Raw genomic sequence first — 133603 nt, forward strand, 5'->3', positions numbered from 1 at the left:
GACATACAAAATATAACAAACGCAACTTAAATATTCATTTAAAACTGCTTAAACTATTTTGCATATTACTTTTATTTTGGTCTATAACACTCAGCAAGATGAAATAAATGTCTCACTTTCCCAAAAATTGAAATGCCAACATTGGTGCAAAACATGATTGAGGTTTTAAAGAGCTAAACAAATGATGTAAATCACAAAAAAGTTAGTATAATTCTCCTGTCAGTGCATGATTGTGTGCTTCCGTGGATGTTACACCGTGTCTCAGGAACCGCCGGCTGTATGGCCTAAATTTTTGTGTCAATGATTCAGAAGGTACAAGTCTCTGCAGCGTCAGAAACTGAAGCGCGTCCATGATAACGGCTAAAAAGAAAATACATCACCTAATCACAGCACAGTATCCACTGAGGTCAGAGGACCACATTTTGTTTGATTCACTGGATATTCCTGTTTTGACCTTTAACTCCTGCGCTCGCTGTATTTCAGTAAGGGGTCAGCCCTTAAATATCTATTTTCACACGTATCAGAGACAGTCACAGCTGAATCAGGTTCATGATGTTCAGGTTCTAGCTGTCCTTGGAATTTTGTGGACATTTGCAAAACTATACTTTTTTTTTTTTTTTTTTTTTTTTTTTTTTTTTTAGGAAAGTGCACACAACAGCCAATCAGACAAGAGTCATCAGGAGATGATGCGTCCCCCCAATCCTCAGAACACACGTTAAATATGAATGACGTTGGTCAAGTGGTTCTGGTGATAACGCACCAACAAGGGCACCAATGCCAATATCTTGAATATCTCACTGTGACCTTGAAATTTACCCCAAGGTCACCGTAAATGTCTTGTGTCGGGATGAACCAAATACACTCTTAAGCTAAATATGAATGAAAGTGGTCAACTGGTTCTTGGGATGTCACGCTAACAATCAAAATAGACAGACATCGTTTTATCCCCTATAAAAATTAATGTATATACATTTTCCAAGAAGACACCATGGTGATCAAAAAATGCAACCTAAAATTGAATTTTTTTCCCTAATATCTCAGCTTCTAGATAACATCGTCGCTTGATTCCAGAGTCTAAATACACACACGAATGATACTGATGTGATTAAAGTTCACAGAGACATTGAACCGCTGAGTGTCTCTGCTGATATTTATCCAACTACAATGAACGAACACACACACACACACACACACACAGCATCCAGAAAGTATTCACAGTGCTTTGCTTTTTCCACATTTGTGCTATGTTACAGTATTACAAAATGGATGAAATACATTTTTTCCTCAAAATTCTACACACAATACCCCATAATGACAATGTGAAAAAGGTTGCAATGTCGAGGTTGTATCTGATGAGTTCTATAGCAACCAGAACCATTCTCCTCTGGGGTCTGTCTGCACTGTCTCTGTCTAGGAGTGTGCATATGTTCCATACACCAAGGGTGAGAAGAACAATTCTCATGTTCTTCTTGATGTTTCAACCACTTCTGTACAGATCATCCAGAAAATATTCACAGAGCTGCACTTTTCCCACATTTTTTTATGTTACAGCCTTATTCCAAAATGGATGAAATACTTTTTTTTTTTTTTCTTCAAAATTCCACACACAATACCCCAAAATGACAATGTGAAAAAAGGTGTGGGTTTTTTTTGTTTTTTTGAGATTTTTGCAAATTTATTAAAAGTAGAAAACTAAGAACTCACGTGTACATAAGTATTCACAGTCTTAGCCATGAAGCTCAAAATTGATCTCAGGTGCCTCCTGTTTCCACTGATCATCTTTGAGCTGTTTCTGCAACTTAATTGGAGTCCACCTGGGGTAAATCCAGTGACTGGACATAATTTGGAAAGACACACACCTGTCAACATATAAGGTCCCACAGTTGACAGTCAGAGCACAAACCAAGCATGAAGTCAAAGAAACTGTCTGTAGACCTCAGAGACAGGACTGTCTGGAGGCACAAATCTTGGGAAGGGTACAGAAACATTTCTGCTGCTTTGAATGTTCCAATGAGCACAGTGGCCTCCATCAACTGTAAATGGAAGAAGTTTAGATCCACCAGGACTCTTCCTAGAGCTGGCCGCCCATCTAAACTGAGCGATCGGGAGAGAACAGCCTTAGTCAGGAAGGTGCCCAAGAACCCGATGGTCAGTCTGTCAGAGCTCCAGCATTCCTCTGTGGAGAGAGGAGAACCTTCCAGAAGGACAACCATCTCGGCAGCAATCCACCAATCAGGCCTGTATGGTAGAGTGGCCAGACGGAAGCCACTCCTTAGTAAAAGGCACATGACAGCCCACCTGGAGTTTGACAAAAGGCACCTGAAGGACTCTCAGACGAGAAACAAAATTCTCTGGTCTGATGAGACAAAGATTTAACACTTTGGTGTCATATTTGGAGGAAACCAGGCACCATCCCTACAGTGAAGCATGGTGGTGGCAGCATCATGCTGTGGGGATGTTTTTCAGCAGCAGGAACTGTGAGACTAGTCAGGATTGAGGGAAAGATGAATGCAGCAATGTACAGAGACATCCTGGATGAAAACCTGCTCCAGAGCGCTCTTGACCTCAGACTAGGGCGATGGTTCATCTTTCAGCAGGACAATGACCCCAAGCACACGGCCAAGATATCAAAGGAGTGGCTTCAAGACAACTCTGTGAATGTCCTTGAGTGGCCCAGCCAGAGCCCAGACCTGAATCTGACTGAACATATCTGGAGAGATCTGAAAATATCTGTGCACCGATGCTCCACATCCAACCTGATGGAGCTTGAGAGGTGCTGCAAAGAGGAATGGACCAAACTGCACAAAGATAGGTACACCAAGCTGGTGGCATCATATTCAAGAAGACTTGAGGCTGTAATTGCTGCCTAAGGTGCATCAATAAAGTATTGAGCAAAGGGTGTGAATACTTATGTACCTGTGATTTCTTTTCTTTTTTTTTTTTTTAAATAAATTTGCACAAATTTAAAAAGTAAAACCCCGCTCTATCATGTTGTCATTATGGGGTGTTGTGAGTCGAATTTTGAGGGAAAAAAATGAACTTGCTTCATTTTGGAATAAGGCTGTAACAAATTGGAAAAAATGAAGTGCTGTGAATACTGCCTGGATGTACTGTGTGTGTGTGTGTGTGTGTGTGTATATATATATATATAGGCTCACTTGTATCATGACGTGTGTGTATATATATATATATATATATATATATATATACACCTGTGCCATGAAAGTACGGCCCGCAGCGCCGTTTTGTCCAAGTCCTGCACTTTGTCTGAGTGCCGCATCCAAACATGATTCCATGTGAAAGCGTAACGTACAAGAGGGACCTCAAAGCAGAAGGAGCGCATCTCACAACAGCACAGAGAACAAAAGATTATCTTCAAAGTCAGAGCATCATCAGCGTTCTGTCTGAAGCTGTTTGAGCATAATTAAGACAGTTTGTGTAAGTTAAGAAGAGAAGAAAGAGTTTGAGTCCTGGGTCTGGAGGTCCCAGGTCCAGTCTGGAGGTCTGGAGGTCCCGGGCCCGGTCTGGCGGCCCGTCAGACCAGATTAAACCCTTGATTGTGCTGGATAGCCTGCAGAAGCTTGTGGTGGAGTGTGTCTGCGCTCGTGTACTTGGGCAGGTCCAGCAGGTTAAAGCAGGTGTGGGCGACGGGCAGGTAGTCCTCCCCCCCGCCGGTCGGCTGGATCACCAGCTTCAGGCTTTTCATGCCCAGGATGGGAATGCGGTCACTTCCTGTGAGGAACACTGAAGCCAACAGACAAGGTTTCAGTTTGGTATTTAAGAAATAAAGAAAATCATCATTTCGACTTGCAGAAACAGTGAAAAGCTGAAGTGACGCAACTCACAGAGAAACTGTTTCTTCTTCTCCAAAGGGAGACTATGGAAAACTTCCCAAAAGCACTTAATGGTGGGATGATCAGCCCAGTACTCTCCTTTATATTCTGTACTCTTAAAAAAAAAAAAAAAAGTATGCAACATCAAAGAGTAGCAGCGCTCACGTAAAGAAACATTAAACAGCAAAAGGTCACAAGATGAATCTATGAAGATATCCGTTATATACAAATAAGCTGATTTGTCGTGACCGAAGAATGAGCAAAAGCTGAAGACGTGCAACGACACCCGACAGACTTTCACCGGACACCAAACTCAAGAGTCTGCTGACGTCTGTTAAATCAAATCAATTTTATTTATATAGCGCCAAATCACAACAAACAGTTTCCCCAAGGTGCTTTATATTGTAAGGCAAAAGCCATACAATAATTACAGAAAAACCCCAACGGTCAAAACAACCCCCTGTGAGCAAGCACTTGGCGACAGTGGGAAGGAAAACTCCTTTTTAACAGGAAGAAACCTCCAGCAGAACCAGGCTCAGGAAGGGGCAGTCTTCTGCTGGGACTGGTTGGGGCTGAGGGGAGAGAATCAGGAAAAAGACATGCTGTGGAAGAGAGCAGAGATCAATCACTAATGATTAAAAGCAGAGTGGTGCATACAGAGCAAAAAGAGAAAGAAACAGTCAGTGCATCATGGGAACCCCCCAGCAGTCTAAGTCTATAGCAGCATAACTAAGGGATGGTTCAGGGTCACCTGATCCAGCCCTAACTATAAGCTTTTTCAAAAAGGAAAGTTTTAAGCCTAATCTTAAAAGTAGAGAGGGTGTCTGTCTCCCTGATCTGAATTGGGAGCTGGTTCCACAGGAGAGGAGCCTGAAAGCTGAAGGCTCTGCCTCCCATTCTACTCTTACAAACCCTAGGAACTACAAGTAAGCCTGCAGTCTGAGAGCGAAGCGCTCTATTGGGGTGATATGGTACTATGAGGTCCCTAAGATAAGATGGGACCTGATTATTCAAAACCTTATAAGTAAGAAGAAGAATTTTAATTAACTTTTAGGACAACCTGATAATGAATTACAATAGTCCAGCCTAGAGGAATAAATAAATAAATGCATGAATTAGCTTTTCAGCATCACTCTGAGACAAGACCTTTCTAATTTTAGAGATATTGCGCAAATGCAAAAAAGCAGTCCTACATATTTGCTTAATATGCGCATTGAAGGACATATCCTGATCAAAAATGACTCCAAGATTTCTCACAGTATTACTGGAGGTCAGGGTAATGCCATCCAGAGTAAGGATCTGGTTAGACACCATGTTTCTAAGATTTGTGGGGCCAAGTACAATAACTTCAGTTTTATCTGAGTTTAAATGCAGGAAATAAGAGGTCATCCATGTCTTTATGTCTATAAAACATTCCTGCAGTTTAACTAATTGGTGTGTGTCCTCTGGCTTCATGGATAGATAAAGCTGGGTATCATCTGCGTAACAATGAAAATTTAAGCAATGCCGTCTAATAATACTGCCTAAGGGAAGCATGTATAAAGTGAATAAAATCGGTCCTAGCACAGAACCTTGTGGAACTCCATAATTAACCTTAGTCCGTGAAGAAGACTCCCCATTTACATGAACAAATTGTAATCTATTAGATAAATATGATTCAAACCACTGCAGCGTAGTGCCTTTAATACACCTATGGCATGCTCTAATCTCTGTAATAAAATTTTATGGTCAACAGTACCAAAAGCTGCACTGAGATCTAACAGGACGAGCACAGAGATGAGTCCACTGTCTGAGGCCATAAGAAGATCATTTGTAACCTTCACTAATGCTGTTTCTGTACTATGATGAATTCTAAAACCTGACTGAAACTCTTCAAATAGACCATTCCTCTGCAGATGATCAGTTAGCTGTTTTACAACTACGCTTTCAAGAATTTCTGAGAGAAAAGGAAGGTTGGAGATTGGCCTATAATTAGCTAAGATAGCTGGGTCAAGTGATGGCTTTTTAAGTAATGGTTTAATTACTGCCACCTTAAAAGCCTGTGGTACATAGCCAACTAATAAAGATAGATTGATCATATTTAAGATCGAAGCATTAATTAACGGTAGGGCTTCCTTGAGCAGCCTGGTAGGAATGGGGTCTAATAGACATGTTGATGGTTTGGAGGAAGTAACTAATGAAAGTAACTCAGACAGAACAATCAGAGAGAAAGAGTCTAACCACATACCAGCATTACTGAAAGCAGTCGAACATAAAGATATGTCTTTGGGATGGTTATGAATAATTTTTTTCTCTAATAGTTAAAATTTTATTTGCAAAGAAAGTCATGAAGTCATTACTAGTTAAAGTTAAAGGAATAGTCGGCTCAATAGAGCTCTGACTCTTTGTCAGCCTGGCTACAGTGCTGAAAAGAAACCTGGGGTTGTTCTTATTTTCTTCAATTAGTGATGAATAGTAAGATGTCCTAGCTTTACGGAGGGCCTTTTTATAGAGCACCAGACTCTTTTTTCCAGGCTAAATGAAGATCTTCTAAATTAGTGAGACGCCATTTCCTCTCCAGCTTATGGGTTATCTGCTTTAAGCTGTGAGTTTGTGGGTTATACCACGGAGTCAGGCACTTCTGATTTAAGGCTCTCTTTTTCAGAGGAGCTACAGCATCCAAAGTTGTGCTCAATGAGGACGTAAAGCTATTGACGAGATAATCTATCTCACTCACAGAGTTTAGGTAGCTAATATGCACTGTGTTGGTATATGGCATTGAAGAACATAAAGAAGGAATCATATCCTTAAACCTAGTTACAGCGCTTTCAGAAAGACTTCTACTGTAATGAAACTTATTCCCCACTGCTGGGTAGTCCATTAAAGTAAATGTAAATGTTATTAAGAAATGATCAGACAAAAATGGGTTTTCAGGGAATACTGTTAAGTCTTCAATTTCTATGCCATATGTCAGAACAAGATCTAAAGTGTGGCTAAGGGGGTGGGTGGGCTCATTTACATTTTGAGCGAAGCCAAGTGAGTCTAATAATAGATTAAATGCAGTGTTGAGGCTGTCATTCTCAACATCTATGTGGATGTTAAAATCACCCACTATAATTATCTTATCTGAGCTAAGCACTAAGTCAGACAAAAGGTCAGAAAAATCACAAAGAAACGCACAGTAACGACCAGGTGGACGATAGATAATAACAAATAAAACTGGTTTTTGAGACTTCCAATTTGGATGGACAAGACTAAGAGTCAAGCTTTCAAATGAATTAAAGCTCTGTCTGGGTCTTTGATTAATTAATAAGCTGGAATGGAAGATTGCTGCTAATCCTTCTCAGTCAACCTGCACTTGGTGTTTGATAGAACTGCACATTTCAGAGTGGCCTTTTATTGTGGCCAGCCTAAGGCACACCTGTGCAATAATCATGCTGTCTAATCAGCATCTTGACATGTCACACCTGTGATCTGGGATGAATTATCTCGGCAAAGGAGAAGTGCTCACTAACAGATTTAGACAGATTTGTCAACAATATTTGAGAGAAATAAGTCTTTTGTGTACAGTAGTGGTCAGAATAATAGTAGTGCTATGTGACTAAAAAGATTAATACAGGTTTTGAGTATATTTCTTCTTGTTACATGGGAAACAAGGTATCAGTAGATTCAGTAGATTCTCACAAATCCAACAAGACCAAGCATTCATGATATGCACACTCTTGAGGCGATGAAATTGGGCTATTAGTAAAAAAAAAAGTAGAAAGGGGGTGTTCACAATAATAGTTGCATCTGCTGTTGACGCTACAAACTCAAAACTATTATGTTCAAACTGCTTTTTTTAGCAATCTTGTGAATCACTAAACTAGTATTTAGTTCTATAACCACAGTTTTTCATGATTTCTTCACATCTGCGAGGCATTAATTTTGTTGGTTTGGAACCAAGATTTTGCTGGTTTACTAGCTTGGGGTTGCTTGGTGCTCTTGGGGGTGCTTGGTGCTCTTAAGGCTATGAAATTGGGCTATTAGTAAAAACAAAAAAAAAAAAAATAGAAAAGGTTCACAATAATAGTAGTGTGGCATTCAGTCAGTGACTTTGTCAGTTTTGTGGAACAAACAGGTGTGAATCAGGTGTCCCCTATTTAAGGATGAAGCCAGCACCTGTTGAACATGCTTTTCTCTTTGAAAGCCTGAGGAAAATGGGACGTTCAAGAGATTGAACAGCGTAGTTTGATTAAAAAGTTGATTGGAGAGGGGAAAACTTATACACAGGAGAACACACAAGATTTTGTGAACAAGATCAAGGACCTGCAGCTGGAGGCAGATGAAACCATGGTGTCATTTGATGTGACATCGTTGTTCACCTGCATCCCCACCGCTGAGGCCATCTCAGCTGTGAGGCAGAGACTGCTGGAGGATGTGTCTCTACTTGAAAGGACCAAACTCACACCAGACCACATCTGCCAACTCTTGGAGATCTGTCTTAACACCACGTATTTCCTATTTAGGGGGAATTACTACAGGCAGATCCATGGTTATGCGATGGGGTCTCTGGTATCCCCCATTGTGGCCAGTCTGTACATGGAGCGAGTGGAGAAGACATTCTTGAAGTCTTGCACGGGCATCCTTCCCAGTCACTGGTTCAGATATGTTGATGACACATGGGTTAAAATCAAGCAACAGGAGGTTGAGGACTTTACAGAACACATCAAATCGGTGGACTCCAATATCAAGTTCACACGTGAGGATGCCAGAAACAACCATTTACCCTTCTTGGACTGTGATGTTACGATTGGAGAAAACAGGCAGCTCCAGACAGGGGTTTACAGAAAACCCACTCACACTGACCAATATCTGCTCTTTGGCTCAAACCACCCCCTTGAACACAAGCTCGGGGTGATCAGGACTCTTCAACACAGAGCCCTACAGGTGCCCACAACTACAGAGGGAACAGCTAAAGAACAACAACTTGTCCGGAAAGCCCTCACAGTATGTGGGTACCCATGATGGTCCCTGGACAAAGTGCAGAAGTCCCAGAGAACAAAGAGACCAGACAGACAGGAGAGGGAGACAAGAAGAAGAGTGTTTCTCCCTTATTTAGCAAGAGTAGGGGAAAAACTACAGAGGATCTTCAGACAGCACAAAATCCCAGTTTACTTTAAACTGGTTAACACCTTGAGACAGAAATTAGCTCACCCTAAGGACAGGATCCCTAGTTACAAACAGAGCAATATAGTGTATTCTATCAGATGTCAGGAAAACTGTAACGAACACTACATAGGTGAGACTAAGCAACCTTTACACAAAAGGCTATACCAGCACCGCAGAGAGGGTGCCAGTGGACCTCAGTCTGCAGTTCATCTCCACCTTAAAGACACTAACCACACGTTTGAGGACAAGGAAGTTAAAATCTTAGCCAGAGAGAAGAAATGGTTTGAGAGAGGGGTCAAGGAGGCATTCTATGTGAAACAGTTGAAACTCAGCCTTAATCGGGGAGGAGGTCTGAGACACGCTTTGTCCCCTGTTTACAATGGGGTACTCAGGTCAAAGCAGTTTCAGTCTTTTGTTCATGGTAATGAGTCATTCACGTCATCAGGAGAGTCGTCTGTCCCATCATTAGGAGGGACAGCTGCCCTGTCATTAGGAGGGTGCTAACCAGAGCACAATAGGTGCTAATTAGAGCTATTGTTTAGTCACTAGTCTATAGCAGTCTGCCTCTCGGTAGGAGGGGTCTGGTTAGGTTTAGAACTCCAGCTTTTGTGGCTTCTGTTTATTCTTCTCTACAAGAGTCGAGACAGAAGTCAAACTACCAGGGCAAGAATTTTAGCTGAGGAAGCTTCTGTGATTTGAAGCGAAACGTCCTCACTTCAAGCAACCCAGTTCAGTCGAAGATTCAAGCTTCTCTACTATGGAAACCACCTGGACAACTGACAGCCTACGCAGAAACTTATACAAAAGGGGGGAAAAAATTATAGGCTGTTCATCTACAATGATCTCCAATGCTTTAAAATGGACAAAAAAAAAAAAAAGAGACGTGTGGAAGAAAATGGAAAACAACCATCAAAATGGATAGAAGAATAACCAGAATGGCAAAGGCTCACCCATTGATCAGCTCCAGGATGATCAAAGACAGTCTGGAGTTACCTGTAAGTGCTGTGACAGTTAGAAGACGCCTGTGTGAAGCTAATTTATTTGCAAGAATCCCCCGCAAAGTCCCTCTGTTAAATAAAAGACATGTGCAGAAGAGGTTACAATTTGCCAAAGAACACATCAACTGGCCTAAAGAGAAATGGAGGAATATTTTGCGGACTGATGAGAGTAAAATTGTTCTTTTGGGGTCCAAGGATCACAGACAGTTTCTGAGACGACCCCCAAACTCTGAATTCAAGCCACAGTTCACAGTGAAGACAGTGAAGCATGGTGGTGCAAGCATCATGATATGGGCATGTTTCTCCTACTATGGTGTTGGGCCTATATATCGCATACCAGGTATCATGGATCAGTTTGGATATGTCAAAATACTTGAAGAGGTCATGTTGCCTTATGCTGAAGAGGACATGCCCTTGAAATGGGTGTTTCAACAAGACAGTGACCCCAAGCACACTAGTAAACCAGCAAAATCTTGGTTCGAAACCAACAAAATTAATGCCTCGCAGATGTGAAGAAATCATGAAAAACTGTGGTTATACAACTAAATACTAGTTTAGTGATTCACAGGATTGCTAAAAAAGCAGTCTGAACATAATAGTTTTGAGTTTGTAGCGTCAACAGCAGATGCTACTATTATTGTGAACACCCCCTTTTCTATTTTTTTTTACTAATAGCCCAATTTCATAGCCTTAAGAGTGTGCATATCATGAATGCTTGGTCTTGTTGGATTTGTGAGAATCTACTGATACCTTGTTTCCTATGTAACAAGAAGAAATATATTCAAAACCTGGATTAATCTTTTAATGTCACATAGCACTACTATTATTCTGAACACTACTGTATATAGAAAATGTATTAGATCTTTGAGTTCAGCTTATGAAAAATGGGAGCAAAAACAAACATGATGTGTTTATATTTTTGTTCAGTGTGTAAAAGAATCACTGCAAATTATTATTATGTTAAAAGACACCAACATGACCCAAAACAGGAGGTTCACTGGAACCTTTTCAGAATACAAATTTTCATTTCTGCCAGCATGCACAGCAACACTCACCTGAAACAAAAAGCAGACATTCTGACGATTATCCAATATGCTTGTTAAATTATTTCCATTTACCTTCTCCAGCTCTGTCCAGTCATAGTTGGTGTTGCCGATGACCATGGCTTGCAGTTCGTTGGGCTGAAACAGCTCCAGGACCTTTCCACCACACACTTTGTGGAAGCCCGCATAGAAACACTCAAACAGCGGCGCCACTGATGTGTTGAAAACATAGTCGACATATGCGCTGACAAAGTCGTGCCTCGGGGGGGGGGGGGGGGGGGGAGGAAATGATTTGACAAAATATTATTTTTGTTTAAACAAAAAGATAAATTAACTGCGACTGCAAAACATTAAGTGTAGAGTTTGAACACTTAAAGCTGTACGGCCTCAGGGATTTTAAAGATTTTTCTGAAAAGGTGCTTCAGTGATATCACAGTGCTTTTCTGAAAAGTTCAGGGACTTTCAACTGAAAAGCACTGAGAGACACCACAAAACCATAAAATACCATAAATGGTATATAATGCAGCCTTGAGCATTTTCAAGTAAAAATACCAAAATGTAACTTCCAGAGTGAACTGTCACAATAAAACATGTTCAAGCCATTTGACTTGATTGTTCAAAGATGCTGGTGTCAGGATTTGACATTTTGACATCAATGACCCTTTCATTGAAATAAATACTTGCTTTTGAAGAATGAACTACTCATTTTGAGCAAGTGACTTGCTTTTGAGGGATGGACAACCTTTTCTGATCAAGTGACTCACTTCTGCAGGTTATTTACTATGTTTTGCAGCTTGCACTAACTGATTTGAGAAACACCTTAGCAGTGGTGCAAATGTAAATTGTGTGGTGAGAAATGCACCAAAGCGACTGAGAAAAACTGTAAACAGCAAACTGGAAGTGGACCCACTCCAACGCCAAAACACATGTTCGGTCATTGTTGAGATGTGGTTCAAAGCACAAATGACAGAAACGTTTTTTTGCAATTAAAATTTTGATTTTTGACACATTCCAGCCTTAAACCGTCCAGCCAACCATGTTATTTGATTTTTAGAGGTATCTCAACGTAACTCAGCGAGTGCTGAACAAATAATCAGGAACAGGTACCTGTTTGATTTATTAACAGAGATTTTTTCACCATTAGGAACAAGTTCGAAGACCTCTCTGGCACCATAGTTTTCCTCCACAACCTGAAGAGGGGAAAAAAGAAAACATTGATAAAGCTGTTTTTGAGTACCCAGAAAACATAGTCATATTCTGTTTGATTTTTATCCTACTGTGAAATTCAAGCAAAAGGTCTCCTCCAGGTCATCTTCTGTGTAGTCCAGTAACTGCTGCAGACTTCTGGTTTTAGAGCAGACAGATATTACATATGAAAAACAAACAAACTTTGGACCCTTTTATAAACTTATGAAATCTGTTACTGTAATTAAGAAACTACAGCAAAAGCACAATGTATCTTGAGCCCCAACTGAGAGTACAGCAAGACAATAGAACAACTTCTGTTCAAATGAGAAAAAAAATGACAGATTTTACAGCCTTCAATTTTCAATTTCAATTTATTTTCATTTATATAGTGCCAAATCACAACAGAGTTGCCTCAAGGCGTTTCACACAAGTAAGGTCTAACCTTGCATGGCTGACGTCATACTTGACCAGTCGTTCTCACTGTGTTTTGTACATTAACACTACCTCTAACCTTAGTGACATGAAATTTGGGGTTCCACAGGGGTCTGTCTTAGGCCCCCTGCTTTTCTGCCTTTATATAGCACCCCTTGGGCACATATTGCGGTGTTTTGGGTTACCTTTCACTGCTATGCAGTTATACATGCCGATAACTGATGGCAATCTCATTCACATAAAATCCTTAGAAGACTGCCTTGCATCAGTGAGAAGTTGGATGTCTAGAAACTTTCTACTTTTAAACTCTGATAAGATTGAAATGATGGTTCTTGGTCCAGTGAGACATCGGCATCAATTTGACCAGCTAACACTTGTGTGTCATACATCACACTGACAAAGTGAGGAACCTTGGGGTAATTTTTGATCCTACATTGTCCTTTGACCTCCACATTAGAAATATTATAGCAGCAGCAGTAAGGAGAAACTGCCTCTGAGGAAGAAACCACAAGCAGACGAGACTCAAAGGGGTGACCCTCTGCTTAGGCCATGCTACAGACAAACTACAGAACAATTCACTCAACGAATATACAGGAAATACTGTTGGTGCACTTCCTCAGACACATGAACCTAGGTTGAGCATTAACTGGTCAAATTGATGCAGATGTCTCACTGGACCAAGAATCATCATTTCAGTCTTATCAGAGTTTAAAAGTAGGAAGTTTCTAGACATCCAACTTCTCACTCATGCAAGGCAATCTTCTAAGGATTTTATATGAACGAGATTACCAGCAGTTATCGGCATGTATAACTGAGTATCATCAGTGAAAGGTAATCCCAAAACAGTGATGCCGGTAACGCGTTACTTAGTAACGCATTACTCTAATCTGACCACTTTTTTTTAGTAAAGAGTAATCTAACACGTTAATCTTTCCAAATCAGTAATCAGATTAAAGTTACTTCTCCAAGTCACTGTGCGTTACTATTATTTTTGCACTGTGGGTCGACAGCAGCATTAAACTTGGTCCGTGGGCAGGAGGTCGGGGTTCGACTGAACTTCCCACTTTAAACGAGCTGTGAGCTTTTCATCCACGGTTTTCTACAGCAGCTACAACTCGTCCTCACCTCTTAAAGCGCAGTGATAACAGCACACCTGCACTGAGATTTACAAAGACATTTTTATGCTTTTTTTTCTCCTTTATTTAGAATTCTGAGCTGAGCCGCTCCGTATCTGCTGCTAAAAACAGCTGATCCTCCGCGACACGTCAACAACTAACACTATTTTCCACTCAAATGCACCTAAACTCTCTTTCTGAGGACCACATGATGTGAAAACGCAATAAAACTTTCTTACCTGTAAATCTGGTCATGTTTTCTGCATAAATAAATGTTATCCATTCTTTGTGCTCAAACACCAAAGCAGGGGCGAATCCAGATTGAATGGGGGCGTGGGGCAAGGATGTGCCCCCCCCCCCCCCCCCCCACAACACCCCTAGATTAAAGGTCCAGTTTTGAAGCCTTTTTTGTTTACTACAACTACTAATACTACTTATAATAATAATTTGGACAAGTAAAATGTTTAGAGAGAATTTAAATGTTAGAAAAATGTTAGAAAGAATTCAATAGTTACATTTATAAACAATGTAGGTTAGAAATGGCAAGTTTTACTGTTACAGTGCTGTCAACAGTTAAATATGAGGTCAAGAAAGACGTCTTTATTTTACTTTTTATAAAACAAGTGTTTATTTTCATTGAAGTCAAGAAAGGGTGACTATAAAGTGAGTTTTGGCAAAACAGGTATCATTGTCATGTTGAGGTGGCAAAGGGTTGTTGTCGGCAGCTGGGAAAAGTAACTAAAAAAGTAACTAGTAATCTAACTTAGTTACTTTTCCAACTGAGTAATCAGTAAAGTAACTAAGTTACTTTTTCAAGGAGTAATCAGTAATTGGATTACTTTTTTAAAGTAACTGTGGCAACACTGTCCCAAAATGCCGCAATACGTACCGTATTTTCCGCACCATAAGGCGCACCTAAAAGCCTTAAATTTTCACAAAAATCGGCCGTGCGCCGTATAATCTGGTGCGCCTTATGTGCGCACTTAATTCCAAAATCTGTAAAAACGACCGACGTTGTCTTTGACCGTCGGAATATCGGACCATTTCCCGCTGACACAAGGACGTAATACGTAAAGTGCTTACGCTAGCAGCGTAGAGTACGTACCCTGGCAGCGATAAACCAATCGGAGAACATTACGTAATACGCAAAGTACATACGCTGGTAGCGTAGAGTATGTACGCTGCCAGCGATAAACCAATCAGAGAAGAGTCTGTGAGTCCGTGGTACGTACACTTACCTCCGCCACTCCTCCGGTAGTTACCGTATACTACAGGTATCTTGCAAAACAACATTTGTTTGTCTAAGGACCCCCGAAAATGGCGCCAGCGAAGAGACATGCTTACGAGGCAGAATTCAAACTGCAAGCTATCAGTTACGCGGGTGTTCATGGGAATAGAGCAGCTGCGAGAGGAAACAAGAAAATGAACTGCGCCAAGTTAAAAAGACCAAACGGAGTTTCTGCAGAAACAAAGCGAGGTGGCCACAGGTAGAAGACCAGCTGTTCAATTCAGACACAGAAGATGAAGACTTCGATGGGTTTGTGACAGAACCATAATAAAAAATAATGTGAGTACCATATTGTTAAATACCGGTAGTTCAAAGTTGTTAAAAAGTTCAAATAAACTCACCGTTTTGCTTCCGTGACCCTTTTTTTTTTGTAGACTATATGTTTTAGCATGCGCCTTTTGTAAGGGTTAAGTACCCGCTAACTGAGGGCGCGCCTTATGGTACAGAAAATACGGTACTCAAGGGGTGCTATATAAAATGGAGAAAAGCAGGGGGCCTAAGACGGACCCCTATGGAACCCCAAATTTCATGTCATTAAGGTTAGAGGTAGTGTTACTGTACAAAACACAGTGAGAACGACTGGTCAAGTATGACGTCAGCCATGCAAGGGCAATCCCAGTAATCCCAAAATGATTCTCCAGCCTATTAAGTAGAATATGATGATCCACAGTATCAAATGCAGCACTGAGATCTAACAGCAACAGAACCGTAGTGGTGTCTGAATCCATTGCAAGCAGAAGATCATTCACCACTTTAGTGAGAGCCGTCTCTGTGGAATGATGTTTTCTAAAAGCAGACTGCAGTGGCTCAAAGGGATTATTCTCAGTAAGATAGTCCACAAGCTGCCATGAAACCACTTTTTCCAAAATTTTAGAGAAAAATGATAGATTTGATATCGACCGATAGTTTTTCAATACACTAGGGTCAAGATTAGGTTTCTTAAGTAATCGTTTAATCACTGCAGATTTGAAACATTTAGGAACAGATCCAGAGGTTCATGAGAGATTAATAATTTCCACCACAGTCGGCCCAAGAGTGGACCACAGGTCCTTAAACAGTTTTGTTCATATAGGATCAAATAAACATGTTGTGCTTTTTGTTGATGTTACGAGATTTGTCAGCATGCCTAGTGAGATACTCTCAAATTCTGTAAATCTAGGTAATACCTCAGTCGTGGTGCCCACCTCAATAGCAGGGTGTAGCGGCTGGGTTAAGGCATGCTGGGATATGTTTAACCTAATGTCTTTATTTTCTTCTTGAAGTAATCCAAGAAATCTTGTGCTGTAAAAGGAGAGTGAACTACAGGTGGATGTCCATGAATAAGTGTTGCCACCGTGTCGAACAAGAACTTTGAGTTATGGTTGTTTTTGTTAATCAAATCAGAGTAGTAGGTCCGCTTTGTAGCCAGTAATGCATGCTTATAGTCTACCATAGCATCATGCCATGCAAGGTGGAATACCTCTGGCCTTAAGTCACACAGGTAATCATTGAACCAAGGCAGTGATGCCGGTAACGCGTTACTTACTAACGCGTTACTCTAATCTGACCACTTTTTTTAGTAACGAGTAATCTAACGCGTTAATCTTTCCAAATCAGTAATCAGATTAAAGTTACTTCTCCATGTCACTGTGCGTTACTATTATTTTTCATTGTGGGTCGACAGCAGCATTAAACTTGGTCTGTGGGCAGGAGGTCGGGGTTCGACTGAACTGCACACTTTCAGTGAGCTGTGAGCTTTTCATCCACGGTTTTTTGCAGCTGCTCGACTCGTCCTCACCTCTTAAAGCACGGTGATCAGCACACCTGCACTGAGCTTTACAAAGACATTTTTATACTTTTTCCCCTCCTTTATTTAGAATTCTGAGCTGAGCCGCTCCGTATCGTCTCGTTAAAAACAGCTGATACTCCGCGACGCGTCAACAACTAACACTATTTTCCACTCAAATGCACCTAAACTCTCTTTCTGAGGACCACATGATGTGAAAACGCAATAAAACTTTCTTACCTGTAAATCTGGTCCTGTTTTCTGCATAAATAAATGTTATCCATTCTTTGTGCTCAAACGCCAAAGCAGGGGTGAATCCAGATGGAATGGGGGCGTGGGGCAGGGATGTGGCCCCCTCCCCCACAACACCCCTAGATTAAAGGTCCAGTTTTGAAGCCATTTTTTACTACAACTACTAATATTGCTTAAAATAATAATAATTTCGACAAGTAAAATGTTTAGGGAGTTAGAATTTAATAGTTACATTTCTAAACAATGTAGGTTTGAAATTGCAAGTGTTACTGTTACAGTGCTGTCAACAGTTAAATATGAGGTCAAGAAAGAGGTCTTTATTTTACTTTTTATAAAACAAGTATTTATTTTCATTGAAGTCAAGAAAGGGTGACTATAAAGTGAGTTGTTGTCGGCAGCTGGGGAAAGTAACTAAAAAAGTAACTAGTAATCTAACTTAGTTACTTTTACAATTGAGTAATCAGTAAAGTAACTAAGTTACTTTTTCAAGGAGTAATCAGTAATCAGTAATTGGATTACTTTTTCAAAGTAACTGTGGCAACACTGAACCAAGGTGACTGTGATTTGGGGGAGCACGGTTTTAATACGGGTGGCGCAATCATGTCGAGTGTAGTTTTGCGCACTGAGTTTAAACTATCCACAAGTCTGTCTACTGATTGGGCATTTGCCAAATGTGAAGCTAAGATATCAGGCAGTCTAGCTTCGAGTTCAGTCTTAGTTGAGGAGTTGATGCATCGCTGTAGTGATAAATAAGGTTGTTGTTCCACTAAACACGGCAGCAAAACTGTAAACTTAATAAGTGAGTGATCAGAGACCACTGACGTAAGAGGCATGATGTCAATATTTGTGACAGCAATACCAGGTGCGAGAACCAAATCAAGGATATTTCCACTAATGTGTGTCGAGTACTGAATGCATTGCTGAAATCCTAATGCATCCACAATTTCCATAAATGATTTCCAGAGGGGATCAGAAGGCTTATTTATATGGACGTTAAACTCACCAATAATCAGAATGTTATTTGCAACAGTTGACAAGTTAGAGATGAACGCACCAAATTCATCTAAGAATTCAGAATATGGGCCAGGAGGCCTATATACAGTGACAAAGTAATACGGCTGATTTTTGTTCTTCTGACTTTGGCAATGTGTAATATCCTGAGCAGAGCAGAGCAGAGAATCAGATGCTCAAATGAGTTATATTTGTGATCCCCAACAGCTAATAAGCTAAACCTAGATTTATAAATAAGAGCAACACCCCTGCCTTGCTTCGCATCACGAAGGACGTAACTAAATGTATATGCTGGTGGGCAGGCCTCATTTAAGGGGAGGACAGCTGTAGGTTTAAGACAGGTTTCACATAACCCAATCATATCTAAGTGATGATCAATAATTAGATCATTAATCAACAATGATTTTGAGGACAGTGATCTTATGTTAATGAGACCCAGACTAAGGATGTCAGTGGGGTTGACAGTTGAACTGTTTGGGTTTAGGGGTGGTTCCAGAGTAGCATATATAAGATGCCTAGAAGTAGGTTTAGGTTTAAGACATTCCACGCGCGCTGTAGCTAGCAGACACCACAATGTCCAGCCTTTTATGTTGTTTCTCATTAAACAAAACTTTACACCATTTTACTATTTACCATTTGGTATTTTTAAATGTTCACACAAGAACTGGTTTGATTTCCACAAAAAAAAAAAAAAAAAAAAATTCTATGATGTTGCTATGACGACTGACTGTGTAACAGATATGTGCACACATGTAAGTAAAAACATCATCATCTTCTGAATTGTTTCCACCATAATATTGGGCACAGAGCAGCAACTTAACACGGCCGACTTCATGGTTTTCTCACTAATGTCATTCCACTGAGGAATCAAACAACATTTTGATTTGGCCAGAAGACTTCAGAGGTCTTCAGTTGGCATAAACACATCAAAGACTACCAAAGTGGATTTTTTCTGAAAAAATATGATTAGTAGTCGGGTTGCTTGTGCAGATCTAATCATTGCCCATCCAAGAAAGCATGGCTTTACAGATGACATTAAAACACACACACACACACAGAGAGAGATTTAGAAGTGGATGCAGCAAAACACAACTAACGACAAACAAAATGAACATTCACAAACATTTCACGGAAACCTCAGATGATTGTTTGTTGGTCTGACCTTCCCACATCTGGCATTAGTTCTTTTAGGTCTTCTAGCGTCACCTTCCTTTTCAAAAGCTTCGTGTAAAGGGCCAGTGGGAAGTTGAGTTCTACAATGGTGAAGTTATAGATGGCCAGACCGCAGATGACCCCAATGAGGCTGAACAAGTCAAAGTCTTCAAAGGTCTGGAGGAGATATTTGATGACAGTCACTGAAGACAGACTGGAAGATCTGAACTGACTTTTATGAATAAACAAAAAGCATAAGTGGACGCTGGCTTTGGAATGAGACTTTACCTTGTTGGAAAACCAGATGAGCCTGGACTCTTCATAGTAACGGAACATCCCGTATTTGGGATCCAGCAGCTCCTTCATGATCAGGAGGAAGAACTCCTTTCTGACACCACCAGCATCAACTGCATCTTCTCCAACAAAGATCACCTGGAACAAGGTTTTACACAAACATTAAATAATAACATGCCTTTTTTAGCCACATGATCACTTTGGAAACATAATGGTTTCTGTAAGAAAAACAAGTGAAAATGGAAGATATCTGTCATTCAACTTTTCTAAGTCACATTAAAATTACATAACTTCCTTTATTGGGGGGGCATTTCCAAGACTTCAAGATTGCACCAAGTTCTTGGAACAGTTTGAAAGTAGGTGGGACTTAATAAGCCGCGGGGGGGGTTTGCAGGAACTGAAGCTGCTCCAACTGACGAGGTAATGGATAACCACGCTTGACTAAAGGACTAATTAATGCCTGTGGTGACAATATTAAAAACGTTACATCATTTCCCTGAAACGAAAACGTCTCTGTTTCTAAACCAAAGAGGTGCACCTGAGCCTACTGTGCGCTCCACATGCACAGCTGTAGGGCGGCTTCTCGATGCAGATTTTTGATAACCGAATTTCAACGATTTCACAAAATCTTGTATAAAAGTAGGTGAAAGTGGACCACTGGACGCAGAATGCAGTGAGTGGACCTACTGTTCTCTGAGCAGTAACCTCCATCTGATCCTCCTCAGCAACATGAAACCCATGAAAACCACATCACGCTCTTAAACAGAAGATACTGTTCTGATGTTGACAGACAGCTGGATGTTTTTGGAAAAGCGCGTGTGTGTGTGTGTGTGTGTGTGTGTGTGTGTGTGTGTGTGTGTGTGTGGTGGTGGTGGGGGGTGGGTGTAGAAGTAGCATATAATGGGACTCATATGTAATCAGGTGGCAATAACTGCTCACAATAGGATAGAACCAGATGTCATATAATAGTAGGCAACAATAAGAACTGAGATCACACAGAAGGAGGGGAGATGATGGTCTAGTGGTTAAGACGTTGGGCTTGAGACCAGAAGATCCTCAGTTCAAGACCCAGCCTGACTGGAAATTCACTAAGGGCCCTTGGGCAAGGTCTTTAATCCCCTAGTTGCTCCCGGTGTGTAGTGAGCGTCTTGTATGGCAGCAGTCTGACATCGGGGTGAATGTGAAGCATTGATGTGTAAAGCGCTTCAAGTGTCTGATGCAGATGGAAAAGCGCTTTATAAATGCAGTCCATTTACAGATTTTGGCTATGCTTTAAAAAAAAAAAAATCTGTACTGAATTCCAGTATTTTGACATTGGGATGAAATCTAAGCCAAAAATCAGCAATGGGAGGCCGCGCGTAATAAGCAGGTTGCTTCAAAGTCTTTGGGAAAATGGCAGCGATATACGACTGTGTTTTGTTTTTATAAATGTCGTGCTGACTCGCCCAGTCTGAGCTGCTGTCACGCTGTGACTCGGAAAAAAGCCATCAAGAGAATCCAGGAGGACAGGAGGAGACTGAAGCAGCAGCAAAACAGCCGATAATGTGCGTGTGAAGCAGATGGTGTGTGCACACGCACACACTCACACGCATCATCAACTCACGGTGGAGATGACTACTGAGAAACAGACCATCAACAAGGACACCGCTTGGAGCAGCATCACCAGAAATCTTGAAATCATGGGTGCTGGTGAGAAAAATTTTTTGACTAAACATTTTTTGGCTGTGGACGGTTTGTGCGGCGAAGCCACACAATACGAGTACCGCAGACGCGAAGTGTACTGGGGGAGTCCGAGGGCATGCCCCCCCAGAAATTTTTTAAAAAATGGTGTATTTTGGTGCATTCTGGGGAATTCTGGACACAATTCTTAATTAGAAAAATCACTTTTTCACAGTGATTTTTCTAAATAAAAAAGTGTATCTCTGACTGCAAAAAAAGTAGTACACTGTGATACTTACCAATTTTTCCACTGGCACTATAACCCAATATATAATACCAAAATAAGACATCCAAATAAATCTGCTTAGAAAATTTTATATGTAATAATAAAACCTCAGATCAACCATCATTCTCATCAAAATATGAGATCAAGGAAAAGTTAACTACATGTACATATTTTCCTTTTTCTGCCAATGATGCATTCTTGGAATACCAGTAACTTCTGTTAGAATGGTTCCAGATGATTCAGTTTCTTGGGATTTTTAATATCTAATGAATTTAAATTAAAATAAATTTGCAACATGAATACTACAGGATTAAACTGACAGTCATTAAAACTTATGATCATCTGACTTCAGTTCTCTTTGATATCATATTCAATGTTTATTCACAGTTTTCAGAGTTTTTCATTTATCTGAGCCTTCAAACCACTTGTGAAGTGTTTGATTTGATGGGGAAGGGGCTGCAAATTTTGTCTGTTGGATTACCAGCAGAACATAAAAGAATCTTCTTCAAAAACAAAGAAGACTAAATCCTTGTCTGTTCCTCTCTACTATGAAGCTTGGAAATGTAATGCAACAAACAAACCTCGCCCTGTGCAGTACAAATCTTAAAAATTGAATGTGGTTAAGCCCGATGTCTTTTATCATAACAAAATTAAGTGCGCAATAACTGTTGTCCATGCTTTAGACAACTTAATTTGTTGTGCTCTTAATGATTTTAAGAAATCTCACCTCAAATCGATGTACGTATACTGTCAAATGCTGTAAGGGTTTATTGACCATTATCTTTATGTTTTATGTTTCCTGATGGCACAGTTCACTTTTCACGTTTCTTTTATCTTTTAGGTGTGTTGATTGTGGATTCTTGTCCTTATCAGACTTTTTCAAACTGTCTTTCTCACCATCTTCCCTCTCTCTGACGTCGCTCCGTGACACAGACATGCTGCACAATTCTTCTTTTAAAAACCTGAGAGCTCTAAAAGTTTGCGATGTCCACATGCTACATTTAGCTTTAGCGTCTTGCAGGAGCCACACAGCGTTGCCGCAGCAACCAACTAGTCTCGCTTTACGACAACTGTCACAACAACCAGGCTTAGAGAGGAATTTTTCTCCTCGAAACTCTGTGGATCCCAGGACACTGATTTGTATCTGTAACACACAGATCAGTGTCCGCGGACTGCCACGGACTGATAAAACTTGCACGATGTTGTTAAAAAGAACACTCTGCGATAGACATTTTAAAAACTCAGTGACGATCACGATTACAGAATAAAACACTAACACCCCCACCCCCCATCCCGCTCACAGACGCAGTTCAACAGCCGCACTGTCTGCTCTCGCTTTAAGTGTCAATTTTCATTTTTAAAGAACGTTTCTATCAAAGAGAAACATGGTGATTCGTCCGAACAGAACCCAGCAGCATCCTGAGCCTCGCAGTAGCCTCAGTCGGACTCCGCACTAACTGAAGCCACAGCTGCTGAAACCAGCCAGCGCCAGACACGGAACGCCCCCCTCGCGCGCAGCTGCACGGGTATCATATCTGGTGGCACCACAACTGATGTCGATGTCATCAAAATGTCTGTGATGACAGGTGTGACGTTAAAAGGGAGACTATTTTGTCGGGGACAAGCTGATTACAATAGAACACTACTGTGAGTCAAACCTTTCATTTTAGATGCAGCTTCTATACCAATAAACAAGACACATCTCTAACATGGAGGTAGGATAAGAAACGGAGATTTCGATTTTTCATTTCACTGTGAATTTAATAGTTACAATCAGGACTTTCATTCTCGTTTATCAAACAGCTGAAAAACTAACCTTGAGTGGTTTCTTGTAGTCAACATTCTTGGACTTCCTCAGGACTTCCATGGTGTCTCCAACAATGTTTTCCCTCCGGACAATGAGGATGAGGCAGGGGTTCACAGATTCTACCGCTGGCATGAATAAAGAGTTGATGTTTTGCGCATGTGCTTGGTCCACTGCCATCTGTCAACATGAAAAAAAGAAATTTGATGCGCATATTTCAACCACACAAGCTCCAAATCCTTTGCGAGGCAGCTGAAAAGACCAGTTGTGTGTCATTGTGTGGTTCCATGTCAGTCGGTGAAGCAGAGCATGGTACTGTGCAGAGCATAGATTGAGCTCAATCATCTTACCGTGAGCTGCCCATCGTCTCCATCAGCACACAATTCACAGAGTAACAAAACTTAACTGTTTCTTATTTATTCTTCGCTTTGGAATGAAACCTGAAAAAAAAACAGGCTTAAGCCACTTCTTATGGTCCCTATGCATTCGTTCATTCACTCATTTAACAGGCAGTTGATGCCAACAAAAGCAGCGGTGGTGCACAGCTAACCAAAAAGTTAGCTTCAATAACAGTTAATCCGCTAACTGAAAAGTTATCTTTTATAAAGTTAAACCGATAAACCCATAAAAAAAATAAAATAAAATAAAATAAAAAAAAATTGCGGAAGTTACAGATAAAAGCTAAACCGATAACTTACAGTATTGATTTCAGTACACTAGGAGCTACTGACACAACAACGAGCCAGGGCTTCTGTGTCAGATTATCTTTCTCTCAGCAAAAGAGACCTAACGGTCTGGATGGATTTTCTTTCACCAAAACATCAAATCTAGGCTTGCATCTCAGATGTACCTTCTGGCAAATTGTAGCTGAAGTTTCAGGTCTTCTTTTTAAGAAAATCCTCCTCTGTACCACTTCAACATGAAGCTGTATAACTGGGGATACAAAATGCAAAACTTGCACTGTGCACAATTTCTCCAATCACAGCCACAGAAGCCTGTAACTTTTTCTGGGTTGTCTGGGTGTCTTGATGGCTTTCCTCACTCTTCTTCTTGCACAGTCACTCAGTTTTTGAGAACTGTCTACTCCACACAGATTTACCATAGAGTGCCATACTGTTTGTATTTCTTCATAACTGATGTAAATAAAGTTCAAGACATATTCAATGACATGGAAATGTTCATGTATCAATCCCCTGACTTGTCTGAAGAAAACTGGCAATTAAACTGATTATTTACAGGTATTATACCAAAGGGGCTGATTACTTATGCAACTCATCATCTTGGATTTTATATTTTTAATTAATTTATATCAAGTTGTAGAGATTTACTTTCAGTTTGAGTCTAAGGAAGATAATTTTAGAAATGTTTATATTGAGAGGCCTGAGTTACTTTTTGTATTTGAAATGCCATAAACAAATGAAAATGCGTGAAATACCAAGGGGCTGAATACTTTTGCAAACCACTGTAGTTTTATGTGTGTTTTGAATAAATGTGTGTGAAAATTATTTCTGCTTTATTTTTTTCTTTCTTATTTCTGATTGTAAACCTTTATTACACTTATAAAACACCACTATAGTATATATATTCTGAAAGTACAGGTTGTCCTGAAAAAAAGAGATATACTACTTGATTATATAATAATAACTGTATAATAATATAATAATAATAATTGTATAATAAAACATTTATGACAGGCGAGCGAAATGTCCAAAAAATGCCCTCGAACCCCAGAGGGTTGCATACAAAGGGATTTAGTCATAGATCATTAAAAACAAAAACATGAATTGCGTGGCAAATGGCCCATTAAAAGTGCAAAAGGCCCGAGAGTTCCGAGGTAGTGTAGGAGAGAGCTCCTGAATGTCGGTTTGGATAAACACCAAGTATTTTAAATAGTGAGAAAGTCAGATTAATTGAGGTATGAAAGGAGGGAAACACAAAAGAACAATAAGGCTGTCAAAAAAATGCAGGATCCGTAAGGAATCGAAGATGCACTCGACACTAACACTGCCGTGGATGAAGAAAATGGTGAAGACGAGGAAACACCAAGAGAGGCTAACGCACTGTTAGAGGGGCTTGTGTTGCTCTTGAAAGAACTTCAATCTTTCAAACAAGACATGAGACAGGATCTGGGCTATCTTAAAAACGACGTCAAGGAAAGTATGAAGCAAGACCTGTGTGAGTTTAAGAACAATGTTTTGAAAGAGCTGCATAAACAAAATGCTAGCATCGCAAAAGCACAATCACATATAGCTGACCTAGAAACAGCATGTCTCAAACTGAAAGGCACGCTGCTCACCGTGACAAAGCAGAACTCTGTCATGCAAGATAAACTGCTGGATTTGGAGAGCTGCTCCAGGCGGAATAATCTCCGTATCTACGGGATACCCGAAGGTAAAGAAGGAAACTCAGTCACTGAGTTTGTCAATGCTTTTTCAAAAGTCAGCTCTCATTACCAGATACCATAGATCTCCAGATTCAGCGGGTGCACAGATCGCTGTCGCAAAAACCACCTGCTGCCTCACCTCCAAGGTCGATCATAGTGAATCTGCTGCAGTTTCATGTGAAGGAATTGATCCTCAGGAAGCCATGGCAGAAGAAGATTGAATTAGATGGCAAATGGATCCATCTTACACACCTCACTGCAGCTTCTCTCCCCTGCCATACTCCATCCCCGTAGAGACGGTGCCTGCTCCCAGACCACCAATAACCAGTAAAAATCTATTTAAGCATAAAAATTCAAAAAGAAAAAATAATATAGCACCTTCAACTGCACCACAGACTAAAACAGTTAAATGTGGTCTATTAAACATTAGGTCTCTCTCTTCTAAGTCCCTGTTAGTAAATGATATAATAATTGATCAACATATTGATTTATTCTGCCTTACAGAAACCTGGTTACAGCAGGATGATTATGTTAGTTTAAATGAGTCAACACCCCCGAGTCACACTAACTGCCAGAATGCTCGTAGCATGGGTCGAGGGGGAGGATTAGCAGCAATCTTCCACTCCAGCTTATTAATTAATCAAAAACCCAGACAGAGCTTTAATTCATTTGAAAGTTTGACTCTTAGTCTTGTCCATCCAAATTGGAAGTCGCAAAAAACAGTTTTATTTGTTGTTATCTATCGTCCACCTGGTCGTTACTGTGAGTTTCTCTGTGAATTTTCAGACCTTTTGTCTGACTTAGTGCTTAGCTCTGATAAGATAATTATAGTGGGTGATTTTAACATCCACACACGAGGTCTGTTAGAAACGTATCCGACCTTTTTATTTTTTTCAAAAACCATATGGATTTGAATCACGTGTGATTGCATCAGCCAAGCTTGAACCTTCGTGCGCATGCGTGAGTTTTTTTCACGCCTGTCTGTTGCGTCATTCGCCTGTGAGCAGGCTTTGTGTGAGCAGTGGTCCACTCCTCTCCTCAGATCTTTATTACGAATAAATGTCTGAACGATTTGGAGCTTTGCTGCATCAATTTTTTTCCAGAAACTGTGAGAGACCTCCAGGTGGACACTGTTCGGAAAATTAATATGGCTTTCAGGGACGATTTTATGGGGATTACACAGATTAAGGAGTGATCCAGACGGTTTAAAGACCGCCCACAACTGCTGAGAGCGCGTCGCGCTCCGAGCACCGATCGACAGGCTCAAACCCCGCTGAAACAACCAGATCATTTCCAACGTATAGGCTTTGTTGATCTGGGACGTCGTCTGACTTTCACAAAAAGGCAGAAGGCGTGGACATCAGCACTTTTTCGGCACATTCCACTGTTACAGGAGTTTTTTTCATGGAAAGAAAAACGGAGGGACGCACCACGGAACCATTCATTATGTGGCACAAAACCACCTCCGTGTTGGTCTCACAGGACGGCTTTCAGGTGGATTTCAGATGGCTGTCGGTTGCTTTTCAGTCGTGTGATTATCCGAGAAATTGAGCATGAGCTGGACATGCCCCAACATGTCCTGTGAGGCTTCATCACGGCGTTGCTTTGTGCCATGCGGCTCTACTGCGACGCGCAGAATTCCGCTCCTCTTTCAATGACAAAAACTCCTGTAACAGTGGAATGTGCCGTTCATTTCTAAACTGGACGCTGTCTTGATCCGGTATGTCGTCTGACTAGTACAGGAATTGTGAAAAGACGTGGACATCAGCACTTTTTCAGCACATTGAGACGTGTGGAGGAGTTCCGCGCATCGCGGTGGAGCTGCATGGCGCAAAGCAACGCCGTGATGAACCCTCACAGGACATGTTGAGGCATGTCCAGCTCATGCTCAATTTCTCGGATAATCACACGACTGAAAAGCAACCGACAGCCATCTGAAATCCACCTGAAAGCCGTCCTGTGAGACCAACAGGGAGGTGGTTTTGTGCCGCGTAATGAACAGCTCCGTGGCGCGTCCCTCCGCTTTTCTTTCCATGAAAAAAACTCCTGTAACAGTGAATGTGCCGAAAAAGTGCTGATATCCACGCCTTCTTCCTTTTGTGAAAGTCAGACGACGTCCCGGATCAACAAAGCCTTCACAATGGAAATGATCTGGTTGTTTCAGCGGGGTTTGAGCCTGTCAATTGGCGCTCGGAGCGCGGTGCGCTCTCAGCAGTTGTGGGCGGTCTTTAAACCGTCTGGATCACTCCTTAATCTGTGTAATCCCCATAAATATTAATTTTCCGAACATGTCCACCTGGAGGTCTCCCACAGTTTCTGGAAAAAAATTGATGCAGCAAAGCTCCAAATCGTTCAGACATTTATTCGCAATAAAAAAAAACAACAAGAGGAGTGGACCAGTGCTCACACAAAGCCTGCTCACAGGCGAATGATGCAACCGACAGGCGTGAAAAACTCATGCATGCGCACAAAGGTTCAAGCTTGGCTGATGCAATCACACGTGATTCAAATCCATATGGTTTTTGAAAAAAATAAAAAGGTCGGATACTTTTCTAACAGACCTCGTAGATGCTGAGAATGACAGCCTCAACACTGCATTTAATCTATTATTAGATTCAGTTGGCTTCGCTCAAAATGTAAATGAGCCCACCCACCATTTTAACCGCACTTTAGATCTTGTTCTGACATATGGCATAGAAACTGAAGACTTAACAGTATTCCCTGAAGACCCCTGTTGTCTGATCATTTCTTAATAACATTTACATTTACTTTAATGGACTACCCAGCAGTGGGGAATAAGTTTCATTACAGTAGAAGTCTTTCTGAAAGCGCTGTAGCTAGGTTTAAGGATATGATTTCTTCTTTGTTATGTTCTTCAATGCCATATACCAACACAGTGCAGAGTAGCTACCTAAACTCTGTGAGTGAGATAGATTATCTCGTCAATAGCTTTACATCCTCATTGAGCACAACTTTGGATGCTGTAGCTCCTCTGAAAAAGAGAGCCTTAAATCAGAAATGCTTGACTCCGTGGTATAATTTCGCATCTTAAAGCAGATAACCCGTAAGCTGGAGAGGAAATGGCATCTCACTAATTTAGAAGATCTTCATTTAGCCTGGAAAAAGAGTCTGTTGCTCTATAAAATAGCCCTCCATAAAGCTAGGACATCTTACTATTCATCACCAATTGAAGAAAATAAGAACAACCCTAGGTTTCTTTTCAGCACTGTAGCCAGGCTGACAAAGAGTCAGAGCTCTATTGAGCCGAGTATTCCTTTAACTAGTAATGACTTCATGACTTTCTTTGCAAATAAAATTTTAACTATTAGAGAAAAAATTATTCATAACCATCCCAAAGAAACATGGTGTCTAACCAGATCCTTACTCTGGATGGCATTACCCTGACCTCTAGTAATACTGTGAGAAATCTTGGCGTCATTTTTGATCAGGATATGTTCTTCAATGCGCATATTAAGCAAATATGTAGGACTGCTTTTTTGCATTTGCGCAATATCTCTAAAATTAGAAAGGTCTTGTCTCAGAGTGATGCTGAAAAGCTAATTCATGCATTTATTTCTTCTAGGCTGGAGTACTGTAATTCATTATTATCAGGTTGTCCTAAAAGTTCCCTGAAAAGCCTTCAGTTAATTCAAAATGCTGCAGCTAGAGTGCTGACAGGGACTAGAAGGAGAGAGCATATCTCACCCATATTGGCCTCTCTTCATTGGCTCCCTGTTAATTCTAGAATAGAATTTAAAATTCTTCTTCTTACTTATAAGTTTATGAATAATCAGGTTCCATCTTATCTTAGGGACCTCTTAGTACCATATCACCCCAATAGAGCGCTTCGCTCTCAGACTGCAGGCTTACTTGTAGTTCCTAGGGTTTGTAACAGTAGAATGGGAGGCAGAGCCTTCAGCTTTCAGGCTCCTCTCCTGTGGAACCAGCTCCCAATTCGGATCAGGGAGACAGACACCCTCTCTACTTTTAAGATTAGGCTTAAAACTTTCCTTTTTGAAAAAGCTTATAGTTAGGGCTGGATCAGGTGACCCTGAACCATCCCTTAGTTATGCTGCTATAGACTTAGACTGCTGGGGGGTTTCCCATGATGCACCCAGTGTTTCTTTTTATTCACCTCTTTTTGCTCTGTATGCACCACTCTACATTTAATCATTAGTGATTGAGCTCTGCTCTCTTCCACAGCATGTCTTTTTCCTGATTCTCTCCCCTCAGCCCCAACCAGTCCCAGCAGAAGACTGCCCCTCCCTGAGCCTGGTTCTGCTGGAGGTTTCTTCCTGTTAAAAGGGAGTTTTCCTTCCCACTGTCACCAAGTGCTTGCTCATAGGGGGTCGTTTTGACCATTGGGGTTTTTCTGTAATTACTGTATGGCTTTTGCCTTACAATATAAAGTGCCTTGGGGCAACTGTTTGTTGTGATTTGGCGTACAGACCGATTAAAGCAGTGCTGAAGGGGAAAGGGATCCGATTCCAGACACCCTACAAGATGAGGGTGTACTGGGACTCGGGTCCGAAGATCTATGAGCGTGCGGACGAGGTGGCCCGGGACATGATGAAACGAGGGATCAAGGTGACAGTAACAATGAGGAAGAGCGCTGCATCAATTGCAGAGAAGCGGTTGACTGAACTCCTACCATGGAAACGTGCAGCCGTGATGGACAAAGTCGCCCGGAGTGTGAAGCAGAGGCTTGCGGAGTTTAGAAGACTGCCACAACACTGAACTCAGCAAGGCTAAATAACACATACTTTGGACAGTATGGGAACATATCCCCCCCGACTAGATCTGACAGATAAACCAGAGAATTATTATCCCCCAAGTTGTTCTCTTTCGTAACTATAATGCTCAGAGATTCTATTCGATAGCCTTACGATAAATATATGGAAATTTTTGTTACCGACAGGAGTGTCAAGTATGTGCTGAATGTTGGACAGTTATAGTGAAAGTAGGATACCAGTTAACGGGTATCCTCGTAACACTATGGAGGGCCCTTACAGCGACGAGGATCCACACCCTCCCCCCACCAACAGGGAATATGAAGGATGGAGAAACACATCCTTCAACTTTGAAGTCACAGTGTTTTTTGTTGTATTGTTTGTTAGTGGTTTTGTTGTGTTCGTCACAGTGCATAGGTTTATGTTGCTAACACAAATGGAACAGAGAGATACGGGGTACAGTAAGTTCGGGGTAGGATCTTGGAATGTGAATGGTCTCAACAACCCAGTAAAGAGGCGCAAAGTTATGACAAAAATGAGAGAGGAACATAATCAGATCATATTCCTGCAGGAAACTCATTTGTCTCATGTTGAACATGAGAAACGTAAAAACTTTGGATACAAAAACATTTTTTTCAGTACTTTTAAGGGAGGACACAAAAGGGGAGTCTCTATATTAATACACAGCTCAGTGAATTTTGAGTTAATTAGAGAGTTTAAGGACTCAGATGGCAGATTTATCTTGGTGCAGGGGAAATTAGAAAACATTTTGACCACCCGTCTCTGTGTTTATTTACCTCCATACAGTACTCAGGATATTACGAAAAAGATTCTCGAACTGATTACGTCTGAAACACAAGGCATTTTAATCTGTGCAGGAGATTTTAACGCAGTATTAAATTGTAAATTGGACACTACTAACAATAGAAGAAATACATCTCACAGGAATAGGGTATTGGGGAGGGGTCTGAATGAGTTTGGACTGATGGATGTTTGCAGAGAATTACATCCGTCGGCTAAATGTTACACATACTACTCCACTCCTCATGCCACATACTCAAGAATAGCTTTTTTCTTCATGTTTCAAAATGATGACAGAATTCAGAGATGCGAAATTAGAAGCAGAGATATTTCAGACCACTCTCCAATATACTTAGTATTACATTTAGAAACTACATTCAAGAAAACTATTTAGAGGCTCAACACCAGCTTACTTAATAACAAAACAGTTGTACAGCAGATAAAATCTGATATTCAGACTTTCCTTGATATAAATGATAATGGAGAAGTTAATCCAGAGATATTATGGGATGCCCTAAAGACAGTTGTTAGAGGCAAGTTAATAACAGTTAGTGCAGGAATTAAGAAAGCAAAGGAAAGCCAATTTAAACAACTTAAAAAGAGCTTAATAGAATTGGAAAGAGAGCATAGCAAGAATCAAAGACCTCAATTGCTGGTTGACATAAATGACATTAGAAACCAAATATCAGATATGTACAACAAGGAATTAGAGAAGAAATATAAATTTTTGAAACAATCCTATTATGAGACAGCCCCTAAAGCCACAAAATTACTAGCAAGGAAATTACGGAAAAAACAAATTTTGCAGTCTATTTATAAAACTGAAGACTCTCAAACAAAACAAGTATGTAACAACCTGGATGAAATAGATGAAGCCTTTCAAATATACCATAGAATCCTGTGTTCCCAGGCACAGTTAGAAAAGAAGAACATAAAAGACTCTCTAGATTTGCTTTCAATTGGAGCACATCAAAATAAATGTATAAATTCATCAATTACAAAAGAGGAATTGGAGAACACGCTACAAAAATTGAAAAATAATAAGACACCTGAAAGTGACGGTCTACCTGCTGAGTGGTACAAAGTCTTCAGAGAAGACTTAATTCCTGTACTTTTAAGAACTTTTAATTGGTCTCTCAAAAAGATGTCCACTCCACCATCATGGAAAGAAGCCATCATTACAGTTATACCTAAAGAAGGCAAAAACAAAATGCTATGCAGCTCATATAGACCAATTTCAATTTTAAATCAAGACAATACATTGTATGCGTCTGTCATGTCCAAAAGATTAGACTCTTTTGTTCCAGATCTAACTGAATGCGATCAGACTGGTTTCATTTGGGGTCGTCAAACACACGACAACACAAGGCGCTCTCTCCATATAATTCAGCATATCAAGAAGACTAACACAAAGGTGGTCCTAGTCAGTCTAGATGCTGAAAAAGCATTTGACTGTGTTAATTGGGAATATTTGTTTTGGACGTTTTGGAACAATTTGGCTTCGATGAAAATTAAATTAACTGTATTAAAACGTCCTCAGCTCCTACAGCAAGAATTAAGATAAATGGTTGTTTATCAGACCGTTTTAATTTGGAAAGATCCACTCATCAAGGATGCCCTCTTTTGCAAACCCTTTTTGCACTTTACATAGAACCCTTAGACCAAGCAGTAACAGAAAACAACCATATACAGGGGATCTCACTCCAGGACCATGAACATAAAATTGCTTTACATGCTGATGATGTTCTTTTGTATATCCAGGACCCAGATGCCTGTCTCCCTGTCCTTTTTGACCTTCTTGATGAATTCGGCTCTTATTCCGGTTACAAACTATAAAAAACACAAATACTGAGATTTTTTTTCTCCCCTGTCTGCATATATAGTAACGGTTAAGTGCCACACTGGCAGAACCATTTATGAACATTAATACGCATATATGCAATTTATTCATGCAAGACAGAAGGTATGTAGTGCATGAGTGAATGTGGTGTGTGTGACCCCCATCCGCCCTTCCCGATCAGCCTACAACATCCTACTCAAAACCAACAGACAGGTTCTATCAGGAAGGGCCAACCACCAAAACAACACAAAGACAGACAAGAACGAGAGACAAGTGGTGAAGACAATAACTGACGTGAGACACCGAGGAGAAGGGGCCCCAACCATACGACATACCATGACAAACAACCACACATCAATCAATCAATCAATCCATCCATTTTTTTTTATATAGCGCCAAATCACAACAAACAGCTGCCCCAAGGCGCTCCATATTGCAAGGCAAGGCCATACAACAATTATGTAAAACCCCAACGGTCAAAACGACCCCCTGTGAGCAAGCACTTGGCTACAGTGGGAAGGAAAAACTCCCTTTTAACAGGAAGAAACCTCCAGCAGAACCAGGCTCAGGGAGGGGCAGTCTTCTGCTGGGACTGGTTGGGGCTGAGGGAGAGAACCAGGAAAAAGACATGCTGTGGAGGGGAGCAGAGATCGATCACTAATGATTAAATGCAGAGTGGTGCATACAGAGCAAAAAGAGAAAGAAACAGTGCATCATAGGAACCCCCCAGCAGTCTAAGTCTATAGCAGCATAACTAAGGGATGGTTTAGGGTCACCTGATCCAGCCCTAACTATAAGCTTTAGCAAAAAGGAAAGTTTTAAGCCTAATCTTAAAAGTAGAGAGGGTGTCTGTCTCCCTGATCTGAATTGGGAGCTGGTTCCACAGGAGAGGAGCCTGAAAGCTGAAGGCTCTGCCTCCCATTCTACTCTTACAAACCCTAGGAACTACAAGTAAGCCTGCAGTCTGAGAGCGAAGCGCTCTATTGGGGTGATATGGTACTACGAGGTCCCTAAGATAAGATGGGACCTGATTATTCAAAACCTTATAAGTAAGAAGAAGAATTTTAAATTCTATTCTAGAATTAACAGAAAGCCAATGAAGAGAGGCCAATATGGGTGAGATATGCTCTCTCCTTCTAGTCCCCATCAGTACTCTAGCTGCAGCATTTTGAATTAACTGAAGGCTTTTTAGGGAACTTTTAGGACAACCTGATAATAATGAATTACAATAGTCCAGCCTAGAGGAAATAAATGCATGAATTAGTTTTTCAGCATCACTCTGAGACAAGACCTTTCTGATTTTAGAGATATTGCGTAAATGCAAAAAAGCAGTCCTACATATTTGTTTAATATGCGCTTTGAATGACATATGAACAAACAGTGACAGCAACAGTCTGTTGTCTAATTAGTGAGCATCCATACCCTAATCCAGAACATCGTAGTGATAATCCTCTTAAGAGCACCCAAAAACCAAATTGGGGTGACGGCCACAAACACGTGACCATCCACACACAGAGACGCAGATCACAGCTAAATATCCGATCACTACTGTGGCTGGTGTGTTGGGCCAAGACAAGAGTACAGAACCTTACCATATGACATGGACCACTCTGGCACATCAGAAGCCATGCGGCCGGCCGCGAGCTATGACGTAAGTGGGTCCAGGACGCAGGGTCCCGGGGGAGCCAGGAGAAAAGGGGCAGAGGAAGGGCACGGGGGCCAGGAAAGGCAGCCCCTGTAGCCACCGGACAGCACAGTAAACCAACAGGGGAGCGGCCTGACGGTGCCGGACCCCCCCCCACAGGGTCACAGGGAGCCGCCCCAAACCGAGGGAAGCACACAGGGCGCCAGCATGGGCCCATCAATAGGGGGAGCCCCAGAACCACGCCACGCAGGCCACAGCCCCCGAGGGGGGGAGCAAGCGGCAGCAAGAACGGGGGGCAAAGGAGACACCGCAACTGAATCCAAAGCACAAGGTAGGGACCACCGAGCCACACAAGGGCAGGGCCCAGCTCCCAGACAAGAGGCGAGGCCCGACCCCAGGGCCAGGAAGAGCACAAGGCCCCCGCGACAGCCAGACCCCCCAGCGCAGCCAGAAATGCCCCCCAAGCCAGGGGACCACAGCAGAACCGGCGAGGCAGACCCCCCACTCCAGAGCCCCAGACATCCAGTCACCCGGGGCCAACCCCACGTGCCACATTCACCCTACCTACCAACGCCACCACAGCTGTTACAATTAATCTCCCTTGCTGTGTACGACCCCCTAAGTGTGCAAAGATAAAGTGTTGCATTAAAAGCAGGGCAAGAGATGGCAGGTGGCAGACTGCCGTGGGTGGCCACGGCACACCGCTGTGCCACAGCCAGCCCTGCAAACCCACCACCGCCTGTGACCCCGACTCCAAATTGGTGAAGGTGTTTACTAAACGTGTAGAAGTAAGGTGTGTGCATTAAAACTGCAAGGCAGGGGTGGCGGCTGGAGATCGCAGTGGAAGGCTGCAGTGGAAGGCTACAGCGCACAGCTGCGCCACAGACTACCCTGCAAGCCCATCCCCAACACCCTACCGCAAATCATGTGAACCCTACAATGTGCTATTTACAACCCAATATGATGTGCGTGCAGGTGCTAACCTGGTGAAGTGCATTAAAAGGGTGTGACACGTGAGGCCCAACCCCAAGCAGCAGGTGGAGGGAGAGGCGCAGCAAGGGGAGGAGGCCACCCACACTGGCCCCACCGGGCCCCCAGCCCAATCCCAGATCCAGCAGAGGTGCCAGGGAAACCATGGGACAGGGGGAGGCGGGCAGCCCCGGAGGAGCACCGGAGGCCAGGGAGGAGCAAACCAACAGGTGGACAGGGGGCCAGGGAGCCGCAGATGGACGGGCCGCCCCACCTTGAGGTCCCCGAACCAGGGAAGGTGAAGGATGAGACCCCGGAGCGGCAGGGGCAGCCGAGGAGCAAAGGAGAAACAGGCGGGCCCCACAAACCCGGACGGGCCACGCACACCCGAGCCCCGGGAAGAGGCACCACCCCCCACCCAGGCACCGGACCCAAACCCACCAACGGTAGAGCAGACAGACCCAAATGAAAAGGAACAATGCCTGCCAAACTCTCTCGCCCCCGCTACCGCCACCCCCACCTACAATAGGACCAGAAGCCCCGCGGTGCGGCCCCCGGGCCCCCACTGGTGTGCCGGCCAGCACCCCCCAGGCACAAAGGCGCACCCACTACCCACAAGGAAGGAGCCGAAGGCAGCGGGCCAGCACCCGACCCAACCCCCCCGTCAGCCCGCAGTGCCAACTGGCAGCAACGGGAGGCAAACCCCCTCAGAACCCCCAAGCCCCACCCCCAACCCCAAATCCCCCAGCAAGTCCAGGACCCAACACCCGGACACCAAACCATCCACACACAGCCAGGCCGCACAGCCCCGCCGCACCCGAGGGGGCCAGCCACTATAAAAGACAAAATCTCTCTCCTCCACCAACTCAATCATATTCAAGAAAAGAAGAGGAAACAAAAAAAAGAAAAAGAAAACAAAACCACACAGTATCAGTCTCTGACAACAAGAGTCCCCCAAAGAACTGCAACCTGGATCAGCGGCACAAGAGAGAGAAAAGTCAGTAGGTCAATAATAATAGGAACAAATCATAATCTAATATTAATACAGTACAGTTGCAAAAGTGGCATTCCCTAACAGGCAAAAAGAAAATAATTTTATTTTATTTCATTTATTTATTTATTTTTATTAGCCCTCCAAATTCAGATTTAATGAGTTGATAAACAAGGACCATGTTTCATTAAATTTTGGTACTTGGTTTTTTGATGAAGCGGCTATTTTTTTCCATCGATATATATTCGATAAGGAGGTTTGACCAGTGGTTAATATTGATTGATTGTTTATTTTTCCAATTCAGCAAAATAGTTTTTTTGGCAATAGTCAGTGCTACAAGTATAGTTTTAGATTGTTTAGTTGGCAGTTCAATAATTGTCATGTCTCCAAGTAAACATAAATTAGGAGATAAGGGAATTCTATATCCCAAGATAGAGGACAATTTTTCATTGACTTTTGACCAAAAACGCTGGACAGGTGAGCAGAGCCAAAGAGCATGAAAAATGGGTATCAGTGGTGTTTAGTTCACACTGTGAACAAACAGCAGAGTCTGAGAAGCCCATTTTATACATCTTATATTGTGTAATGTGTGTTCTATGAAGAACTTTGTATTGGATGAGTTGTAAGTTGGTGTTTTTTGTCATTGAAAATGTGTTTTTACAGATCTGTGTCCAGTGGTCAGGTGAGGAGGAAGTCCACCCCCCATTTTAAACTGGGTAAATGTAAGACAGTGTTTACGCCTGATATTAACTTATATACCTTAGACAAGGTTTTCTTTATTGGGAGGAGGTTCTTGATGTCTGTCACTAATGCGGGTAGTTCTGGTGGGCACTGATGTGTCTGAATTTTTGACATCACAGCATACTTTACTTGATGGTAATGAATAAAATTTCCTCCTATAATTCCAAACCTCTGCATCAACTTATTAAATGATATAAACCTTTTATTTTGAAAGACATGATGCAGGTGTGTGATTCCTTTCTGTTCTCATGTGCTGACATGAAGAGTTGCTTTATTGATCTTAAAGTCTGGGTTGTGCCAAATAGGAGCATCTGTACAGATTTCCATTGGTGAGTTTGTAATTTCTAAGGTTTTCCACCAGGCAGTCAAAGTGGAAGAAATCAATGGATTTTTAAAGCATTTATGGCATTTAATGGAAGCAGTAATAAAGGGTAAATCTGAGAGTTGGATGTTGTTACATTCTAACTGTTCTAATTCAATCTAGGAACTGTGGACTGGATCGAGATGAATCCATTTAATCAAGTATTGTATCTGGTTAGCCAGATAATAATGGAGTAAATGGAGTAAATTTGGTGCTTCCAGACCTCCTTGAGATTTATTTTTCTGAAGAGTAGCGAGACTAATTTGAGCTTTTTTATTTTTCCAGTAAAACTTTGAGATGGCCAAATCTAAAGTCTGAAACCATTTGATTGTGGTCTTGAATGGAATCATTGAAAAAAGGTAGTTAATTTGTGGTAATACTTTCATTTTGATAGTTGCTATCTGTCATAATAAGGAGATGGGGAGGTTGTTCGATCATTCAAATCATTACAGATTTTGTCAGTGAGTGGGGCTAAGTTCAAATGGGTCAGCTCTCCTAATTTAGAAGAGATGTTTATGCCTAGGTACTTAATATTGCCAGTGGGAAAGGTATAGTGTGGGTCTTGAGGTGAAGGGCTCCATGAATCCTCGGTTAAAGGAAGTATCATCGATTCTGACCAGTTAATAGAGTAATATGATAGTTGTGAGAAAGTAGTGATCAGTTTACATACTTCTTGTAGTGATTTGGAGGGTTCTTGTATGATATCATCAGCATATAAATTGATTTTGTGGTCTGACACTGAAGACTTGATACCCTTAATGTTGACGTTCTGACGTATTGCAGCCACAAGTGGTTCTATAAATATTGCAAATAATAACGGTAAGAGTGGGCAGCCCTGTATAGTCCCTCTTTGCATGTGAAACTTTGAGAGGTAATCTCATTAGTTGTGACTGTGGCCTTTGGTGAGTTATATAGAGTTGTGATCCAATGAATAAAGGATTCTCCAAAGCCAAATTTATGAAGTACTCTAATAAGGATACTCCAACTGACTATCAAAGGCTTTTTCTGCATCCAATGACACCATTATTGCCTTTGTATTGCTACGCTGTGATTTGTCAATGAGACTGAGAAGTCTTCTGACATTGTTGGTATAGAATGTCGACCCTTAATAAACCCAGTTTGGTCCTTATGTATTATCGATGGCAATATTTTTTCTAAGCGAGATGCCAATGCCTTAGCAATAATTTTTACATTGGTATTTATTAATGATAGTGGATGGTAATTAGAGGTCAGAGTAGGGTCTTTTTCTGGTTTCAATATAAGTTTTATTGCTGCAGTATTCATATGAGTGGGAATTTGACCTTTAATCCAAATTTCTAAAACAGTCCTAAAGAATAGTGGAGCCATTATCTCCCAAAAATGTTTTAGGAATTCGGGAGGAAAGCCATATGGACCCGGAGCCCTGCCATTAGGCATTTTATTCAAAGCTGCATGTAGTTCTATGATAGTTACAGGAGTGTCTAATGATTCAGTGTGCTCTTTAGAAAGTTGAGGCAAGTTTAGATTATCAAGGAATGACTGGATATCTACTGGATTAGGTGCATTCTCTGATGAATACAGATTACTATAATAGTTCTTAAATATCTGATTAATTTCCTGTGGTGACTGTGTGTAGTTTACAGCTTGATCCTGGATAGATGTTATCCTTGATTTTTCCTTATTGCGTTGTAGTTAATTTGCCAGAAATTTACCTGATTTATTATTATGTTCGAAATTATTATATCTAAGTCGCTGGATGAGGAACTCTTTTTTTTATATAATATTGTCGAGTTGGAACTTTGCCTTATTTAATTCAGACAGAGTTTGATCACTTGTTATAGAATTACTGGTTAGGAACAAATCAATTCTAGAATGAGATTGGTGTACAGGAGAGAAAAATGTGTATTCCTTTGTCAATGTATTTTTGATCCTCCAACTATCCACCAAACCAAAGTCATCCATATACTCCTTTATAGTTTTGGCAGACTGAGAAAGCCTTACAGATGTTGGAGAACTGGAATGATCTAAAGCCGGGTTTAAAGCAACATTAAAGTCTCCTCCAATGATGACTGCCGAATTGGCCATTAAATTAGAAATCTGTGAAAACGGTGTATGAAAAAAGCTTGAGTCATCATTGTTGGGAGCATATAAATTAACAATTGTAAATATTTTACTAGAAATAGTTGCCTGGGTTATTATATACCGACCTTCAGGATCTGTCACAGAGTTATTAAGAATGAATGGGACTCTTCTATGAACTAATACTGAGATTTAATTATAGCCCAGCTTCCAAACTGAAAAAGGATCTTCCTATTGACTGGTCTCAGAAAGCAATTAAATATATGGGAGTTTGGCTGATGCACAATCTCGATAATTTATACAAGCACAAGGGTGGACACCATTAAAATGTGCATCTTACCTAAACTGCTATACTTACTTTTAGCCCTGCCAATTAGAGTTCCAAGCAGTCAATTTCAGGAATGGGACAAACAAATCTCAAGATTTGTATGGAGAGGAAGAAAACGAAGAGTTAAATATAGTACAATGACTATTAGTAAGGAGGAAGGCGGTATGGCATTCCTAACATTAACGATTATTTTTACTCTGCCCAAATTAGAACAGTCGTTAATTGGTGTGACAGTAATTGTGAAGCAAAATGGAAAGAAACAGAACGAGAATCCAATGGAATCTCAATACAAGCAATGATAGGAGATTATAAATTAACAATTGCGGGAGAGCAGTTGAGCTCCATAGTCTTCTTTACATTACACACTTGGTTTGACGTTATTAGAAAATTTGATTTATGGTCTCAACTGAAGATACTACGATGGGTGACACATGATACTGACTTCAAACCTAACGTGATGGATTCTAGATTTAAGTACTGGGTAAAAAAATGGAATCACTGCTTACTGTCTTACTTTAGAGAAACAAATGTTGGAAAGCTTTCAAACACAAACAAAAATATAATTTGGGAAAACAGGATCAGTTCTGATACTTTCAAGTACGAGATTATTATTTAAGGGAAATTAAGAGGAAGAAGGCAAATACAGAACTTAACAAAATTATACAATTACCGGTACAAGCATACTCTAGGGTTTCCAAATCAGTAGTTTCAAAACTTTACAAAGGAATTGCAAAGACTAGGGGGTATACTACTAACTATATTAAGGAGCGATGGGAAAAAGAGCTGGGTGAGACAATAACCATCCAGCAATGGAAGAACATGTGTGAAACCGTGTTTATCACTTCATGCTCTATGTACTGGCGTGAATATTCTTGGAAGAACCTGGTCTGTTTTTTATTACTCCCAAGATGAAAGTGTATTTCTCATTATCATACCAAAAGTGTTGGTGTAACTGTGGGGATGATGAGGCAAATCATCACCATATTTTTTGGGACTGCCCTCTGATAAAACCATTTTGGGGAAATGTTTGGACAACATTACAACATATCCTGAGATGCCAGATCCCACCAACGTGTGTATCATTCTATTTGGGAAACATACCAGAGGAATTGTCAGGGAATGACAAATACCTGTTGAAAATTATGACTTTAGCAGCAAAGAAGGCAATCACCAGGAATTGGTTTAAACCTAATCCGCCTACAGCAGACAATTGGTTCAATATTATTAAGGAAATCCATGAGATGGAAAGACTTACTTTCCTTCTTAGACTTGAAAAGGACCTTTATATGGTAAGGTGGAGGAAATGGATTGTATTTCTTCAGGAAAAGAGGGATCGACATGGCGGCTTTTTCCCCATCTTAATTGAACGGGGGGTCCCCCTCCCCTGCTCCTCGGCTTTTCCATTGTATTCTCTATACTGTATGTATGTTAGCTGAGACAGAGGTGCACAAGCTGTGTTGTCATCATTTACATCCCCCTCCTATAATCTGTAATTTATGTTCTTTTTTGTAGTGAAGTCTTTTGTGAACAGTTATGGATTTGGTACCTATGTTCATGCACTGTGCTGATGATTGCTATTGTTGTTCTAAAATAATAAAAAGTATTAAAAAAAAAAAGAAAGTGCAAAAGGCCCACTGTGCTCAGCACCAAGGGGCCAATGACCCATTCACATTTTTTACCCTCTGAATCACTGAGTTAAGACAGTTTACTGACTGTTTTTATGTTATTTATACTGTTATTATATGTTATTTTGCATTTAATAGATCACAACTGACTTCATCAAGTACAGTCAATCTTAAATCAATTTCATAACATGTTGAATAGGTCATAGGAGCTGTGTGGTCTGAAATATCTCTCACTTCTTAAAGCACAGCAATGTGAACAACTGAAAAAAGAAGGGACTTTATATAATATTGTGGCATTTATCAGAAAACTGGAGTAATGTATTTTGTTCATGCTGAAATAGTCCATGGGCTGTAGTTCTGTGGATAATGAAGCTAGACTTACAAACTACCACTCACAATGTGGCTGTGGTTGTGTGCTACACAGTGGTATGATTTATGCAAATGAGTGAGTTTAATTATTTTTCTCTTCATACTCTTTGCATGTCGTTCATTATTAAATTAAAAACTATTCACAGCATTGTATGTGGAGATTCTGAGTTATCCACATCATGGTATTGAAGTAGGTTGAGTCAGGTCAACTGGACTTACTTAGTTCCTCGAAAATGTTTTGCCCTTCATCCAGAAATCTTCATTATTTCTAAGTTACAGTAGTGAGAGCCTCAAATATTTGGGTCGCTGATGTCACAGTGATGCAGAGAAAGGCATAAATGGGTCACTAGAGGTCATTTGAGTTCAGGGGTGAGCTGCCACTATTGTCGGCATCACTAGAGGAGAGGTGAGAACCATCTCTGTGTCTCTGTGGTATAAATGAAGGGACAGAATGACTGGTGTTTTAGAGTTGGTATCTCAGCTTCCCAACCTTGTTTAAAGAAGATTTCATCACTTTGACAAATTCAAAATTCTAATTTATTAATTTATATAGCGCCAATTCACGATGAGATCGTCTCAAGGCGCTTCACACAACATAATAAAAACAGAAAAAACTGAATAAAAAATTTAAAAACACAATAAAAAGACAAAACCATAAAAGAATACAAGATGACACCTCCTTTAAACCAACCATCTTCCCTGTATAAAACAATGACATTGTTATCAGGGGTGTGTCCTTTTTTTCCCCTTTAAGGGTTTTTTTGTTGTTGTTGATGCTCTGCTTGTTGTTAACTTGAGCCAGTACAGTGGTGAGCATGTTCACCACACACACACACACACACACACACACACACACACACACACACACACACACACACACACACACACACACACACACACACACACACACACGGTGCTCAGTTCCATGTAGAGAATGTTTGATGTACATTTAATGTACAATGACATCAAAGGCTCTTCTCTCTTAATGGGTGGAACTTAAGAACGGAGTAGTTTCTTTAATTAGTATTATTTTTTTAATCTCCTGCAAATGTTGTAGGAAGTGCAATCTTTGTACATTTGAGCTTTTCTATCGACCCACAGATTCTCACTGTGACCGTTTATTTTAAGCGTGGACATACTGTAGGTGTAATACTGTCCACACCACTCCCACTGTAAACTGTCAGGATTTGAGTTTGGTTTGCTTTTATTTCTTTTGTTTGTTCTATTGCTGGGGTTTCCATTTGGGTCTGTCTGTCCCTTTCTCTCTTGTCTGTCTCTGCTGGCTCTTGGTGGTGGGCGGTTCCCTCTCTCTCTGGTCATACCCTTTTTCTGGTGTGTTCCACGCACACCTGTTCCCAATCAGCACCTCATCACCTGGGTGTATTTAAGCTCCTCATTTTTCCTTGTTCCTTTGCCAGACTGATGCACCTAGTGCCTTCTCTCCAGCTCTGTTTTGTGTTCTCGACCTGCTTGCCTCTCCTGTGTTCCAATTACCTGCCTGTATCCTCGACCACGCCTTTGCCTGATGTTTACGGTATTGTTACTCTTGTTGGACTGCCTCACTGTGTACCGGACCCCATTTATTGCTACAGTAAATTGCTTTTACCTACAGAGCTTGTTGTCAGAGTCCTGTATTTGCGTCCAGCCTAACCAGTCACCCAGACCTGATATAAACCAGGGTCGCCTGCCTCACAGCCTACACCTATCAACAGGAACACCACAGATAAGAAATTAAAGAAGTCCTTTATTTTGTTACCTGCATTTGTATGACAGCATCCGTTTGAAGCAACGTTGTCTTGGCTTGGGCATCAAATACAAAAGGATACCTGCATAGTGTCACGACACCATCATGGCCCTGAGGACAGAGAGGCAAGAATAAACCGTTCACAATGAGACAAGAATAAACCGTTCACAATGAGGCAAGAGTAAGATAAGATAAGAAGGCCTTTATTCATCCTTCAATGGGGAAATTTCAGTGTCACATCGCAGCATAGAACAGTAGTAGTAGTCAGAAGGGCATGCAATAAAACAAACAAGCATCTCTTAAAAACAAGAACTAAAAAAGCACTGAGTGCCGGGTAAAGCTAAGGCTACCATTGTTCAGTTCAATGCTGCACTGCCGGGATGATATACACTGTCAGGATGTGAGAGTGATCAGATAAAATGGCTTCGCGTTACTCTGATATTTACAATATGGACAGGTTAAAATATAAGTAATATATATGTAATATGTAATGTAATATATGTAAAGTGACTTGAGTGCACCATAAGTTAAATAAAATAATAATATATATAATATATATATTATATACATATAATATATATATAATAATAATAATAATAAATAATAAACCGTTCACAATGACGCCTAAAGAAAAAAAAAAATTAAAAAATGCAATGAAGTGAATCATGGAACTGATATTGGATTCAGATCTTATATTGGACTCACCATAGTATGCATCTGCCTCTGAAACCATGTGACGTAATCATTTCTGATGTTTATAAGATCATCCAACTCATGAATATAGAATTTATCATATTGTATGATGTGTCCAGCTCGATCATTCACCTAAGGACAACAGTAAAATGTTAGAAAGGTGTTGGGTTTTATAGTCTGCTCATGTCATTAATTCATTTATTTATTTTGTTGCTACTTACCATATGCAGGATCTCCAAGAGTCTGAGGCATGTGTCCAGAAAAGTCATGAAAATTCTCTGCTCTATCTGAGGAATGCCCATCTTGTGCATCTGGAGCAAGTACACTACTGCATCCTTGTACAGCTCTACCAACCGCTGGAAAATTGGAGGCTCAAATGTCGACCACCAGTTTCCTGAAACACCATCAAGACCAAACAAATTTTGTTGAAGAGTACTTGGTGTCAGAGGAATAAACATGTGCAGCTCTAAATTCAAGAATGTTACTCTGCATCCTACCTAGCACCTTCAGCGGCAGCTCTTTCAGGCTGATGACTGATTTCGCAAAAGGAATAGCGATTGTCAAATAACTACTTCTTTCACTGAGGAGAGGGCATTCTGGGAGAGTGAGGTAGAGTCTCAAGGCTTCGATATCTGGAGGAGAATGACTGAGTTTGGGAATCAGGTTCTTCTCCAAACTGGCAGCAATCTGAGGAGGAGAGGACATAATATTTACTGTTACTACCATATGAGCATGCAGTGGCTCAAAAGGAGAGTCTGTTAATATGAACTACTAACAGCAGACTGACTGTCAGTAAACTGGATCAAAGTTGGCAGAAGCGGTGTTTTGGTAGCATTGCTTTCTCCACATTTTCACAGTAAAGTCTGCCCAGCTGCCTCCAAAGTTAAAATGTTATTACAGTCACGTGACACAGTGCCCACTATTCATTTTGCACACCGGGGTGTTCATTTTATTTCATTCGGAACATCAAGTGGTTTCTCTTCCAATTAGTGCACAGTGTTTTCCTGGGTTCAGTCACTGGTTTCTCCTTATGCTTCTCCCTTTGTGCCTTTGATTTCTTACTAGGTTGTTTTTTTTTTTTAAACTCACTCTGCTGGTCTTTAGTTAGTGCGATGCTGTTATTTTAGAAGGCAATGGATTTTGTTACATCCACCAAGGACGCAATAAAATCATCGCCGCTTATTTGTCAGTCTGTCTGTTAGCAGGATTACATCAAAACTACAGTACAGATTTTGACAAAATTTTCACCACAGATAGATATCAGGTCATGGAAGACTACATTGAATTTTGGAGGTGATCCGGATTCTGGTTCAAGATTACACTTTATATAGGCTTTGAAGGATTACATCAAAACTACTTCACGGATTCTCATTAAATTTGCACCACAGATAGATATTAGGCCATGGAAGACTCCACTGAATTTTGGAGGTGATCTGGATCCGGATTCTGGCTCAGGATTCACTTTATAGGCTTTGAAGGATAATGTCAAAACTACTGCATGGATTTAGCCAAAATTGTCACCACAGATAGATATTATGGAAGACTTCATTAAATTTTGTAGTGGATTGGGATAAAGATCCTGATTCTGGATCATTTCTTAGACTGTCACCTTTTTGAAGATCATCTCAAATCTGCTTGATGGATCTTGACAAAATTTAAATAACATATGGCTGTTGTACAAAGGAGGACCCTGTTAGTGTTGGCTGTTGGGAGTGATCCAGATCAATATGGAGGTCCTGGAGCAGAAAGATACAACATCACGATGTAAAAACAAGATCAGGAAGACACTATTTTACTTCAGCTTGTGAATTAAATATCAGAATGCAACATCTTGATCAGTCAGTCCGTTGTGGATCAGTATGCAGTTATTGCATTGTGTTGTGGAATCTGGATCCCGTAAAGTCCATGTCAGGATGTGAATCATATATCTTTTATTTTGAGTCCTTGTCAACCCTTGACGTATGTCAAAAATCTCTGACTGCTCTTGTTTAGCCTGTGTGTTTTCTGTTCTCACAGCTTTGTGCCTTCATCTCATGTCTGTAATTAGCTGCACCCGTGCACTCTCACTCCCCACACCTGTTCCTCGTCACTCACTCACTATTTCAGTTCTCCTCTCCTGCACCAGGTGCTAAGCTTCCCTTCCTTCTCAGCCCTTTCTTCCAAATCTTTGAGTGGTTTTCCTGTGTGATTTCTGTATATTTGACCATTGCTGTGTTTTTGCCTACAGTTTTTGGATTATCGACCTCAAGTTAACCGTCTACTGAACCTTGGACTGTTGTACTTTGAGCTGCCTAGCAAACTGTGTCTGATGCCGGTTTTTGAATCAGGAATTTTGCACGTAAAACAACAACATCCACTGGCAGTGTTGTTTCCTCCCGCAAGAGTTCTTCTTCTGGTCCTCTGTCAGTTATTATAATACATATTCAGAAAATGTAACTCAACACAACTCACATCATCAGAATAGCAGAGAGGAGCAGCTAACAAACACCAGAAAAACTGGAAATCAAGTAAGTGGTTAACATGTTCTGCTGTGTGATCACTTCCAGCAGGCTGATACCAGATGCAAAGAAGAACATTAGTATGGTGGCTGATACAGGCGAGTATGTTGTCTTGCTTCTTCGAAAGGATGATCATTTTATGCTGCTATCTAGGGAGGTTCAGGATTGAAGTGGTAGCACTCCTGTATTGACAAAGATTCTCAGAGTCCTCTCAGAGAGCTCCCAACTTAGCCTGATACAGTCCTCTAAGAGCTGTGATTGGTTGACCAAAACAACAAACGAAATGGATAAAAAAAAGAGCTAGAAAGCCCAAATGGACAGAAGAGCCATACCTGCTGTTGGCACAGGTCGTGGAGGTGAAAAAATAGTTTTAATAGGGAAACTGGGTCCCAGGATTACAGCACAGGGGAAAAGGCAGACTTGGGAGTGCACTGCCCAACAAATCAATGCATCGTTCACCGATACGTTGTGCAATCCAAAGCGAGAGCGGAGATTACAGCACACAAGCCAAGTTCTTCTCAAACAGGTGAGTGTTGTAGGCGACCATTTAGACTGTGGCTGCTGACATCGCTTACTTTGATATTAATAATTATATGAATGTTATAGAATTTACACTTTTTCGTGTAGCCAGGTATCACAATGTTGTATTGACCATCTCAGGCGTTATTACGTTACTACACTGGGTGGGAAAAGTCAGCTCATTCCTGATGGGGTCAACCACAAACATTATTCCTGCACCATCAAGCCAGCAGCGTGTTACGGAATCACTGCCATTCAACATATGGAGAATGTCTCATTTTCCTCTCTTTCTTGCCGCCATCTTGTCCGGGTAAGAAACTCTTAGGGTTCTTAAAAGTTCTCCTCCCACCTCTTAACAGTTTTGCACCTTAGGAGCTCTCTTAAGGCCTAAGACGCTTTGAGAATAACTTTTATCTTACCAAGGGAAAATTCTAAGAAAATTCTTAAAATTCCTCAAATTCTAAGAAATTTCACTTGGTAACATAATTCTGGACCTACAAGGATAAAGAATCTAATTTTCCTTTTTTTTTTTTTTTTTTTGGTGAGATGAAACAATTCCTTGGGGGGGTTGATAACATAGAAACCACACAAATAGGGAGATCAAGCAAACTACACCTACAAACCAAATGAGGATTGGTGGACTTGAACCCAGTACCTTCTTGGTATGAGTTAAGAGTGCTAACCACTGTGCCAACAGATAGTGTGCAGTTGATGCCACGGACACGGATCCCATGATGTGCGCTCATGCAGCCATACTGGACATCAACTTCTGCAATGCATGAACGGCAAATAAATTAACCTTATGTTTAGCAGATGTGCTCTTTCACTTTATTTACCTCTGTCTACACAAATTATACCAACAAGGTGTTCCGTAGCTGTGCATACGATTACATGAGCCATAAAAAAAAAAAAAAAAAGGTCTCACAGGTACATTTCTTTATTGTTTTCCAACAAAAAGGTCTCACAGGTACATTTCTTTATTGTTTTCCAACTGATCAATAATGTGTGAAAAGTGACAGTTTTAAAGTTCTCCGTTGCATCATTATGTAATTTTCTGGATTAATTTGTCCCTCTCGTGAACCTCCAAACCAAAGGTAAGGGGTACAATTTCCTTCATAAATTGCAGCTCATTTGAGCAACTTTGTAGTTTTTTGACTCCGTGTTGTAAAGTTGGTCATATTTGCGGAGTTTTCTGCCAAATGTATTTGATCCATGATCAAAATGTATTCAGTGGGCACACTGCACAAGCTTTTAAAATATGACAGGAGAGGAAAGAATGAAAACATATGTGGTGTCAGATTTAGCAGGTGCATGTAAGACTGGGGTCCTGTGCTTGAGCACGGTTTGAAAAACAAAAAATAAACACCCGGGCTGTTAATCACGGAAATACTGTGCCCACTTCCCTCAAATCAATGAGTGTCAGTGCTGAACTTTAATTTCATACCTCTGTTACTGTGCACATTCAGACATCTCTGTCCAGTACACGCAAGGGGTTTTTAATGGAAATGTATAGCATTCAGACAGGACGTTTTGCCAGATGTGAGCAAAACTGTCAGGATTTCCATGCCTGGACCTGTGTAATGACTTTTTCTCTCATTAGATGGTGGCCTTTGTTCTGTTCTGGTAATATATTCTGTTCCCCACTACATGGTGCCCTTAAATTGTACTGCACACAAGGTTCGGATTATGACTGCTTATTGAAAGACTATTTAAACCCAGACTTTCCATCCAGCCATCCATTTTCTTCCGCTTTATGCGGAGTCGGGTCGCGGGGACAGCAGCTCAAGCAAAGCCGCCCAGACCTCCCGATCCACACACACCTCCCCCAGCTCCTCCGGGGGAACCCCGAGGCGTTCCCAAGCCAACCGAGAGACGTAGTCCCTCCAGCATGTCCTGGGTCTTCCCCGGGGCCTCCTCCCGATGGGACGTGCCCGGAACACCTCTCCAGCGAGGCATCCAGAGGGCATCCGGAAAAGATGCCCGAGCCACCTCAGCTGGCTCCCTTTGACATGGAGGAGCAGCGGCTCGACTCCGAGCTTCTCACCCTATCTCTAAGGGAGCGCCCCGCCACCCTGCAGAGGAAACTCATCTTGGCCGATTGTACTTGCGTACAAGAAGCTCCCATGACCAGTACAAAAATCAAGGACCGAGACATTGCTCGGTATGGCAGAGCCGGGGCCTCACCCTGGAGCCAGGCTTGGGGTTGGGGCTCGTGCACGAGTGCCTGGTGGTCAGGCCTTAGCCCATGGGGCTCGGCCGGGCTCAGCCCGAAAGAGCGACATGGGCCTCCCTACTGTGGGTTCACCACCTGCAGAGGGGGCCATGGGGGTCAGGTGCAGAGAGCACTGGGTGGCAGTCGAGGGCGGGTGGCCCGGCAGTCCGGTCCGCGCTCAAAGCCCCTGGCTGTTGGGACATGGAATGTCACCTCACTGGGGGGAAAGGAGCCTGAGCTTGTGCGGGAGGTTGAGAGATACCGACGAGAGATAGTCAGGCTCACCTCCATGCACAGCTTTGGCTCTGGTACCCAATTCCTGGAGAGGGGCTGGACGCTCCACTTTTCTGGCATTGCCCACAGGGAGAGGCAGAGAGCTGGCGTAGCATTGCTTATTGCTCCCCAGCTCAGTCGCCATGTGTTGGAGTTCACTCTGGTGAACGAGAGGGTCGCGTCCCTACGCCTTCGGGTCGGGGACAGGTCTCTCACTGTTGTCTCAACCTACAGGCTGAGGGAAGTACCGACCTTCTTGGAGTCCCTGGGAGGGGTACTAGATAGTGCTCCGACTGGTGACTCCATTGTTCTCCTGGGGATTTCAAAGCCCACGTGGGCGGCGACAGTGAGAGGGACCTGGAGGGGGGTGATCGTGAAGCACGGCCTCCCCGACCTGAACCCAAGTGGTGTTCAGTTGTTGGCATAGAGCATAGTGTGGCCCAGCAGTGTGGTCAGCTATCCAAATCAAATCAATTTTATTTATATAGCGCCAAATCACAACAAACAGTCGCCCCAAGGCGCTTTATATTGTAAGGCAAAAGCCATACAATAATTACAGAAAAACCCCAACGGTCAAAACGACCCCCTATGAGCAAGCACTTGGCGACAGTGGAAAGGAAAACTCCCTTTTAACAGGAAGAAACCTCCAGCAGAACCAGGCTCAGGGAGGGGCAGTCTTCTGCTGGGACTGGTTGGGGCTGAGGGGAGAGAATCAGGAAAAAGACATGCTGTGGAAGACAGCAGAGATCAATCACTAATGATTAAATGCAGAGTGGTGCATACAGAGCAAAAAGAGAAAGAAACACTCAGTGCATCATGGGAACCCCCCAGCAGTCTAAGTCTATAGCAGCATAACTAAGGGATGGTTCAGGGTCACCTGATCCAGCCCTAACTATAAGCTTTAGCAAAAAGGAAAGTTTTAAGCCTAATCTTAAAAGTAGAGAGGGTGTCTGTCTCCCTGATCCGAATTGGGAGCTGGTTCCACAGGAGAGGAGCCTGAAAGCTGAAGACTCTGCCTCCCATTCTACTCTTAAAAACCCTGACAGCGAAGCACTCTATTGGGGTGATATGGTACTATGAGATCCCTAAGATAAGATGGGACCTGATTATTCAAAACCTTATAAGTAAGAAGAAGAATTTTAAATTCTATTCTGGAATTAACAGGGAGCCAATGAAGAGAAGCCAATATGGGTGAAATATGCTCTCTCTTTCTAGTCCCCGTCAATACTCTAGCTGCAGCATGTTGAGTTTGCAGCATTTTGAGCTGCACCAACTCTGAGTTTATGTCCAGTATAGGTGTCAATCTGTCATATCTCAGTGAGGATCAGTTTTGTGATATCTTGGCTCTGTTACAGTCCTACCCTTCTTTATTTGGTGACATTCCTTCTCGCACTACTGTACTAGAGCATGACATAGATGTTGGTTCCACTGCTCCTATCAAACAGCATGCATATCTTTGCGCTCTGATGAAACGTGAGGCCATAAAGAAGGAGGTCCAATATCTTTTGAACAATGGCCTTGCAAAGCCCAGTTGTAGCCCTTGGAGTTCCCCTTGCCTTCTTGCTCCAAAATCCAATGGGACTCCACACTTTTGTACGGATTTACGGAAAGTTAATGCAGTCACGGTACCAGATTCTTTTCCCCTGCCCCGTATGGAAGACTGTATAGACAGTATTGGTTCGGCAGTACACATCACGAAGTTAGATCTGTTAAAAGGCTACTGGCAATTTCCGCTCACAGCTAGAGCCTCGGAGATCTCTGCCTTTGTGACGCCTGATCATTTCTTGCAGTATACTGTAATGGCGTTTGGCATGAGAAATGCACCAGCTACTTTCCAGCGCCTTATGCACATAGTTTTAAGTGATGTAGCTCATTGTAACGTGTATTTGGACAATATTGTTGTCTATTCAGACACTTGGACCGAGCACATTTGTACACTATATGAGGTTTTTGAGCATTTGTCTTAAGCTAACTTGACGATAAACCTGGCCAAATGTGATTTTGGCTGGGCTACCGTGTCTTATCTTGGGAAAATAGTTGGTCATGGACAGGTACGGCCTGTAAATGAAAAAGTTGAGACTATACTTTTCCACACAACTCCTACTACTCGCCGAGAATTGCGCTGGTTTTTAGGCCTAGTCGGTTATTACCGGTGCTTTTGTAAACATTTTTTTCTGGGCTAGTTGCCCCTCTCACTGCTCTTTGTAGCCTGTCCGTACCATTCGTTTGGACAGCAGAATGTGAAAAGGTTTTTTTTTTTTACAGCTAAGTCACTCCTGTGTAGTGCCCCGGTTCTTTTAGCCCCAGACTGCTCTAAACCTTTTCGCTTGGAAGTTGGTGCAAGTACCAACTAGTGCCATTGGTGCTGGTGCCATGCTTTTAACAGGAGGATGAGGCTGGAGTCCCCTATCTAGCCTCATACTTTTCTACTAATAAGGGAGCACCAGCTCCCTTATTCAACAACTGAAAAGGAGACATTGGCTATGATCCTAGCCCTTCAACATTTTAACGTGTATGTTGGTTCTACTAATGTTCCGGTTTCTGTGTCAACAGACCACAACCCTCTTGTTTTTCTAGCATGTACAATCAGAAGCAACGGCTGATGCGGTGGGCCCTCCTGGCTCAGAACTAAAACCTGCGCATCGTTCACAAGAAGGGGAAGGGTAACATCATAGCTGATGCCCTATCGCGAGACTGAAGACCACCATCACCACTTTGTTGTGAGTGGTGGTGGGCATTTATATCCTTTTGACATGGCTGAGGCCTTAAGATAGGGTGTTATTGTAATTTTTATTTTGGAGAGAGTGTAGGCTCGGCTTTTATGGGGGGAGGTGTTACGCACGTTGATTTTGCCTTGCCTCCACTTCTCAGATCTGCCCAGCTGATCAGCGGCACCTGCCAGCTGTTGCCCAGCTGGGAGTATAAAAGTCCAGCATGCCACATGCTTGGGAGCGTCTGGGTTTCTTCTGCTGCAGCATGTTTTTCTTTCGTTAACCTTTTGTTGTATTTTTCTTTCTTTTTGTTGTTTGTTAATAATAAAGTGTTGTTATATTTTTCTGAGCACCTTCCACTCGCGCCGCCTTTTCTTTTTTGTATCTGTCCATTGCATTGCCAGTGCCCTAGACAGTGGCAAGTAACAGGGAGGAGTTTGGGGAGGCCATGAAGGAGGAAAATCGTCAGCCTCGAAGAAATTCTGGCAAACGGTCCGACGCCTCAGGAGGCGGAAGCAGCTCTCCACTGGCACTGTCTACGGTGCAGGTGGGGAGCTGTTGACCCTGACTGGGGATGTTGTCGGGCGGTGGAAGGAATACTTCAAGGATCTCCTCAATCCCATTGTCACGTATTCCGAAGAGGAAGCAGAGACTGGGGATTCAGTGGCGTACTCATCCATCACCCAGGCTGAAGTCACCGAGGTGGTCAGAAAGCTCCTTGGTGGCAAGGCTCCTGGGGTGGATGAAATCCATCCTGAGTACCTTAAGTCTCTGGATGTTGCGGGACTGTCTTGGTTGACATGCTTCTGCAATATTGTGGCGGTCAGGGACAGTGCCTCTGAACTGGCGCACCAGGGTGGTGGTCCTTCTGTTTAAGAAGGGGGCCGGAGGGTGTGTTCCAACTACAGAGGGATCACAATCCTCAGCCTCCCCGATAAGGTCTATTCCAGAGTACTGGAGAGGAGAATTCGACCGATAGTCGAACCTTGGATTCAAGAGGAGCAGTGTGGTTTTCGTCCTGGTTCACACAGGACCAGCTCTACACGCTCCATCGGGTGCTCGAGGGTTCATGGGAGTTCGCCCAACCAGTCCACATGTGCTTTGTGGATCTGGAGAAGGCGTTCGACCGTGTCCCTCGGGGCATCCTGTGGGGGGTGCTCTGGAGTACGTGGTCCTTTGCTGAGGGCTACCTGGTCCCTGTACGACCGCAGCAGGAGCTTGGTTCGCATTGCCGGTAGTAAGTCAAACCTGGTTCCAGTGCACGCTGGCCTCCGCCAGGGCTGCCCTTTGTCACCGGTTCTGTTCATTATCTTTATAGACAGAATTTCTAGGCACAGCCAGGGTGTAGAGGGGGTCTGGTTTGGGAACCACAGAATCTCATCTCTGCTGTTTGCGGACAATGTGGTTCTGTTGGCTTCGTCAAACCAGGACCTTCAGCGTGCACTGGGGCGGTTTGCAGCCGAGTGTGAAGCGTCTGGGATGAAAATCATCACCTCCAAATCCGAGGCTATGGTTCTCGACTGGAAAAAGGTGCCTTACCCTCTTCAGGTCGGTGGAGTGTCCTTGCATCAAGTGGAGGAGTTTAAGTATCTCGGGGTCTTGTTCAAGAGCAAGGGACGAATGGTGCGTGAGATCAACAGATGGATCGGTGCAGCATCTGCAGTGATGCAGTTGCTGTATTGGACCGTCGTGGTGAAGAGAGAGCTTAGTAGGAGAGCAAAGCTCTCGATTTACCTATCGAGCTACGTTCCGACCCTCACCTATGGTCATGAGATTTGGCTCATGACCAAAAGAACGAGATTGTGAGTACAAGCGATTGCGAGTACAAGCAACCCAGACTTTATGTTCTTTAACTGCCAGATACTATTGTAGACTTCCACGTCTGTTTTCTGTTGCCTTGCTTAACCGTTTGCCTCGCCAGCCTCCAAGCCTCGTCCAGGCTCCAGACGGAGATTAGAGGGTTTTACCTGACTGCTGCACTGTGACCTTGAATGCGTCTCCAGCTGTGCGCTCAGACGCCAAAGCACCCTGCAGCTTAAGCTGAGGTAACGCTGGCCTTGCCTCCTAATTCCCGCATTAGAATGAACGGTCGTGTTCCCGTGCAAACTTGGACCTTGGTACTGGCTACTTTCACCGCCTAAGTCACTTTGGGAACTTGTTGGCTCCTGGCGTGGAGTGCGCCTCGATAATACGCCAGTTAAGTTCTCCTTCTCTGTGAGATTCTGTTCTCACTAACCCCAGCTTGTGACTGTGCTTTGATAAAGAACTATTCAAGAACTCTGTTCATGAACTGTGAAACCAAACAACTGAGAACCCTACCCAGCTGTATCAAGTCCTGCTTGATTGGAGCTGGGCTTCAACCCGCAACACTTGACCTTTGACCTTGGAGCCCACTTTTGAACTATGAACAACTGCTGAACAGTGAAGAACATTATTTTTATGAACTCTGTGACATCCTGTGTTCAACCCTTTTATGAACAGAGACTGTTTGGGGATCAGTGTTACGAGTGCATTCCACTCAACCTGTGTGTCTTCTTCTATAGTTCCTGAGTGCTGAAGCAGAAGTCTCACCTGGCCCTGCTCACTGACTCCTGGCTCGGGAAACTGCAGCTCCCCAATTTCAATTGAAAATGTCTGGATATCACACGTCTGGCTTCCGCTCAAAATTGATAAAACAGGTGAACTTCGAAGGAAATATTGTCGGGATCCACGTTGATTCTCTGTATTTTCTCTAAATACCTCTTCTGATGTTCAGGACTGAGCGCTTTAGTTATATTGGATAAATTAGCTTGGCAGTACACCGACAATCCTGCACCAGCCATGCTGTGTGTACCCAGAGCTTACTATCCAATATGGGTGCAAACACAAAACCACGTGTCGCATGTGACATCAGTACACACTATCTATATTGGTTAAATTCCAAGATCAGGCTCTTTCAATGGAGTTTACAAATAAAATGGTTTACCGAAACAACAAAGAATCCTAATGCAATGTGGGAAGCCTCCCATGAAAAACAAACAAAAAGCTTTCAGGAAATGTAGTGGAATTGCCAGTCTTCCCACAAAGGGAATATTGCCAGTGTACCCAAAAGGGTAATATCCCCCAGGTAACCAACACAGCGATGCTTGGTGGCAATTTCAGGCTGTACTAAGAACAATAATGAGTTACATATGGGTCATTCCATATGAACTCAATTGAAGTCCAGAAATCGCCCACGCTCACCGACCCAGACTTGGCATAAAAAAAAAAACTGTGTTAGTGTCTCTACATATATAATGAACACGTGGAAAGTTTTTAGGTGGAAAATCTTAAGGGTTTCTAAACTATAGGCCTTAGGCCTTTAAGGTATAAAGCTGAGGCTTTCAGATTTTGTCATCAGAACAGGCCTAGCTCTTTTAGTTTCTGAGTTATTAGTCTCCAAAATGGTCATGTTTTATGCGCAAAAATTAAAAAATCTATTTTCAGGGGCCAGTGTCAGGCTATAATCACTTACAACAGGCTATTGATGCCGGATTGCTTCAATGTGAAGATAGGACTGTCTGCAGGAGGGAACCTGACTCTGGAAAGGTCTTAATTTACAACTTAAAAATGGTTCTGAGTAAAAAAAAAAAAAAAAAAAAAAAAAAATCCTCATAAAACACTTTGACTGGAAAATTTCACGATGTGGGCACCCATGGTCATGAATTTTTTCTACATAATTGTACACATCTGTTCATCTTGTTTGCTCACCTCTTTCAGACTGAATTCGTTTTTTAAAAAGTTGACCTTATAGGAACACATGCAATTTGTAAGTGTCAAAACAGACACAACAGTCCTTTTGTTAAAGGCCCATAAATCAGAAACCCTTAAGATTTTACACCTAAAATGTTGTACTTGTTCTTTATATATGTAAAGACGCCCAACACATTTTTTTTTTTTTGCCAAATCTGAGTCATCACCATGGGACCTCTGGTTGAGTTCATACGGAATGACCCATTCTTCACAAAATTTAATGTAGTTTTTACATTATAGCAGAGAACAAACAGTGAGTATTATAATTACTACATGGTTATGATCTAGCAGTATAATACACTCTTGTAAACACTGACCTGTTGAACAATCTCAGGGTGCTCTTGCTGAATCACTCTGTGAAACAGGAGTCGAGCCATGTTCATATCAACCCCTGGACACTTACCACTGGTACTGTAGTGATCTGGATGACTGTGCCAAAAACAAAGCTATTAGGCAAGCAAATCCCAAAAGTTATTAAGACAAACATACCATTTACATATACATGGATAACAAAGTACATACTATATGATTAATAGCCAAGTGACCTCTGTGTGTGTGTGTGTGTGTGCGCACGCATGTGTTTGGCTTCGATCACGGATAAACCGGAGAGAGCTGACATTTGCTGTTTGGTATGTTTATGTATTTTGGGCCAAGGATGAACGCTGTGAAAATGGAAAGTTGATAGGACTAATATTTTTGGAGAAATTAGTGATATTAGCAACAGTGAACCATGGACACTGTGCTGCAATGCACCATGGGAGTTTGGGATTTTAAACGTTATTGCGGTTCATATTAGTTGTTAGTGTTATTGATTTATTGTGTTTTTTAGTTCAATTGGTTTAGACAGTTTAGTTAAGTGTCATGTTGCTGTGTTTGATGTCTTCTGCCACTGCCTCTTTTGTGGGTGTGTAAAATTAAAAACACCTACTTGCGGCAGAATGCTTGAGACAAAAACTCTGTGTGTGTTGCGTGCATATAACTTTGATTACGGACAAACTGGGGAGAGCTGACATTTGCCATTTGGTAGACTTATGAATTTTGGGTCAAGGACGAACATGGCCAAAATGGAACGTTGATAGGACTAATGTTTTTGGAGAAACTACAGATATTATTTTACAACATTGAACAATAGACATTGCTAATTACATTCTGGACTCACATGCCATTCCAGCAGGGGGCAGTAAATCATCTTTATAGTAAAAGCTTGAGTGCGTGCGTGTGTGATTTTATTCAGTAAGTTCAATGCAAGTACATAATATAATTGTAAATGCGTTAAAAAGACATAGATAACAAGAAAGTGAAAACACTTTTTCCCCATTGTGGTCCATTTAAAAATCAAATGACAAAATAGAAGAAATAATAAAAATAGTGTGTATATAATAACAAGAACCTAAACAAACTAAACTAACATTAAAAAATTACATAATTAACGGACTTCCGCTTCCGGGCCAATGGAGTGAGCAGCAGGTTAGGGCAGCTCTATTGAATACATTGATTTAAAATGAACTAGACCAGAAAAACATAGACCAAACTGCGACATAATGGGCTAAAATAACCAATTGTCCGAAATGGCAGCAAAAAAAGATACTCGGAAATATACACAGAAAACCATCCAGGCGACTACGGTCCAGGCCAGCGCGGACGAGCTTGACATCATGGCGGAGACTGGCCATGGCCCTGGGGAAGAGTCCGCGATCTCCGTGAAAGAGCTGCAGAGCGAACTACAATCCCTCCGGAATGACCTGAAGTCATGCATTAAATCAAACGCTGACATGCTACACAAAGAATTACGTGAGGACATTTCTTCAATTCGGCAGGAGGCTAAAGCAGACATAAAGGCGCTCCGAGATGTACTCTCCCAAAAGATAGAGGCGCTATATAACACTCATAAGCAGACGGAAAGTACACAACGGGAGATGGAAAAATCCTTAAGTGACTTTTCTGACAGGGTGATTTCACTGGAGAAGTCACACGAATTGCTGACAAAAGAATGCAAGAGTCTACGGGAGAAATGCAGCGATCTGGAGAACAGGAGCCGCAGACAGAACCTGCGTATTGTGGGAGTCGCGGAGGACGCCGAGCGGGGGAATCCTAGCAGCTTTGTAGCCGAGCTCCTACTTCAGGTGCTGGGGCAAGACAAGTTTGACTCACCTATTATCATCGATCGAGCTCACAGGACCCCTGTCCCGAAACCGCGCCAAGGTGAACGCCTCGAGCCATAATTGTACGTCTGCATTATTACACCCAGAAGGAAAAAATATTGGAGTTATCCAGACAAAAGGGACAGCTGTCCTATAAAGGTGCGCCACTACACATATTCCCGGACCTGTCCCCAGAGGTCGGCCGGCTCCGGGCGTCATTTAACCAGGTGAAGAAGACGCTACATAATGCAGGGGTGCCGTACAGCCTGTACTTCCGGCAAAGTTGGTGATAACCATGAACGGATCCAAACACTCGTTCACTGACCCACGGGAAGCGGAGATGTTCGTGAAGGACAACATAACAAAGAGGGACACACTGGAGGAGACGTAATTCTCTTTTTTCCCCCTCGACGATTTTGAACTGATCAGCGCTATATTCCAAAGACACAAATTAAAAGTGGTATGAGATATCTGTTCTTATAATTCTACTGCGAGCTCACAGTATATATTTTATTATTACTTCTGTTATTAACACCTATGGTGCATAATATTTAGATAATGTTTCGTTTTCACTGTGTTTAACCCTGTTTAGGCCTTATTTAAAATTACTCTGGCCCTGTTGGCATAATAATCTGGTCTAGGTTTATAGGGTCATTTATCACTAGAGCTTAGTGTGAAGTCAAGAGTCCACACTCCTGTTATTTGAAGGACTTTTTTTTGTTTGTTTTATTTTTACTACATTGTATTGACGGTGCTTCAGTTCAGGAGAGCACCTCTTTTCTAATAGACAAAGTTTTACTGCAATGAAGTCAGCTGTGTTTTTTTTGTTTTTGTTTGTATGGGGAAAATCAGAGAGGGTATGGGGTTTGCTACTTTTTCTTTTCTCTTTCTCTTTTCTTGTGTTCTTAGAGGGTGGGGGCGGGGTCATATGTTAATTCACTCTGATCTAGAACCTGGATAAGAATTTAGTTAATATTGTTTCCTGGAACTGTAAGGGACTGAATGGTGTTGTGAAGCGGGGCAACATCCTGTCTCATTTGAAAAAACTTAATACAGATATTGGTCTCTTGCAGGAAACTCATCTGAAGGACAAAGATCATTGTAGATTGCGTAGAAACTGGATTGGCCAAATTTTTCATTCAAATTTTAATACTAAAAGTAGAGGTGCAGCAATAATAATTAGAAAATCAATCCCTTTTGTGGCAACCAAAGTAATCTCAGACAGTAGAGGTAGATATATTATTGTTTTGGGGAGGCTCTTTAATGAATTAGTTATTTTAGTTAGTGTTTACGCTCCAAATATCGATGATAAACAATTCATTATATCCTTTTTTTCTGCAATACCAAATCTGGATTCGCACAAGCTTATAGCTGGTGGAGACTTCAACCTGATATTAGATCCCCAATTAGATCGGTCCTCACAGAAAACAGTGGCTCTGTCTAAATCTGCACGAACTGTTTTGGATTTTATGGTGACATTTAAAATAGTAGATCCGTGGAGACTGTCATTTCCTTCGACACGTCAGTATTCATACTTTTCACCAGTCCACTGCTCTTATTCTCGGATAGATTTCTTTCTAATTGACTCTGGGCTGCTACCAATAGTTAATCAGTGTGAATATAAAACAATTGTCTTGTCAGATCATTGCCCAGTACTTTTACAATTAATTTTTGGGCTGAAATCCATTAAAAGATGGAGACTTAATAACAATTTATTGTCGGAGCAAAAACGGCAGGAAGAAATAAAGAAACACATTGATATATTTCTTGATAGCAATGACACACCCGATGTCACAAGATCCACAATTTGGGAGACGCAGAAAGCCTGTATACGAGGACACCTGATTTCGCAGAGTAGCTTCATTACTAAAAAAACGAAGAAAGGTGGGTAGGCTTCTCGCGTCCCAAGTTAAGGAACAAACAGCTTCAAGGGCAATTCCACAAATCAGAACTGAAACAGGACAAACAACAATGGACCCAATAGAGATCAATGAAATATTTAAGACATTTTATACAAATTTATACACTTCTGAATCTAAAATGATATAGCACTAATAGATAAGTTTTTTAAAGGCCTTCATATCCCAACAATTAGCACAGAACATAGGGACCTATTGGAGAAAGCAATTGAATTAGAGGAACTAAAATGTGCAATAGATAAAATGCAAAACTCAAACGCGCCAGGCCCAGATGGTTACACGGCTGAGTATTATAAGACTTTTAAGGAGCAGATTTCACCCTTATTTTTGCAAACATTGGAAGAAGCATTATCCAGGGGCTCTCTACCTCCATTTTATGAAGCTAGCATATCACTCATTCACAAGACGGGTAAAGACCCCTTGGAACATGGATCATATAGACTTATAAGCTTACTTAATGTAGATTATAAGATTTTTGCAAAAATTTTGGCGACACATCTAGAACATATACTTCCAACAATCATATCAAAGGATCAGACCGGTTTCATCAAAGATAGACACCTATTCTTTAATATAAGAAGATTACTGAATATTATTTATACAAAAAATGTGGAGAACCACGGAGCAGAATTGCTACTTTCTCTTGATGCAGAGAAGGCCTTTGACAGGCTCAAATGGGATTCTCTCTTCTCGGCCCTGTCAAAGTTTGGATTCGGCACCAAATTTATATCTCTAGTAAAACTGTTATATATTCAACCCCAGGCATCAGTGCAGATCAATAGCATAAGCTCAAACTTTTTTCCCCTAGGCCGCTCTACTAGACAAGGGTGCCCCCTACCTCCAATGTTGCTCGCGATAGTGATAGAGCCCCTGGCTATTGCTTTGAGAGCTGCTGACGGATACTCTGGAATTTTCAGAGGTAATATGGAACACAAGGTATCACTGTACGCTGACAACCTCTTATTATATATATCAAATGGGAAGGAATCTCTACTATCAATATTGCAAAAGTTTTGTATAATATCTGGCTATAAAATGCAGGGGTGGTGGCCAAGTGGTTAACGCACTTGGTTTCAGTGCAGAAGGTTCCGGGTTCAAATCCCACCCCTGCCACATTTCTCCATGTAATGTGGAGTTGAGTCAGGAAGGGCATCCGGCGTAAAACCTGTGCCAATTCAACATGCAGATCCACCTTGGATTTGCTGTGGCGACCCCGAGTGCAAACAAGGGAACAGCCGAAGGGACTTACTATCTAGCTATAAAATACATTTTTCTAAAAGTGTGTTATTCCCAATTAAGGGAATGGACCAGCAACATTCCAGCTTCATAAATTCATACCCATTCACAGTTTCTAACAAATTTAAGTATCTAGGAATCATTATCACACAAGATTTTTCTAATCTTTTTAAACATAATATATCAAGTTTGCTTGAGCGAATAAAATCAGATTTTGACAGATGGGTTAACCTTCCAGTTTCTTTAGCAGGACGAATAAATGTTGTGATGATGAGTGTTTTACCAAAAATTTCTATTTGTATTCCAATGTTTACCGATTTTCATTTCAAAAACATTCTTTAAAAAATTAGATGGCTCAATTCATTTGGAACAAGAAGACTCCTAGAATCAAGAAATCTTTTCTGCAGAGACCAAAAATACTCTGGGCATGGGGTTGCCTCGCTTTCAGTTATATTATTGGGCTTGTAATATTCGTTCTTCGTCTTTTTGGTGTGGTAGGCCGGGGGTCGACTGGGTTGAGATGGAAAATCATAGCTGTCACCCATCTTCACTGCGGGCACTGGTCTATTTTTCTGTTAAGACATCTATTCCAAAAGTGAAAAATGTAGTTGTTAATCATTCAGTAAAAATTTGGCTCCAGCTTAGGAGACACCTTGGTTGGAAGATGAGTTCAGTGCTCGCTCCAATAATGGGCAATCATGAGTTTGCTCCAGGGCTTATAGGTACATCTTTTAAGCAATGGGAAACTAAAGGGATACACTGTGTTCCTGACCTTTTTATACAAGGCACTTTTGCTAATTTTGATCAACTAAAAGAGAAGTATAACATTAACAGGGGAGATTTCTTTAAATTTTTACAAGTTCGCAGCTTTGTGAAGGAGATGTTTCCCTCTTTTCCCGGTCGACCCCCTGAATACGTGTTGAACTCAATTATTTTAAATGACCCACTGACAAAGGGCTCAATTTCTAAGGTCTATAATGATCTGTCAGATATGGAATATCTGCCCTCTCTAGGCCAGCTGAAGGAAGCTTGGCAAAAGGACCTTGGAGTAAACATATCGGACTCCCAATGGAACAAGGCTCAGGATAATGTCCACTCATCTTCAATCTGCGCTCGACACGGATTATTGCAATTTAAAGTTTTGCATAGACTTCATCTGTCCAAGCAACGTTTGACTAAAATGTTTCCTGGGACAGACCCATCATGTGACCGTTGTGGCCAGAGTCCGGCCTCATTCGCTCATACCTTTTGGAGCTGTCCAAACATCTACAATTACTGGACAATGGTATTTCAGATGCTCTCTGAGGTTTGCCATATACGTTTAGTCCCAGACCCGGTTCTTGCCTTATTTGGTGTTGCCCCAATTACAATTAACCTTTTAATTAAACAAAAAACTGTAATAAAATATGTGGTGCTTCTGGCTAAAAGATTAATACTGTTGAATTGGAAGCAAAAGAACCCACCCTCCTTTACTAATTTATTACTGGATATAATGAAACATGTACAATTGGAAAAAATTAAATTTGAGCTGAAAGGCAAGGTGGACACATTCTACGGGATATGGCAACCGTTCCTAGATTACTTTAACAGGTAAAGTGAATCATACTCGTGATAGGTGACCCGCCCCCACTCTCATTCTTTCTTTCTTTCCTTTTTGCTAAAGCTTATAGTTAGGGCTGGATCGGGTGACCCTGAACCATCCCTTAGTTATGCTGCTATAGACGTAGACTGCTGGGGGGTTCCCATGATGCAATGTTTCTTTCTCTTTTTGCTCTGTATGCACCACTCTGCATTTAATCATTAGTGATCGATCTCTGCTCCCCTCCACAGCATGTCTTTTTCCTGGTTCTCTCCCTCAGCCCCAACCAGTCCCAGCAGAAGACTGCCCCTCCCTGAGCCTGGTTCTGCTGGAGGTTTCTTCCTGTTAAAACAGAGTTTTTCCTTCCCACTGTAGCCAAGTGCTTGCTCACAGGGGGTCGTTTTGACCGTTGGGGTTTTACATAATTATTGTATGGCCTTGCCTTACAATATAAAGCGCCTTGGGGCAACTGTTTGTTGTGATTTGGCGCTATATAAAAAAAATTGATTGATTTCTCTTTTTCTTCTCTTCTCTTTTCTCAACTCTCTGTATTTTTTGTATTTGTTCCTAATTTTGTATGTGTCAAAAAAGAAAAAAACCTTAATAATTAAAAAAAAAAAAACCCCACATAATTAACAGGAAATAAAAGGGTTGAGTTCTTTTAAAAACTGTTGAGGTCTAAGGTTCTAAAAACATTCTGGATTCACACACCATTCCATCTCAATATAGAAACTTTCCATAATTTACCAACATCCTTTGAAAAATGTCAGCTACTTATTTTATAAACACGACCCAATCAAGAGCCCGTGGATCCGCATGGGCACTTGCTAGTTGTTATTTAAAAAAACTAATTCAGTACTACACCGTCAAAGTACAGCTGCAAAAATAATCATATATTTGAATCAAAAAGATTCACAAACAGAAGATTTACTGTGTCTGAAAGAATAGATTACTTTATGCTCATATAGATGTTACAGTAAAATGGTCACAGAGTTCAGATCAGGCTTTGAACAATTAATCTGGTAACAACTGCCTACCAATTGTTTGCAAGCTGTAAGTAATCAATCTTTGAAATGAAGATCAGTGACAACCGGTTGGGGGAAAAAAAAAAAAAAAAAAAAAAAAAAAAAAAAAATCAGCTGATGCACATCTCTGCCAACAACCAAAGTGATCAGGTCAGGTCAGCTGGGCTAGTGCTATGACATTTTAATGCTTAGTCAATGTGACAAAAAACATTGGGGTCTCAGGTGTTTCCTCTGTAGACAGATTGCTTTCTCTGTCTCAAGCAACGCTGGTTGGTCGTCCAGTGCTTCGTTGATGGGCACTTGGACAAAAATCAATGACTTCATTACAATGATAGTGGAAGAGCGGTTCAGGACGCTGTCGAAGGTCTCAGCTCATTACACAAGAATCTTCTTGTTAGTGATCAATATGTTCCCATCTACACTTGGGGTGGGGGGGAAGGGGGGTGATCCTGAGGATGGTGGACTGTAGACTTCTTTCAAGGCATCGCAGAATTTCTTCACGTCATGTCTGTCAGTGTAACCCTGGATCTCATCAGCTTCTGGTGCAGTTTCTGCTGAACATTCCTGCCAATGGAGTTATACGCATCTTTCTTTACAGTAGACTTGGGGTTGCTCAGGTAGGCTTGATAGAAATGGCGTTTCTTATCCAGAGGCTGCTTGATTTCATCGCAGTTTTCATCTTGTGCTTTCTGGTCCCAGGGTCTCTGTAGCTGTGACGTAGATCAGTTCGCTGGGGGTGTTCCAGTTAATCTCTACATTCTGGATGTCCATAGAGGAAGATTCTAGACATTCTTCCACTGTCTCCACAAAGCAGTAAGTAAGTAAAATTTATTTATATAGGTCTGTTTAATGATGCCATCTTTCAGTTTGGTGATGTTGAGCCATTTTGGAGCCTTCTGGCCTTGTGGGTGTCATTTGGATTGGATTCGAACGTTGAGCTTTAAGACTGAAGTGGCGGTCTGTGCAACATTCTGCACCACCTATTGTCTTTGTCACGCATACATCCTGCATCTTTTTCAGATGATGTAGTCAATGAAATGCCAATGCTTTGAGCCAGAGTGCATCCATGATGTCCTGTTACGGGCTGGGAGGCAGAACACAGTGTCGCTAATCAGCAGTTCACGCTCTGCGCAGTCTGAAGCAAAAATAGTCCATTCCAAACCTGATGGAGCTTGAGAGGTGCTGCAAAGAGGAATGGACAAAACTGCCCAAAGATAGGTGCATCAAACAGCTGTATGCAAACGTTTGGGCACCCTGATGATTTCCATGATTTTCATTTATATAACATTGGTTGTCTGGATCAGAGATTTCAGTTAAATATATCATATAGCAGACAAACTCACTGATATTTGAGAAGTCAAATGAAGTTTCTAGTATTTACAGAAAGTGTGCAATAATTATTTAAACAAAATTAGGCAGGTGCATAAATTTGGGCACCCTTGTCATTTTATTGATTTGAATACATTTAGCACTAATTACTGGAACACAAAATTGGTTTGGTAAGCTCACTGATCCTTGACCTCCTTACACAGGTGAATCCAATCATGAGAAAGGGTATTTAAGGTGGCCATTTGCAAATGTTTCTCTTCTTTGCATCTCTTCTAATGAGCAGCAACATGGGAGCCTCTAAACAACTCTCAAATGACCTGAAAACAAAGATTGTTCAACATCATGGTTTAGGGGAAGCATACAAAAAGCTATCTCAGAGATCTCAGCTGTCAGTTTCCACTGTGAGGAACATAGTGAGGAAATGGAAGACCGCAGACACAATACTAGTTAAAGCCCGAAGTGGCAGGCCAAGAAAAATCTCAGAAAACTGAAGCGAAGGATGGTGAGAACAGTCATAGTCAATCCATGGACCTGCTCCAAAGACCTACAACATGATCTTGCGGCAGATAGTGTCTCTGTACATCATTCAACTATACAGCGCACTTTGCACAAAGAGATGCTGTATGGAAGAGTAATGCAGAGGAAGCCTTTTCTGCGTACACGCCACAAACAGAATCGCTTGAGGTACGCTAAAGCACATTTGGACAAGCCAGCTTCATTTTGGAATAATGTGCTGTGGACTGATGAAGCTAAAATTGAGTTATTTGGACATAAAAATGGGTGGTATGCATGGCTGAAAAAGAACACAGCATTCTAAGAAAAACACTTGCTACCTACAGTAAAATTTGGAGGTGGTTCCATCATGCTGTGGGGCTGTGTGACCAGTGCAGGTAGTGGGAATCTGTTAAAGTTGAGGGTCACATGGATTCCAGTCAATATCAGCAGATTCTTGAGAACAATATTCATGAATCAGTGACAAAGTTGAAGTTGCACCGGAGCTGGATCCTTCAACAAGACAACGAGCCTAAATACTGCTCAAAATCTACTAAGGCATTCATGCAGAGGAACAAGTACAATGTTCTGGAATGGCCATCTCAGTCCCCAGACCTGAATATTATTGAAAATCTGTGGTGCTTTTTTAAGCAGGCTGTTTATGTTCGGAAACCAACAAACCTGAGATGTTTTGTCAAGAAGAATGGTTCAAAATACCTTCAACCAGAATCCAGACTCTGATTGGAAGCTTTAGGAAGCACTTTGAGGTTGTTATTTCTGCAAGAGGAGGCCTTACTAAATGTTGATGTATTTTTTTCTGTTGGGGTGCCCAAATTTATGCACCTGCCTAATTTTGTTTAAAGAATTATTGCACACTTTCAATAAATTTGCCAAAAAAATCATGTCATTATGGGGTGATGTGAATAGAATTTTGAGAGGGAAAAATGAAGTTACTCCATTTTGGAATAAGGCTGTAACATAAAATGTGAGAAAAGTGAAGTGCTGTGAATACTTTCTGGATGCACAGTAGGGTTCCTAGCAGCAGGATGCTGGCTCGGAGGAAGTGGAGCAGGCAATGTTTAGGACACCTTTTTTTAGCCCCTTCCTCATGCCAGGGAGGTGAGCGATGCATTCACAAAAAGGGCTACTCAGTCATTCTGATGGCTGCCAAACTCCATCGCTGCTCCTGTCTCTGAAGAAGGACCCTGTGTTCTGAGCTGTCTGGGTGGAGGTCTGCTGCTATGACTGCCAGTGTACCCACAGCTGTCACTTGCCTGTCACCACAGGACTTGGGTGAAGGAGGTAAAGGGATGAGACGAAGGATGGGATGGGTTTTTTAGCAAGTGGAAACACCACCTGGAGAAATTATTTCAGGCACTATTCATGATTTGCATTCACGTTGTTGATTATCCTGTTTAATTTTTTTTAAATAGCATAACAGACCTTCTGAGGTGGTGAAGTGAGGACACTCTGTGTGGGTCACCACACATCCCTCACTCCAAGAAAGACAAACAGCCACACTACAGTACATCAGGGTGCACTGTAAACCGAATCACTACATTTAAAGTACATCTTATGTGCAGAAATAAACCAATTCTGTACAATCAAAATAATGCCAAAAGGTATTAAACAAAAGCAAGAATTTTTTTTTTTCGTAAACTCAGACAAAGCTTCCATTACACAAGTCAGCAGATGAACATGTGAACATTTCAAAGTTAGTGAATACGTCTGACTTCATTTACATCAATCACTAAGAAACACAAGCGGCATGGCACCATTTGGTAAATTAGTCTGGAGTAGGCAGTCCAGAAAAACGAAGTGAGTGTGCAAGACAGAGAGACTAGTGAGGGAAGACGCGAGACATTCACAACAACTCAAAGAATTATAGGCTTCTGTGGATGTGACTGTAGAAATTCCACACAGGGCAACTCCTGACTGTGACATCAACACAGCTTCGTGGTTGAGTGGGACGGAGCAGGATTTTCAGAAAAGAGCACTGAGCAAATCCAGGTGTCAGTCTCCCATGTCCTTCTGGCACAGTGTAGCTGATATTTCATGTTTTCTGTGGTCTGTTTGCCACTGCACTGTGCAGCCCTGACTGGTGATGCAGCAGTCGAAAGCTGCACTGTGTGCAGTTTCTCACAGTCACATGCACAAGAGCCTAAAACCCTTTCACAGCTGCCACGGCTTGGTTGCTTCCGTCACTAGTATCCTTCTTGCACAGACACTTTGAGAAGCAGCTACTTACTCCAGACAGATTTACCATCCACTATCACGCTGTTCACATTTCTTCATATAACTGATGCAAATGAAGTGAAAGACACTTTCAGTGACTGGAAATGTTCATTTATTCATTCTGACTTGCGTAAAGACAAACTGGTTTGAAAGTGACAACTTACTGTAAATTTATCAAAAGGTACCAATAATACTCTCCAGTGCACATTCTATCTATCTATGTTCATGAACGCATTTTGTTTTGCTGTTATTTGGACTTTTTTTTAAATAACAGGATTATACAAAATTGATTTCTTTGCATTTATTTCTAAAAATATTTCTAAATGTGTAAAACATAGGAGTGCCAGTAATTCTGACCAAGACTGTACAGAGTGAAAGACAGCTGTCCCCCAAACCTGTAGACTCCTTGGACTCAAACATCTCCTCAGTCTGACAAGACCAATGTTCAATATCCACTCATGTCTCACTTTAAACCACTGACTCTGTGCAACATTTCCACACTAACTCCAACACACATCACTCCACATGTCATACTACACCTTATATAAGCTTCTGCACCCTTGTAAACGTATTGTTTGTTGCATTCTATTGTATTTTATTGTGAACTGCTTTGCACTTCACTGCTTATTTTCATGAGTGTGTATGTTTCTGTATCTATATTTTATTGTTGTGTGTCTATTTTTTGTAAATATACAATGCACTATTTGCAGATTACAAAACTGACATTTCTTTGTGCACAATGACAATACTGTTGAACAATTATCTGTAGTTGCATTCTTGTACTGTGTGCACTGTGTCCCTCAAAACATTAAGTATTTACAATTTCCATGCCAAATCTGCTAATGCGGAAGCTATGATGCAGAAATATTGTTTGTGGACTCCAGACAGACCTGGGCCCAAAGTGAACAGCAGATCAATGGGTTTCCACAGCAGCCACCACTTTTATCTGAATGGGTCAAATACTTTAATTATACATGTCAGTCCCACATCGCCTACATAAGAGGGACATAGTGGGCATGTTTAAAGTACAAAGTACATTAAAGTACTGTGGCTTGAAAATATTTTTACAATCTCATCAAAACAGATACCAGCTGTAAATTATGTACAATACTGTATTCATGAAAAAGAAATATCAAAAATGATTCTAAATGTGGATAAAGAGTTTCTGATTTCTCTGTAGATGGAGATTAACGTCACCTAAAATGTGATTACCTCAAAGACAGAAATGATCCATTGAGGCAGCTTGATGAGGAGAAGACGAGGTCAATCTCACTGACAGAATGAGAAAGATATAAATTATAATTAGAGTCAGTGTCTCCATCACACAGTCGCAGCGTCAATAACAACCAACATCAGAACAAACTGTCCAGAGACTGAAAAAAGACTTTACTTGGAGACGTCTACGGGGAGTCTTCCTGGGGAGTGGGTAAGCCATTTCTGTATGACACTTTCATTCAAGGTACAAATCTTTCTTTGAGCATCGTGTATCCTGACGTCCTCCAGGACCTGCTGGTTCTGTAACAAAACATGTAAACAGCTGTCAACCATTTGAACTTGAAAACAAAGTTTAAACTGGCACTCTGTCACCATTTTTAAGTGTCGAACAGCACCACCAAATTCTGTTTTTTAGCTCCACTCCATTGTTGTTTTCAAATCATGTGGAAGTAAATTAATAAAATCAAACCATTTGATAATAATTCAATAAATCATCTGGTTCACACTCAGATGATTTAAGAAGGCGCTCTTTAAGTAAGCTAAAGGTCAGAAATCATTAAGTGTGAAAAATCTGCCACTTACAAATTTTTACATTTCTCTCACATTAAAACCACAACACACAAAAAAATAAATCTGATCCCATAAAATTAAATAAACTGTGACCTGGTACTCCAAACAGACAGGTGACCATATGCATCACTGTATGAACAGTATATGGCTGCTTAGCTGCACATCTCTGTCTCTGCATGTTTGACAATTCTTTGTTGTGCTTTTGCTTCATAGTTTCCTTTCTGTCAGTACGGTCAAAGGTGACGGCCACACCGCTGAACCTGGTCTGGTTGCGGTTTCTTCCTACAATCAAAAAAGGTGAGGGAGTTTTTCTGACCACTGTTGCCAATGTATGTGTGGACAGGCAGTGGGTAAGCTGTAAACCTGACTAGGGTGTAGTGCCTTGGAGGCAACAAAATCAGGTATGAATGCAAATTGTATTAGATATAAATGTAGAAATTACAGTTGCGACGATATTAGAATTTCAAACTCAACATGACACTCAGGAAAATACCATTTATGATATCACGAGGGAAAAGAACAAAAAATTAAAAGGCATATTTTTAAAAATTGAAATTAGAACAATACAAACCATAACATCAATGACAACACTAGTTTCTAATTTGAGATTTCCAGCTCATCATGAACACAGCATTATAGTGCAGCAGATAAGTGAATATTTACAGAGGTATCCTTCAAATGGTGATGCAAGCACCAAATTTGGCAGACATACTCCTTAGACATTACTCTTTTAAAAATGTAGAGTGGCCACATGAACTTTTAATAGGTACCAAGAAGGGGTCAAAATTTAAAAATGCTTCAATCATATTTAAAGGTATTCCATATTATTTGTCTGATCGTAAAGATTCCGAAAAGGTATAGTTTGGACTGTCTGTGAATGAATGTTCTGGAGTTATGGGGTAAAAACAGCAAAAACACTGAGAAAGGTCAATTTAAGTTTGTACAGGGGTCAAAAGTTAAAGTTGCTCCAATTTTGGTAAAAAGTGGTGCAAATTACTGGTTGAGCTAATAGAATTAATACATGGAATAGTTTTGACTGTGTTGCGTGCTTGGTTTGCAAAGTAAAGGTTAAACAATGTCAGCATCCATTGGATTCTATGACATGTGACATATGTTACCCTGTAAAATGATAACTAAGCACGATACATGATGCAAACTATTCCTTTTTAAAACCATATTCACTCAACTAATAATCTGCATCACTTTTTACCAAAATTGGAGCAACTTTAACATTTGACCCCTGTACAAACTGAAACTGACCTTTGTCACCATTCTTCCTGTTTTTACCCCATAACTCAAGAACATTCATTCACAGATTGTCTAAACTATATCTTTTTGGAATCTTTATGATCAGACAAATAATATGGAATACCTTTCAATATGATTGGAGCATTTTTATTTTTTTCATAATATTTTTTTGCTTTTAACATAATAAAACAAACATTAACAACACCACTGAGAAAACCAAATGTAAACCAAAACAAAAATGTATAGTTATAAGTTATACAATAGGTTACACTGGGATGTAGTGAATCATTTAGAAAATAAATAATAATAATAAAAAAGAAAAATAGACTTTTCAACCAGCGCACTCAAAAATTGAAAATGGAAATAAAAGTAATATTTAGCCCAAAGTACCCGACCCTCTCATAATAGTAAGTCTCAGATGAGAAGGCAAATAATTTATGAGTGGATGCCATGTTTAAGTGAATAGCTCACTGTTACCCTTCAATTTAGCACTAACTCTATCCAAAGGCAGCACTTAAAAAAATTCTCGATACCACTCTGTAACTGTAGGAGGTTTGTCTTTAATCCAATTATTTAGTATACATTTCCTAGCCAGGGAAGAAACTTTTTAATTAATTCAAAATGTGGGTATATATTTTTTGTTGGTAAACCTAGTACAAATTGTCCCGCATCCTTATTAATTTTGCATTTCAAAATTGTACCAATTTCTTTAGTAATATAGGACCAAAACTTAGATACTTTGGGACAATTCCAAAAGCAGTGTATATAGGTAGCGGGTGACTGTGAACACTTAAGGCAGGCTGAAGATCTGTTAGGATCCATTTTGTTAAGAACATAAGGAGTCCTATGCTGCCTATGAAAAATTTTAAAATGCATTTCTCTGTATTTACTACTCACAAACACTGCTTGAGTACTTTTGATGGATTCTTGCCAATCATCTTCTGTAAATGTGCACTGGAGATCTTCCTCCCACCTTCCGACAACTTTCTCTATTCCATCTCTCTTAGCGCATTGTAAAGTGCTGTAGCAATGTCAAATAAAACCTTTTGACAGTTTAAATGTAATCATAAAAACCTCAATTGGATTTAACAAAGGAGTTTGCAGTTTGCTTGTGTTAATGAAATGACGAAGTTGAAGAAAAGCAAAAAAAAGTATTCTTAGAAAGGCTAAAACGACTCTGTGCCTGAGCAAAAGACATAAGATTGCCTCCTTCATCATAAAGATCTTTGATAACACGAATTCCCTTTTTATACCAATCTGCAAACACTTTACTTTTGACACCAGGGGGGAACAGTCTATTGTCCACAATAGGCATAATAAAGGAAAAGTTGCTCCTGTGTCCCAGATGAGTAGACATGTCCTTCCACGTTTTCAGATAGTTCATCAAAATTGGATTAGACCGCATCTCTGGCTGAATTTTCTTGGCCAGAATTTCCCCTAAAAGATTGTATGGGGTACACATCCAGGATTTCAAAGGGTCTGAGAGTCCATTCAGATAAAACTGAAACCATTCCCAGATGACCCTGCCTTGACAAGCCCAGTTGCACAGAAGAATGTTAGGAAAACCCAAACCTCCTCTGTCTCCTGGACATTGTAAAACACTCATCCTTAATCTGGACTTCTTATCCTTCCAGATAAACTTACTCAAGTCTCTCTCAATCTCTTTAGCTTTTGTTCTTGACAAATAAACAGGCAACATTTGCAATGGGTACAAAAGTCTTGGAATTACATTCATTTTTAACAGGCTGATTCTACCCATCCATGATATTGGCAAATCCCTCCACCTGAGAAGGTCACTTTTAATATTTTTACACACATTCTGAAGATTCACTTTAAGAGTAATTTCTATGCATGGGGAAACAAAAATTCCCAACTATGTAAAACCTGAGATAGACCATGTAAATGGAAAATTAGGTATAGAGGGAAGACCTCCATCATAACCAAGAGGTAGTGCCATTGATTTATCAAAGTTTATTTTATAGCCAGATAGTGATGAAAATAACGTAATAGTTTCCATGAGCTCTGGGATAGATTTCTCTGGATCAGAGATAAACAACAGGACATCATCAGCATAAAGTACAATTTTTTATATATTATTGTTCATCTCAAATCCAGAAATATTTTCATAACATCTAATGGCCTGAGCCAGAGGCTCTATTGCCAGAGTGAATATTAATGGTGAAAATGGAGCACCCTGACGAGTAGATCTGCCCAATTGAAAGGGTGAAGATTTAACTCCATTAACCAATACACAAGCCATTGGGGAAAAGTATAAAAGTTTGACCAAATTTATAAAGTTATTACCCAATCCAAATGTTTGCATGACCATGAAAATATAAGGCCACTCGACCCGGTCGAATGCCTTCTCTGCATCAAGACTGACAATGATACCTTTATTATTATTATGTTTTGTCTATTGGATTAAATTAAGTAAAGTTCTCATGTTTGTGAAAGACGTCCTGTGTTTTATAAAACCTGTCTGATCTTTGTTGATTAATAAGGAAAGGAGAACCTCCAACCTCTTGGCCAATATTTTAGACAGAATTTTACTATCTACATTTATTAAACTTATAGGACGATATGAACTACACTTATCACTAGGTTTATCTTTCTTCAATATTACAGAGATATTTGCTGAATATAAAGAGGGGGGCAAAGATCCCTGTTGCAAAGAGTGCAGATACATGTCCAGCAAGAGTGGGTTAACTAAATCATGGAAGGTTTTGTAGAACTCAGTGCCATATCCATCTGGCTCTGGGGCCTTTGAATTTGGCAGTGATTTTATGGCACTAGCAATTTCTTCTTTTGTAATTGGATCTCCTAAAGACAACCTATCTTCTTTTGAAAGGATAGGGAGGCTAAGGCTACTCAGAAAATCTTCAATTTGACTTTCGTAACTTTTCAATTCCGAGGTATATAAATTTATGTAGAATGATTTCATAATTTCAATCAGCTTTTTAGACTCATAGTGATTTTTATCATTTTCATCCTGGAGAGTAGAAATTGACCGTATTTCCCATCTACCAGCTGCTAAGCGAGCTAACAGACGGCCTGGTTTGTCTCCCATTTCAAATACTCTGTGTCTTGCATATAATAAACTTGCTTCAGCTTTTTGGGATAAAAGTTGGTTAAGGGCAGATCGAGTTACATCCAGCTCTTTAGACAGACTGGGAGATGGATTTGTTTTCATTAATTGATCAAGTGCCTTGAGCTGCGTTTCTAATTCAAGTTGGGCTTTCAATGCTTCCCTCTTTCTGGCAGAGCTATAAGAAATTATAACACCCCTAACATATGCTTTCAATGCATCCCAGAGAATAGAGGAATTAGTGTCATTATTATTAAAAGCAAGAAATTCTTTAATCTGTTTAGTTAGATGTGTTACAAAATCTGGTTGTTGCAACAATGATGTATTTAGACGCCAATGATGTGATGAAGGTTGAGGAGAAGGAAAGAACCAAAGAAACTTCACCGTGGTCAGAGAGTAAGCGTGCTCCTATTTTACACTCCTCACTTCTGCAAGCACCATTCTGGTAGAAAAAAAAAAATCAATTCTGGAGTGACTACGATGAGGGTTAGAGTAGAAACTATAATCTCTTTGTTGGGTTAATCACTCTCCATGTATCCAGCAGCTGAAGATCAGCACAGAGCTGTTTAGTTGCATCCCTCATTTTGGAGCTAGTTGGTTTAGCTGAGGGGAACTGGTCTACCTCTGGGACCATCGGGCAGTTAAAGTCTCCTGCTAAGATACTGAAGGTTTGTGACATATTAGAAGCATCTGCCAGAAGTTTAGAATAAAAGACTTTCTCATAAACATTGGGAGCATAAACACACCCTATAAAAATGTGTTCCCCCTATAAATAACATGTTATTAGCACATATCTACCCTGATTGTCTTTTATGCATTTATCCAAAGTAAACGGAGTATTTTTATTACGAATAGCCACTCCTCTCTTACTAGAGGAAAATGAAGAGTAAAAAATCTGCCCAACCCATTCTTGCTTTAATTTATCATGTTCCTTATCAGTAAGGTGGGTTTCTTGCAACAAAGTAATATGTTTTTTCCTTTTTTAGCCAGGTTAATAATTTTTTACGTTTAATTACATTGTTGACACCTTTTACGTTGAAAGAAATATATTTAACCGTACCCATTATTCTTCACAAAAATAAGTTTTCAAAATGTAAAAACAAGGTGCAGGGTTTATATCTAGACCAATATAATCCACATTAAAATACAACATAAAGAGTCTGCTCAGTGTGAAGAAATTAACTTGAGTGCCACAAACATGCACTCCCAAACACAACATGACACACACACATACTAACAAAAGGGAAAATAACGTCCCCTATTTCCAAAGTCATTAGGCTCCGAGATACCAAGAGATAACAGAGCAAACTGCAAGCGCAAGTACAGAATCTGCCCAGTGTACAGTCCTCACCTGCGCCCACTCGCACCCAGACCGACTCATCACGTGCAACTACTCACAGGAGCCCTCCTGCTCCAGCGCGTCCACGATGACTGCAGCCGCTGCTGCGCTGTCAAAAGAGTAGTCCTTCTTGTTATGTGAAAACGCGAGGATCGCTGGATACCTCATCCGGAACCTGATGTTTTTGGCGATAAGCCTCTGGCACACGGTGTTGAACGCTCTTCTTTGCTGGACAATACTTTGAGGAAAATCCTGACAAATGGTGATTGTAGCGCCTTCCCACGTCAATTTACGCCCAGCGCACAGTGACAGCACTCTCATTTTATCTGCTGGGTAGTGAAGCTTCATGATTACAGCTCTGGGAGTATCTGATCCAACATGACCAGCACCCCCAGTCCGGTAACATCTGTCCAGTACAAGACGGCCTTTGGGGGCTTCAAAGTTGAGCAATTTGGGCAGCCAGGTTTCAAAAAAGGTCAGAGCATTCCCCTTTTCAATTCCTTCTTTTACGCCATAAATTCTGAGGTTGTCTCTGCGTCCTCTTGCCTCTTGGTTGTCCAGTCGTTCAGTCATGAGCGCCAATTTCTTTTCGTCATTCGCCAATCTCGCCTCCAGCTCCTCCATGCTCTCCTCTGTGACAGAAATGCGCTGCTCGACCGCATCCAAATGAAGAGATTCAGCGTCCAGCTTAGCATTAATCGTGTTGAGCTTGTTGGAGACCTCCATCATTTTAATGTCTATAATAGCCACAATCTTGTCAGTTATATTCTTTGATAAGGCAACCAAGTCATCCTGCGTGCATGGTTTAATGCTATCCATGCTACCTGTGTTAGCCCGTGTAGCCTCGCCACCTTCGCCATCTTTGGACTCAGCCGCTTGGGGGTTGTTTTTCTGAGTATTTCTCCGCTTGTCGATGCTCTTCGTTGCCCCCTCTTTCCCAGACATGATTGCGGACGTTTATCTTTCGGCTGGATGTGCATATAGCTGCAAAGACAGCTTAAATGTATAACTTTATCGGTATGTCGGCCGGGAGCTATCTGGCTCTGCTGCTCTTAGTCTGACGTCATCACCGGAACCCGACTGGAGCACTTTTAAATTTTGACCCCTGTGTAATTCTTCAATTGACCCCTTCTTGGCCGCCTATTGAAAGTTCATGGCCACTCTGCATTTTTAAAAGAGTAATGTCTAAAGAGTATGTGTGCCAAAATTGGTGCTTGCATCATCATTTGAAGCATTTTTTCAGTTACCCGCTGCGCTATTAGTATGAAGCTGTTATTGGCTGTAAAAGTCACGGCTCCGACACCAACCACACTTAAACGAGTCACAGTTCAGTCTTGTCATATCCAACACGGCTCTGTGACTTCTTTTTTTCACCTTTGGCCAGCTTTCATTTTTATTACCAATGGTAATGTTGCGTTGTAGCTGGCTGTCTCTGACTATGTCCCAGCAAGGTGTTATGAAGGCCCTGGTTCATCTGAACCAAAAGGAAATGTGTCAGGGTTTTTTTTGTACCCGTTATTCAGCGGAGGTTAAAGTGTGGGGAAGAGCTGAGTGCCTGTTTGTCTGCAGCAGTACTGTGTGAATTTATGTGTTAACTGGAAGAGGCACAGGCAGCACTGTTGGTATTGTTACTGTTGCACATGCATATCTAATCCCATAACTATTTAGATTAATATTTGAGTATTGATTTTTTTTTTTTTTTTACAGCCCTTGTATAAATAAATGGAACTGAATCATTCCAATCACTGAACCCAATTTTGCAAAAACGTGAAGATAAGCAGGCATATAGTTATATGTCCCAAGTAACAGAACCAGAATAGATAGATACTGTAGATAGGTACTGTGCCATGTGAGGAATGTGCTTTCATAAGAAATGTCTAGACATGCTGTGTATTCTGACCGACCATCTCTCTATTTTATCTTAAATTTCCAGCGTGGAGGAAACCCTTTCTTGCTTTTCCATGAGTTGGATAATATTCAAAAAAATGTAGAGTTGTTTCATGAAACCTCTCAGCACTGCTTCCTGTTGATGCCCCTCAAAAAATGCATGCTAGTCTGAATCAGGGTGAGACAAGCCAGCCCTTTATTAGAGTCCTTTAATGAAATAAAATTTGATCAAACATTTACATGATGATCGATTCTCATATTTTACTATTTAATGGATTATTAAAAGTTTACACCACCACTTTCTTTCTCTAAATGAAATCTTGATCTTTTGCTGCCATTTGATTCCCCCTGACATGATTACATGTTTCTGTGTAGGCTCTCAGTTGTCCAGGTGGTTTCCATAGTAGAGAAGCTTGAATCTTCGACTGGACTGGGTTGCTTGACGTGAGGACGTTTCGCTTCAAATCGCAAAAGCTTCCTCAGCTTAAATTCTTGCTCTGGTGGTCTGACTTTTGTAGAGAAGAATAATCAAGCAGTCACAAAAGCTGGAGTTTTAAAACTAACCAGACCCCTCCTACTGAGAGGCAGACTGCTATAGGCCAGTGACTAAATAACAGCTCTAATTAGCACCTATTGTGCTCTAGTTAGCACCCTCCTAACGACAGGGCAGCTGTCCCTTCTAATGATGGGACAGACCCTCTCTTAATGGCTCCCTTGACAACTCTGCTGATGACGTGAATGACTCATTACCATGAACAAAAGACTGAAACTCCTTTGACCTGAGTACCCCATTGTAAACAGGGGATAAAGCGTGTCTCAGACCCCCTCCCCGGTTAAGGCTGTGTTTCAAACGTTTCACAAAGAATGCCTCCTTGACCCCTCTCTCAAACCATTTCTTCTCTCTGGCTAATATTTTAACTTCCTTGTCCTCAAACGTGTGGTTAGTGTCTTTAAGGTGGCGATGAACTGCAGACTGAGGTCCACTGGCGCCCTCTCTGCGGTGCTGGTATAGCCTTTTGTGTAAAGGTTCCTTAGTCGTGCTTAGTAGTGTATTCTATCACTATCTATCAGTCATAACTCTATCAGATGTCAGGAAAACTGTAACGAACACTACATAGGTGAGACTAAGCAACCTTTACACAAAAGGCTATACCAACACCGCAGAGAGGGCGCCAGTGGACCTTAGTCTGCAGTTCATCTCCACCTTAAAGACACTAACTACACATCTGAGGACAAGGAAGTTAAAATATTAGCCAGAGAGAAGAAATTGTTTGAGAGAGGGGTCAAGGAGGCATTCTTTGTGAAATGTTTGAAACCCAGCCTTAACCGGGGAGGGGGTCTGAGACACGCTTTATCCCCTGTTTACAATGGGGTACTCAGGTCAAAGCAGTTTCAGTCTTTTGTTCATGGTAATGAGTCATTCACGTCATCAGCAGAGTCATCAAGGGAGCCATCAAGAGATGGTCCATCCCATCATTAGGAGGGACAGCTGCCCTGTCATTAGAAGGGTGCTAACTAGAGCACAATAGGTGCTAATTAGAGCTGCTGTTTAGTCACTGGCCTGTAGCAGTCTGCCTCTCGGTAGGAGGGGTCTGGTTAGGTTTAAAACTCCAGCTTTTGTGACTTCTTGATTATTCTTCGCTACAAGAGTCAAGACAGAAGTCAGACCACCAGAGCAAGAATTTTAGCTGAGGAAGCTTCTGCGATTTGAAGCGAAACGTCCTCGCGTCAACCAACCCAGTCCAGTCGAAGATTCAAGCTTCTCTACTGTGATTACATGAGACACTTGTTCTGGGATTCACAATTAATATGACTATTGTCATAGCGGAGAGGGAAGACAATGCAAATGACCCATGAAGACGATGCTAACTCTGGTTCAGCAGCTATGCTATGGTGTAGATTTCAAAAGATATTAGTTATTAAATTGCCAGAAACACATTTTATTTCCCACCAAACAAACACTAAAGCTACTCTCACACAGACGGCGTGTTTGTGGTGTTTCGAGGCAAATGTCACCATCTACCACAAACACGTCACCACACGGTTGTGGGCACTTGCCTGGGTGTGGCACATGTTTTGTCATGTTAAAAACACTCGCCCCTTACACACCATGCTAACTGGGCACCGCAGTCTTGTTTGAGGGCGGGCGCTAAAGGGATAAAATATGATGCATATGACGTAATTTCTCTACTTCGGGGGGGGGGAAAAAAACAGCATTTTCTCTGTTTTTGGGCAAATTACACGCAAACAAAGTGTAAATGCAAAGAAAAAGTGATGATGCTGTGAGAAAGTGGACATGTGTTGTGGTTTGTTTGTGACCCAGAGCTCAAATGTGTCGAGGCCGTTTTGCAGGTGAGAGAATGTAGCTACTCTGGTTAGCTGTGTAGGCTAACACTTACCGACATGACCTCTCACATCTGCCTCATCTTTTCTTCTCCAATGGGAACTGAATAAAAATAAATACTTTTTGCGACTGCTTCGGTGATTGCAGCTGAAATAAAAAATGTTTGTGGTGCCCTATTATCTATGTGACAGGATGGAAAACACCAAATTGCTTAGAAACTCCAAATTCATGATAAAATGGAAAAAACAGACACAATTCATAAAATAGTGGCCAGGAAGCATTCGACACACTGGCATTCACGGCAAGTACAGCATGCCAATGGTTGCCACTTACACACACACATTTTGTGTACGAGGGGCTTAACATATCCATCTACTGGCACTGATCATTTAGCAGTATGCCAAACAAAATTACTCTTGAAATTTGCCTTTCATAAGCAACTACAATGGAATTTGATTATCTGACGCCTCTAAAAGTAATTAAATGTACAGAATGATACAATTCAGCCATAAAGAAACCAGCATCAAAGTCTTTAGTCCATGAACACTTACGTTGGCAGTGCAAAAATGAGCAAAGCTCTGGTCTCCACCAGCATAGATCCGTTTGACGATGCAGTTCTGCTCTGCACCTGTAACGTAACGCAAAGAAAGAATTAAAACTGAATGAATGAAAGAACCACTTCGTATTCATACAAATATACCGTGATATACAGCGTAGGGCTTGGACCGCAAAAATATAGATTAGCGTGTGAGATAATTAGTCCATCGCAGCCAGCTTGTGCAGACAATAACTCAATATATTCTGTCATCTCATAACACCAAAGTTAAAAAAAAAAAAGCACTGAGGGCTTGATGAAGCTCTGAGAGAATTCAGGCAAGACACTGGCATGGTTTCCAACATGGTGACCTCCAGCCACTAGAATAACTAAACCGATTTGACTAAAAATTTTGGTTAAATAAAGAAACATCATCCATCCATCTGCCCACAACTGACCTGGACAACAAGGACCCTATGGAGCGTTTCGCCCGGCGCTACACACCATTTAACATGGATAAAGCAGTGAAGTGGTGGCGTGTCTGTGAGCCTGAAGGTTCCCTGTCAACTCACGGAGAATTATGACATTCAACTTGAAACTAAACGGACTAACCTTGGGCAGTCACCAGTACTGGCAGTATGTTCTGGCGAGTATAGCATGCTAACACACCACACACCCACCTTCTGTGTGAGAGGGGCTTTTCTCTCTCTCTCACAAACCTTCCCTCCCTTCCATCCTTCCTCCCAATGGAATACTTCGGTGACTACATCTGATATTTGTGTCAAACACACACTAACACACACGTGTCACCCTGCATGTTGCTGTTTGCAGGTGTTATGAACATTATTCTTTGCAGTGCGTGTTTGTTCTGTTACGTGTCATTTTATGTAGCGGTGTTTCTTGTTTTCCATTGTTTCAAGGGTTTACATTCCATTTGGTCTTTTTCAAGTAAAAGGTTTACAAAACAGTCATTTTGGTACAAGTGCTTGGTACATTCTGATAACATTTCAAGGTATGTTGACAATTTCAGAATGCAGACACCCACTCATGAAACTGAGGGAGCCTAGATTTGTTAATTAAGGGCCATGACTCTGGTAAAATGGGCCATGTACCAAGCTTCAAGAAATTCCTCCTAAAAATGTGAGAGGAGTTGATGTCAAAACGCTTATAACTTTTATGGGATGGATAGATGGATGGATAGACAGACAGACAGACAGACATTGCCATGACATAATCCCCCTTTTGGGCCAGCGGGGGACAACAAAAAACAAACTATGAGACAATTTAAGTTCTTTGGATGCTGATATTAATCCGTTGCAGGAAACTCGTCTATCAGAATTCCGATCCTATCCTCACCTATTACTCTGGGTAATGACTTAAAGAACACGTCCGCGGATACAAGCCGTGGAAATGAGATTCCTCTGTTGGGTATCTAGGCATACACTCAGAGGCAGGGTGAGGGACTATCCGGGGAGGGACTCTGAGTAGAGCTGCTGCTTCTTTGTACTGAAAAGAGCCAGCTGAGCTGGTTTGGGTATCAGGTGAGGCTAACCACTAATCCACCAACTGGGGGCAGTTGGTTGTTATCCTTTTGATTTTCTGTGCACAAAGTAAAATAATGTAAGCATCCAAAATAAAACTAGGATGTTTAGCAATGCTGTGTTGAAAATTCCTTGCTCTGTTAATAAAGTACTTGGGAAAGCTTTGAATAAAATGTTAAATTTCATAGGAGGGATAAATTTGTCCTCATCTGTACATGTTAAATTCCTCACCTGTATCACTGAAGGTTTCCCAGGGCCCTTTGACTGTGGACGGACTTTTCCTATTGCAGGTGGAACGAGTGCCAAGTTGCCCGTTACCTCCAAGTCCAAATGAATAGATCTTTCCAGAAGACGGTGTGAAAGCCAAAGTGTGCTGCCTTAAAAACATCATTTACCAAATTTTACTGCAATCTTTCATATTTTTATTTCAATTTACGCCATCACTACAGTTAATTAAACTGACATATGGTCAACAAACTGAGCTAAAAATGTGTGGTTTGAATTCAAATGTGCACAAAACAAAATGCAAATTTTACCTTCCACATGCAATCTGTGTGACTACGTTTCCCATGAGCTCAAACACTTTCCGTGGGTTTATTTCATGACTGGTGCAATTGTGTCCAAGTTGACCGTATCCTCCTGCTCCAAATGTAAAAACTCCACCTTCCTGTAAAATGAACAGATTATTATGACAGGCAAGTCCAAAATATTAGTACGTCACAAAGGGAGGTGCCCAATATATAAAACCCTCATCTATCAAAGTATAAATGTATTGAAAACAGACTGATATAACGGGCAGTAAGTTTTAAAGAACATACTGTGCTCAATCACAATCACGGCCTGTTATTTAAAATGCTCTACATGCTCAAATATGGCGCTGGCTTCTGCCCTAACAAATTCTAAACTGCTCCAAGAGCAAAATGATATACTGTGATTTGGTACCAAGTTTAAGACAATACTGAAGAGTACAAATAAACTCTCTTAATGTACTGTATTTTCCGGAGTATAACTTACACCTGTCAAAAAATGCCTCTTGAAGAGGATAAAAAAAAACATATATATGAGTCACACCGCACCACAAGTCGCACCTTTTTCTGAGTTATGAGTAGTGATGGGTATTGATTAGATTTTATCAATATCAATACCATTATCGATTCCGCTTATCAATCCAAGTCCTTATCGATGCCTCCTGTGAATTCTCTGTGTACTAAAAGTAGGCTTTACAGGTTTTCTATGTCAACAGCATTTTATTGAGTCTTAAAGTAAATAAATATGAAATTGGTCACTGGATCCTTAAACTCTGGACATAAATAGAAATAAACAAAATCTGTAGTTTTTGTCAAAAGCATTTCCTTTCAGACATTAATGGCATGGATGTCACTCTATACATCTGAGCACATTGGTTCAAGGTTCAAAGCAAAGCCGCACTGCAGAAACAGTTGATTACAGACCGGCTGCAGGGTCTGTAATCAATGGAGAGAAATGATCATTTTCCCGACAAACACCCTCAAAACAACAGCCGCTCTGAAGGACCGATAAGGAAATCGTTAAGCAAAAGGCTATTGATGTATATATAAAGTGCAAGCTTTTATAGACAGATGGACGGACGGACGGACAGATATATAGCTTTATACTCGTAGATAGATGGATATACGAGGTCTGTCAATAAAGTAACGGTCCTTTTTATTTTTTTCAAAAACTATATGGATTTCATTCATATGTTTTTACGTCAGACATGCTTGAACCCTTGTGCGCATGTGTGAGTTTTTCCACGCCTGTCGATGACGTCATTCGCCTGTGAGCACGCCTTGGGAAGGAGTGGTCCCGCCCCCTCGTCAGATTTTCATTGTCTGGAAATGGCGGAATGAAAAGGACTTTTTTTTTCCATCAGAATTTTTTCAGAAGCTGTTAGAGACTGGCACCTGGAAACCATTCGAAAAATTTATCTGGCTTTCGGTGAAAATTTTACGGGCTTCACAGAGAATAAGGTCTGTTAGTACAGCTTTAAGGACCCCTTTAAGGACCCCTTTAAGGACACTCGGCGCGCCGCGCTCCAAGCTGCGACGACGCTGCACAAGCCACCGGACCATTTCTAAACGGATGGCTCTGTGGATACGAGACCGTCGTGTGCTCTTTCTTTGGTTATCACAAGAGCTGGACATCAGCCATTTTCCGGCAGTTTTCACTTTTAACAAGAGATTTTGTCATGGAAAGCCGCGCGGCTTTCAATGCTTACCAGTCCAGTAAGTATCAGTGAAATTGTGGAGAGCCAGACATGTCCAAACTTGTCCTCTGATACGCCGAAACGGAGGTGTTCCTTTGTCTCGCTTCCAAAGCGAATCGGTCTTTACGCGCGAAGCCTCCGCGCGGCTTTCCATGACAAAATCTCTTGTTAAAAGTGAAATCTGCCGGAAAATGGCTGATGTCCAGCTCTTGTGATAACCACAGAAAGAGCACACGACGGTCTCGTATCCACAGAGCCATCCGTTTAGAAATGGTCCGGTGGCTTGTGCCGCGTCGTCGCAGCTCGGAGCGCGGTGCACTGAGCGTCCTTAAAGGGGTCCTTAAAGCTGTAGTAACAGACCTTATTCTCTGTGAAGCCCGTAAAATTTTCACCGAAAGCCAGATAAATTTTTCGAATGGTTTCCAGGTGCCAGTCTCTAACAGCTTCTGAAAAAATTCTGATGGAAAAAAGTCCTTTTCATTCCGCCATTTCCAGACAATGAAAATCCGACTAGGGGGCGGGACCACTCCTTCCCAAGGCGTGCTCACAGGCGAATGATGTCACCGACAGGCGTGGAAAAACTCACGCATGCGCACGAGGGTTCAAGCATGTCTGACGTAAAAACATGAATGAAATCCATATAGTTTTTGAAAAAAATAAAAAGGACCGTTACTTTATTGACAGACCTCGTATAGCTAGATAGCTAGATAGATAGATAGATAGATAGATAGATAGATAGATAGACAGATACATAAAGTGGTTTGAGCATCTGATGCAGATGGAAAAGCACTATATAAATCCAGTCCATTTACCATTAAGTAGCAGTAGTGATAGTAGTATGAAAAATGTCTTCAAAAGTGGATCTTTAATCAAGGGATGTTGTGGATGGCACCCCACACACACACACACACACACACAAAACACCCTCTTTCTATCTGGATGCGCCCCTGATTTGCTACCTCTGAGCAGGAATAATTAAGAATTTGTGTATTTATGCAGAAAGCATGACCTGATTGAGAGGTAAGAACAACAACAGCGGCACGTGGGCAAAAGAGCGATTTTGCAGAAATAAATGGAAGAACACAAAGTTAAAAGGATCACAGTGTAAAAATGACTGTGTTTAAAGTCAGGGAAAAAATAAAGCCAGCAAGCCAGGGATGGAATTTAAGCCAGTGAGACTGAGCACAGAGGCAGCTGTCCAGGAATGGAACACCGGTGCGCGCGCAAAAGAGCAATTTTGCAGAAATAAACGGAAGAACACAAAGTTTATAGTGGGATTATGGTGTGTGTGTTTAAGCCGCAGAAGAAATAAAGCCAGCGAGCCACGGAGCCAGCGAGGAGCACATAGGCGGCTCTCCAGGAACCAGTGGTTTGGTTCTAGCTGGTCTGGTGCATTACAGGTGGACAGCAGCCTGGCGCACAGGGCACAATCAAGGGACTGTACTAGAGCATCTATTTTTGAACTGCATTTAAAAAAAATGTGACATCTTTAAATGCTGCTGTGAATCTGTGAATTGAAAACCCATATTTTAAAGGGACCATGTGTGGGAGGGCTGGAGATTTGGACCAAACCCATGTCTAAACGTGCACCAACATGGCGTTATCATGGCGCTATCACAGCACTATGTGGCTTAGTGTGGCTGATGCGAGCCATTCAAGGCTCTAATGACCGGTCGGTCGTGGCTCACTAGAGGCTGCTACGTGGCACATGCAGGGTACAGAGAGGCACACAGAGGCACCTTCATAGCGGATATGAGGTCTGTCCGAAAAGTAACGGACCTTTTTATTTTTTTCAAAAACTATATGGATTTGAATCACGTGTGATTGCATCAGCCAAGCTTGAAACTTCATGCACATGCGTGAGTTTTTTCACGCCTGACGGTTGCGTCATTCGCCTGTGGGCAGGCTTTGAGTGAGCATTGGTCCAGCCCCCTCATCGGATTTTTATTGTCAGGGAAATGGCTGAGCGACTGCCGCTTTGTTCCATGAAATTTTTTTCAGAAACTGTTAAAGACAGCCAGTTGGAAACCATTCGAAAGATTCAGATGGCTTTCGGTGAAGATTCTGTCAGCGTCACACGGATTAAGGAGTGTTAAAACCTTTTTAAAGACGGCCCACAGCGGCGGAGGGCGCGTGGCGCACCGAGCGGCCATCGACAGGCTGGAACGACCAGATCATTTCCAAACTGAACGCTGTGTTGATCCGGGACATCGTGTGACTACCACAGAAATGGCAAGAGAGCTGGACATAGCACTTTTGTGGCACATTCCACTGTTACAGGAGATTTTGTAATGAAACACGTGAGGAGGAATTCGCGCGTCGGCACGGAGCCGCTCATGGCGCGCAACAAAAAAAACACCTCCGTGCTGGAAACCATTCGGAAGATTCAGACGGCTTTCGATGGCTTTTCAGTCAAGTGAGTATCCGAGAAACTGTGTAACAGCTGGACATGCCACAACATGTCCTGTGAGACTTCCAACACGGAGGTGTTTTTTTGTTGCGCGCCATGAGCGGCTCCGTGCCGACGCGTGAATTCTTCCGCACGTCTTTCATTACAAAATCTCCTGTAACAGTGGAATGTGCCACAAAAGTGCTATGTCCAGCTCTCTTGCCATTTCTGTCGTAGTCACACGATGTCCCGGATCAACACAGCGTTCAGTTTGGAAATGATCTGGTCGTTCCAGCCTGTCGATGGCTGCTCAGTGCGCCGCGCGCCCGCCGCCACTGTGGGCCATCTTTAAATAGGTTTTAACACTCCTTAATCCGTGTGACGCAGACAGAATCTTCACCGAAAGCCATCTGAATTTTTCGAATGGTTTCCAACTGGCTGTCTCTAACAGTTTCTGAAAAAAAATTTCATGCAGTAAAGCGGCAGTCGCTCAGCCATTTCACTGACAATAAAAATCCGACGAGGGGGGTGGACCAGTGCTCACTCAAAGCCTGCCCACAGGCGAATGACGCAACCGACAGGCGTGAAAAAACTCACGCATGTGCACGAAGGTTCAAGCTTGGCTGATGCAAGCGCACATGATTCAAATCCATATAGTTTTTGAAAAAAATAAAAAGGTCCATTACTTTTCGGACAGACCTCATACGTGATAGATGAAAACGTGGGTCATTCTTCGAATAATCGCTGACACACCCATGCGTGGCTCATTATTCATCCTTCATTATTCTGTGGGACCCAGGCTTTAGGCTCACCACTAAAAAGCTTACCAATAATTTTGACATGTTGCAAAATGGTTGAAAATTCAAAAACTTAAACTAAATAAACAATAAGGAAGACGAATGAAGTTTGAAAGCAGAATGGTGATAAACCAACCAGGAATCTGACCGATGTGGGTAATTAAGCAAAAATGTAAACAGGATTTTTGTTTTTCTTCATCAAACAGTAAATGAACAGAACTGAAGTAGAGGATTACGCTGACTGGTGTTCCAGCTCTATTATCAGATACAGATGTGTGCGTTACCTTGGTCAGCACTGCCGTGTGATCTTCTCCACAGGAGATGTAAATCACTTTCAGTGATCTAAGAGACTTCAGCAGGGTTGGAAAATGTCGATCTGAAAGAGAGCAGACAGTTAGAGCGTGTATTATGACAGAAGGTAAGACCACCTACACTGACTTTTCTCACCATTGATGTCATTTAGACCGAGTTGACCGAACTTGTTGCGGCCCCAGCCAAACACTGCTCCTGACAGAGTGAGAGCAAAGCTGTGAGCGCCACCTGCTGATATCCGAGCAAAAGGAATGCCCTCCAGAGACTGAATGACTTGAGGTGTGGAAATGCTTTGTCCATTTATTCCCAGCCCGAGCTGTCCGTATCGATTCTGCCCCCAAGAAAAGATATGGCCCCCTGGACGAAGAAACACGATGAGGAGCCTCACTTGAGGAAACCTGAATGTCCTGAATGAATCAAACTAAATTATGGAGACACAAGCCGTCCTTACCTCTTGAAAGTGCATGAGAGTGCCAGTATCCACAGGTCACCTGAGCAATCTGTACATCTGACAAACTCTTGATGTTTCTGGAAAAATAATAATTATTATTCTGTGTCTGAGTGAAGTAAACCTCATCACACACTACGGAGTACAGATATGGCAATTATTTGGCAAGTACAAACAGAATAGGGTCCGTTGACAGTTTTACCTAGGCACACGAGAACACTCTTCAAAGTTGTGCAGGCCTAACTGACCATCTGAACTCAGGCCCCATGAAAAAACCAGCCCTTTGTCATTGAGGGCAAGTGTGTGGGACTCTCCACAGGACACCGCCACGATGATCTGTGCATCCAGAGCCACAACCTGTTCTAATAAACAAACAAACAAACACACACACACACACACACACACACACACACACACACACACACACACACACACACACACACACACACAAAGGTACAGTAAAACTTTTTATCACGTGTGTACAAAACCTGAAGGCATGGTGGCGGGGGTGATCACTAACCTGGTTTCTTTTGAGACTTCTCGTGTCCCAGCTGTCCTAGGTCATTGCAGCCGCAGGTGTAAACTGTCCCGTCTTCAAGTAGGAAAGCTGTATGCTTGCGGCCGCAGCCCATGTCGGACACATGTTTCCCATGGAAGAATTCACATTTCTGGGGCTCGAAGACGACCTCCAAATCAATCCCTCCCAAGCCTAGTTGTCCGTAGGAAGCATTGCCCCAACACAGCATTGTAGATCCCTGCCAACAAGGTCCCCGTTTCTATGAGGAAGACAAATCATTGAGCAGAGACACAAGTCAGCTTGTATTACGAAGTGAACACCACTTTGGAGCGCCTTGGGGCAACTGTTTGTTGTGATTTGGCGCTATACAAGAAAAAAGTTGATTGATTGATTGATTGACTTTAATATCAATGTGACGATGTGGCTCAAACCCATGTTGGCAATCACTCCGACAGGATCGCAAAAGCCAGGTGAGCCAACTCAACAACCATCCTCTTGACTTGGGTCAGATCTGGATGAGTCTACTGTTCAATTTCACTTGAAAGTCATACATGACCCAGGTCAAAAACGAGGCTGTACTGGGTCACAGTGCCTGCTGCACACTGCTGTGGACAGTTCCTCAAGAGATACCTGGAACATGGTGACCAAGAAGATCTTCTTTTGATATTATTTTTGGCTTTGTGTTCTCATTTTAGACAGTATGGTGGCTTAGTGGTTAACACCACTGTTGCCTCATAGCAAGAAGGTCCTGAGATCACTTCCCACCTGATCTGTTCTGTGTGGAGTTTGCATGTTCTCCCCATGTTTGTATGGATTCCCGCCAGGTCAGAGGTCTCAAACTATTCCAGTAAGGGCCAAGAGGGTGCAGGTTTTCTGTGAAACCACCCACTCCAGCAGGTTATTTCACTGATTAACTGATTCCATCTGTTCACTCAAAGTGATGATAATCAGTGGGTCACCTGCTGGAGTGGGTGGTTTCACAGAAGATCTGCACCCTCTTGGACCTTTCTGGAATCAGTTTGACACCTAAGTTCCAGATACTCCAGCTTCTTTCCACTTCCAAAAACATGCAGATTAGACGAATTGGGAACTTTAAAGTGTCCATAGGTGTGTGTGTTTGTGTGTGACTGTGTGTTGTCTGTCTGTAAACAAATCACATGTTAAAATATAAAACGCTTAATTTAAAAGCAGGGTTTAAAAAAATAAAAACATTTAAAAATAACTTCCGCTTTGACAGCTTTCAAAATAAAGCACACCTAAAACCACTCAGTAAAAGCCTGATTTAATTATTTCCACTGCAGTGAAACAATATAGGGTTAAAAAACTGTTTAATTAATTATTTAAAAAAAACAAACAAAAAAAAAACTTCTCCAGCGGGAAGCGACGCGTAAGAAGGACGTAAACGGACTTTTTTTTTGTTAGTCAAAATAAACTGCTGTCAGCGTAAAAGCTGCTAGCATAGCTTCTGGCGTTGGTCGTGATTACGGACGAGCGAACGGGACAATGTTCACCAAACTAAAAACACCAAGGAGATTTATTATCTTACTTATCGCAAACCCGTTACTTTAGCGGCAGTAATTGTCGAGCTCCAGTCCGTTATGAATGTCTCCTGATAATTACCCTGAGAGGCTACAGACGCACCAAAACGGCCAAATCTGACAACACCACGCAGCTGTCTACGTTTTAATGGTTTATCTTATCTAAAGACATAGCAGCACGTTTTCCATGTCAAAAACCAACTGTGATAAGTGTAAAAAAAAGGCCGACCTGATCCCACTCGGGCTCTTGTCAACAAACGCCGCCGCCGCTGCTGCTGCTGCTGCCGTCAAGTCAGCGGCACTGAACCGCAAACATCCGCAGAGCGCTTCTGCAAATAAAAGTTACAGCAGCACAAAAACTGATCAGGATAAAATTGCATTATGCCAGGCTTTGGGAGGGCTGCTTTTATCAATGTTTATTTTGTCGCACAAAGACGATAGCAGGAAGCTCCACATAAGATATGAACTAGACAAATGGGGGATTCTATGAGACTGACACAGCTTTACAGTGGTCCTGCTGTCATCTTGTCAGTTGTCTGCTTGGGTGGTTGCCATCCAGAACCTAAGGCAGTTCTGTGATCGAGGCGGCAAAACGCAGCATCAGCACGTGCTCCCAGACATGAGTGGAGCAGAAGAAGCAAGTAACACCAACAAAACCTTCCACTTCAGTCAAGAAAACACAAGGACAGATGTGTTGTAATAAAAACCAGTGACGTTCACTGAATAAATGTAACTTTTCTGCATTGTGAAGACAGATATTCAGAAAGTTTGTGATGAATGACAAGTTGTTTCATCATTCAAAAATAGATTTGGAGGGGTCAAAATTCAATTAAGATACTTTATTTCGGGGATCCGTGTGCAAGTTTTTCAGCCTGAGGACAAGGGTACATAAAACTACACTACTATTGTAGCCTTTAAATTGAAAATACTGTCACTTAACCGGAAGTAAAACTGTTTTTAAAGTTTTAACTTAATACGTAACTTTAATACGTAGAAATGTCGCGAACTCCTGAACGTTCTGGATAGAACGCACGCGCATGCGCCCTTATAGCCTCACTGGCGTCATAAAAAAGTCAAAGCGAACCAGAGAAACTAAACAAAATCTATGAATTTTATTTCACATCTTTAGTGTTAAAGGAAAAGCTGTTCCTTCTATTGTGGAATTAAAGTCCACTGAAATGAGACTATTTCTGTTCTCAAGTGGGAAAAGTAGTTCAAATATTAACTCTCTCCTGTAAACAGTAACATGTATTTTCACAGTTTAGTTGACAGACACTCTTTAATTCTACTTCACTGGTATTTTCTGAAAGTATGTATGATTCAGTGACCGGTATGTGTTTGTCATCTGAGGCTTAGACGGGAGATTTGGTGAACAAAGTTACAAAACAACAACAACAAAACCCAGACAAACAAACAAAAACAGCTGGACAAATTCTCACCAAACCTGGTGAGAATTTGGCTCCAGATTATTAATTTTTGGAATAGATTGGTCAAACATCAAGTAAAAAAATAGTTAAACAACAAACAAACAAATACAAAAACACCCCATAATTATCATAATACCAGTAATGTTGCCTCAGATTTGATCACTGATCAGTAAAATATAAAGATAGATAGATAGATAGATAGATAGATAGATAGATAGATAGATAGATAGATAGATAGATAGATAGATAGATAGATAGATAGATAGATAGATAGATAGATAGATAGATAGATAGATAGATAGATAGATAGATAGATAGATAGATAGATAGATAGATAGATAGATAGATAGATAGATAGATAGATAGATAGATAGATAGATAGATTCAACAAAAATATAAACGCAACACTTTTGGTTTTGCTCCCATTTTGTATGAGATGAACTCAAAGATCTAAAACGTTTTCCACATACACAATATCACCATTTCCCTCAAATATTGTTCACAAACCAGTCTAAATCTGTGATAGTGAGCACTTCTCCTTTCCTGAGATAATCCATCCCACCTCACATATCAAGATGCTGATTAGACACCATGATTAGTGCACAGGTGTGCCTTAGACTGCCCACAATAAAAGGCCACTCTGAAAGGTGCAGTTTTATCACACAGCACAATGCCACAGATGTCGCAAGATTTGAGGGAGCGTGCAATTGGCATGCTGACAGCAGGAATGTCAACCAGAGCTGTTGCTCGTGTATTGAATGTTCATTTCTCTACCATAAGCCGTCTCCAAAGGCGTTTCAGAGAATTTGGCAGTACATCCAACCAGCCTCACAACCGCAGACCACGTGTAACCACACCAGCCCAGGACCTCCACATCCAGCATGTTCACCTCCAAGATCGTCTGAGACCAGCCACTCAGACAGCTGCTGAAACAATCGGTTTGCATAACCAAAGAATTTCTGCACAAACTGTCAGAAACCGTCTCAGGGAAGCTCATCTGCATGCTCGTCGTCCTCATCAGGGTCTCGACCTGACTCCAGTTCGTCGTCTTAACCGACTTGAGTGGGCAAATGCTCACATTCGCTGGCGTTTGGCACGTTGGAGAGGTGTTCTCTTCACGGATGAATCCCGGTTCACACTGTTCAGGGCAGATGGCAGACAGCGTGTGTGGCATCGTGTGGGTGAGCAGTTTTCTGATGTCCATGTTGTGGATCGAGTGGCCCATGTTGGCGGTGGGGTTATGGTATGGGCAGGTGTCTGTTATGGACGAAGAACACAGGTGCATTTTATTGATGGCATTTTGAATGCACAGAGATACCGTGACGAGATCCTGAGGCCCACTGTTGTGCCATACATCCAAGAACATCACCTCATGTTGCAGCAGGATAATGCACGGCCCCATGTTGCAAAGATCTGTACACAATTCTTGGAAACTGAAAATGTCGGCATACTCACCGGACATGTCACCCATTGAGCATGTTTGGGATGCTCTGGACCGGCGTATACAACAGCATGTACCAGTTCCTGCCAATATCCAGCAACTTCACACAGCCATTGAAGAGGAGTGGACCAACATTCCACAGGCCACAATTGACAACCTGATCAACTCTATGTGAAGGAGATGTGTTGCACTGCATGAGGCAAATGGTGGTCACACCAGATACTGACTGGTATCCCCCCCCCAATAAAACAAAACTGCACCTTTCAGAGTGGCCTTTTATTGTGGGCAGTCTAAGGCACACCTGTGCACTAATCATGGTGTCTAATCAGCATCTTGATATGGCACACCTGTGAGGTGGGATGGATTATCTCAGCAAAGGAGAAGTGCTCACTATCACAGATTTAGACTGGTTTGTGAACAATATTTGAGGGAAATGGTTGTGAAAAGTGTTGTGTTTATATTTTTGTTGAGTGTAGATAGATAGAAAAACACATAAAAACACATAAAAAAAAAAACCATACATAGTTAACTTAAAAATCACTAACAAATAAAATGCAAATGTTCAGACCAAGCTGTTATAAAGTCCTATAGCAGAGGGGACAAATGTGTTTGTTTGTTTGTTTTCTTGCAGTGCATTTGGCCATTGTAGTGTGTTTGGCCTCTCTCCGCCACCGTACAAAAAGACCTCTTATAACATCAAGTCATATAACATATGTCATCAACTGATAGAAGTGATGTCATGATGAAGTCACATATAGTAAAACAAACAAACAGACACCTAACTGGACTGTGGGTACCCCGTGGAAGGTCAGCACAGGTAGGGCTGATATCAGTTTGTAGTGTACACGGCGTCTACATCATTTTGACATTGTTTTCCAGTAGAATCTGTTAAATGTGCTACATACTTGTTTTCTGGATCTACTTGTTAAAGATTTCCAGGAGTGACTCAGATGTTCTACACTGAATATTGTCATCACTCACCACTGGTGTTGTTCTTGTGGACAGAATGGAAAGTTATTTATAGTGGAGCAGGTTGCTCAGTGGATAAGGACCTGGTATGCCAATATGTAGACCTTGGTTTGAATCCTGCTACCTCTCTGTGTCCTTCAACAAGACAAATTAATCTGCGGGTCACAGAGTTTTCTCTTATCGTGCCCCTGTTCTGTGGAATGATGTCCCTGCTTCAGTAAAACAGTCTGATTCTGTAGAGACTTTCAAGACCAGACTTAAGATGCATCTATTCTCCCTCTTGTGTGGCTAGCATACTGGTATAGTATGAAACTATGCTTCCTGTCCCTTTAATTTTATTAGTAATGGAACAGGTCTTGGCCTCAACTTCATCTAAATTCTGGTCTGTTAGTGAAGCTTAGGGCTCACGGCCGGCGACCACGTTAATATTTTCTCTGCTTTCCTGTTGATTTAATTTTGATGAATTATACCTTAGGTGTGGTTTTTTCTGGCTGTATGATTCTGCTCTCTCTCTCTCTGTCCGAGGTACGGAGGGAAATACACAGGAGTGGCGTCTGTAGACAGCGGGATGCTGGACTGATGGCGGGATCCCATGCCTGAAGTTGTTGCAGCAGATGTTTTGTTTTTTCCAAACTTTTTAAAACTTTGTAAAAACCTTGTAACTGTGACCCACTGCCTATGCAGTCCTTTGAGTCTGGTCTGCTTGAGATTTCTTCCTCAATATCATCAGAGGGAGTTTTTCCTTACCACTGTCACCTGTGTGCTTCCTCTGGGGGTTGGTAACTTGAGGTTGTGATTGCTCCCAAAGGTGCATCAACAAAGTATTGAGCAAAGGGTGTGAATACATACGTACGTGTGATTTCTTAGTTTTTTATTTTTAATAAATTTGTAAAAATTTCCCCCAAAAAAGAAACACATTTTTCATGTTGTCATTATGGAGTGTTGTGTGTAGACTTTTGAGGGAAAAAAATGAATTTACTCAATTTTAGAATAAGACTGTAATATAACAAAATGTGGAAACAGTGAAGCGCTGTGAATACTTTCCAGGTGGACTGAGTTGCTTCTCACAAGAGCAGGACAAGGATTGTAGATTCCCATCACCAAAAAAGTGAAAACGTAAAGGGAAGCAAAATTGCGACCAGGGACAGCTTTATGCAATCTGCAAGCTCACCAGGAGATGACACTAAATCTGCCACACTGCAGCTTTAAGCTTGTCTCATCCAAATGGACGGAAATTCTCTATGTAATTAAAATATTTGAATGTTAAATGTAGGCTAATTTTATGTATTCATTTGTTTATTTTATTGAGTGATGGCAGCTGCAGAGTTATTCTCACAGAGCACATGGACACAAATCATCCTGCTGCCAATCATCAGACTCCAGGCTGGGCGACGACCTGCAGTCCCAGGTGTAGTTTAATGACATGTGCAGACTGTGACATCACAACTTCACTTGCCAACCTTTAAACAGAGGCTTTTAGCTTATTTGGTCTTGTTGAGAGAACATCAGCTGCAGCATTGTGTCCATGTGGTGAGTTTCTCTGTCCACCGGAGCCGCTGCAGGCCGAGGGGACGGCACATTCTACCTGGCTGCCTTCAGACTGATGGTTATTGTTGAGAGGTGGGGTGGACTAGCTGTCTTCATGGACGGTTGCCACCCAGGAAACAAAATGATTCTGTAGTGTGGTGGATGGAGCCATGTGTGGTACCAGCACCTGGTCCCAGACCAGACCTGATGACTGTAGCTTTATTCAGATCAAATTAAACTCCAAAGGAGGCTGAACACTGCGATGGTGGCGCCTGTGGGTCCCTGTGACATCAGCCGCAGTAACACCTCAGACTGAAGTCACTACAAATCCTTCAGGGTTGATTTATCTTTTTTTTTTCTTCCCAAACATATCGACTTGTTTTAAAATCTATTTCAAGAAATCCAATTTAATGATAGCACATTTTTAATTAATGTATGTGATAAAATAGTAAATTTAACGGGACCCATTTCTAATTTTAAGTGGAACCTGTCATTTTATATTTGACATTGTTTTCTTAAGATCATGGTTGTTATGTGACGGACGCAGCCCGGAGAACCGACCAGCGTTTGAAGGACCCAGTATAAAATAAGCAGAGCACGGTACAAAGGATAACAGAGTTTAATGAACATAACAGTGATGTGAAAAAATACAAACAAATAAGTGCGCAGTCTGGCGTGGTGGATTTGCGGTGTGCTCCCAGCAGCACAAAACGGTCCGGAGCCAGAACCAGTTCGGACCCAAGGACCCCGCCGACACCCCCCAGGTGGCCACGACAAACCGAGTCTGTGAAAGAAGAAATCATTATGTGAGTCCACACTCTACACACAGAGGGACCGCTCAAAGGTGTACAAACAGCAAACACTTCCTGGCTTAATTACTAATCAGCTTCCCACCCTGCAGGCATGGAACATCCAGTTCACAAAACTCCACTGCAGTGGAAGCTGATTAAACGACTACATACAGCTCAATATAATAAGGTGTGAGGGACACCACATTTACTGACTGTATAAATGTTAGTCACAAAATCTAACGTACCTCAGGAAGTGTGCTGACGAGCGTTGAGACCTCACCCCCTCCTCTTTCACAGACCGTGCATCAACCCTGGACGTTCTCTGCATCCACTGATGATGAGATGGCTCCCGAGACGACGATCTCACCCGTCTGGTCACAAGGTCGAGTCTCTGGCAAATACACACTGTATACTCCAGTCTTAAATGCCACCATGTTCCAATCCATATAGATGCACCTCAGCTGTGAGTCCTGACGAGCCGCAGGTGATCAGGGTGAGGTCCTGATAACCTCAGCAACACAGCCACTCAGTCCCAAATGCAAGCCACCTGGAAGGAAAAACAAAAGACAGAAACAAAAAGGCAGCCAGGCCCCCCAGCCATACAACAATGGTGACCAAAATACAAACCTTTAAATGATTTAGTAAGACTTTACGATAAGGGTGCATTAATTAATGCAGTAATAAAGATAATCTCACAGTTAACTGTGTTTTAGAGTGTTCATGTTAACTAAGGCATCAATTTACACATTATTTAACAGTTTGTAAAGGTACTGAACACATTAATGATCACTAAGCAGAGTTACCTCTCAAATAAAGCTGTACGGCCTTCAAATTTCACAAACGGACAAAGTTTAGTTTCTTCTGAAATCTAAGCATCATAATGTCAGTTTATTTTTGAAACATGGTTCAAAATGACAGCTCATTTTAATGAAGAGAACATATTTATTTGGGGGGATATCCCATAATGAATATTTTTTCCTTTTAAGGCCATCTGCATGAGGAAGTGCACGTGTGCATGCATGAGGTTTAGAAATTACAGTTAATTACCTTTGATGTGTGTGATGCATGTACACGGAATGTGCACGCTAACATCTGTAAGATGTCTTATGAATCACTTCAAGGCTGTTATCTGGTTTCAAAATCAAAGTTTTTCAATTTAGATGTGTTCATTTCTCACTAACCTTTACAAACTATATGAGAAAAGTATTCGATTTATCCAGAAATAAGATGTTTAGGAGTGTTTTCTGCCATCTTGGATTATTTTCTTAAAGCAAGCGGCTGGCTGATGTCATCATGCCTCTCTACTCTGATTGGCTCTTGCCATGTGTTTCCTGTGGAAGACCCCATGTGATCTATGATGTCGCTATCACATACTGTATGGGTCACTGCCTGTTCTTTTAATTTTTCCCCTTCAGGGGAACTATTTATTATTTTTTCTAGACAGTGTGAAGTTTGATCATGTTGTCTGTGCCATATTGTGAATACCATATTTAAAGACGAATAAATAAAATTACAGCGGTGTCAAAGAAAATTCTTTTTCTGACTTAAATCTTAAAAATTTGAAAGGCCGCAGAGCTTTAATTGTTAGTTCATGCTTATTACTACATTAACTAATGTCAATGAACGTAAAGTGTGACCAGTTATTTTTGTGATATTACGTCCAACTGTGGTGGCTAAAAAGACAAATAAATAAAGTCTGGCCTTTTAACTTACATATTGTAGTCCGATTTAATTAATAAACAATAACTAATACTGAATTACATCTTAACTTCACTGAAAAGGGGGGAACATGACTTAAATGCATAGACTGGTGGCACGAGTTCAGAATATGTTTAAACATAATTTTCTTATGTATTTCAATTAGAAACATAAAAATTACATAAATCCAACAGACCTTTTTTTTAAATCCCCTGTGTGTGTTTCTAATCATTTATTCATTTGTACATTATTTAATAATTGAACAGCATTAATAAATGATTACTAAGCGGTGTTATGGCTTAATTAAATCTCACTTCATGCTTATTACTGGGTTCATGAATGTCAAAGACTGTAAAATGTTGCCAGTTATTTTGAGACTTTAGGTCCAGCTGCTGTGAGGTCAATGATAAATAAATAGGGTCTGGCTCTTTAAACCAGATTTAATTGTTGTCTTTTGTTGCTATTTTTAAAAGCCTGAGAAGTCCTTTGTTGTGTCGTGACGTCTCTTGTCTTCCTCCTCCTCCAGAATGCAGTGCTTCCCGTCCTGCTGGTTTGTCTGAGAGCAGAAGAGTCGTAAGTGACAAACTCGCCGCATGCAAACTAAAAGAAACACACATGTTTTACATGATGGGAGTAAGTCAGATCGTCTCTGCTGAATGATTTGTGATTTATTGGTTTGATTTCTGAGGAGAGCTGTGATCACTGCTGGTCTTTTTTTCCACAGATCATCACCGGTCTGCTCGTCGTTATCATGTTGTTTTCCAAAGGCCTGCAGGAGGTGAGTCGACCTCGGCCGTTCAGTCCTCTGTTCCTACAGTTATTAATGGATGTCGTGTTCATGAGGATTCTTTGTATTGGTGAACAAACCCAGAGCTCTCAGTCCGTCCAAAATGTTCATCAACTTCAAACCAGAATGTTTTTAAAAAGTCGTCTGCCTGGGTGGTTGCCGTCCAGGTCCCAGTTCCATGGTGTTGAGGTACGAGCTCATGTTGACAGACTTCACTGAATCTTTAACACACTTTTCCTGTTCAAGTGAAAAGTGTGTCCAGACTTTAGACTGGTGCAGAATTATTAGGCAACAAAGTGAAAAGGTTAAATTTTCCCAACTCACTTGTTTATTTTCATTTATTAGAGTGAATATAACAAATAGTGGCTACGGTATGTATCTAGTGCTGTAATTTATTTATTTATTTTGACATTTTAGCCCCATCTGGACATGATGGGGTTCAAATTTTCTGACCCCTCCTTCTCATCCTGGGGGGTTATTGGAGTGATGTGTCCCTCCTCCACCCCACCCACTGAAGAAGGTCAGGGGGGGTCCAAAATTTGCTCGGAAAGTACAATAGTTCAACTCAATGCACATAAAAACCTAAAGGCAACTCAAATTTGATGAAAATTAATCAATATATTGTAAATAGGTGTATTTTTACTTCTGAGGAGGTTAAAACAGTTGTGACCCCCCCAGAGCTGGGGGTCTCAAAATTTGCTCTGAAAGTGCAATCATTCAAGTCAGTGTACATAAAAACTTAAAAAACAACTCTTTTAAAAAAAAATCATTATATAATGGGGGACAAAAGGTGCATTTATAGTTCTGAGGGGGTCAAAATGTTAGTGATCTGACCCCCCAGAAAGAGAAGGAGGGGTCAGAAAATTTGAACCCCATTATTTTGGGACAGTCTGGACCCTATTGAAGCCAAAACAACAACAACAAAAACATTTTAGTGCAAAAATCCTATGGGAGCTGTTTGACTGTCCGCACTGAAAGAAATAACTCAAAATTAACACTTTTGGACCAGCGTGACCACCCTTCTTTTCAATAACTGCCATGAACCTTCCATCCACAGAGTCTGTCAGTTTCTTGATCAGTTTGATGATAAAGTTTTGGTGTGGCAGCCTCCCAGACAGTCTTCTGAGGGGTGAACTGTTTCCCTCACTGTAAAATTCATGTCTAAGAAGGGCCCACAAGTGAGGAAAGGGGCCATGCCATGATTCTGCCATCTCTGAGGCCTTTGCTGGTTAGCCAAGCAGTGGAATACTTGGATGTATGTGATGACGCATTGATTGTCCTGCATAAAATCGTAGTCTTCTTGAATGATGCAGATTTTTTTTTCCTGAACCGCTACTTGAATAAAGTATCCTCTAAAAACTGGCAGCAGGTTTAGGAGTTGATTTTTAAGTTATTCTTCAACCTGAAAAGGTCCAACTAGCTCATTTTTAACAAGGACACAAGAGAAGTTGGCTCTCTGTGAACTCGGATTTGGGGAGAACCTGAGATCTGGGCCCCTGTACACTGTCTGTTAAAGATACTTGACCAGTGGGTGCACAGTTTGGGTGGAAAAAAACAGCTGCCCCTGGTCAGTCAGCCTGTTACAGGGCTGGGTCCAGAGTGAAAATCTGACAGATGCATTTTTGCCCAATGATAAAATAAAAATCGTACACATCTTGTTATTCAATAATCTTCATTCTTTTATTCGGCTTTTTCTTATTGTGTACCTGCTCTGTGGAACGGTCTTCCTGCGACCGTGAGGCAGTCGGAGTCCATGGACATTTTTAAGTCAAGACTTAAAGCCTATTTTTATTCTCTTTCTTATGAATAGTTTTTTTTTTTATCTGTTTTATTCTTTTACTTCTGTTTTAATTATGTATTTGAATTTTAAATTTTTATTTATTTTAATTTTTTTATGTTGAACTGTTGTATGTGAGGCACGTTGAGACGGATTTTGTTGTGATTTGGCGCTTTATAAGCCAATTAAATTTAAACTATATTGAAACTGAACAACATTTTATTGAGTCTTAAAGTAAATAAATATAAAATTGGTCACTGGATCCTTAAACTTTGGACATAATAAACTCTACATGGTGGATCCTTCATCTCTGGACATAAATAGGAATAAACAAAATCTGTAGTTTTTGTCTAAAGCTTTTCCTTTCAGACATTATTGGCATGAATGTCTTTCCATATATCTGAGCTGAGCTCTTACCGTACAGCTGCTGTGCTGCAAGTCAGTAATTTATAAAGAACACAGCACGTCTTATTTTGGGTATAAAAACATTTTAGTCTATTGTAGTTTCTTGTCTGTATTACATCATTTGTAAGAGGTGTAATTTTATTTAAAGCGGCAATTCGTTTTGAAGTTATTAATTCCGACCGGACTCTGTCTCAGCAGAGAGCTGTGCAGCGTTTGGAGCTGTGCCAACGGAACGGAGGACTATTCTTGTTTCTTGACTACAACAAGACAAGAGTCCCAGTTAGTGACTTTAATCCACACAAAAGTGACTCACGGTATTTTAATGGCTTTGAGAGGGGTTAAGAAGCGGACTTGTCGTTTTTGAAGAGGAGCGAATCAAAGAACCAACGAGCTAGTGGATCGAAGCATTGCTTCAATGGTTCACGCTTCAAAGTGGAGTCGCGCTGCAGAAACAGTTGATTACAGAGCCGCTGCAGACCAAACCCTGAATATCCAACTTTATTTGTATGTCCGTATGACTCTGAAACTCGGAAAAATCCGTATAATTTACAGACAATCCGTATAGGTTGACATGTATGGTCGGAAAACCACAGAAAATGTAATTCTCAGTCATAGAGTGCCTTTCAAACACACTATTGCCTGAAACTATAAACCACTCACCGTTTATTGCTGAAATAAGCGCCCAATTTTCCTTGCACAACTTTTTTCCTGGATGCCATGATCATTGACTTGACTGGACTGACGCTATGTTTGTTTAATCCGGTTTGAATTTTCCTGTGTACACCTGCGTGGTGCATTGTGGGATCAAATCCATAGCTGTGTTCACTGCGGGGACACGTTTGGCACTATTCAGGATTATTCAAGATTTTTTTTTTTTTCCCGAACGACGAACGATGCGTAAAAAAAATCTGACCGATGCAACTGCATCGGTCCCAACCAGTCTGGATCCAGGCCTGTGTTAATAAAAAGAAGAAAAAAGTCTTCCCACCTGTGAGCCCACTGAACCAAGTATTGCACTCCAAGTACAGTAGTGTTCAGAATAATAGTAGTGCTATGTGACTAAAAAGATTAATCCAGGTTTTGAGTATATTTCTTATTGTTACATGGGAAACAAGGTACCAGTAGATTCAGTAGATTCTCACAAATCCAACAAGATCAAGCATTCATGATATGCACACTCTTAAGGCTATGAAATTGGGCTATTAGTAAAAAAAAAAAGTAGAAAAGGGGGTGTTCACAATAATAGTAGTGTGGCATTCAGTCAGTGAGTTCGTCAATTTTGTGGAACAAACAGGTGTGAATCAGGTGTCCCCTATTTAAGGATGAAGCCAGCACCTGTTGAACATGCTTTTCTCTTTGAAACCCTGAGGAAAATGGGGCGTTCAAGACATTGTTCAGAAGAACAGCGTAGTTTGATTAAAAAGTTGATTGGAGAGGGGAAAACATAGGCAGGTGCAAAAAATTATAGGCTGTTCATCTACAATGATCTCCAATGCTTTAAAATGGACAAAAAAAAAAAAAAAACAGAGACGTGTGGAAGAAAACAGAAAACAACCATCAAAATGGATAGAAGAATAACCAGAATGGCAAAGGCTCACCCATTGATCAGCTCCAGGATGATCAAAGACAGTCTGGAGTTACCTGTAAGTGCTGTGACAGTTAGAAGACGCCTGTGTGAAGCTAATTTATTTGCAAGAATCCCCCGCAAAGTCCCTCTGTTAAATAAAAGACGTGCAGAAGAGGTTACAATTTGCCAAAGAAGACATCAACTGGCCTAAAGAGAAATGGAGGAATATTTTGTGGACTGATGAGAGTAAAATTGTTTTTTTTTTTTGGGGTCCAAGGGCCGCAGACAGTTTGTGAGACGACCCCCAAACTCTGAATTCAAGCCACAGTTCACAGTGAAGACAGTGAAGCATGGTGGTGCAAGCATCATGATATGGGCATGTTTCTCCTACTATGGTGTTGGGCCTATATATCGCATACCAGGTATCATGGATCAGTTTGGATATGTCAAAATACTTGAGGTCATGTTGCCTTATGTTGAAGAGGACATGCTCTTGAAATGGGTGTTTCAACAAGAAAATGACCCCAAGCACACTAGTAAATCAGCAAAATCTTGGTTCGAAACCAACAAAATTAATGCCTTGCAGATGTGAAGAAATCATGAAAAACTGTGGTTATACAACTAAATACTAGTTTAGTGATTCACAGGATTGCTAAAAAAGCAGTTTGAACATAATAGTTTTGAGTTTGTAGCGTCAACAGCAGATGCTACTATTATTGTGAATACCCCCTTTTCTACTTTTTTTTTACTAATAGCCCAATTTCATCGCCTTAAGAGTGTGCATATCATGAATGCTTGGTCATGTTGGATTTGTGAGAATCTACTGAATCTACTGGTACCTTGTTTTCCATGTAACAATAATAAATATACTCAAAACCTGGATTAATCTTTTTAGTCACATAGCACTACTATTATTCTGAACACTACTGTATGTGTTTTAACCCTGTTTCACTCCCACTGTGAACGTGCACGCAGAACTGTCAGCTGTCTTTTCAGGCTGTCTGATCACACAGATCTATTATTTAGATTATTTTTCACAGTTATATCGATGCCAACATTTACAAATGTGTACAAAGCTGAGCCTCTAGCAGAGACTGTTTTTAACAGGCTGCGTTCATGATGAACGTGTACGCGGACTAAGTCTAAGACTGCATCAAAATGCACAGTTATCACTTAAAAACAAGTCATCATAACACAACATCACACTTGTGTAAACTTTTCAATTAATCTGTGGCTCTGTTCTTAACATTAGCAGCTTTGTGTCAAACGAGCAGTTATTTTAGGAGACTAAGATTGACAAGCCGGGCGGGTGCCAGGTATCCAAAGAGGGTGGACCCTCTATGCAGACTCCCAGACCCGGCGTAAGTGTAAAAGAAGTTGTCATCTTTAATTCAGGCTCAAGTTTGGTACACAGGTTGGCAGTCAGCGGAGCAAAGGTACAAACAGGGCTAGGCAAATACGCAGTCATAATCAAGCAGTGGTTCGTGGCACGAGCAAACACAGTATTCAGGGATGAGGCAGAAGGCATAGTCAAAAACAGAGCAGATTTAAAAAAAACACGGCAAGGCAAAACAGGACTGAAAACAAGAGCTAGGATGTGTACAAACGACAACAAACCAGCAGAGAAGTGGTGGCAGGCAGATGGTTAAATAGGACAGGAGTTAACAAGGTGCATGTGAGGAACAATCTAGAAAGGGGGCGTGGCTAGTGAACAAAGATAATGCATGGTGCAAGAAGGTGAGGAGGGACAGCACAAGGTGGAGTGAGGTAAAACACAAAGATACGTGAACAGGTGCCAAGAGTGTGAGTGAATGGAAAAACTAAACAGACTGAATCAAAGTGAAGCACACAGACATAATGGCAGGTGCAGGGCCTGGAGTGAACATCATAAACTGGGTGTGAGGAATAACAGGGAACAATGAACAGAGCTAACACAGAATATAATACTACTAAAATCAGACATGAGCATGAGAACAAAAAGAAACAACATGAGAACTGACCAGACAATAGGAAATCAATACTAAAGCAAAACTAAACAGAAACTAAGTAATAAACAGAAAGCAAAACCCGATATAAAAGTACAACAGAAATGAGAACAGCCAAAATAAACAGATAAAAGCTAAATGATAATGAAAACACAAACCGGCTGAACAGAACTAGAACGGAACTGGACAATGGCTAACATATAAAAAGAAACAAAGAAAAGTGACAACGTAAAACATAAGAGAATAAACCGCGAAGAAAAATAAATAACTAATAAATCAAAGCTGGGGCGCATGAAGGCAAAAAGAAAGAGGAAAAAACTGAATCCACGCCCAGCGCCAGCCAAAAATCATGACAAAGATGAGGATGATCACTTACATTGTGAGGGGACTTCAAATGGAACATTTGGGCCATGTGGTGGGTTTCTCTGTGCATGATTCAGCACACTGGTGCCTCTGTGTTAAGAGACTGGATAGGGTCAAGGGGACGCCCACACCTTGATGGTTACTTTTGACTAGTTGCGTGCCTGAGTGGTTGCCATCCAGGACCCAAGGTGGTTCTGTGCACATCTTGAATGTTTCATTTCTATTCCACTGTGGGGGTGTACAGGGAGGGTAAAACTGCAAAGAATGTGTTACTGTCCAAATACTTGTGGATGTGACTGTATGTGGAAACAGCAAACATACAATCAACTAACAAAGGAAACTTTTAAAAAGCCAGCAAAGTGATGATGCATGAAACATTTTCTGAACTGATGATTGTCTTTCTCAGTGGAGCAAACCAAGAAGATTTCAGCTCCCAGAATCCTCGGTCATCAACAAACTGGTGAGTGATTATATACATTTAAAAAAAAAATTCTGTTCAGTAATTATTGATTAAAAATCTCATGAAATATTTGGCATTTATCTCCTTAACAGAAAGATCTGAATGCGGAAGACGTCCATTTATTGACCAGAATCCTCTCGGTTGGATTAGTGGACGCAGATCCAGACTACCTTCACCATCTCAAAGGTTACAGGGATTTAAGAGGCTCTTGATCTGCACCCAACATGGCCACTTGTAAACGCTTTGTGATGTCACAAAGCACTGTCTGCATTGAATCTTCCACTGGATGACCACCAGTTACTCTCACAAGTGATGGAACAGTTCTTGATGAATTAGGATCAACCTCATCTGTGGACACAGGAGATTTGTGGTGCCTGATGTTAATGTGAGATAATCCATTACAAAACGCGTGTGAACTCAAAGAATGAGTTAAACAACACCTGTCAGATGATGGGGAAATTGTGTATTTTGTGGTACCAAATTTGGCATGATGATTCTCATGATATTATTCATCATATCTGGCTGATTGGCCAAACTGAGTTTCAATACATCATTTTGGTGCAGAGTAAATTTTGATGAGTAAAATTTACTCTGCCAGGATAACATTTGGTTCCAGTGTAAACAGAGTTAAATACACTCTATTATAGAGTGAAATCAGCTCTACTGTCTTGTCAAATCAAGTGTTTCTACTCCAATAAGAGTTGATTTAGCACTGTGATAGAATATATTTATCTCTATTTGGACTGGGACCAAATGTTATCCCAGCAGAGTAAATTTTACTCAGCAAAATTTACTGTGTGGCCGCCATCTTGGAAAATGGCCGATATCTTGGCTGGTTCACGTGGCCAATCGGCCAGATTTGGTGCTTGTTCCAGAATTTGTACCATTTTGGTGCAAAATTGATGTTATCTGCTCAATTATAAGGAAAGTGTTGATACAAACCCAAATCAGAGAAAGTTGGGACGTACAGAAATAAATGAATTAATAAATAATGATATCTGTTTCATTTCTGAAGGGAACCAAGATATTTTCATTTATTGTGTGGTCATCTTCATTGCATCTGTTAACGTACGCCGTCTTTGTCTGCAGCCTTTGTAACATGTGCGGAATGCAGGTTTGCGTTGTCTTGTTGAAAAATGCATGGACATCCATGGAAAAGAAGTCAGAGTATATCGTGCTGTAAAATCTCACTATACGTTTCTGCATTCATGTTGCCAGCACAAATGTGAAAATTATCTTTGCCAGGAGTACAGACACAACCCCCAAATCATGACAGACGCTGGCCTTTGGATGTGTTGGTGGGAACATCTGGATGGTCCTTTTCATACTTAGTCTGGAACTGGAACTTAATTTGTTTTCTTCTTAATTTTTTGTGAACATGAAAACTTCAAAAGTTCCATAAAGGTGTCAGGGTGAGGCTTGTGATTGAAATAAAAAATATATATGGTTAGCTTTTAGATAATTATCACAAACCTGAACATACGTCCGGAATGGATCATGGAATATATTAGGGGTGTAACAAAAAAATATGAAACAGAAAAAACAAAATATTTTGTACAGTGTTGTTCTTTCTGCTGCTCCCATCTGTGCAGGGTCGCCACAGCCGATACACATTACAGTTTGGCAGACATTTTACACCGGATGCCCTTCCTGATGCCACTCAGGTTTTGCCTGAAGTTGGAGAAACACACACTGCCCCTGATGCCCCAAACAGGTCTCCCATCCAAGTACTAACCAGGCTCCACACTGCTTAGCTTCTGAGAGCAGACAGTCTCAAACAGACACGGAGCAGGTTGGCTGCATTTTGTACGGTGTACTGCTTAAATAATAATAATAAACACCTGAGGTCTACAACATTAACTGTGAATTCCACATTCGGATGTTTATTTTTAATGGCACTAAGCAAAATACAAAGTAAACACTTCAGATAGAATGTTCAAGACGTTGAAACTGTTGGTCCTCAAATCAGTTGTTCAACATTTAAAGGCCCCACACAGTAAAATCTTAAATTGTTATTCATATATATATATATATATATATATATATATATATATATATATATATACCGAGGTCTGCACATTGATGTTTCCTGTCTCCGCCCCTGCATGCGTAATGGGCAACATTTATTCCTGCTATGCATGTGATAAGCTTTCTCGGTCCCTTTTCCTGTCAGGACTGCTGTGAGGTTAATGGGCGTGACCGAGCTGTTATAAACGTCTGTGAATCGTGTGAAAAAGGAGAAATAAAGTGACACGCCATTACGTTGTCAAAATGGGATATTGTTGGTCCTTTTTTCATCCACAACATATAAATATATTGTATAAAAATTCAGACTGATACTCAGTTTTCTTCAGCTGCACACATCTTATCAGTGCTGTGACAAAGATTATGCCCCTTGAACTTTTCTACATTTTACTTTTCATTATCAAATTAAAAAAGAAAACACAATCTCTAATACATGACATAAATTCAACAAATACCAAAGCCGCCGAAACAGTGGTGTCTATGTGCCCATGTTAGTTTAACACACTTTATTGATCAAAACCCAGACAATTAGGTTTAAGGATATGATTCCTTCTTTGTTATGTTCTCCAATGCCATATACCAACACAGTGCAGAGTAGCTACCTAAACTCTGTGAGTGAGATAGATTATCTCGTCAATAGTTTTACATCCTCATTGAGCACAACTTTGGATGCTGTAGCTCCTCTGAAAAAGAGAGCCTTAAATCAGAAGTGCCTGACTCTGTGGTATAACTCACAAACTCGCAGCTTAAAGCAGATAACCCGTAAGTTGGAGAGGAAATGGCGTCTCACTAATTTAGAAGATCTTCACTTCGCCTGGAAAAAGAGTCTGTTGCTCTATATAAAAGCCCCTCCATAAAGCTAGGACATCTTACTACTCATCACTAATTGAAGAAAATAAGAACAACCCCAGGTTTCTTTTCAGCACGGTAGCCAGGCTGACAAAGAGTCAGAGCTCTATTGAGCCGAGTATTCCTTTAACTTTAACTAGTAATGACTTCATGACTTTCTTTGCTAATAAAATTTTAACTATTAGAGAAAAAATTACTCATAACCATCCCAAAGACGTATCGTTATCTTTGGCTGCTTTCAGTAATGCTGGTATTTGGTTAGACTCTTTCTCTCCGATTGTTCTGTCTGAGTTATTTTCATTAGTCACTTCCTCCAAACCATCAACATGTCTATTAGACCCCATTCCTACCAGGCTGCTCAAGGAAGCCCTACCATTAATTAATGCTTCGATCTTAAATATGATCAATCTATCTTTATTAGTTGGCTATGTACCACATCTCCAACCTTCCTTTTCTCTCAAAAATTCTTGAAAGGGTAGTTGTAAAACAGCTAACTGATCATCTGCAGAGGAATGGTGTATTTGAAGAGTTTCAGTCAGGGTTTAGAATTCATCATAGTACAGAAACAGCATTAGTGAAGGTTACAAATGATCTTCTTATGGCCTCAGACAGTGGACTCATCTCTGTGCTTGTCCTGTTAGACCTCAGTGCTGCTTTTGATACTGCTGACCATACAATTTTATTACAGAGATTAGAGCATGCCATAGGTATTAAAGGCACTGCGCTGCGGTGGTTTGAATCATATTTATCTAATAGATTACAATTTGTTCATGTAAATGGGGAGTCTTCTTCACAGACTAAGGTTAATTATGGAGTTCCACAAGGTTCTGTGCTAGGACCAATTTTATTCACTTTATACATGCTTCCCTTAGGCAGTATTATTAGAAAGCATTGCTTAAATTTTCATTGTTATGCAGATGATACCCAGCTTTATCTATCCATGAAGCCAGTGGACACACACCAATTAGTTAAACTGCAGGATTGTCTTACAGACATAAAGACATGGATGACCTCTAATTTCCTGCTTTTAAACTCAGATAAAACTGAAGTTATTGTACTTGGCCCCACAAATCTTAGAAACATGGTGTCTAACCAGATCCTTACTCTGGATGGCATTACCCTGACCTCCAGTAATACTGTGAGAAATCTTGGAGTCATTTTTGATCAGGATATGTCCTTCAATGCACATATTAAGCAAATATGTAGGACTGCTTTTTTACATTTGCGCAATATCTCTAAAATTAGAAAGGTCTCGTCTCAGAGTGATGCTGAAAAACTAATTCATGCATTTATTTCCTCTAGGCTGGACTACTGTAATTCATTATTATCAGGTTGTCCTAAAAGTTCCATGAAAAGCCTTCAGTTAATTCAAATGCTGCAGCTAGAGTACTGACGGGGACTAGAAGGAGAGAGCATATCTCACCCATATTGGCCTCTCTTCATTGGCTTCCTGTTAATTCTAGAATAGAATTTAAAATTCTTCTTCTTACTTATAAGGTTTTGAATAATCAGGTCCCATCTTATCTTAGGGACCTCATAGTACCATATCACCCCAATAGAGCGCTTTGCTCTCAGACTGCAGGCTTACTTGTAGTTCCTAGGGTTTGTAAGAGTAGAATGGGAGGCAGAGCCTTCAGCTTTCAGGCTCCTCTCCTGTGGAACCAGCTCCCAATTCAGATCAGGGAGACAGACACCCTCTCTACTTTTAAGATTAGGCTTAAAACTTTCCTTTTTGCTAAAGCTTATAGTTAGGGCTGGATCAGGTGACCCTGAACCATCCCTTAGTTATGCTGCTATAGACTTAGACTGCTGGGGGGTTCCCATGATGCACTGAGTGTTTCTTTCTCTTTTTGCTCTGTATGCACCACTCTGCATTTAATCATTAGTGATCGATCTCTGCTCCCCTCCATAGCATGTCTTTTTCCTGGTTCTCTCCCTCAGCCCCAACCAGTCACAGCAGAAGACTGCCCCTCCCTGAGCCTGGTTCTGCTGGAGGTTTCTTCCTGTTAAAAGGGAGTTTTTCCTTCCCACTGTTGCCAAGTGCTTGCTCACAGGGGGTCGTTTTGACCGTTGGGGTTTTTCCATAATTATTGTATGGCTTTTGCCTTACAATATAAAGCGCCTTGGGGCAACTGTTTGTTGTGATTTGGCGTTATATAAATAAAATTGATTTGATTTGATTAGTAAGCACCCTCCTAATGACAGGGCAGCTGTCCCTCCTAATGATGAGATGGAAGCCTCTCCTGATGGCTCCCTTGACGACTCTCCTGATGACGTGAATGACTCATTACCATGACCAAAAGACTGAAACTGCTTTGACCTGAGTACCCCATTGTAAACAGGGGGCAAAGCGTGTCTCAGACCCCCTCCCCGGTTAAGGCTGGGTTTCAACTGTTTCACATAGAATGCCTCTTTGACCCCTCTCTCAAACCATTTCTTCTCTCTGGCTAAGATTTTAACTTCCTTGTCCTCAAACGTGTGGTTAGTGTCTTTAAGGTGGAGATGAACTGCAGACTGAGGTCCATTTGCGCCCTCTCTGCGGTGCTGGTATAGCCTTTTGTGTAGAGGTTGCTTAGTCTCACCTATGTAGTGTTCATTACAGTTTTCCTGACATCTGATAGAATACACTACATTGCTCTGTTTGTAACTAGGGATCCTGTCCTTAGGGTGAACTAATTTCTGTCTCAAGGTGTTAACCGGTTTAAAGTAAACTGGGATTTTGTGCTGTCTGAAGATCCTCTGTAGTTTTTCCCCTACTCCTGCTAAATAAGGGAGAGACACTCCTCTTCTTCTTGTCTCCGTCTCCTGTCTATCTGGTCTTTTTGTTTTCTGGGACTTCTGCACTTTGTTCAGGGACCGTCGTGGGTACCCACATACTGTGAGGGCTTTCCGTACAAGTTGTTGTTCTTTAGCCCTTCCCTCTGCAGTTGTGGGCACCTGTAGGGCTCTGTGTTGAAGAGTCCTGATCACCCCGAGCATGTGTTCAAGGGGGTGGTTTGAGCCAAAGAGCAGATATTGGTCAGTGTGAGTGGGTTTTCTGTAAACCCCTGTGTATGTCTGTCTGTCTGTATAAGAAGAAAATCATTAGCTACCTCCAAAACCTGGAGAAAGAGGGACTCATCAACAGACAGACATACTACAGACTGTACCCTGGGGACGCCAGTCCATGCATCTATGGACTGCCCAAAATCCACAAACAGGATGTGCCACTCAGACCTATTATATGTAGCACAGATTCCATCACATACAATTTGGCCAAGCACCTCAAGTGGATTTTGGCTCCTCTAGTGGGTAACTCAGACAACCATGTGGAGAACACACAAGATTTTGTGAACAAGATCAAGGACCTGCAGCTCGAGGCAGATGAAACTATGGTGTTCATTTGATGTGACATCGTTGTTCACCTGCATCCCCACCGCTGAGGCCGTCTCAGCTGTGAGGCAGAGACTGCTGGAGGATGTGTCTCTACTTGAGAGGACCAAACTCACACCAGATCACATCTGCCAACTCTTGGAGATCTGTCTTAACACCATGTTTTTCCTGTTTAGGGAGATTTAATACAGGCAGATCCATGGTTGTGCGATGGGGTCTCCAGTATCCCCCATTGTGGCCAGTCTGTACATGGAGCGAGTGGAGAAGACAGCCTTGACATCTTTCACTGGCATTTCTCCCAGTCACTGGTTCAGATATGTTGATGACACATGGGTTAAAATCAAGCAACAGGATGTTGAGGACTTTACAGAACACATCAACTCGGTGGACGCCAATATCAAGTTCACACGTGAGGATGCCAGAAACAACCATTTAGCCTTCTTGGACTGTGATGTTACGATTGGAGAGAACAGGCAGCTCCAGACAGGGGTTTACAGAAAACCCACTCACACTGACCAATATCTTCTCTTTGGCTCAAACCACCCCCTTGAACACAAGCTCGGGGTGATCAACACTCTTCAACACAGAGCCCTACAGGTGCCCACAACTACAGAGGGAAGGGCTAAAGAACAACAACTTGTACGGAAAGCCCTCACAGTATGTGGGTACCCATGATGGTCCCTGGACAAAATGCAGAAGTCCCACAAAACAAAGAGACCAGATAGACAGGAGACGGAGACAAGAAGAAGAGGAGTGTTTCTCCCTTATTTAGCAGGAGTAGGGGAAAACTACAGAGGATCTTCAGACAGCACAAAATCCCAGTTTACTTTAAACCGGTTAACACCTTGAGACAGAAATTAGTTCACCCTAAGGACAGGATCCCTAGTTACAAACAGAGCAATGTAGTGTATTCTATCAGATGTCAGGAAAACTGTAATGAACACTACATAGGTGAGACTAAGCAACCTTTACACAAAAGGCTATACCAGCACCACAGAGAGGGTGCAAATGGACCTCAGTCTGCAGTTCATCTCCACCTTAAAGACACTAACCACACGTTTGAGGACAAGGAAGTTAAAATCTTAGCCAGAGAGAAGAAATGGTTTGAGGGGTCAAAGAGGCATTCTATGTGAAACGGTTGAAACCCAGCCTTAACCGGGGAGGGGGTCTGAGACACACTTTGTCCCCTGTTTACAATGGGGTACTCAGGTCAAAGCAGTTTCAGTCTTTTGTTCATGGTAATGAGTCATTCACGTCATCAGGAGAGTCGTCAAGGGAGCCATCAGGAGAGTCGTCTGTCCCATCATTAGGAGGGACATCTGCTCTGTCTTTAGGAGGGTGCTTACTAGAGCACAATAGGTGCTAATTAGAGCTATTGTTTAGTCACCAGCCTATAGCAGTCAGCCTCTCTGTAGGAGGGGACTGGTTAGGTTTAAAACTCCAGCTTTTGTGGCTTCTGTTTTATTCTTCTCTACAAGAGTCAAGACAGAAGTCAGACCACCAGAGCAAGAATTTTAGCTGAGGAAGCATCTGCGATTTGAAGCGAAACGTCCTCGCGTCAAGCAACCCAGTCCAGTCGAAAATTCAAGCTTCTCTACTTAAAGTAACAAGTCAAAGTTCTGATTGCATCCAGACTCTTTTTTTTTTTTTTTTTTTTTTTTGCATGTAATCTTCACTGTAAAAAAAATCTTGTCAAATTTACGGTGAAAAACTGGCAGCTTTGGTTGCCATTTTTTCACCGTAAAAAATACAGTGATATTGTATATGGATTCACGGTAAGGTATATTAACACTTGTAAAAACAACAGTTTGAAAATGTTCCAATAAAGATGAGTTACTGTTAAAATTGTATATAGGCTCATGGTATAGCTGTACAATTCACAATGTAACCCTGTTGCTTTGTAAGTGAAATACTATCCATTCCACAGCATTTATTGTCCTATTTTATGGTCAGTTTCTGTTAAAACAACAGCACAATTATTTATGCCTTGACGGTATGACTGTTCAATTCACAGTATAAACCCTTTGCTTTTAAGGTGAATTTCTATCCATTCCACATAATTTATTACCCTATTTTATGGTTTATTCCTGCTAAAAACAACAGCACAAAAATGTATCGGAAGTTACAGATAATCGATAAATTCTGTTATGTGTCGACGCAGATTGAGGAGCGAACCTGCGTCAGACAGGACCCAGCACTAAAAATAACCAGAAAGCGGTTCCATCAACAAAAAACAATTTATTTTTCACCTGTGCCTAAATAAATTATACAAAAAAAAACCCAACCCAATGTCCTTCAAGAGGAGTGACTGCTGGCACGCTCTCCAGCGTTCATAAGGAGAGAAGTCCGGCGCTCCTGGACTCACTACCATCAGACAAACACCCCCCCAGGTGGACACGACAAACTGACTCTCTGTGAAGCACAGAAGATGTGAGGTAAGTTAGCAGTTATAACAATTTCTTTCACAAGACACACGCTATCAGCAACACATCAAGGTCTGTACTTTTTATCTTTATGCACATGAGCAGCTTCTCACAATAAGTGGAGGATCACTTATCCTGCACGCCACAGCAGTGAGAAGCAAGCCACACCATTCTCATCACAATTTCAAGTATACTATGTAGCAAAACATCAAGTTACTATCTACAATTAGTCAAACAGTTAATTACCTTTACTGTGTGCTGACAGCATGTGTCCTCACCCTTCCCTGCTTCACAGGCTTAATATGTCAAACCCAGGTGCGGTCCTCAGCGTCTCACAAACATCACAAGGTCGAGTTCCTGGCAGTTCTGCTTGATTCACACATGCCTTAAAAGCAGAACGCCATCCAATTATCTGCTACAGCTGAAAGTCTTTAGGGCTGCACGTAAGCACCAGTCCCAGGTGCCTCACATGATATTGACGAGGGTGAGGATTCTTCAGCCAGCACCTTTTTTCCACAGACAAATCAGCTTCCATGCCACCTGAGGAGCAAAGAAAAGAAAAAAAACACCAAAACCTCCAGCCACACCCCCCAACACACAACAAAATTCCAGTGTTTTTTCTGGTACATTTGCAGTTACTAAGAAGCTGAAATTGACTTTTAATATGATCGCTTTTGAAAGCATCAAAAGCGACAAAAGACCCAAAGAATGAGCCAGTATTTCCATGTTTGACCATACTGCCCCCTGTAGGAAGCCCCCTGTACTAACTTATGGTTTTGTGAAAATACTGATAGAATAACTCCATTAATGTCAATTCTGTCATTTGTACAAAGTTAAAATATAACATATATCTTTTAATGTTGAATAATGCACTAATTCTGAGGTTTTGTAACAAACACAGACCGCAAAGCATTCTGGGTAAAAGTGCCTCTGCTAAACACTGATTGGTTCTTAAAAATTAGCACATTACTTTAAAACGAAAACATATATCTGATATTTTCACTTTATAAATCTTCAGACATGACAGTAATTTTAAATAACTTGTCCAAAATGAGAAGGTTAAAATTTGAACCATAAGTTAAAAATGTATGCCTCTGGATGACTTGGGTGATATTCCGTGAATAATACAGTAATGTGCTATTTTTAATATGACTGTCCAATGCTGTCACCATTTCAGCTTTTCACCATATATTTCACATGTTAAAACAATTAAAAATAACATTTTTGACAGTTTTTAAATTTATGGTAATTCAATGTTTATTCTACAACAATAAGCTTCTTCTTGCTTTACGGTTTATTCCTGTTGCCATTTCACAGTTTTTCACTGTAATTTTCATGGACATTTTTTACAGTGTTACTCAGACTTATTCCTCTACTTTCCATGTCCAGGTTTGTGATCGGCAGCAGCAGAAGGCCCACGACATCATCTCCTGTGGAGACCATCTCACCAGACCAGTCAGTGTCCAAATATATTTGGCCCTATCTGCCCGTGGACTATTTTTCAGTGGTGAACTTGGAAATGTTTCCACACACGCCTGTTGAGTTTGTCTCCTAACAAGTACAATAATGTCACCACAAACATGTTGAAGAAGAAGAAGGCTGCAAGTCCAGAAGAGCTGAAGTGAGCCAGGATGGGATAAACCCAAATCCCAACGGACAGGTACACCCACAGGACCCTGCCGAATAAACACAACACACACCTTCAGCGTGATACCGGAACATCTTACCCCGTCTTGCCTGCAGCACAGTTTGCACCAGTCTGGACAAACTTAATTTACAAAGTAATTGAGCATGATGTCTAAAATGCTGTGAGCTTTATGACATGGTTGTTGTTGGAGTGTGTGAACTGAGTGTTCACTATTCACCAGGATAAGTAAGCCACGCCCACAGCTCCTAAAGCTGCCACTGCATGTTGAGTCTTGGGGTAGGAATGAGGCTGCACCAGAACTTCTCCCAGTAAAACAGGAAGGACAAATGTGTGCTTCCAAACAGTTAAGTAACAGTTCAGTGCGTCAGTTGGCTTACAAAGTAAAACAGACTTTATCTAAAGAGCAACCTGCAGGTTTCTTTAAGCCATTTTATTTTCAGAATTCACTGATAATGAAGGTGATTATTTTGAAAAGAAAATGCAAACCAACAGAAGGAGGCCTTCAGATCACACACGGTCAGGAGGACCATGTGTTGAAAAACATGTCTGTGCATGTGTTAAAGTGTCCAGGAGGTGGCAGCACAGCATGTGAGGTGTTCATTTTCATGTTCAAACTGTTCAGTGTTTTGAATTGTGAGTGGAACTTAAGTCATCAAAATGTTCTGAAACAGTATTGTGAAGTTTCCGTGGTATTGTCCCCATTCACGGGACGTTTTCTGCCAGGACATGCTTTAGAGCTGCCATCGTTCAAAGGATCCGCTGATTCATCTCAGCGTGGAATCTGAACATCATCTAGAGGCGTTTCAGTATATACATAAAAAAATGGCAAAGGCTATTCGCCCAACCGTTGGGCAGATAAATATAATGTCTTACCTTATTCGACCAACCGTGATCGTGTATTTGACACGTTTTGTGCATCTAAACTACGTTTTTTACACCACTTTTTAAAGGCTCTATTGCAGCGTTAAAAGTGGCGTATGTTTGACACATTTAACATCGACGTCTTTAATTACTGCGAAAAAAAAAAACACAGCAATGGATGAAAGCAGACAAAACTTCATAAGAATTTTGAACGGAAGCCTGTTAACAATGACGAAACAGTTTTTATGAACAAAATGTTGCTTGTTGCCTGTAAGATGATGTTAGTTTGACACAGTTCACTGGGAGTGATGAGCCAAACACAACTGCTTTAGATCACAGCCCCTCTGTGGACTGCGAACCCTCCCGCAGCAGGTGTTCTGTCAAGATGTGTTGCGTCGTCGAGATGAGGTTCCTCGTGTAACTCCACGTGTGCACTGAAAAAATTACTTGACAAAGTTCGGTTATTTTGATGGGCAAGTAAATGTATAAATTGTTCATCCGAAAGTAGTAATGTATAAAATCTACTCACTATAAAACAATAAGTATTTTTAACCTGGAGTTAGCTTATTTCGACAGGCAAAATGTACATATACATACATTTATGCTCCTAACGTAAAATACAGAAAATGTTTTACTTACTAGGCTACAAATACACTGAATACAATGAATTCTTCTCAGTGGTGGGTAGAAGGAAAAACAGCAAAAAAAAAAAAACAAAATGCACATGCGCAGTTGCACGTCGAGCGAGTTACATCATCTCCACATGTGCAGTTGCACGAGGCACCTCATCTCGACGGGTGACGTCTTCAAGTCCAGGGTAGAGCAATGTGTGCATGCACACACATGCACAGTAGCGCAACGCAGCTCATCTCGACGTTCACCTCATCTCGACGGGACACCTGCAAGAAAATATGCGCCTTTTTTCCCCCACGCTGAAACCAGAAGTGAACTTACAAGCGCGCTCATTGGTTGGTGGTGGTTGGGCGTATATGCTCGCGTATTTACTTTATTGAACCAATGGTTGGGCGTAGAGCCATTCCGCAAAGAAATAGGGGTCACACTTCCATACACAAGGGTACAGCTAAAACAAAGCATTTTTACAGTTTTAGGTCAGTTACTGAAAATTGATTTCTTTGTTGGGGCGGCACGGTGGTTCAGTGGTTAGCACTGTTGCCTCACACGAGAAGGTCCTGGGATTGCTTCCGACCTGGTGCTATCTTTGCGGAATTTGCATGTTCTCCTTGTGTTTGGGTAGCTGCCCTCCAGGGGGCGCCAGCTTCCTCCTACTTCTAAAGACATACAGGTTGGGTGAATTGGTGATTCTACATCAGAGGTGTGCCATGACGGTGCCACGTCAGTGCAGGTTTTCCTGGCCAGTGATCACCTCAGCAGGTGATGTCACAGATGATCAGAACAGCTCCTCAGTAAAACCACCTGCTGTGGTGACTGGTTCCTGCACTGTTTGGTGTGAGTGAGAGTGTGAATGTGTTTGTCTGTATGTGGCAGACCGGCGGCCTGTTCAGGGTGAACCCCGCCTCTCGCCCACTGACCGCTGGCACAGGCTCCAGCCCGTGAGCTTCATGGTGTTAGAGCTCACTGGGGGGTACATGTGTGAAAAAACAAACAAACAAACAAAAAAAAACAGTCACAGTCCAGTATGAGTGTTCAGACAAAAAATAAAATAAGAGTGACGTGTAAAAATATGATTAGAATCACATTTCAAACTACCTATGAATGAGGGTTGAAATTAATTTTGAAAAGGAAAAAAAAAGAGACTTCATGTAACTTTGGACTGTTCAAACAGGCAGCACAGGATCAGATTCAAACTGCATGTGCACATAAATTACTGACTGAACAGGACCAAAGGGTTTGGTTTTGGCATGAAGGTTAACTCTCTAGCACCTCCTACAGGACAGTGCTGTGTACAACTCGGACTCTTAGGTCAGCACATGGCTCAGATTGGCCACTTTAACCCGTGTTATGCCTTTTTCTTGTAAAACACATTTTCTTTTCATTTTTAAAATGTGTGTGAGACCAGATGACACATGTTTGTGGCCACGGCGGGGTTCAAACACCAGACTGCTTTGGGACCAGTTGGGCCCTACCAGGTCACCCGAAGGCCAATTCCCCACTAAGCCTTTTCAGTCCGGACTTCACCTTGTATTCTATACAAAACACAACGCAACCTGCAAGTTTCAGTTTAGATTTTTACACAAGTCAACAAAATGTAACAGGAAATTAAAAGCTGCTAAAGAAATCATCAGGATTAAAATGTTGACATAAAGATGTGAAAATGTAAAGGGACAGACCATAGCATGGTTAATCCAGGCGGGGAAGAAGGCGTTGATAGTCGCTGGATAGACTAACTCCCTGTCATATGCAAAGAGGATCCAAAATAACAGAACAACGTACTGCATGAAAAACAGAACCGAGTTACTGTTTTAGGACCACTCAGGGTTTAGAATCCAAAACACCAGGAGGGTTTTCTGGTGCAGTAATTCTCACCGTGCCCACAGGGAAGGTAAAGACACTGAAGAGAAGATCTTTAAATTGGGTCAGAAAGCTCTCCGACTTTACAAAAGGATGAAGATCGCTTGCTGCAGCCACTCCAAAGAAAGACATCTGCAATAACTGAAATGTTACAGTTAGCGTTACTGTCTAACATCATGTTCCCACAAACGGCGACGTGAAAACAGCTCACCAGATTCAGAAAGGTCAGGTACTTCCAGGGGCCTCCGTAGACAAAGATTCCAGAGGGCAAGTCCTCCCCGTGTTTGGCCATAAGACTTGTGACCACGAACGCGTACCAGGCGAACGCTGCCATGTGATAGAGTCCGCTCAGGGTTAACGCCATTCTGCAGTTCGTCAACCAACACAATCAATGAAAAGTGCGACGCGGATGCCTCAGGTTTCCTCTTCAGGTTGGAAGTCCAACAGTGAAAAGCTCTTTAACGGTCACTGTGTTTAAGCACGTTTGTGCAACCGTGCACGGTGACATTTACACACAACAGACCCACTGTTCCCCCGCGGCCGGCACGCTGCCTGTTTCATAACCACATTCCAGACAAAAATTCACTCACAGTGAGAATAATCTCTTTCACAAGGTCACAAGGTTTTGTAAGACACGGCTCATTAGATAAAAATTAATGGTTTGATGCCCCCCCCCATCCCCACTGAGCGTATTCACAAACTTCAGTGAAATTTTAAAGGTGATATGTTTATCACTTAATTGTTGTCAATAATTGGAGCTGTGGAGGTTTTTTTTTTTTTTTCCTTAGTGGGGTGAAATGGGGCCTTGAGCAGGGATGGACCCCCGTAATTTGAGCTAAATATCTGTGATCTGAACTTGTCTGCAGTTAAACTGTGTCGTGCACAGGTGAAGCAGTGATTCACCTGTGCACAGCGATGACACAAGTCGGAACAATTACTGCGTTTGTTCAAGCAGGCATCCACCAGTAAAGTTCAGTACCTTCAGATAAATTTATTGAATAAAATGCACCATCTGCTCGCTGTGTTAAATATCACAAAAATGTAATCCACAGGTTCCACCAAGAGTCATTTGGTTCATTACAAAAAATTTAAAAAACACTTTTTACCCCAACCATTGACATTGGCAGAGCCAACAAATTTTCATATATCATTACGAAATATTTACTGAGGATTCATATCCTGATAGGCAAGAACTGATTCAATTTTCAAGGTCATAAGTCAAAATTCAAAAAAGTCAGGAAAAATCTTGTAATATTGGAAAAATCCCAGTCCTTTAATATTGAACAAAAGTTTAAAAAATTCACAACTCTCAAAAAAGATCAAATGTCTTTCATATTTGAAAGCACTGTGTAGGATGGTATCCTTTATCGACTGAGCAAGTTTGATCTGGATCTGGTTCAGATTACAGATTTTGTGGCCATTTAATTTTATCATTGAAAACCCCATTTAATGTATATTTTACATTATATCTTTATCAAACGTGCCCCAATCACTCTCATATTTTAAAGTGAGGTGCAAACTGACACTCACTATCACCTGACAAACTTTAATCCAGATCTGATCCAGATTATGGATTTTGTGGACATTTGAATTTAATATTGAAAAGCCCATTTGATGTACATTTTGTACTATATCTCAATCAAAAGTCCCTCAGTCACTCATTTTTCTGTTATGGATTTACCTACACCACCAAAACTGGATGGAGGATCCACTTTTATGCCTCTTTGTCTTCCAGTTATCAGTTGGAAACCAAGTGCCAAAAAGCAACGACAAACTGCACAACAGAGATAAACAATGTTCTGTGAAAATTATCTGAAAAAGAATTCAGAAACTGAGCAAGTTGGAAAAAAAACTAAGACCACAAAAAACTTTGATTCAAGTGCATGAACTAAATACATTTGATCACATTTAAATTATCTCATGAAACGCCTTCTAACAGGACTTCGACCTTGAAATTTTTTTCAAGCTAAAAATTTGTGGAATTGGAAACACATTGGCGGAGGTTTGTGCTGTATGAGCGCGGTTATGGAGCTAAATCCAGGCCAAAAGTTTTGTAATCTGAAAATAAAAAAGATTGAAAAAATAAATTTTGAAACTGAAAAGTCAATGTTTGTTCTTGAATTTTATAATCATTTAAAATGCATTATTAAAATAAAAATAAGTGTAAGATATATATTTTTCAGTTTAAATATATTTTTGATTCAGCTCTAATTATTTTGATCAAATAATTTATTTCCATTCGTAGATCTTTTTTTCACTTTCAGATCTTATTTTTTCAGTTTCAAACTTTTGGCCCCGTTTGGCACCCGTGGGAGGGCGTGGCTTTGATTGAGAGGGGCATGGAATTGTGAGTGACATCTGAACAAACAGTCCTCACATGATGTTGCTTTCAGGAAATGTGGGTCCTTTGATAGATAATGACTCTGCTCCCGTCTCCATCGTTTATTTACTACGCGGCTGGCGCGTGAAAGAAAACAGAGAGAATGAAAGCTTATTATGAGGCTTTAATCCCTCGAGATAAAGCTGTTTATTGTGATCGATGTGCACCAGTTGGTTCAGTGGATCTGTATGTTGTACCGGATAGTGAATTTAATGATGATGTAACAAAGTGGCCGGCAGTTTCACAGAGGAAACTTAATATGACCAGAACTGTAAATCCAATGCCGGAAGAGCGCTCCGGCTACCGGCGGTGTGAAGAAGCCTCGCCGTTACAGGCCCGGCACTTAGGCGCTGAGAGAGATCCACCGCTAACAGAAATCCACCGAGCTGCTGATCCACAAGCTGCCGACCAGGTCAGCCTCGCTGGCCTCCTGCAGATCATCACAGCGGAGCTCTGAAGACGAAAGTCGGTCTTGAAGTCCTGAGTGATTTCTCTCACCAGGTGCTGGAAGGGCAGCTTGTGGATCAGCAGCTCGGTGGGTTTCTGGTAACGGTGGATCTCTCTCAGTGCCGGGCCTGTAACGGTGAGGCTTCTTCACACCGACGGTAGCCGGAGCACTCTTCAGGGCGGCTTTAGATTTGGATTTACGGGCGATCTGCTTGGTTCTGTCCATATTAAAGCTTCCTTCAGATCTGCTGAGCCAGGTCTCTCTGGGTGAAAGCTCATAACACTCCACTGCATGATGCACAATAACTGCAGGCAGCCTGTAAAATGAGCGACTTGCCTCATTTTCATGCGGTGATGCTGTGCTGCGTTCACGGTCTTGTGTGGACTTGGGACACATCGGGTTTTTAGGTATAGGTGTTAAACTTTACAGTCTTGCATATTTTCCAGTTTTTACACATCAAAAATGACCAAGAGTGGTCTAGAATTACTTGTAATAGACATCTTTAGCATCACTTTATTTACAGGTATCAAGACAATACAGTGGAGAGAAAATGTTAAGTCATTATCAAAGTACCCACATTTCCTGAAAGCAATATCATGTGAGGACTGATTGCTCTCCTGCACTCATAATTCCACGCCCCTCTCAATCGAAGCCACGCCCTCCCACACCAGAACGGGGCCAAAAGTTTGAAACCAAAGAAATAAGATCTGAAAGTGAAAAAAGATCTGAAGGTGAAAAAAAGAAATATGAAGGAAAATAAATTATTTGATCAAAATAATTACAGAGCTGAATCAAAAATTTATTTAAACTGAAAAATATATATCTTACACTTATTTTTATTTTGATAATACTTTTTAAATGATTATAAAATTCAAGAACAAACATCTTTTTTTATTTTCAGATTACAAAACTTTTGGCCTGGATTTAGCTCCATACACGGTGCTCTAGTTTTAAATGCAGCACCCAGAACTCATGTTGACACTCAGTTATTTGCTTTGCCTGTTGAATTATGTCTTAACCAACTTCAATTAAACCTGGTTCATAACATTAACGGTAAAGCTCCAAATTATTTTTCAGCCTTTTTGAAAACCAACACGTAATCAGCATTCAATCGGAACAAAATCCAGTGAAGCATCTCTGCAGATTCCCTCTGCGAGTGCCAAATCTTTTTGCTGTCCCAGTATCTTGTAGTGGAACAGACGACCTCCTCATATACAGAATCTCAGGTACAAACCACAATTCAAGTCACATGATTAACAAATTTATACAGTGGTTGTAGCTCCCATGAGCCTTCTCCTTCTGTTTAATATTAAATTTCATTTTTAAACAATTTTAAATCACATTTTTAACATCTTTTTTTATTTATACTACAGGTCATACAACCCCTGGCAAAAATTATGGAATCACCGGCCTCGGAGGATGTTCATTCAGTTGTTTAATTTTGTAGAAAAAAAGCAGATCACAGACATGACACAAAACTAAAGTCATTTCAAATGGCAACTTTCTGGCTTTAAGAAACACTATAAGAAATCAGGAAAAAAAATTGTGGCAGTCAGTAACAGTTACTTTTTTAGACCAAGCAGAGGGAAAGAAATATGGAATCACTCAATTCTGAGGAAAAAATTATGGAATCATGAAAAACAAAAGAACGCTCCAACACATCACTAGTATTTTGTTGTACCACCTCTGGCTTTTATAACAGCTTGCAGTCTCTGAGGCATGGACTTAATGAGTGACAAACAGTACTCTTCATCAATCTGGCTCCAACTTTCTCTGATTGTTGTTGCCAGATCAGCTTTGCAGGTTGGAGCCTTGTCATGGACCATTTTCATCAACTTCCACCAAAGATTTTCAATTGGATTAAGATCCGGACTATTTGCAGGCCATGACATTGACCCTATGTGTCTTTTTGCAAGGAATGTTTTCTCAGTTTTTGCTCTATGGCAAGATGCATTATCATCTTGAAAAATGATATCATCATCCCCAAACATCCTTTCAATTGATGGGATAAGAAAAGTGTCCAAAATATCAACGTAAACTTGTGCATTTATTGATGATGTAATGACAGCCATCTCCCCAGTGCCTTTACCTGACATGCAGCCCCATATCATCAATGACTGTGGAAATTTACATATTCTCTTCAGGCAGTCATCTTTATAAATCTCATTGGAATGGCACCAAACAAAAGTTCCAGCATCATCACCTTGCCCAATGCAGATTCGAGATTCATCACTGAATATGACTTTCATCCAGTCATCCACAGTCCACGATTGCTTTTCCTTAGACCATTGTAACCTTGTTTTTTTCTGTTTAGGTGTTAATGATGGCTTTCGTTTAGCTTTTCTGTATGTAAATCACATTTCCTTTAGGTGGTTTCTTACAGTTCGGTCACAGATGTTGCCTCCAGTTTCCTCCCATTCGTTCCTCATTTGTTTTGTTGTGCATTTTCGATTTTTGAGACATATTGCTTTAAGTTTTCTGTCTTGACACTTTGATGTCTTCCTTGGTCTACCAGTATGTTTGCCTTTAACAACCTTCCCATGTTGTTTGTATTTGGTCCAGAGTTTAGACACAGCTGTCTGTGAACCACCAACATCTTTTGCAACATTGCGTGATGATTTACCCTCTTAAGAGTTTGATAATCCTCTCCTTTGTTTCAATTGACATCTCTCGTGTTGGAGCCATGATTCATGTCAGTCCACTTGGTGCAACAGCTCTCTGAGGTGTGATCACTCCTTTTTAGATGCAGACTAATGAGCAGATCTGATTTGATGCTTTGTTAGTTTTGGGGATGAAAATTTACAGGGTGATTCCATAATTTATTCCTCAGAATTGAGTGAGTCCATATTTGTTTCCCTCTGCTTGGTCTAAAACAGTAACCGTTACTGACTGCCACAATTTTTTTCTTTATTTCTTATAGTGTTTCTTAAAGCCAGAAAGTTGCCATTTGAAATTACTTTAGTTTTGTGTCATGTCTGTGATCTGCTTTTTTTCTACAAAATTAAACAACTGAATAAACATCCTCCGAGGCCGGTGATTCCATAATTTTTGCCAGGGGTTGTATTAGTTTATTACCGTTTCATTCTGTTTTCTCCATGTATCCCCACTCTCAGCGACCACAATGGAAATAAGAACCTGCACTGTATTGTGCTTATTTTTTTTATTATCATGCTATAATAACGAACTAAATCAAATCAAACATGTCTGTCAGTTATTCAACAGCAAACAAATGACTGGATCACTTGCTTGGGACTCCACCCTCGCCGGAGTCCCAAGCAAGTGACCCAACTCAAATAAAGCACATCCATGACAGATAATTTAATTTAGTTGTGACTATTTAGTAGATGGAAATCCTGCTCATAATTGAGTTCATCCAATGTATTGTGTGTAGAATTTTGAGGGGAAAAAATGATTTCATCCATTGTGGAAAGACATAAATGTGGAAAAAGTGAAGCGCTGTAAATAGTTTCTGGATACACCATGTACGTGTATGTATATATATATATATATATACATATATATATATATACATATATATATATACACGAGGTCTGTCAATAAAGCAACGGTCCTTTTTATTTTTTTCAAAAACTATATGGATTTCATTCATGTTTTTACGTCAGACATGCTTGAACCCTTGTGCGCATGCGTGAGTTTTTCCACGCCTGTCGGTGACGTCATTCGCCTGTGAGCACTCCTTGTGGGAGGAGTCGTCCAGCCCCTCGTCGGAATTCCTTTGTCTGAGAAGTTGCTGAGAGACTGGCGCGTTGTTTGATCAAAATTTTTTCTAAACCTGTGAGACACATCGAAGTGGACACGGTTCGAAAAATTAAGCTGGTTTTCAGTGAAAATTTTAACGGCTGATGAGAGATTTTGAGGTGATTCTGTCGCTTTAAGGACTTCCCACGGTGCGAGATGTCGCGCAGCGCTCTCAGCCGCCGTCGTCAGCCTGTTCAAGCTGAAAACCTCCACATTTCAGGCTCTATTGATCCAGGACGTCGTGAGAGAACAGAGAAGTTTCAGAAGAAGTCGGTTTCAGCATTTTATCTGGATATTCCACTGTTAAAGGAGAGTTTTTTAATGAAAGACGTGCGGACGGGGCCGCGCGTCGGCTCGCAGCCGCCGCGACGCTCCGCCACAGGAAAAACACCTCTGTTGAAAGCCTTAAGGACAAGTTGGAACATGTCCTGCTGTTAAACAATTTCTCATATACTCACTCCACTGAAAGCCATCAAAAGCCGCCTGGATTTTACAAATGGTTATCAACACGGAGGTGTTTTTCCTGTGCCGCCGCACCGCGTCGGCTGCGTCCCGACGCGCGGACCCGTCCGCACGTCTTTCATTAAAAAAATCTCCTTTAACAGTGGAATATCCGGATAAAATGCTGAAACCGACTTCTTCTGAAACTTCTCTGTTGTCTCACGACGTCCTGGATCAATAGAGCCTGAAATGTGGAGGTTTTCAGCTTGAACAGGCTGACGACGGCGGCTGAGAGCGCTGAGCGACGTCTCGCACCGTGGGAAGTCCTTAAAGCGACAGAATCACCTCAAAATCTCTCATCAGCCGTTAAAATTTTCACTGAAAACCAGCTTAATTTTTCGAACCGTGTCCACTTCGATGTCTCACAGGTTTAGAAAAAATTTTGATCAAACAACGCGCCAGTCTCTCAGCAACTTCTCAGACAAAGGAATTCCGACGAGGGGCTGGACGACTCCTCCCACAAGGAGTGCTCACAGGCGAATGACGTCACCGACAGGCGTGGAAAAACTCACGCATGCGCACGAGGGTTCAAGCATGTCTGACGTAAAAACATATGAATGAAATCCATATAGTTTTTGAAAAAAATAAAAAGGACCGTTACTTTATTGACAGCCCTCGTATACACATACACACACACATACATACATACAGTGAGGAAAATAAGTATTTGAACACCCTGAGATTTTACAAGTTCTCCCACTTAGAAATCATGGAGGGGTCTGAAATTTTCATCTTAGGTGCATGTCCACTGTGAGAGACATAATCCAAAAAAATAAAAAAAATAAAAAAAAAATCCATAAATCACAATGTATGATTTTTTTTTAAATATTTGTATGTTACTGCTGCAAATAAGTATTTGAACACCTACCAACCAGCAAGAATTCTGTCTCTCACAGAGTTGTTAATTTTTCTTTAAGAAGCCACCTTATTCTGCACTCTTTACCTGTATTAATTGCACCTGTTTTAACTTGTTACCTGTATAAAAGACACCTGTTCACACAATCAATCAATCACACTCCAACCTGTCCACCATAGCCAAGACCAAAGAGCTGTTTAAGGACACCAGGGACAAAACTGTAGACCTGCACAAGGCTGGGATGGACTACAGGCCAACAGGCAAGCAGCTTGGTAGAAGACAACAACTGTTATGATTATTTATTAGAAAGTGGAAGAAGCACAAGATGACTGTCAGTCTCCCTCGGTCTGGGATTCCATGCAAGATCTAAGTTTGTGGGGTAAGGATGATTCTGAGAAAGCTCAGAACTACACAGGAGGACCTGGTCAATGACCTGAAGAGAGCTGGGACCACAGTCACAAAGATTACATTAGTAACACATGATGCTGTCATGGTTTAAAATCCTGCAGTGCAGCAAGGTCCCCCTGTTCAAGCCAGCACATGTCCAGGCCTGTTTGAAGTTCATCAGTAACCATCTGGATGATCCAGAGGAGGCATGGGAGAAGGTCATGTGGTCAGATGAGACCAGAATAGAGCTTTTTGGAATCAACTCCACTTACCATGTTTAGAGGATGAGAACAACCCCAAGAAAACCATCCCAACCGTGAAGCATGGGGGTGGAAACATCATACTCTGGGGGTGCTGTTCTGCAAAGGGGACAGGATGACTGCACCGTATTGAAGGGAGGATGGATGGGGTCATGTATTGCGAGATTTTGGCAAACAACCTCCTTCCCTCAGTAAGAGCATTGAAGATGGGTCATGGCTGGGTCTTCCAGCATGACAATGACCTCAAACACACAGCTAGTGTTGTGTGTTGGGGGGTGTGGCTGGATGTTTTGGTGTTCTTTTCTTTTCTTTGCTCTTCAGGTGGCATGAGAACTGATTTGTCTGTGGAGAAGGTGCTGGCTGAAGAATCCTCACCCTCATCAACATCATGTGTAGCACCTGTGACTGGTGCTCACATGCAACCTTAAAGACTTTCAGCTGAAGCAGATAATTGGATGGCGTTCTGCATTTAAGGCATGTGTGATTCAAGCAGAACTGCCGGGAACTCGACCTTGTGATGTTCGTTTGTGAGACGCTGAGGACCGCGCCTGGGTTTGACACATCGAGCCCGTGAAGCAAGGAAGGGTGAGGACACATGCTGTCAGCACACATTAAAGGTAATTAAGTGTTTGATTAATTGTTGATAGTAACTTGGTGTTTTGTTACACAGTATACTTGAATTGTGATGAGAATTGTGCAGCTTGCTTCTCACTGCTGTGGCGTGCGGATAAGTGATCCTCCACCTGTTGTGAGAAGCTGCTCATTTGCATAAAGTTAAAAAAGATACAGACCTGAATGTGTTGCTGATAGCGTGTGTCTTTTGAAAGATATTGTTGTAACTGCTGACTTACCTCACCTCTTCTTTGCTTCAGAGAGTCAGTATGTCGTGTCCACCTGGGGGGTGTTTGGCGGTGGTAGTGAGTCCAGGAGCGCCAGGCTTTGATCCTTGTGGGCGCTGGAGAGCGTGCCAACAGTCACTCCACCAGAAGGACGCTATTTTTGTTTTTACACCTTTTATGCACAGTGGGTGTAATAAATATATTGTTTTTGGAACCGCTTTTCTGGTTATTTTTAGCGCTGGGTTCTGTCTGACGCAGGTCCGCTCCTCAACCCGCGTCGACACATAACAGTAGTTCCCGGCCATTCCATAATGGACCCAGCGGCAGAAGCGGTTCCTTTTGCCGAAAAAGTTCAAGAACACTTGGAGAAAATATGGGAGCAATTACAGCATCTCGCAAACCAAATTAAACAAACAGACGCCCGTGTTACGGAGCTTGCAGTGCAAGCCGTTCCGCTTCCTGCTGCTCCAGCTGCGGCATCATCGATACTAGTGCAGATAATTCCGTCACCCAGAGATTCGGCGTCCGAACCGATTGTTTGTCGTCCGGAGCCTTGTGCGGTGATGCAATGTTCTCTGGTTTCTGCTCAGTCAGGTTGGAGCGCCACAGCTTTACAAGGAATGTTTGTAGATGGGTTAAATGAGTCATTAAAAGACGAGCCGGCAGTCCGTGACGAGCCAAACGATTTAGATGAGCTAATATCGTTGGTGATTCGTCTAGATGATCGGATGAAGGAGCGTGGACGCAAGAGAGGACGCCCATCAGAGCGGGTTTTTTCATCTCAGGGCTTTCCCCAATACAGATCTGGGCCACCTCTTCTTCGCCCCACTGAAGCTCCTCCGACGGGACCTCTGGCTCCTCCTGTTGACGAGCCCATGCAGCTCGGACAAGCAGAGATTACTGTATTGCCCCGACATGTAAGCATCAAGAGAAATAATGGTGACGTATCTCCAAGTGTTCTGGGACAGGCAAAATAACACACATAAAAAAAAAAAAAAAAAAAAAAAATCTAGCACGGGTAAATGTTTTGTTTTCTTTAAATAGGGGTTATAATTGTATGGGGAGTCAGAGGCGTATCTGGTGGAGTGAATGTTAGGCGGTTAGAAGTCCGCCTGGGCTCACTTAATTGTCAATTTTTTATGTGTTTTTAGGTATTTTCTGTTTGGGTTGTTGGGTCGTTTTATTTTGTTGTTTTTTATTTCTCTACATCCCTAACCCCAACCTCACTTGCCCCAAGACCGTTTGTCTTGTGGGTTGTGGGGTGGTGCAGGTTGGTCACGCTGAGCATTCTCAGAAGACCTCTGCATCTAGGGGGGGGGTGTTAGAGTCGTTTTTCTTGGTTTGGTTAGGGCCCGGTTCCACTCCAGCCTCGGTGAGCCTTTGTACCGTTCGTCATTGGTGTTGCCGGGGTGTGGTGCAGCGGAGACTTACCTCAGTCGGAGGGGTGGGCCGATCTGTTGCCGTTCGCCATTTCGGTAGTTCCACCCCTCCCGAGAGGCTGGGGTATGGTCGAGTTGGGGCACCGGACGTATTTCTGGTTCTCCGCTGCGCTTTGGGGTTGGGGCTGGGTTAGTTTTTCCTATTCCCTTCTCCAGCTTAATGTTTTGAGCTGTTCGCCAAAGTTGAGCCGCCGAGGGGCTCTGGGAGGGACCCGGGGTCTTTCGGGGTGCCGGGGAGGGTAACAGGGTTTACGGTCGTTTTATATCCCCCCGGGGTTGTTTTTGGTAGTCCTCCGGGGGTTGATTTTTGATTTTGTTCTGTTTCCTTCCGGGTTCCACCTCCAGGGTTGATGGGACGGTCCTCTGGGGGGGAATTGGCTTGGGGCCAACTAGCCAAGTGTGACCGGGTCTGGGGTTCCGGGGTTGTGGGGAGGGTACCTCCTGGGGTTGATGGTACTGTCCCCTGGGGGGCGCCGTTTTGCTCCATGTACACCTGGGAACCTTTGTGGGATTATGGTTCTGGCTGTTCCTCCTGGAACTGGCGATGAAGGCCTTCTGGGGGGGGGGGGGGGGGGGGGGGGGTTGGGCTCTGCAGGTCATTCTGGGGGGGTTGTTTGTTGTTTTTCTTTTATGCATTTACGTTTGTATTGTGTTTGTGGGGCTGTGTTGGGTTTTTGCGTTTGGGAGTTTTTCTTTTCTTCCCGGGGTTTGATGGGACAGTCCCCTGGGGAGGTTTTGGGTGGGTTTTATGTTTTTTTCTGTGTGTTGAATTGTACTGGGGAATGTTTTGGGGCTTTTGTTAATTCCAGCCGGCCTTCCAGCTGCGGTGCCTGTCCTGCTGTCTGTGGTGGACCTTAGGAGCGTGGTGCTGTCTGCTTCCTGACGTGGACCCCGGAGGGAGGTGCTGTTCTCGGGCCTGGTCTGTTCGGTCGCCGGGAGGCTTCCCGTTGATGGGGGGGGGGGGGGGGGGGGGGGGGGGTACTGTTGTGTGTTGGGGGGTGTGGCTGGATGTTTTGGTGTTCTTTTCTTTTCTTTGCTCTTCAGGTGGCATGAGAACTGATTTGTCTGTGGAGAAGGTGCTGGCTGAAGAATCCTCACCCTCATCAACATCATGTGTAGCACCTGTGACTGGTGCTCACATGCAACCTTAAAGACTTTCAGCTGAAGCAGATAATTGGATGGCGTTCTGCATTTAAGGCATGTGTGATTCAAGCAGAACTGCCGGGAACTCGACCTTGTGATGTTCGTTTGTGAGACGCTGAGGACCGCGCCTGGGTTTGACACATCGAGCCTGTGAAGCAAGGAAGGGTGAGGACACATGCTGTCAGCACACATTAAAGGTAATTGTTTGATTAACTGTTGATAGTAACTTGGTGTTTTGTTACACAGTATACTTGAATTGTGATGAGAATTGTGCAGCTTGCTTCTCACTGCTGTGGCGTGCGGATAAGTGATCCTCCACCTGTTGTGAGAAGCTGCTCATTTGCAAAAAGTTAAAAAAGATAGACCTGAATGTGTTGCTGATAGCGTGTGTCTTTTGAAAGATATTGTTGTAACTGCTGACTTACCTCACCTCTTCTTTGCTTCACAGAGAGTCAGTATGTCGTGTTTGGTGGTGGTAGTGAGTCCAGGAGCGCCGGGCTTTGATCCTTGCGGGCGCTGGAGAGCGTGCCAACAGTCACTCCACCAGAAGGACGCTATTTTTGTTTTTACACCTTTTATGCACAGTGGGTGTAATATATTGTTTTTGGAACCGCTTTTCTGGTTATTTGTAGTGCTGGGTTCCGTCTGACGCAGGTCCGCTCCTCAACCCGCGTCGACACATAACAGCTAGGGCAACTAAGGAGGGGCTCCGTAAGAAGCATTTCAAGGTCCTGGAGTGGCCTGGCCAGTCTCCAGACCTGAACTCAAAGGAAAATCTTTGGAGGGAGCTGAACCTCCAAACCTGAAAGATTTGGAGAAGATCTGTATGGAGGAGTGGACCAAAATTCCTGCAGCAGTGTGTGAAAACCTGGTGAAAAACTACAGGAAACCTTTGACCTCTGTAATTGCAAACAAAGGCTACTGTACCAAATATTAACATTGATTTTCACAGGTGTTCAAATACTTATTTGAAAATCATACATTGTAATTTCCAGTATGTCTCTCACAGTGGACATGCACCTAAGATGAAAATTTCAGATCCCTCCATGATTTCTAAGTGGGAGAACTTGCAAAATTGCAGGGTGTTCAAATACTTATTTTCCTCACTATATATATATATATGACTGTTCAATAAAGCAGGAAAAAACACAGGGATGGGTGAGCATCGACACAGCAACACGGCAAAATGAAAATCTCACTGATTAAATAATCTACATCGTTCCCATTTGTTTAAAGACGTTTTTCACCTGGAGAAATATGATTGGATGAAGACAAATCCCTTCTGCATATCAGCTGATGTGGAAGCAGCAGAGATCAGGGAGAAATTCGTTTCATTCCCATTAATTGGTGTCACCTTGTTGGCCCTGACAGCCCACCACTGGAGGGCAGCACGTACCGTATATATAAAATCATTTCTTCAGGATTCTCCAGGTTTGTTCAGGGTCACCACAGGGAACTTTTTATGTCGGATGTCTGCTGATGAAACTGAGATGTACCAGCATAACAGGGTGCAGCCGCGTCAGTACATCAGAACCATGAACCTTCTCACCGGGAAGCGAGTGTGCCAACGTCCTGCACTGGACACAATCTCGTCTATTTATAGTAATGCAATACAAGATAAAAAAAAAAAAAAAAAATCATAACAGTCAGTGAGTAAAGGAGAATTTAAACTTTTTTAAAATAATTTTTATTTACAAATGGGAGGCAGCTGTGACATTTAAAAACAAGTAAACAAAATTCCAAGAACTCCACCAAATGTAAATTCTTAGTGATTTGCTCTTTTGACAATTACAACTCATTTTCCATTAAATGTACAGAATTCACTTTTTCAATTTCAAAAAGTAGATACTTTCACGGAATTAAGGCACAAGGTGCAGTTTGAAAGCGACGTGTGTCACAGTCACCCTCAGACCTCCGTGCACGTTAAGGAATTAAAGGGGCCAACGAGAGTCGTACTGTGGTGGATCCAGAATCACAGGGCAGCTCGATTATCTCAACACTGCAGTACGTTTTATTTGGCATCATCTTTCCCCATATGTGTTTAATTAAGAGTACAAACAACTGAATGTTACAGCTTACATCAGAACAAAGTGTGGCTGTGAATTTAAACATCTGCTTTCATCAGAAACGTGAAACGAACATCTTTCAGTTGATGTGACAGAAATACTACAGTAGGTCACATTGTAAAGTCAGATGATGTTTTAAAATCACATTTTGACATAAAAGCAAAATTATGTCTCCTGTGGGTGAACAAAAGCAAAGACAGGCC

General features: G+C 41.6%; 2 protein-coding genes across 4 annotated transcripts; both read right to left on the reverse strand.

The window, feature by feature from the left end:
* Nucleotides 1-3190: 3190 nt before the first annotated feature.
* herc4 (HECT and RLD domain containing E3 ubiquitin protein ligase 4) lies at nucleotides 3191-90722 on the reverse strand. 3 transcript variants are annotated; one of them, XM_034185039.1, is made up of 24 exons: nucleotides 90687-90722; nucleotides 88923-89174; nucleotides 88605-88764; nucleotides 88406-88482; nucleotides 88090-88311; nucleotides 87927-88018; nucleotides 82769-82899; nucleotides 82464-82609; nucleotides 80708-80784; nucleotides 69859-69983; nucleotides 69681-69740; nucleotides 56830-56941; nucleotides 45026-45215; nucleotides 44750-44922; nucleotides 44541-44660; nucleotides 43848-43946; nucleotides 23263-23430; nucleotides 19496-19639; nucleotides 19218-19384; nucleotides 12282-12348; nucleotides 12112-12194; nucleotides 11080-11263; nucleotides 3846-3948; nucleotides 3191-3744 (listed from the first exon to the last, which is right to left on the reverse strand). In XM_034185039.1, the coding sequence occupies exons 2-24, from the start codon at nucleotides 89146-89148 to the stop codon at nucleotides 3536-3538; spliced, it is 3135 nt and encodes a 1044-aa protein (XP_034040930.1). In that variant the 5' UTR covers nucleotides 89149-89174; nucleotides 90687-90722; the 3' UTR covers nucleotides 3191-3535. The 3 variants fall into 3 exon arrangements, with proteins under 3 accessions (XP_034040930.1, XP_034040931.1, XP_034040932.1); XM_034185040.1 differs by having other exon boundaries at nucleotides 88923-89178; nucleotides 90687-90701; XM_034185041.1 differs by lacking the exon at nucleotides 44541-44660.
* Nucleotides 90723-115737: 25015 nt separating this feature from the next.
* Nucleotides 115738-119723, reverse strand: LOC117523488 (androgen-dependent TFPI-regulating protein). The gene is made up of 5 exons (XM_034185044.1): nucleotides 119534-119723; nucleotides 119338-119463; nucleotides 119142-119243; nucleotides 116189-116304; nucleotides 115738-115999 (listed from the first exon to the last, which is right to left on the reverse strand). Exons 1-5 carry the CDS (start codon nucleotides 119684-119686, stop codon nucleotides 115825-115827), a joined length of 672 nt encoding a protein of 223 aa, XP_034040935.1. The 5' UTR covers nucleotides 119687-119723; the 3' UTR covers nucleotides 115738-115824.
* Nucleotides 119724-133603: the final 13880 nt, after the last annotated feature.

The sequence above is a fragment of the Thalassophryne amazonica genome, chromosome 13 (genome assembly GCF_902500255.1).
Source record: "Thalassophryne amazonica chromosome 13, fThaAma1.1, whole genome shotgun sequence".
NCBI lineage: Eukaryota > Metazoa > Chordata > Actinopteri > Batrachoidiformes > Batrachoididae > Thalassophryne > Thalassophryne amazonica.

Excerpts from the sequence above, each read along its gene's own strand:
- LOC117523488 (XM_034185044.1), bottom strand. The coding sequence starts at position 119,686 with ATGGCGTTAACCCTGAGCGGACTCTATCACATGGCAGCGTTCGCCTGG. Across the intron at positions 119,464-119,533 it reads ACCTGACCTTTCTGAATCTG|TTATTGCAGATGTCTTTCTT; the intron begins GTGAGCTGTTTT and ends GTAACATTTCAG. Across the intron at positions 116,000-116,188 it reads GGCGTGGCTTACTTATCCTG|GGTCCTGTGGGTGTACCTGT; the intron begins GTGAATAGTGAA and ends TTTATTCGGCAG.
- herc4 (XM_034185039.1), bottom strand. The coding sequence starts at position 89,148 with ATGCTGTGTTGGGGCAATGCTTCCTACGGACAACTAGGCTTGGGAGGG. Across the intron at positions 19,385-19,495 it reads TCATCTGGTTTTCCAACAAG|ACCTTTGAAGACTTTGACTT; the intron begins GTAAAGTCTCAT and ends TATCTCCTCCAG. Across the intron at positions 12,349-19,217 it reads CTAATGCCAGATGTGGGAAG|AAGTCTGCAGCAGTTACTGG; the intron begins GTCAGACCAACA and ends CTCTAAAACCAG.